General features: G+C 43.5%; 4 protein-coding genes and 1 pseudogene across 8 annotated transcripts in view; 2 read left to right on the top strand and 3 right to left on the bottom strand.

Moving 5' to 3' along the window:
• SELE (selectin E) overlaps nt 1–8,118 on the bottom strand; it is an 8,768-nt gene extending 650 nt beyond the window's left edge. The window contains exons 1-13 of the mRNA XM_032863021.1: nt 8,097–8,118; nt 7,679–7,762; nt 6,725–7,111; nt 6,090–6,197; nt 5,526–5,711; nt 4,579–4,764; nt 4,284–4,472; nt 3,159–3,347; nt 2,855–3,043; nt 2,470–2,646; nt 1,875–1,985; nt 1,119–1,140; nt 941–1,013 (exon numbers count right to left, since the gene is read on the bottom strand). Of these exons, the coding sequence (XP_032718912.1) occupies nt 965–1,013; nt 1,119–1,140; nt 1,875–1,985; nt 2,470–2,646; nt 2,855–3,043; nt 3,159–3,347; nt 4,284–4,472; nt 4,579–4,764; nt 5,526–5,711; nt 6,090–6,197; nt 6,725–7,111; nt 7,679–7,715 (1,830 nt within the window). The 5' untranslated portion in view covers nt 7,716–7,762; nt 8,097–8,118 and the 3' untranslated portion in view covers nt 941–964. The remainder of the gene's footprint in view (nt 1–940; nt 1,014–1,118; nt 1,141–1,874; nt 1,986–2,469; nt 2,647–2,854; nt 3,044–3,158; nt 3,348–4,283; nt 4,473–4,578; nt 4,765–5,525; nt 5,712–6,089; nt 6,198–6,724; nt 7,112–7,678; nt 7,763–8,096) is intronic.
• A 38,347-nt stretch (nt 8,119–46,465) lies between these two features.
• Nucleotides 46,466–48,436, bottom strand: METTL18 (methyltransferase like 18). 2 transcript variants are annotated; one of them, XM_032863020.1, is made up of 2 exons: nt 48,336–48,436; nt 46,466–47,985 (listed from the first exon to the last, which is right to left on the bottom strand). In XM_032863020.1, the coding sequence occupies exon 2, from the start codon at nt 47,775–47,777 to the stop codon at nt 46,665–46,667; it is 1,113 nt and encodes a 370-aa protein (XP_032718911.1). In that variant the 5' UTR covers nt 47,778–47,985; nt 48,336–48,436; the 3' UTR covers nt 46,466–46,664. The 2 variants fall into 2 exon arrangements, with proteins under 2 accessions (XP_032718911.1, XP_032718910.1); XM_032863019.1 differs by having other exon boundaries at nt 48,347–48,436.
• Nucleotides 48,437–49,122: 686 nt separating this feature from the next.
• CUNH1orf112 (chromosome unknown C1orf112 homolog) lies at nt 49,123–97,417 on the top strand. 3 transcript variants are annotated; one of them, XM_032863014.1, is made up of 24 exons: nt 49,123–49,260; nt 51,342–51,381; nt 52,909–52,997; nt 55,061–55,165; nt 55,658–55,798; nt 57,004–57,169; nt 58,619–58,703; nt 60,854–60,992; nt 73,413–73,493; nt 74,843–74,907; nt 77,988–78,136; nt 78,385–78,514; nt 79,610–79,796; nt 80,534–80,616; nt 80,962–81,013; nt 82,490–82,579; nt 87,027–87,212; nt 89,182–89,304; nt 90,381–90,476; nt 92,088–92,201; nt 93,934–94,038; nt 94,709–94,789; nt 95,941–96,060; nt 97,214–97,417. In XM_032863014.1, exons 1-24 carry the CDS (start codon nt 49,150–49,152, stop codon nt 97,400–97,402), a joined length of 2,727 nt encoding a protein of 908 aa, XP_032718905.1. In that variant the 5' UTR covers nt 49,123–49,149; the 3' UTR covers nt 97,403–97,417. The 3 variants fall into 3 exon arrangements, 2 of the variants coding, with proteins under 2 accessions (XP_032718905.1, XP_032718906.1); XM_032863015.1 differs by lacking the exons at nt 49,123–49,260; nt 51,342–51,381; nt 52,909–52,997; nt 55,061–55,165 and having other exon boundaries at nt 55,708–55,798; nt 57,041–57,169; XR_004383302.1 differs by lacking the exons at nt 60,854–60,992; nt 73,413–73,493; nt 74,843–74,907; ... (12 more) ...; nt 95,941–96,060; nt 97,214–97,417 and having other exon boundaries at nt 57,041–57,169.
• Nucleotides 51,910–51,997, top strand: LOC116870894 (annotated as a pseudogene).
• A 688-nt stretch (nt 97,418–98,105) lies between the features above and the next one.
• Nucleotides 98,106–140,391, bottom strand: SCYL3 (SCY1 like pseudokinase 3). 2 transcript variants are annotated; one of them, XM_032863017.1, is made up of 14 exons: nt 140,140–140,391; nt 135,304–135,518; nt 125,044–125,229; nt 122,600–122,713; nt 120,692–120,748; nt 119,428–119,530; nt 118,118–118,229; nt 116,277–116,354; nt 114,112–114,251; nt 112,689–112,873; nt 103,291–103,462; nt 100,484–100,642; nt 98,645–99,339; nt 98,106–98,204 (listed from the first exon to the last, which is right to left on the bottom strand). In XM_032863017.1, the coding sequence occupies exons 2-14, from the start codon at nt 135,466–135,468 to the stop codon at nt 98,145–98,147; spliced, it is 2,226 nt and encodes a 741-aa protein (XP_032718908.1). In that variant the 5' UTR covers nt 135,469–135,518; nt 140,140–140,391; the 3' UTR covers nt 98,106–98,144. The 2 variants fall into 2 exon arrangements, with proteins under 2 accessions (XP_032718908.1, XP_032718909.1); XM_032863018.1 differs by lacking the exon at nt 100,484–100,642.
• Nucleotides 140,392–143,066: the final 2,675 nt, after the last annotated feature.

The raw sequence follows: 143,066 nt of genomic DNA, 5'->3' as shown, positions 1-143,066 counted from the left end.
ACACCTGTCAAAACCCATAGAATATACAAAACCAAGAGGAAACCCTAATGTAAATGATGGACTTTAGTTAATAACAATGTATCTATATTGACCTATCAATTGTAACAAAATACCTCACTAACACAAGTTGTTACTAAAAGAGGACATAGAAGCATCAAGGAGTATGTTGGAATTCTAGTTTCTGCTCACTATTTGTGTAAACCTACGACTGCCTAAAAAAAATAAAGTCTATTAACTTACAAAATATATTCAGGGGAGAGCTGACCCTTCCAATTCTCAGACAGCACAGCAGAGTGGCTGAGAACACAGATTCTGCCTGAGTTTGAATTCTGGCTACGCCACTCACTAGATTTAAGATTTTATTTATTTTTTTTTAAGATTTTATTTATTCATTTGACAGACAGAGATCACAAGTAAGCAGAGAAGCAGGCAGAGAGAGAGGAGGAAGCAGGCTCCCCACTGAGCAGAGAGCCCGATGTGGGGCTCGATCCCAGGATCCTGGGATCATGACCCAAGCCGAAGGCAGAGGCTTTAACCCACTGAGCCACCCAGGTGCCCCTAGATTTAAGATTTTAAACAAGTTTATGTAACTTGTCTGTTCCTCATATTCTTACCCACATGATAAGAAATTGGCAACAGTCCCTATCTCATACAATTCCTAGTTAGGACATGGCACTTACTATCTAGGAGATAGATAAGTGCCACGTAAAGGTTAACGATCATCATCATTATTATTAACTTTCACAAGTGAAATGACTCTAGGCCAAGTCTTGTTTATGTTTTCTTTTCCTTCTGCAAAGAAATGAAATAACTTTTCATAAAACACGACAAAGGTGGTGATTCTCCCCCAAAGAACCAGCAGGTTTGGAGGGCTCAGGGAGCAACAGAACATGAAGAAAGGTTATGTTCTTTCAAAATCATATGGGATTTTAAGTCTTACCTGATTCCTTTGGACTAAAAATGACTACAAAGCCATGTGGAAGGATCCATCGGATTCAAGGCTTTGGCAGCTGCTGTGGAACACACAAGAACACTAGATTAAGCTCTGTTTCCCAACACGAACAGAGAAAAATGTGTAGAATACTCAGTGGCATGCTATGGACAAGAATGCAACTTACCTGGCAGGAACAAATTTCTTTGCTGCAAGAAAAAGAAGACCATTAATTTGGACTAAAGGATTTTGAAGGACATATCACATTCAGAAAAAATATGGCTCTGTTCACCAGGGACTATAAGCTCCATGCCTTCAGGGCCCCTGTGATAATCAGAGCACAAACACAGCTTGGGGCAAGGCGGGGATGTGCAAAGCACACACTCATCCTAAGGGCCCAGCAGCTTCCTAATGCTAGCGACAGCCGCAGGCTCAGCTTGCCGAATTGATCTGCCAGTTTTTCAAGAGAAGTCCCAAACCTAGATTTTATGGGAGAGTTCTCATTTTATAAATGTCAGAACTTGATTTTAAAAAGTGTTAAATATTTCATAAGCCAATCAAGCTGTGAGTGTGGCTATATGTGTTTGCAGGGGACAGTCCCCAGGAGATACACCATATTTAAGCCTGTATTCCAAATGAATGTTTTAGAAACATTTTAATCATTTCCTGGAAGCACAAACCCAAAGCCTCATGGCACAATGACCAGGGGAGATGCAGAATTCCCCGTGAATGGTATCTCTTGGAGCTGTCCACTGTTCAATAATGTGTATTTCCTAAAACTCTTCCTCTAAGACCACAGCTCAATTATACTGTTTATTAGCGTTTATCTGGTAACTCGAGTCTAATTACTGTTTAAATGTGCAAGAGAGAACATGACTCATCGATGAGAAAAAAAATACATTTTTCAAAAACATTTTTGGAGTATGCTCCCAAACTCCCTTACCCTTCTTCCTCAGGCGTTTCAGGAGCCAGAGGAGAAATGAGGCTAATGTCAAGAAGGAGGTCCCAGCAGCAGCAAGTCCAACAGCCAGGGGAGCGCTGGACTCAGCGGGAGCTAGGGAAACCGAGAGGGAGGAACTGTCACAAGAAGGAACTGAATTTCAAGTCTTTCTGTTCTGTCCATTTGCCCTTTCCTTTGCACACTGATGAGCTACTTCAGTACCCACAGAGGCACTAAAGTCCTCTGAGACGGACCCAAACCACCTGCGGCAGCTTGTCTCCCACCACTGCCGGGAGCTCTCTAACCTGTCAAGCCCTTCCCAGAACCCACTGCACCTTGGTCAAGACTGCATGCCTGCTCTTTCCCTCACCTGTCTTCTGTTTCCCAACTTTGACCTCGAGCTCCCCTTTTTCCACTTGTCAGAATTCTACCCATTCCATCCACATGTCAGCTGTTCTGTTTTCTGTTGCCATAAAACTAAATATTCACCAGCTTCTCAACCTTAAGAACCTTTCTTGTTTGAACGTAATGAATGGTTCGTTACTTTCCCCCTCTTCTGTCTAGCCTCCCAGACAGCCATCACCAGTCAGGGCTTCACCTTCACAGGTCGGTGGGATCCCAGACCAGTGTCCTGTGGCATCACAGGTCAGAGCTGCAGTCCCATTGAGCGTCCATCCTTCGGGACATGCAAACGTACACACAGCTCCAAACACGGGCTCCCCGCTGCAGCTCATGTTCGTCTTTCCGGAAACTGCCAGGCTTGAACATTGTACCCCTGCAGATGATGGACACATGGGGAGAGGTTGACAAAGGTCTCCTGGAAAAGGTCTAAACCTGGCTGAAAACTCTTCAATAGACGTAACTTATAAGCATTACCTAGTTTTCAGCGTGTAGGAAATTAGGGTCAAGCCCCATGGGTAATCTAGCTTCAGACACACATGAAGTGTTTGACCTAACTCCTTAAAGTCTAAATTCAGCCCTACCTTGGCAGGAGGGGACCTTCTGCGTCCACTGTCCCTGAGAGGTACACTCGAGCTGAGCTGACCCATGTAACTCAAAGCCATCCTCACAGCTGAAGGCACAGGAGGACTTGTAGGTGAACTCTCCAACAGAGGAATGGGCACACCTCACCGAACCATGCTGGAGATGCCGGACAGCGTCGCATTTCACAGCTGGAAGACACAAGTGAGCACATTGAAGTCTGTATCAGGAAGCAACAGTTTTCTCAAGTAATCAAGTCCCTAGGTCTTCAATAGTTTTTATCTTGAATAAAAACAAAAACTGTACCTTCACATGTGGGCTCCTCACTGTCCCATTCGCCTGTGGGGCCACACTGGAGTTTTTTGGATCCCTTCAACACGAATCCCTTCTCACAGAAGAACTCACAGCTGGACCCACTTTGGAAACTTCCAGAAGCACTTGGAAGACAATTCATGTAGCCTTTCTCTGGGATGGACAAGGCTTTGCACTGAAAAGCTGAAACACCAAAATGATGGTCAGAAAATACTGCAGTGGAACTGGAGAGTTCATTCACTTGATGAATGAAGCCCTTCGTTTTGGGCAAAACAATGTTTAGAGACCTCAAGGCTCTTCATTCCTCCCTGGACAGTTGGGAAGATGACTGTCTTCTTTGAATGCCAGCCCCTTCGTTGATAATGGCACTCAGTAAAGGACAGCCTTTAACAGAACCAGTGTTTCCTGAGCACTGTCCTGACATTTAAAAGAAGTTACAGTCAGGAGAAAGATTTTAGTAGTCAGAGAGCAAATTTTGGGTCCTGGATGCTAACAGATGATGCCAAAACACAGAAGGAAGGTAAGAAGGCAGCCCATAAAATGTGTCTGCTTTGCAGTTTGGTTTTGGTCTTGTGGCTTCTTAACACTGGAAATCATTCTGTGCTGTATTTGGTGACAAAAGTACCAGTATGTGATAATGAAAACTGCTTGTTTTCAACATTGCTACTCTTGCTTTAGAGTGGATTAAATTTTAGTGTGTTTATATATGACCCCACACTTCGTACATTCTCTTCACTGCTAGTTATGAGCAGTTTCAGAAGAAAAGTGATTATAAGAGTTTTAAAATCATGTCATGTTCTCATAATGCTACTTTTAAGTGTTCTCATGTGATTTCCTCTTAGATTAGGGTTTCTGCCTACTCCATGCCAATGCCAACAAAACCATATTAGCACAGCACAGTGAAGAAACCAGTAAAACATCCCCTCTTAGTACATATAATCCTTTCCCTGGATAAGCATTGGTTCTTTTATATGAAACTCAAAAACATAAGAAGAATGTTGCCCATCAAATCTGATTACTCTAGTTAAAGTGGGCATCTGGTTTCATTTTAACTGCCCTAGTTCGAAGACTGCTGCCCTTTAAGGAAGGGGTGTAGAAAGGAGATGCTCTTGGGCTTACCTTCACAAACTGGGACCTGCTGACTCCATTTCCCTTGCGCAGTGCATTGAAGTTGGGCTGCTCCCTGCACCAGGAAGCCTTCCTCGCAGGTGAAACTGCAGAAGGACCCAAAGGTGAACTCGCCCTCAGGGGAGTGGCTACAGCTCACAGACCCGTTCTGAGGATGGCCGATGGCCTCACATGTCACAGCTGTAACATAGACACCCATGAACATTAGCAAGTCTGGCCTGACCATTTCAGGTACAGATTGAGGAGAAGAATGTTTACAGTGAATCTTGACATGGAGCAACTGTACCTTTACATGTTGGCTTCTTGTTGTCCCAGTTCCCAGATGAGGTACACTGGAGGCGCTTGGAGCCCATTAGTTCAAATCCTTCTTCACAAGCAAAGGCACAAGTTGTGTTCCATGGGAAGTTTCCAGAGCTTTCGAGACAGTCCACAGTGCCATGGGCGGGCTTTGTCAGTGCACTGCACTCAACCACTGGGGATTTGAACGAGTACCGTGAATATGTTTACTTTCTACTGAGCTGGAACTTAAAACAGGCAAAGGAAGCAGCTTTCAAACCGTAGATCCCAAAGTCCTAAATTAATTATTGGGGATATGCACACACATGATAAAGCTTTTATGCCTTTTTCATACTTCCATCTTCTCTAATTTATACTTTGGCTATGCTAAGTGGTCTCTGATCTATGTTATCACATCTCTCTCATGTCTCTGATCTATTTTACGGAAGGCAAAAACAGAAAAAAACAGATTCATGATCAGGATTTATGATCATTGTAATAATAAAAGTACTGACATACACGGGACATTCATTGATGTCCACCCAGCAGGACTGGATGCAAAAAGTTTTCATCTCCAGCCTACAAAGATAAGCCTGAGAGAGAAAAAGTTGTTGGGACTGCTTGACTACCATGGTCTTATTCTTCTGCTGCACGGAGAGAGGCCAAGTGGGAGAAGTCATGAAGGTTTCTCGAGTGTGGTCCCAGCACCATGGGCACTCTCTTACAAATCACCAGAGCCTCAGAAGAACCCATCTCAAACCCGGTGGTTTTTCCAAAAAACCTCTCTGAAACCAAGCAGGCACCCTACTGACCACACCTGTTGGCTGGGAGAATCTTACTAAAAACAACAACAAAAAGAACTTTCCCTGGAGTTTTGAAAGTGCTGTTAGTTGCATTAAAAAAAACCAAGGCCACGAGGGACAAGTCAGAGGGTGGTGTGCGTTCAGAGGCATTTACCGTTGCAGGCTGGAAGAGGGGCGCTCCAGTCCCCCGCAGAAGTGCACCGTGCAGCCTCTGTGCTGCTTGGGATGTAACCCTTTTCACAGTGGACGGAGCACGAGGAATTGTAGCTGAAGAGTCCCAGAGGGTGGGCGCAGACCAGGCTTCCGTGCTCAGGGTCTTCTTGCGCTTGACAGGTCACAACTGAAAGGAGAGACCACATCAAATCTGTTCTCTGTGGCCCAGCATGAAGGGAGGAAGCCCTGGAAACTGTCACGACTGTTTACTGAATGCCTCCTCCCTGCCGGGCACTATGGTCACTCACTTAGACCTAACCATGGGGTTGACACCATTATCACCCTCATTTTGTGGCGAGAAAACTGGTACTCGAGAGTTTAACCACCTGATCCGGGTGTCTGAAGTCACAGTAGTCAATCTGGGATTTGAAACCAGGGCTCTTAACCACCACGTGACACAACACGCCCCAGGGAAGGGAGGATGGGCAGAGCGGATACCCAAGCCAGCTGGGACACGGACGGCGCTACCAACAGGAGTGAAGGAACGGGTGAGGCAGGGACTCACCTTGCTCACACCTGAGTCCACTGAAGCCGGGGTGGCACTCACAGGTGTAGTTGTTGACGGTCTCCACACACTCACCGTGGCCACTGCAGGATGTAGGGGTACAGGCAGCTGCAGAAAACAGAACGAGGAAGAGGATCGTCATCATGCTTACAATGCCGTCCGTTGGGTTCAGGAGCAACAGTGTATGACAGAGAAGTCACCAGTTACAGGGACTGCCAGAGATTTTAACTAAAGGGCTTCACCCAAGGACAAAGCTGGGTTTGAAGCTCAGCTATTTCAAACCTTGATGTTTGTGTGCAAGTGTCAGGGGGTGGAGCTGTTATGGGCATCAAGAACAGAAAATGCCCTTTCTCACAGACTTTCAAGATAGCTCTTCTACAAATAAATGAGTAACTCAATTATGCGTTGTATGAGCACACATTACATACGTGTCGATCTACCTCGGTACATACATTCTTGCCTACACTCACACAAAGAAGCAAGAAGATGTAATTTACCAAGCAGATGGTTTTAAAATGGTATTTTTTTAGAGCATAACGTTACCACGGTAGAGACCAGGTTTTGCAGACTGTCAATAATTTGGCCAGAGGCCCACAGCCCGACATGCCCGCCCACGGCTGCTGCGAGCCCCGTACCTGTGTAACACAAGGCAAGCTTCTTTTTGTCGCATCTCTCGTCATTCCACATGCCCGTGTCCTTGTCTCTCTTGATGTAGATCTCCACACAGTCTTCATTGTTCTGCTTGTTGTTCGGTTCGCCGGGAGCCCAGTTCTTGGCTTCTTCGGTCAGAAGCTTCTGGGTCCCTATCCAGGTCCACTGCTGATTGACCTTTCTTATTCCGATCCAGTAGTAAGTAGGTGAATGGCTGAACACGGAGTTCAGGTATTTAATCTCTTCTTGGTTTTGAATTGCGACCAGATGCGTGTACCTTTGCTGACAGTAAGCGCTGGCTTCGTCGAAAGTCATGGTTTCTGTGGACGCGTTGTACGACCAGGCTCCACTCTCTTCAAACAGGACAAGTGCTAAAGGGGAACGCAGGGAAGGCAGGAGAGGTTAGTCCTGCTGTAGTTCGACTCTATCCACTGGGCTTTTTATAGTCTTATTTTCATCTACCAGGGGCCTTTGGAAAGATTTGAATTTTTTTCACCTTTTCCAAAGTAAGAAGGGGTCTGGAGGGAGAAACTGCTGTTGTGCATACTTTTGGGGGTTGGGCCTCCCTGCACTCACCCACCACAATCTACCAGGATATCCCTATAGTAGTGTAATCGTCAGAATAAGTAAGGTTACCGAGCACTTGATATGCACTTCCAAGCCCTGTGTGAGGCCCTTTCCATGACACTGGACCCTCACGACGCCTCCGGGAATAGGCCACTTACAATCAACACTTAACGCATCAGGAAGCGGAGGCACACGGAGGTTAAACTGCCCCTAACCCACTGCGGACTGCACTGCGCAGAGGTCAGAGACGCTGCTAAACACCCTAAAACACACGCCCCTCCCCACCCCACCCACGAGGAGGAATTATCCAGCCTGAAATGCCCGTGGTGCCAGGATGAGAAACCCTGATCTAATGAATGACATTGACTTACCAAGAGTGAGAGCGGAGAGAAGCTGTGAGGCGATCATGACTTCTCGGGCTCTTTTTATCAGAAGTTCAGTCTTGAAATGCCTTCCTGGGGGCGGGGGGAAGCACAAAATTAATTACAGAAAGAAATCCTAGGCAGCCAGTTACTGAGATCATTCTACATGATGTTTTCAGCAGCATTCTAAGATTTTAGGTAAAGAGTAACAGTGCCGTCGTCTTTGCTTGTTTCCAGGAAGTTGGCTGGAATGAACACATACAAAATTAAAGATTTTCATCATGGAGGTGAAAGAGAAAAACCAGAGTTTAACTCGTCCGGATATAACAAGGAGGTGCACAGGTCTTTTATCAAAGGCTTTCTGCATCTCTATTCGTACTGACAGCCCTGGTTCAAGGTCAGCCTTGCAAAGGCTCTTTGCACTTACTGTTCTGCGATGTCGTGGCTTCGGTGCCGCGTTGGAAATCCTGCTTTTGTTCCTGCTACTTTGTCTCCTTCGGTCAGCGGTTCTGGTGTGAAGTCAGCCGAGAGCCGCAGAGCACCGCTCCTCCTGGAGCGCCTTTATAGGGAGGCTGGTTTCCTGTGAGTAATAATACAAGGATGTGTCCAAACCCAGTGAAGAGGAATTCCCCAGCAGCATCCAAAAAGTTTCCCGGGAATATCCACGACTCCAAAAAATTTCAGTGATGTCAGACTCTAGTCCTCCAAGCTAATTCTCCTTTGTTCGTGTCTTTTAATTTTACATCAATACTACTAATATGGCACAAATGTGGGGTTTTAAATTCTAATAACACCAAATCGATGTCTTTAAAAAGTTTGAAAACGTTGCTTATTAGTAGCATCTCTCCTGTAATTGTAATAACCAGAATTTCATGAACATAAGCAAGCTCTGCGTTGGTTTTAGTAACTGTGGACCGCCGTTCTTCGTTTCCCATCTGCGCTGTCAACAGTACAGCGCAGAGAGTCTTCTGTTTTTTCTCTCTCTCACTTACCAGTGCAACCCGTTTTAAGGTATGCTGTCTCACAGGAACAGGTCAGGAGGTGTAAGCTAATCTTCAGATTCTGTGCATGGCTATAGCTAAATTACTAGAAATAACATCTCCCAGATAAATGTTTGAAATAATGCCTTCTTTCTTTAAAATAACAAAAATGGGAAACAGACTTAGTTGTCCATGTCTGGAAAATGTTTATTCATGATTTGTTCAGTGAAAAAAAAATAAGGATGAAAACTCTATGTACTAATATTTACTTGACTCCAATTTTACTTAACAGTTTTAAAATATGAATGCACAAAGAATAACAAAACTGAACCAGGATGTTAACCGTGGCTGTCTCTGGACAGCAAGACTTGAGGCAACTTTTATATTTTTCCTGGTTATTTTCAGCATTTTCCAACTTTGATGATGGCCCTTTATTACTTTTAGAAGAAAATTACATGGTTTGAAGAATCCCGAGTCGAAATGCAAGCGAAGGAGATATATATAATGTCACTTCTTCTGTTCTTCATAGTGACATTTCCTTGGGGTGATAGCCCCAAACGTGCCTCTTGTCGTTCCCTCTGTGGCTAAATTTACACGGAGAGAACCGCGGGGAGAGAACCCAGCACATGAAGGAGGGTAAGAGAAATAAGGCATGGGAGGAATTTGAAAGTGAAGATAATTCATCTTTATCAGAGGTGTGACATTCCACACCCCCTCGCATTCTCCCAGAATATGCCCCTGAGGTGGGGCCGATGAATCAGACACGTGGGGACAGGGAGCTGAGCGGCTTTCTTCAGGCTGCAGGCCTGCGGCAGCGGCGATAAACAGACCCGTCGGCCTCTCGTGGAGAGACTCAGCACAGTGAGGTGGGGAGGGACGACAGTGAGGGGAGGACCTGGTGAGGCCCCACTTGCTGGAGGTGCAGGATGAGTTGAAAACACGGAGTGAAAACTAACTATTTGGGGGTGTTGAGTGACTATCATCTCCCCCGCCCCAAATAAACCTGTTTCCTGAGGAACAGGCTGACGAGAAGTGCCTCAAGACCCGTAGAATCTTCCAGGCTCTGAAGATGCAGCCTGCTGTCCCCAGAGTGCTGGGTTTCAGCTCTGGCTTCATATTTGCAGTTTCCACTTGGGGGAGGGGGTGCTAAGGGAAGAGGAAAGACGGTGCAAACATGGGTTCACCCCAGGTGCCACCACCAGAGCTCTTTCATCTGTGAGTGCCACACTTCCTGGCGTCTTCATCCCTTTTCCTGGAAGTCGTTTGTCCTCTCCTCTCCAGCCTTTAATGGGCATTAAGGACTTTACCCACCTTCCCTTCTGTGCCCAGGTCCCCTCGGCATCCCCAAGGGAGTGAGAGATGGCCAGGAAGAGGATTTGGGGGTTGCCGAGACAAATGTCCCATTTTTATCCAAAGCCATCCGGTATACTACCAATAGCTAGGGACAAATGAAAGCTACAGACAGGAGACTACTGGGTTTAACGGGAGGTAGCACCAGCCATAACCACAGGGGCAAGACCAACGGTCAAGGTGTGAATCTGGCTTTGGTTCCTCACTGCTGAAGGGCACTGCGAGGCGGGGCACCGGCCTTCCTGAGGCTCTTGGTTTGGTTCCTTTACGTCTGAGCAGTTTGACTGGGTGTTTTTTTTTTTGTTGTTTTTGTTTTTAAAGCCTTGATAGCTTCTGCCAAAGTTCTACTCAGCCAACAGCTACTGTACTTCTGCGGAGTCTCCTGTAGGGAGAAGAAATCCCAATATGGATATAATTCTATCTACAGAGTAAAAATGTAGTATGTCTCGCACACCCAAAATGGTGAAATGAAATGAACAGTATCATGGCATAAAATGGCATTTCTTGTTTGGTCAGAGCATAAGACCATTTGATGGAAAACCAGTCTGGTCCCCTCTGAAGTGGCTCTGCGGGAAGGCATGTTCACTCATTTCACATTTGTAGCTGTCTCAGAACACCTGGGTCAGGCAGGAGCCCCAGGCTGTCTCAGTCTGACCCCCCACCCCACAAGCAGGGAGCTTGTTTAAATGCAAACCTTCAGGTCCAGCCCTCAGAGACTCTGACCCAGGGGGTCTGGGTGGGCCCAGGAATGTACAGTATCATCGGACATCTCAGGTGATTCTGAGACATAAAGGTGACTTTGAGATGTAACAGCCCAGGCCCACCGCATGCAGGAGAGGATATCAAGAAGGCCCTATAGTTGTGCTCAGTTACAGGTACCTTATTTTGACCAAAATGTCACTGTAGGTAATCCTGAGATCCTCTCTGCTGGAAGGCTTGAGGCCCCACTGGTAGCAGTGCTGGGCCCAAACAAGGAATATTTGGGATGAGTGGAAGCTCTGGGTTCTTAGACATGAAAATTAGGTGGGTTTTAACCAAAACTGCTGAAGACGTGATATAAGTATGGGGACATTCAGTGAATCTCTTATCTCCCTTTCAAAGGAGCCTGCAATTCCTCTGATTCCCCATTGCGAACTTCCTAAATGATTCTGAGACTTAGACATTGATGTGTTTCCTCGCTTCCTCTCTGGCAGCGCCTTACCCTGAAGTTTCCGTTTTCTGTTTGGGGATCTAAGAACGAGCTAATGGGAATATCTCCAAAATGAGCCAACCGTGGTGAATTCCCAAAGCGGAAGAAACAAGTGTGGGCAGCCCGGTGCACTGACAGAGCTTTTCCTGAGTGTAGCCAGACTGTTTGCCGACACTGGGCAACTGACTGCAGAAAATGTCCCTGGGTTTCAGAAAAGTCCCCTTGCTTGTTTTCCTTGGACCCAACGCTGCTTATTCCGTAACACAGAGGTTTCCTAAAGGGCTATTCTTAGCTTTGCTCTCCCGGCTTCATATCAGAAAAGTTGGGGTCTGGTCACTATTTGCATACCCAGGATTGCTCTCTCACTCCAGTTAGCCCTCTGGCCTGGAGCAAGATGTTTGTGTCTCTTAAAGCCAGGAGTTCACTCTCAGTATCTAGGGGCCACCTGCATGCCCTGGTTTATGACCTCTTCATCTTCCAAACTCAGTGGTGGCTTGAAGCCCTCTCGCAAATCTCTCCAACTTCTTGGAGAGCCTTGTTGCTCTTCTGTCTACCACTTCTGCATAGGTTTGAAATAGGGGAAGACAGAAGACAGAAGAACCAAGATCCCAAGGCCATGTTTTTTTGTTGTTATTGTTGAAAGTACTTTAAATGGGGTGCCTGGGTGTCTCAGATGTTAAGCATCTACCTTCAGCTCAGATCCCAGGGTCCCAGGATCGAGCCCCATGTCGGGCTCCCTGCTGGAGCTGAGAGCTTCTCCCTCTCCCTCTGCTGCTCCCCCTGCTTGTGCTCTCTTGCTCTCTCTGTCAAATAAATAAATAAAATCTTAGGGAAAAAAAAGTGCTTTAAAAAAGGAAAATTATAATTTTTATTTATATATATTATATATATATATATATATATATATATTTACATGTTGTTAGAGTTCAGCCATTTTTAAGGATCTCAGATGACCTAACCAAACGTGTGCATGTTTTTTTGTCCTACTTCTGACTCTACTTATGGTGTGACCATATTTGCTGAAATCTCAAAGGAGAAAAATAAAACATATTAAAAAAAGCAAACACAACAACAACAACAACAAAATCTTATTCTAAGCATTCCGTAACTTTTTTGTGTGTTTATACTTAGCTGTCCTATCAATAGTGGTTTGTATAAATGGTTAACAAGGCTGAAGATAAAGTTTCTTTTTCTCCCTTTTTTGATCTATGAACTTGCTGCTTATTTTTTGGCCTGTGTGATGTGTGTGTGTGATGTTGTTGTCCAAAAATAAACTGGAATTTTATTTTTGCTGAGTTGTTCTAAAGAAGAGGCATATGGAAGGACTGACTAAATAGAGCCATTTTCTAACGCAAAATGTTTGCTGTAACCCAGTTTTATTTATTGCCCATTAGTGCTGGTGTTCAAATTTCTACTGGAAAAAGGGGGTGATTCTGGACTTCATAACGATGCCTTCTCATAGAGTATTTCATTTGTTGCTGCATTCCCCAGCTCCCAGCTCGGCTGGCTTTTACTAAATGATCATAGATATTTGTTGGATTAAGAAATGAATGAAGTCACTTGAAATGTAAAACACTTGCTTTTGTGTCCTAATCATGGAGTTCAGAATAGTTGACATCCTAAAAAGGAAGTGTTCTTATTTATTAATTTATTTATTTATAACATATAATGTATTATTTGCTTCAGGGGTACGGGTCTGTGAATCATCCGTCTTACACAATTCACAGCACTCACCATAGCACATACTCCCCCCAATGTCCATCACCCAGCCACCCCATCCTTCTCACCCTCCTCCCTTCTAGCAACCCTCAGTTTGTTTCCTGAGATTAAGAGTCTCTCATGGTTTGTCTCCCTCCCTGGTTCCATCTTGTTTCATTTTTTCCGTCCCTATCCCCCACGATCCCCTGCCCTGCCTCTCAAATTCCTCATATCAGTGATATCATACAATAATTGCCTTTCTCTGATTGACTTATTTTGCTCAGCATAACACCCTCTAGTTCCATCCACATCATTGCAAATGGCAAGATTTCATTTTTGATGGCTGCATAGTATTCCATTGTGTATATACAGCACATCTTCTTTGTCCATTCATCTGTTGATGGACATCTAGGTTCTTAAGGACAGTGTAAAGTTAGAAAATCATATGGGAAAAGCTGCCAGCCTCAGTATCTCCTAGTACCAAACTGAATGCCAACTTTGAGAAGCTCAGTGAGAGGTTTGATGACGCTTATGTACATCCCTGTTCATGCTGAGTGCTTACCTGTGGTCAGATCACAGGAAAGGAAGAACTCCTTTAGGGGAACATGTCCATACTGAAAATAATAAGGCTCAATTATTAGAAGTGTTTTTATTTCTAAAAAGCAGTAGGAGATTTTTCTCAATAAGGAATCATTCTGAACTATAGCATTTAGAAACCTTCTTTAAAATATCCTAAAATTCTGGGGTGCCTGGGTTAAGCATCCAACCCTTGATCTCAGCTCAGGTCTTGATCTCAGCGTCATGAGTTCAAACCCTGTGTTGGGCTCCATGCTGGGCATGAGGCCTACTTACCAAAAAGAAAAAAAATCTTAAAATTTTACTAGAATATGTGGAACCTTCCCCAACTAATTCTGGGAAGTTGTACGGTTCATGTCAAAATGCGACAATGCTAGAACAAAAGTAGGAAACCAATCTCTTTTATGATAAGGACATCCAGAAAGAAGGATCCTGGCCGGGACCTTCCCACAGCAAGCCAGCCGTCCTGGCCCTGCCTCTGCGTGTGCACCGCGGAGCCCTTCCCGCAGACAGCAGCCGTCTGGGTATGACCCAGGGGTCGGGCGGTCAGCCTTCTCCCCTTCACCTTGCTTGCCAGCGGTGCAGGGGCTAAGTCAATGTTTGTGTGGAGCAGAGCACGCAGAGGGAAGAAATAATGAATCTGACAGTGAGAGCACGCAGGCATTGTCCGGAAGGAGGCCTGCGGAAGAAGATTTGGGGCTAACTTTGCCAAACAGAATTTCCTTGCTCTCTGGATGTTGGCTCCCTTGACCTTGGATGGTTAGAGGTTCCTTTCCTTGTTCAACAGTGTTGATTTTGGAGAGAAAACAGAGGTCATCCCCTGGGGAATGTTACAGGAATAGAGAGGTCCGTTTCATAAGCCAGCAAGGCCTCATCTCTGCTTCTAGTAGATAGGAAGAGAGGAAGAGATGAACAATACCTTTTTAAGAAGCTCAGTTTTATCGCTTTATCTTACAGAAAGATGCCTCCAGTCAGTCTGGCTAAAGGTAATTAGCATGGGAGCGTCTTTATGATTCTAACAAGTGGAATGTTTCCCTTAATTAAGAGAGCCTCCTCTGACTTGGGGAAATGAAACACTTTCTCCAATGGGAGTGTGAGCTGGCCATAATTCCCACCAACAAAAAACTCAGAGAAATAAGGCAATTATCTGGAGGATCAGAAATGAGTCACTTTCCTCCCTTGAAATATTCAGAAAAGTGAAGCAAAAATACATTCTTTTGGGTTTTCTGTATCTAATAGATAATTGACTAATGTCTTGGCTTTGCTCAATTACTGGGAAGCAGAGAGAAGCAGAAGAAAAATCTGGTCATTGTAGTTATGCACATCAGCAAAACAAACATTTCAGATGATGCCACAAACGGGCTGTGATTTTCAGCGAGATATTAAATCTCTCTGAAGTTCAGGTTCATCATCTGTAAAAGAATATGGTATCTGTAAAATGGAAATTCTTTCTACATTGTAATGCTGTGGGGTTTTTTTTTAGAGTAAAAATACATGAAGTAATATAAATAAAGCACTTAGCATATATATATAGTCACTCAATAAATAGTACCAGGTAAAATACTGCTAGAAATGTTAATTTTATTTTTTTTGGGGGGGTGGAGGGGCAAAAGGAGAGAGAGAGAGAGAGAGAATCTCATGACCCTGAGATCATGACCTGAGTGAAATCAAGAATCCGATGCTTAACCAACTGAACCACCCAGTTGCCCCTAGAAATGCTAATTTTCAGGAGTGGCTGACCTGGCTTTGCCAGATGGCAATTGAAGATTTGCCTGGCCTTTATACCAGAACTAAATAATTGTTCGCAAATGCCAGAATCCTAAAATAGACTCTATCCACCTGGGCAGGCGAGAAATTTCCCCGCTAGCATTGTGAAGCCCTTTCCTTGGGAAGCAGATCCCGGATCGAATGAAGGAAAAGAAATAGGAAAAACTGCCCATGGTAGAGCAGTACAGCGGTCTGGAAGGTCTGGAGAGGATGGATTGAACTCTGGAGGGAGACGCTGACCTTCCTGTGAAGCGGGTATCAAGGCCAGCCAGAGTTCCCAGCTGTATATTTGCACCACAGCAAAATATGTCGACAAACTATTCTCCCCAGAACTCTACTTTCCACACATGTGGAAAAAAATATCACAGGCAAATAAGTTTGGAAACACTGCATAACGTGGCTCTCTTCTTGAAGAGTCTTGAAGAACATGTTAAAGGCTCTGAGAAGTCCTTCAGAAGAGTGGATGTGTGTTCCCAATCCTCTTGATTATAGATACTTTCCCCCTCCAACCCCATTCTCTGATGCACCTCTAACAGTATGAAAAAAGTATGCGCGTGTTTATTCACTATGGCCATAATTTTTAACAGCAGAATATTGGGAACAATCTAAATTAAAACGCACAGCATTTACCCTTTCTCCTTAATATATGTATATATAATTAAAACTCACTGAGCCCTAGAGAGAATGACTCAGCCACTAGCGAGGGGACATTCTACCAATGTGTACTTGCCTTTCTTGTGTGCTGTTAAACCATTCAAATTCCAGTCTTAGCAAAATTATAAATTACCAAATGGCATGTTCATTCACTCAAATCTGCAAATAAATTGCTTTTGTAAGCTAAGGGCCCACTGTATAGACAAGCATTTCTGTAAACATTGGTTCTCTTCTAATGAAAATAATCCTGTTGATAAAAATAAGGAAAACATTTTGTACAAGAATAAGATTCTCCAACCTCCTACCTACATAAGCAGAAATATAAAATGTTTTCCTATCATTTTTTTCCCATCAGTCTTACAACCTTTGTTGTTGGCTTGGACACTCATTTTCCCTTTTGTACATAGTCATGTAAAAGTTCAAGGCAGGAGAAACTTATTTTGAGATTTGTTTTGCTCAGTGATTGATCCCAGAAGAAATTTGGCTTTGCTTTTGCAAAGTCCAGCATAATAGCGTGTGAATTTTTCACGAGTCATTTTTAGAACTGTTCTTATTTGTTTGGATGTGCTAAGACTATGCAGCAGAGCCTTCCTGCCTTAGACCAAACTGGGTACAAATAAGCAGACTCTCGCAAAATGTTGCAGATGTAAAAATTCCAAGGCAAATATGATAGACTCCTCAGGTTGTGCTATTTCTGAAGAGTTAACAGAACCAAACAAAGTCCTAACAAAGCAAAAAAGAATTATGGAAGGTGGGAGGAAGAAGCAGAATTGGGACGATATGAGATTAAACTATTTGAAGAGACGGGAGTCTCTCAAAAGCTTGACAACACACTCTTTTGGTGAGGCTGAGGGGAAACATCATTTTCCTATGTTGCTGGTGCAGATGGGACTGCCCTTAGAGAGGGGAATTTGACAATATGCAGCAAAACTACACAATGCATTTATTCCTTAATTAAGCAATCTCACTTCTAGGAATTTGGGGTAAAGATACACTTCAACAGTATAAAAGTATATATGCACAAGTTTGCATGTTAGGGTATAATTTTAATGGCAAAATATTGGGAATATTCTAAATGGACAAAAGAGGAAACATAATGAATAGACAATAATACATCTTTACAATGGAGTATTTTTCAATTATGTTGCTAATTTTACAAACTCAAGGTGCCAAGGGGTGTATAGTATGCCACCTTTAGTGTAGAAGAAGGGAAATAAATATGTGTGCATCTGCTTTTTTTGCAATAGTAATCCAAGAAATTAAATCAGAAACTAATGAGATTGGTCATCTCCTTGTTGTTAGTGGTGATAGAGTGGAAGAGAATGAGGCTTCTTTGAATATGTGTCTACATATGGTTTTGAATGGAAGACCATACTTACATTTGCATATTCAAAAATAAAAATAAACTAACATAAACTCAAAAAAGAAGAAAAAAGAGCCAATCTAAATACAGTGGAACATAGTACCCTGACTGTCCATGCTCAGTGGATATAGTCTAAGGACAAAAAGAATTACAAAAGTATCTTGGACCTTAGCTTGTAGGATTTTATTGGTAATAACACTGATGCACTAATCCAGAAACTGCTTTTTGTGTAGTACGGATTGAGTAAATGAATAAATGCATTGAAGTTATCAGAAATTAAGTTTATCACTGTGGGAGAAGAGAAATATAAATGTGGATTTGACAAATGAGAGAAACACCCTGTGGTGAGATATCCATATAGAGTCATTGTTTAAAAAAATACATCTCCTAGTTCTATCCACTGATGGGACCTAGACTCAGTGATATCCTACTGGAAATAAGTGCATCTGTTGCACGGAACTTGATTTCTAAGTACATTTCTCTAAACGGAACAAAGTTTCCTTGGGGAAATGACTGACTTCAGGTCTGGAACAAGTAATGTACAAGGTGAGCCTGGAATTTCTTGCTGTGCCAGAAATAAGCAAGTACACAAAAACTTAGGGAAACATGTCAAAAGGACACATGAGACAGCTTGAAGTAATCCTCACTGGTGAAATTTGGGACAATTTGAGCATTAAAAAGAATATTGAGATTAATAGATTATAACACATTGAATAAAAAAGAATCCAAGGCCCATAGAGAAAAAAGGAAGGGGAAGGTCTCACTTACAGAAGAATATTAAATAATAAAGAAGAAATGACAGAACTGGAGGAATAATTGTTTTGCAAAAGACAATTATATTAATCAATACAGGCATTTTATTTTATTTTATTTTTAATTACTTATTTTTATTAACATATAATGTATTATTTGCCCCAGGGGTACAGGTCTGTGAATCGTCAGACTTACACACTTCACAGCACTCACCATAGCACATACTCTCCCCAATGTCCATCACCCAGCCACCCTCTCCCTACCCTCCTCTCCGCAGCAATCCTCAATTTGTTTGTGAGATTAAGAGTCTCATGGTTTTTCTCCCTCCTGATCCCATCTTGTTTCATTTTTTCCCTCCCTAACCCCCAGAAACCCCCCGTCCTGACTTTCAAATTCCTCATATCAGAGAGATCATATGATAATTGTCTTTCTCTGATTGACTTATTTTGCTCAGCATAATCCCCTCTAGTTCCATCCATGTCATTGCAAATGGCAAGATTTCATTTCTTTCAATGGCTGCGTAGTGTTCCATTGCAATACAGGCATTTTGAAGACATATGGATACACATATAAAACCTTCTGTTTTGTAAAAAGAATAAATAATACCATATGCCAAGTGTTTTTTGTTTTTGGTTTTTTATGAGAAACCTTATTTGTCGGTAGATCGGGTCGACCACATTTGAACCCATTGACTGACAGCTAAACATTCACGCACCTCTTGATGTGATGGAATAGGAAGTATGCGCCATCATGTATGAAGTATTCTTGACTAAATAAATGAGCCGGAATCTAGAACAAGCCTCCAGATCTAATCATCAGCTTACAGAAAACACGATCCCATCTCCACTGAGATGATAGAACTTGGTCAGTCTGCCCATAGCAAGCTTGGTGAAGATAAGGAATGTTGGAAAGTCTCACATCCTCCTGGTAGAAGTGCAAATTGGTTGAAACAGTTTGAATTTGACAATAGTTAAATGATGGGAAAAAATCACCTCCTTTCAGGCAAGAATACTATTAATGGCAGTATTATCATTGAGTAAAAATAGTTGGGGACAAGGTATTCATGCAGCCTCAAGATACACCCTACAGATAACTTATTATCAACGAGAAAGATGCCTTTTCAATGGAGAAATCTGATGGATACTGCTTTATTCTAATGATCAAATGCAACATAACCAAATGGATCAAATTGAATCATGTGTCTCCTAAAATGATACATTGGGAAGAATACAGCCCCGTCAATGTAGTTTTCTTTCGTGTTGAACAAGCCACCTAAGGCGAAGACCGGCTTTGTTACTTACTTTCAGGGGTTGTTGATTTTAATTTGAGGATGTTAGATTCCTTATTTTCTTGTCAGGTCAGTAATTTTTAAAAAATATTTTATTTATTTATTTGACAGAGATCACAAGTAGGCAGAGAGGCAGGCAGAGAGAGAGGAGGAAGCAGGCTCCCCGCTGAGCAGAGAGCCCGATAACGGGGCTCGATCCCAGGAGCCTGGGATCATGACTTGAGCCGAAGGCAGAGGCTCAATCCACTGAGCTACCCAGGCACCCCTGGGTCAGTAATTTTTAAGAAGATAGTTCTCATATTTTATTCAGTCTGTTACTTACTTTAATGTGGATGTTCATCGTATTGCCAGAAATGGAAAACAGCAGGGTTTCTTTTGAAAATGTCTAACTCTACATTTACTTGCGTGTGTCACTTAGATTCATAAAGGTCTTTTCCCTAGTAATGTGGAAAGGGCTATAAAAAATGTTTATACCCTTCTATTCAATAATAAGACTCTTGAGAATTTATTCTAAGGAAATAATAAAATAGTAACAAAATGCTATTAGCACAAAACATAACAATTTGATTTGGGCAACCAAATACTGGAAAGAACCTAAATGTCCATTAGGGAAATAATTTACTATGCTGCCACTAAAATGTCTACTATGAAGATTGTGATAATGTGAAAGGTAATTCTGATGCTAAATTTTAAAAGCAGAACATAAAATTTGTATGCATCCAATTACAACTTCTAGCAAAATATGTGTACCTAAGGATACACAAAAAGTAGTTGTTAGAATTAGGAATTATGGTTGATTTTGCTGTTTTAATTTTTTTTTAATACTTGATGCACCATTTTAATTTTAAAATGCAAAAGAATTTATCACTGCAAGGGAAAAAGAGACAGGTTTGATTATTCTATTCTTCCTGAATTCTGGCAGTTTCCTCGTGTGTAAAATGAGGACATTAATTCCAGTTTTGATGAGATGATATTAAAGAATCTAGTTTAGTCACTATCACATGGAAGATAGTAAATGGTTATCAACTTTTTTTCTCATACCCAAGCACGGTAAGGCAAGGGGTGGGTGGGGATTGGTGCCCCCTGGGAGGTCCAGCATGGAGGTGGTAGCACCAGCCACTGAGAGAGAAAGCATCTTAGGAAAGATGGCTGTTCCAGAGCAGATAGCCACGTGAGAATTCAGAAGCAGATGCATCAGGAAGAGCTGTTTGCTAATTCCTTCCCACCCAAGTTCTCCCTTTTCGCTGTACTTTGCTTACCATTCCATGAGTGGAGAAAGAGGAGAGGCAGCCAGCTTGCTCCTAGCTGTTTGCTGTGCTGTTTAACCCGCCTTCCCTCTTCCTCGCCCAATCAACGGAATGGAGATTGGCATTAAGTTCCTGTTCTGCCATTTACAGTGTGACTCTGGGCACATTGTGTTCTCTGAACCTGTTTCTTTGTCTGTAAAAGGGGAATATTAATCCATACCCCACTGCCTCTCAAGGGTTCGTAAGGTCTATAGGGCAAATGCAGGAAAATTGTTATCATTATGTTGCTAAAGTTATTCGGAGACACCACCGGAGAACTGTTGGTTTAACTCCACTGGCACATTCCAGGTTCAGAGAGTATGGACTTAAAAGAAAGGTCTATCCTGAAATATGACTTTCAGCCTATTTTTTCATCTCCATCCTGGACCACCGAGCCCTTGGGAAATGCTTGACTTTACACGGTTAAAAAGAAATCTTGCTTAGTGTCTGACATGCACATGTTCACACCATCTCCTGGAAAACCGATTCTGTTTGTAGGTCACCGGTAAGCTAGAGATTTGGACTTATTATATGCAGAACTGGAGTCTCCCGCTCCCTAGATATCTCATTTTCTGGATTTCACCCTTCCAGCTCCTATGACGGCCCTGAATTCTGCCCTTTGATTCTTTAGGCAGATAAGATTTTGGATTTTTCTATCTAAATTTTAACTTGCTCTGAGGTAAAAAAAAAAATCTGGAAAAAAAAAAAAAGGAAATGTTTTTCATCTTTGTGTCCTTCCTCACTCCCATTGCAGACTCCGTTGCGATGCCCACCGGCGCAGGCCACTCTCCAGAGTCCTGAGCTATGGTCGTTTTCTGGGGAGAGTTACTCGGCTAGACCTACAGCTCCGTGGCTGGAAGCTGGAAACCTCTAAATATAACTGGTTTCTGAACAGCATTTTTCTTCGGAAAGGGCTTCCAGCCACTTCCTGCGTACTTCCTTATTTCCTGTTCTCCTCTGCCATGTTCTTATTTCCTTATTTCCTATGTCAGATTCTTCTGTGCTTGTAGACTCACTGACTATGATCAAGTGTCCCCCATGTTGTTAAGTATAATGTCCCCTTGTGGTATTTCTAAAGAGGGAAAATACTGTTGTTTATTAGTAAACAGTGGCATATAGTATAAAAGAAAAAGCACTGGTCCTTGTAGGCAGGTAGTTCAGGCTCCAACCTTTGATTCTCACTTATTAGCTGAATGGCCTTAAGAAATTGATATAATCTCTACCCATAACAAGTTTCTCGTCCGCGGAATGAGAATAACAATGCCTGTTTTATTGGATGGCCGGGAAGACGAGAGACAGCTCATGTAGCCCCGCCCGGCATCTGGCACGGAGCAGGTGCTCCGGAAACAGCAGCAATAGCGTTTTTAAAAACAGATTTTATATTTATTTTGTATTTTTAAAAAATACGTATTGTAAAATTTTATCTCTTTCTTCGTTTGCCAGAGCGAGAGAAAGAGCACACGCAGCGGTGAGCAGCCGGTGGAGGGAGAAGCAGGCGCCCCGCGGGACACTAGCCCACACTGGTTGTGCCCTCTTCAATCTGCAGATGAGCTGATGCACGACTTCCCTTTCAATTAAATGGACTTGTGCTCTGCCCTGACATCAAACCACCTTCTGACCTGTACTGTAAGGTCTCAAAGAGCAAAGCCTATGGACGTGTGCGAGCATGACCCCGTGCCACATATGGAAGTTTTTATGTCTTGTTCCATGAGTTATTTCTGAATTAAGGATCACTCCCTCGACAGCACTCCCACATTACCAACTCATGTCACACCCAGGCCCTCATCCGTGAAAAGTGACTCGGATCAGCGTCGGGGTCAGGGAAAGATAATCACGCACCAGTACTGTGGTTGTCTGAGGGTCTCCCACCTCATCAGCTCCTTCCTGGTCCTCCTCTTGTAGACGGCATGAGTACGGCTCAAGAGGACATTCAGGGGGTAGATTTTCTCAGTGCACAACCTCTCCATCGCCTCTCACAGTTCGCTAGTTAAATAGGACAGAACATCCAGTGCCTTGCAAACTGTCTTGCATATAACAAGCACTAAATAAATATTTGTTGAATAAATCAATGACGAATCCTTTCTTTTAGATAACTTAGAGGCAGAGTAATGGATTCCCTCCTTTCAAAGCACCCAGACTCGAATCCCAGAATCTTACATGTTGCTCTGCATGGCGAGAGGGAGTTTGCTGGTATGATTAAGGGTATAGACCCTGACATTGTGAGGATGTCCCAGAATGCCCATGTGAGCCCAAACTAATCACACGAGACCTTAAAAGCAGGAAACCTTTCTTACCTAGGTTGTAAAGAGATGAAACAGAGGACAAAGGAAGACATTCAAAGTGACAGAATGAGGACACCCACTACTACCGGCCTTGAGGATGGAGGAAGGGAGTCACAAGCCAAGGAATGTAGATTTGCGGAACTGGGAACAGTGCTCAGCTGACAACAAGCAAGAAAGCAGGGACTTCAAAAAAATGAATTCTTCCAACAACTCCAATAAGCAAGGATGTGGATCTCTCTCTAGAGCCTTCAGGGAGAAATGCAGCCCGTGACACCTTGATTCTAGCCTGGTGAGACCCTGTCAGGCTTTTGACCTGCAGAACTGTAAGATAATAAATTTGTGTTATAAGCTGCTAAATTTGTGGTGACTTATTACTGCAGCAATGGAAAGCTAGTATAGAAAGAATTCAGATAGTGAGTTCTTCCCTGAAAATTTTGCAGATCTCTGGGCCTAGGGCAGGGCAAGCTTCTCAGAGGATTAGCTGCCTCTGTGGCAAATATTACGTCCAGACCTGTAGCCTCACTTTCTTAGGCTCACTCTGTGTGCAGTCTACCCACAGGAAACTCAGAGCTGGACCCTGAGTGTCTAGGAAGAAAAATGGGACTGAAAATGAGTTATGCTCAAGCAGGAAGACAAGAGATAGGAAACTGGCTTTGTGTCCTACATGTCTTGGACTGCGGTCACAGCAGCTTGGTGGAACCTGTTTCTAAGGAAGGACATAACAGTAATAATGGCTGCAACTTCCAAGGACTTCAGTGTCCCTTAGCTCTAGTTGAGCAAAACCGGTTGGAAATGAGCTTAAATGGGGGATTTCCTGAACATATTCCCTATTGTTACGAAGCTGAGTTGGCTTCCTCCTCTGTAATTATGCCAAGCAGTCACACTACACAGTCTCTAGGGACATTGGATTGGTGATTTCTCTCAACATAAGCAACTTCTTTTTTTTTTTTTTAAGATTTTATTTATTTATTTGTCAGAGTGAGCACAGGCAGACAGAGTGGCAGGCAGAGGCAGACGGAGAAGCAGGCTCCCGCTGAGCAAGGAGCCCGAAGTGGGACTCGATCCCAGGACGCCGGGATCATGACCTGAGCCGAAGGCAGCGGCTCAACCAACTGAGCCACCCAGGCGTCCCCATAAGCAACTTCTTAATAGACATTTATACTAAGAGCAGAAGAGTCGATGGTTTTTCCCCTAGGAGTGAAAACGGTTATGCGACTAGGAGGAAGGACTGGAAGAGAGGGATCTCTAGGAAGCCACTACATGGATTGCCACCTGACTCCGTGTTGTGTATTTCCTTATTTTACATCTCAGCAGGACTTTATTTCAGATTATCAATTTGATTAATATTAAGTCATGCCACTGAGGCTTGGTCCAAGGATAGTTTGTTCCCTGGACAAGGAAGATCTAGTTTGGGGTCTGGAGTCATGCGGTCGACTCCAGGTAAGGGTAGCTAGTAACAGCAGTGAGTCATGACTCTCAAATTCTATTGAGCACCCCAAGTGCTGAGCAGGAACAAGCATGTTCTGGCCCATCTCACAAATCACTTGAAAATTTCGTTCAGAAATCTTAAATATAGATACTAAGTAACTATGTCACCAAAGCACAATTGTTATTAACTAAACTCCTGGGCAATTATTTTAGGGACTGTTTTACAAATGATCATAACTGACAGTGGACCCAAGCCCGCAGACTATCCTATAAATGTTTGATTATCCACACAGCTAAAATAAGTTCTTTTATAAATATAATTGTATTCATTTGCAGTTTTACCCAAGTCTGAGGCTAGAACTCTGCCAAGAATAGGTCTATGTTTTCCAAGCTGCTACTGTATGGAGGGATTTGAGTTCACTTGGCAATTTAGACCTACTTATAGGTGACCAGCTAGTCTTTTTCACTTTCTTTGCTTCAGGCATTAATATAAATACCAACTGTAAAAATACCTGCTCTTAACTTGACAAAAGTACCCCAAGTTAGGACAACCTAATGTGAACACAGATAATCATGATTTCTGGTCAATGATGGTCTGTCTGAGAGGTAAAAGATAAAATCGACCAACCCCAGTGGTGTATTTGGCACAGGTAATTAGGTGTGAGGGAGGAATCCAGATGGCTCTCCGTGTTTGGTTTGCGTAGGAAAGGATTGTTAGTCCACACAGCAAAGACGGGGTTACTGCTCTGTAGGGGAAGGTAATGAGCTCAAGTTTCAACAAGCTGAGTTCGAGCATATGAGACATCGAGGTAACTGGAAGCACAGTTCTGGAGCTTAGGAGAGCAGAGTAACTGAAGGCTGACAGGACCGCAAGATGGCAAGGACATCCTGGAAGTAGCCTGGCAGTTTCTAAGACTAAACATGGACTTACCATGCAACCCAGGATTTGAACTTTGAGCGCTTACCCCAGAGAAATGAAAAAAAGATCTGTTGACACAGAAACTTTGTATATGAATGTTTGTAGAAACGTCCTTCTTAAAAAACTGGAAACCGCTCAAATGTCCTTTAGCAGGTGGAGGGTTAAACAAATGTGGTACATCCTTTCAATGGAATGCTACTCAGAAATAAAAAGAAATGTAGTTATGAGCTACAATTTGATTTATACATGCAATAACATGGATGATCTCAAGGGAATTAATGGTGAGTAAAGTTTAAAAAAGCCATCGTCAAATGGTATATATTGACTTTATTTATGAAACATTTTAAAATAACAAAATAATAAAGACAAAACAGATTAGTGGTTGCCTATAATTTGGAATGGAGAGTGAGATAGGGCAGAGTATAAGCATTAAGCGACAAAAGAGCCGTATGGTTGAAGAGTTCTGTTCTCAACTGTGGTGGTGGTTACATGAATCTATCCATGTGACACAACTGCATAGAACACACACACACACACACACACACACACACACACGCGCACGTATATAAAACTGGTGAAATTTGACGAAGCTGCGTATTGTACCAATGTCAGTATCCAACCTTTAGAGCTGAACTATAGTTACACAAAATCAGTTGACTTTAAGTAAAGGCAACTACCTTCGATGATGTGAATGAACATCATCCAGTCAGTTGAAGGTCTTAAAAGCAAAAACTGTTGTTTCCCAGAAAGGAAGAAATTCTGCTTCAAGACGACAGCATTAGGTTCTGCCTGAGTTTCCAGTCCACCAGATTACATCTGTTGTAGCACAAAGAAGAAAGGATGGAAGGAAGGAAGAAAAGAAAGAAGGAAGGAAGTAAACTCCTAATCTTAAGGATTTTAAGGTCTTGATTTAGAATTGATGAAGGACACTGAGACTTGTTGCATATAAAGAATGCAGGGGGACAGGTCCACAAAGGCCCCCAGGAATTCAAGCACACAACTACTTTGAAGAAAAGGACTTGCGGATCCTCTCTTCCCTAACCTGCTGTATCACCACCATTGGCTTCCATCTTCTCCAAGCCATTTGCCAAATCTAAGCCTTCCCTTCACACCTCATGGGAGACACCAAACTACTTTCTTTCTGCCGTACTTTCTCCTCCATCCAAAACATTCTGCATTCCATGTCAAGATAAATTTTCCTTAAGTTGAATTTGCAGCACATTACTTGCACAGTTAAATATTTTTAATGTTTTCTCATTATACATAGAAAAAAGTCTCTGACTCCTTAGCCAGGGCATCAAGCTCTCCCTCATTATACCTCAACCTGACTGCATGGCCCTAATTCCACCCCAGTGCTCATCCACGCACTAGTCCTGTGCCTCTTGCCCAAGTCTTCTCTGCCATTGATTGTTGCCGGAGCAGTATCCTCTACTCAGCTGTGTCCAGTCACTCAACTGTAACTCAGCTCTACTTGACCATATTCAACCTCCAATGCCATGTTCTTGTCCACCCCCTACAAAGAAACCCGCAACTACTTTAGCCCACGGTGATTTCTGCCTATTCTGTTCCTCAGGACATTCTTCTGACTCTAATTCGCACTTGTTCACAGATGAGCTTGCGATATTCCATGCTGACTCACTTACTTTTAATTTTCATTCAATAATCCAGTCACTCGGGTGCCTGGGTGGCTCAGTGGGTTAAGCCACTGCCTTCGGCGCGGGTCATGATCTCAAGGTCCTGGGATCAAGTCCCGCATCGGGCTCTCTGCTCAGCAGCGAGCCTGCTTCCCTTCCTCTCTCTCTGCCTGCCTCTCTGTCTACTTGTGATCTCTGTCTGTCAAATAAATAAATAAAAATCTTTAAAAAAAATCCAGTCACTCAACAAATTCAACAAATATTTATTAAATGTCAAGCAGAATAAGATGTTTGCCTTTCAGTATGTTACAGGCATGCTTGAGATTTCATTTGCTAACTGACAAGTAGAAAAACAATTATAATGCACTGTTTTGTGGTAAAAGAAGAATTAGTGCACAGAGCAGGGGAAACTTTATCCCATCTGAAAGTCCAGGAAGGGTAACTTGCAAGATCACAGGGAATGTGTAGATAGGAGGACACTTTTTCCCCCCATCTGTTTTCTGCCCTGAAGAAAGAAATAACTTTTACAAATGACAAATTCTCAGTTTCAAGGGTATTGCCCAGTTTAAATTAATCAGACATCTGACTCTGACTTAGAAATATTCTCATGAAATTTGGTGATTAGAGACCGATTCCCCAACATGATCACTTAGGAAACATGCCATGAAGAGCTGAGGTGCCCATGGGCAGAAGGGTAATAAAACAGAATCCATTGGTTTGCGTAGGAAACACCTTGCTTAACCTAACCTTTAAAATTGTTTTTTACTATATTAGTCACTAGGACTATTTTCTGATTGCTATGGTAATAGACTATTTTAAAATAAGTTTTCAGGACGCCTGGCTGGCTCAGTCAGTAGAGCATGCGACTCTTGATCTCAGGGTCATGAGTTCAAGCCCCACACGGGGCACAGAGCTTACTTAAAAGTAAATAAATAAATAAAGCACTGTTTCATCAGAAATCGCCAACCATTGTCTCAGTCAAAGTCACCAGCATTTGTCTTGTTATTGACATTTAGGGAAACACCCAATTCCAAGAAGACAAGGAGACCTCTGAACTTTCTAAATGTGGACTCCAAGCTTTCTGGTCTGAACGGAAGCAGTTTGGCGAAATTATCAACCATGACCACAGAGCCAATGGAGTCCCAGCTAAGACCTAAAAGGTAAGCGGAAGTGAGGCCCGCAGAGATGGATACAGAGGCGGGAGAGCGTCCAAGGACAGAGAACAGTATATACGGGTGCTGAACGGTGACAGCCCAAGTCAAAGCCACGAAGAGTTCAGAGAGGTCTGGGCAGTGTAAGGTAAGGCAGCAGGCGGCAGCTTGTGAGCCCTGCGGAGTGAGCGCCGGACATTCCTGCATGAAGTGGAACAGCCGGAGGGTTTTTCACTCAACCGTTCAACGAGCACAGACAGAGAGCCTTTTGCACACGAGGCTCCATCGTAAGCACGGAGGATACAGCAGTGAATGAGATAGCGGAATCCCAGACCGCACAGACCTGACATTTCAGAGGGGGAAAGATAGACAATAAATCGGTAAGCATGTGACTGAACAGAGTCATTTCAGGCAATGATAACCTGTTGCGAAGAATATACAGGTTATGGACACCGACATGGTGAAGGCAGAATGTCGACCCCAGCTGGAATGGTTAGAAAAGGTCTCTGCGAGACGGTGAGCGCACTGAGCTCAGACTGGAGGCCTCCAGGCAGCTGGGTGCGCAAAGATGCATGCACAGATGTATAGAGTGAATGACTAAGGACACATCCCCTCAGGTGGGAGCAAGCCTGGCCTGTCCAAGCAACCAGAAGAGTGACAGGGTGCCTGTAGTGTGTGTGGTGAGCAAGGGAGGACATGGACCGTGCTGGGGCTGGAATTACAGACAGGGCAGAATATTATAGTCCCCGCAGAACATATAGAACATAATAAGAAAATTCACACAAATTTATCATGGATTGTATTCCAGCAGCGTTTGAAAACCATTAGAGGTTTTGATTTATATTTTAAAAAGATAATTATATAGTATTAATTATGAAGATGCAAGAATGAAATAAATTAGGGCCCATTTCAGTATCCTAGACCAGGACTGGAATAGGACTGTAGCAACGGAAATAAATAAAAATGGCACATACTTAAAATCTCTTTTGTAGGCAGAGCTCATGTGATTTATTTGTGGATCATATGTGGGAGTAGAGAAAGGGGAAAAGTAACAGTGACTCCTATGTTTGTGCCTGAACTGAACGGGTGCTATGAGTCCAGGTAATGAACTTGAGAAGAATAAGAACCGTAAGCTTGTTTTGCCAAATTTATTAGGAGGGGCTTTTTAGACATGCAAGGGAAGATTTCGAGAAGGTGCTGGCATACCATCAGAGCTCAGTAGGAAGGAAAGGGCCAAAGAAAATAACGTGAGCGTCCTTGGCTCATGCATAGTATTTAAAGACGTGGTAGTAGATGAGATACTCAGAGTAGTGAAGGTAAGAAGGTGACAAAGGCCTTAGAGTTCTGGGAACATTTAGACAGTTATCAGAGCTATATGAACTGACAAAGGAGGTTGAGACTAAGCAGTCAACGAGACGGGAGGAAAACCAGTAAGGTGCAGCATCATAGAAGGCAAGAGGAGAGAGGGTTTGATAAGGCAGTCGTCAGCTCCCGCGCAGTTGTATAAATACAAGGACAGAAAAGCGCCCCTGGGCCAGGAAATACGAATGATGGGTCCATTGAGTGAAATGGTGAGACAGAAGCTCATTTGGAATATATTAAGGAAATGATGAAAAATAAGCAAGTAGACGCTACAGAGACGTTTTTGTACGAGGGAATAGAGACAAGGAGTCTTAACATATCTTCTTTGTCCATGGGAAATGGAAATGGTTTGGGACAAGGAACAGTATTTTATCCTCTTTTTATAGGACTATACTGCCCAGCATTGAGCTATGTGTGTTGCGTACTCTCCATTCTCACTGGCTGAATGACAGATGTGTGGAAAGATGGATACTTATGATTTGCCACAAAAGAGATACTGGCAACAAAATAAACCAACACTGTCCACAGGAAGCTCTAGAGTTTTAGACTTTTTTTTTTTTTTTTACTATTATGTTGTTAGTCACCATGCAGTACATCCTTAGTTTTTGATGCAGTGTTCCATGTAAAATATGAAAGTAAGACACTGAAAGAGTCCCTGAAATGTGGATACATTGTGTGCTTAGAATTTTAAAATGTGATCATTGATATTGACATGTTTTCATGGGAAATTTGGTGTTTCATTCATTGTGGCTACTATGTTGCAAAGTTGATTTTTGTTCAGGATAGAAAGCTTGAAGTCCCATTTAGAAAGGTCAAAGGTTCACTGGGGTCCTTAGGATGAACTGTTTCCGAAATTCTATCAGTAAGAAGAAAATTGCTAATATATTTGACTGGTCTAGATGATGGAAAAACAATGCTCAAACAAGATTTATTTTAAGAAGATACTTTCCATGGCAATCGGACAATAGTCTTCAGTGACTAACACGGTAAGACAAAGGATATAAGCTGTTTCCCGCAGCCTCGTGCCTTGCCCTACCCTATTTCTCCTCCCTTTGTTCCTGAAACTGTGAAGCCCCTGGAGAATTGCTGTGTACTTAGCCAACATACAATGGACACATTTATAAGCTGTGATAACTGAGTAACAGGAAAAACCCTGGACTGAAAATGAGAGTTTTTCACTTGCAAACATGTTCCCTTTCTCAGAGAAATTACTGGGGGAAATGTCACACAAGCAACATTAATCTTTGGAGTCCCTCTTTGTGTGTGTGTGTCTTCTTCCTCCACAGCCATCAGAGGTATCATTGTCTCTGAATCTCACTTCTAGACACACACACACACACACACACACACACACACACACACACACAGTGATTCAGTAAAATAATTTACATGAGGGGCGCCTGAGTGGCTCAGTGGATTAAAGCCTCTGCCTTCGGCTCAGGTCATGATCTCAGGGTCCTGGGATTGAGCCCCACATCGGGCTCCCTGCTCAGCAGAGAGCCTGCTTCCTCCTCTCCCTCTGCCTGCTGTTCTGCCTACATGCGCTCTTTATCTCTCTGTCAAATAAATTAAAAAATCTTTAAAATAATTTACATGAAAGAATTAGTGTCCTGATGTAACTATATTTTCAAAGGAGTCCCCAGAAGAGAGCACTGTTTGATTCAACAACAGGCTCCCTACTCCATTTCAAATGCTTTGGACAAAAGGTGAGGAAGTATGCATGGATGGGGGTTCCTGGGTCCCTTCCAATCATATGATGTGTGCAGGCATCTCCATGCACCAGATTTTAGATAAAAACTTGCTTGATAGCCTTTCATCTGTCTATTTATTTATTTATTTATTTGACAGAGAGAGAGACAGAGTGAGAGAGGGAACACAAAGAGGGGGAGAATGAGAGGGAGACGCAGGCTTCCCGCTGAGCAGGGAGCTCGATTCAGGGCTGGATCACAGGACCCTGGGATCATGACCCGAGCCATAGGCAGAGGCTTAACGCCTGAGCCACCCAGGTGCCCCTAGACTTTCATTTATTACCTGATTACTTTCTTCTCTGAAAAAAGTGCAAGGGAAAACCACTCACAGTTGACTTTTGGGGGATTATGGCCCTCGGTTGACAATATTTACTTGACAAACATTTATTGACCACGTTCTGAGTGCCTCTTACTAAGGACTGGAACTTAGTAAATATATAGCACATATTATTTCATTTAATCCTCACACACACACAAAACCCCAGGAGGATAGTTTTATAATCCTCATTTTATAGATAAAGAAACTGGTACTTAGATCCAATTAGCTTAGGTACAGAACTAAGAGTCAAAGCATGGTTTCAACCAGATGTTTTTTATACCTCTGGGAGCTGCTTCTCTAGGTGAGTGAGATCTGAGGTATTTCAACAAAGAGAATTATGACAAAGCTAATGGAAGACAAATTCTTAAGAAAAAGGAAATGTCCAAAGTAAGTAGCTTTTCTATTTACCAGAAACCACTAGCTTAAAAATGTAATGGAAATAATTCCATAAACTTTAACAATTAAAAAAATAGAATATATATAGAAATAAATTCAATAAATTTGTAGGACTTGTGAAGAAATTTAAAAATATAAATAGGGCCTTAAGAAAAAAAAAATTGGATATGTGGGGAGATGTGCCAAATTACTGATTAAGGTATTTAATATTCTAAGTGTTCCAATTCTCACCAATTGAATCTATACATTTAATATGTTATCAACCAATATACCAAAGGAATTGTTTACAAATTGTCAGAGTGATTGAAAGTTGACCTGGGAAAAGTAAACATATATGAATAATGAATAACATCTCACTGCCCCTACAAAAGAAAAACTTAAGAAAGGAAATTCTTACTTGCCAGTTATAAAATTACATTATAAAAGTACATTGATTGGGGCACCTGGGTGGCTCAGTGGGTTAAGCCTCTGCCTTCGGCTCAGGTCATGATCCCGGGGTCCTGGGATCGAGCCCCTCATCGGGCTCTCTGCTCGGTGGGGAACCTGCTTCCCTTCCTCTCTCTCTCTGCCTGCTTCTCTGCCTACTTGTGATCCCTATCTGTCAAATAAATAAATAAAATCTTTAAAAAAATACATTGATTAAAACAGTTTGATGCTATTGCCAAAATAACAAAACAGAATAGAAAATCCAGAAGAAAACCCATGTATGCATAGGGAATTAAAATATGACAAACAAGACATTTCAGATCATCAAAAAGGATAGCCCTGGGTAGGTTAAGATAACTATCTTATCGTTGAAGGGGAAGGATAAAATTAGATTCCTACCTCACATCCTACATTAAGATAAATTCCAGGTGGACTGATTTCATTTTTTTGATAGATGGAAACCACAAAATACTTGAAAAAATATGGATCATTAGTCATACAATCTTTGATGGGACATTTTTTTAACATCATGACAGTTGCCATAAATGAGAAGTTTTTTTGTTTTGTTTTTTAGACATTTCACACATGTGCACTCAAGTTTTGGTGGGGGGACAGAGAGAGAGGGAGAGAGAGAGTCTTAAGCTGCCTCCATGCTGAGCATGGAGCCTGCTGGGGGAACCCCATCTTACAACCCTGAGATCATGACATGAGCTGAAATCAGAAGTGGTCTCCTAACCAACTGAGCCACCCAAGCACCCTATAAAATGAGAAGTTTTTAAAATACTGATTTTTAAAAAATTAATTTATATCAAGAGTTTCCATAGACAAAATTAAAAGGCAAGCAGCAAATAGAAAAAAAATTGCAGCATTTATAACCTATATGTATATTTGTAAAATATATATAATAAATATGTATATACATAAATACTGTTAGAAAACAATGAATACTCCTAATAGAATAAGCTACAAAAAAAGCAACTCATAACAAAAAAATCTAAATTATCCATATGTGTGAAAAGTTCTGTCTCATTCTCAAGAAAAGAAATAAACACTGAAATAAGGAAATATCCCCTTTTTTCCCCACGAATAGGCAAAATGTATAAGAATATTTTCTTCCTGGAAAAAAATAAAATATTTCACATATAAATGTTGGGCAGGTAATTGGTGCAAATTTTCTGGATGATAATTTGTCAGTATATATCAGAAATCTTAAAAAAAATGTGTACCCTTTGACCTAATAATCCAGCCAGCATAATTAGGAAGGTGCACAAAGGTTTATACACAAGAATATCTTGCCAAATTGTTTTTAATGTTGAAGATACAAATGCTTTAAAAATATACATCGAAACTATAAATTGTGGCACCATCATTCAATTTATATTATAGAGCCATTTAAAAACATTTCCAACCCCTCCAAAGTACAGCTTGCCCTAACAACATTCTGTCAGAATGCCCTAGCACCATGAGGAATGTAGCAACAGTCGGTGTTTCACAACACTTTGCTTAACGTGAAATGGTTTTCCAATGTCTCCGGGAAAAGGCGAAATTCCTTAAGACTTTAAGATTTGGCTCATCTGTTTCCAAGAACACTACCTTCAGCTTTCCTCAACAAATATTCCCCACACCAACACTTTCCCCACAATGGCTTCTCTTCCTTTTTCAATTTAGCTGCTTCTACACCTCAAGACCTACCTCCCTGAAGCCTGCCCAAGCCCCCAGACTCTAGCCTTTTCTCTAAATTCCTAGAAAATGTTTTCTCTCACTCACCAAAGGCTTTTAGTGCTTGTTGCCTACCCATTACCAAGTCAGGAACTATGGGTCTTACTCTCTTACCTCAGACAGGGCGTAGATAGAGTTTGGCAAAAGTTGTTGATGGGTTAGTCAATGTGCAGAAATACTCAGAGCCACCAGCAACCATATATTATTTCTATCCTCATCAACATTCAAAATTGAGGAAACAACAATTTTCCAGTATAGGAAAGCACAAAACATTGAAATGTGGCATAGAAAAATCCCCCAGCTGAAGCCAACCGACTTTTTTCATCTTGATCCGAGTTGGCAAAATGCAAAAAGATATGAAGAGCTAATGAATGGATATGAATAGGAGGGGTTCTTACGAGCAGCTGGCTTGACCAGATCTCCTTCTTAGCACAGCTGGAGGCACCACACAAGTATGTTTATTCTAATCTTTTATTCAGGCAACACACACAGTACAAGGATTCTGCTAGGTGTTACCATCCAAGGGCTGTTGGCAGAGAGGAGACGTATTCCAGGCACAGGATTTACCATTGTTATCTTACAAATGAGTCACTGGACTCCGTGTCATTGGTTTCTCTCGGCCAAATCCCAAAGCTGCATCAGTCACACTCTGTCCAGTCTGCATCTCCACCCCGCAGCTGATCGCGATCACTGAAAAGCCACAAAACCTTGCTCACCGGTCTTCCTTGAAATTTTTAATTATTAACTTCAAGTGGTCCCTACACTCTCATACCATATTTCCCAAGTTCCATTCATCTGCCTATTGTCTGGATGACTGTTCACACCATTCCCTTTCTCCTCAGACTTCCAGGATCTTCTTCCCTACCCTCAGTCTTAAATGATGACATTGTTTGCTATTTCACTGAAAAAAATAGCCATCAGATGAAGATTTCTACAAAGTCCCACTGCTTCCTCTTCTCCTGTACCATCTACTTTGCATTTCCTCTTGTTACCGTGGGTGTATTGTCTGTATGTGCTTCTCAGGCCAACACTTCCACATGGCCTTGCCAACCAGGACCATTTTCCCAGTGATTATCTTTCTTTCCTTCTCTGCATCAAGTTCTCCATCTCAGGGAAATCAGTCTATCATCATTCAAACATCCTATATTTTATTTCCCTCCCAGCTTAAGAAACCATCCCTAAATCTCATTTCTCCCTCCAACTGTCACTTTATATCTCCACTCCTCAAGCTAGTTGTAGGCAGTTTCTGTCCCTAGTCACTCTCCTCCAGATTTCTTTTGAACATGCTCCATTTATGCTTCCATTGCAATCACCCACCAAAACTGCTCTCATTAACATCAACATTGACCTCCATGTTGCTAAATCCAGTGGATTTCGTCTTACTTGAACAATCTACAGCATTAGACACTGTTGATCTCTCCCTCCATTCATCTGTCCATTTCTAGGACATCGCACTGTCCCGTCTCCCTTCTTACCTCTCTAACATACATTTCCAGTTTCAGGCTTATTTGCAGGTTTGGAGGTAGGATTACATTTTGCTGCCTAGTGAATGATGACAGGCAATGACCACTTAAGATATTAAGTGGTCAGTTCCTTTATTAGGATAAAGGTGATTTCCTTCCCATCACAGGGTGTATTCTTATTTCCAATGTGATTCTTCCATGTCATCGCTCACATTCTTGGCCATTTCCTTTATGTCAGTTGATCTACCCTGAAGGAAATTGGAAAAACATTTGAACTGGTTTTTGGTTTGAGTCTTTTTAAAAAAAAATTATGTATTTGAGAGAGAGAGCACACGTGAGAGAGAGAGGGAGAGCACCAGGGCAGAGAGAGAAGCAATCTCCCCGCTCAGCAGGAGCCCGACTCAGGACTTGATCCCAGGACCCTAGCATCATGACCTGAGCTGAAGGTTGATGTTTAACCAACGGAGCCACTAGCACCCTTTTGTCTTGAGTCTTAACTGGACTCAGCAAAAGACAATTATGAGAGACTGAGGAGCCCCGGGGAGTGGATTCATTAGAATTAGCAGATATAGATACAGACATACAGTTAAATTTAGATGTCAGAAAAACAAGTTCTTTTTTAGTATACACATTTCCAGTAAAATCTTTACATTTTCTCTGACAATTCTACCCAGTACAGGACTAATCTATTTTCAAGAAAGAGCTTGATTTGGTAGCAAATCCTTAGGTGATGAGAAAGGAAGAAGGCTTGTTTTCTAATTATGATGTCTTCCTCCCAGTTTTGTACCTGCCCAGATCTGTAATGAACCCATGGCAGAGTCCAGAGGAGCTGGAGCTGAATGCTTTGATAAAGGAAAGAATAAAAGTTCAAGTACGTCCGAAGCTTTTGCACTCACAGGATGTAATCCCTCCCGAAAGGGGGTCAGAAGGTTCTCTGTGCACCTCACATTGGGACAGCTTAGGCACCTTGGAGCTGCTTGCTCCCTGTGGGAAGTGTGGGGCTTCAAAAGAGACACCAGGACCAGTGGTGCCCACTGGAAGCCCCAGCAGTGCCCATTAAGGAGAGTGGGGTCTTAAAGGAAGTGAAGGTGTCCAGGAAGAGATGGCGGTTCCTGAAAGGCTCAGTGCTAATGCATTTGGCTCAGCATAAAATAACTGTAACATGTAAATCATGAAGAAGAGGCCAGATTTCCTTTGTTTCAAGCTTGGGAATATCTCCTGAGAACTGACAGTGAAAAGAGTACTGGGATGGTCGACACCAGGCTCAGCCAACAAACCCGAGGGTCAAAGACCCAGAGGGGAACAAGGCACCATATCACTGTATCAGGTGCCTGTGTCTGTGGGCTTGAGGGGAAGGTTTGCTGCTGACCACAGAATGACTGCCCTGTGCTCCCCTGAAGACACAACCAGGTCAAGAGAGCCCCACATAGAACACAAGATAAACAACAACAAAGAATGGTTCACATTTCTACTCACCAGGTTTTCATACATCTTAGCCTTTTGCTAACTTTGCAAAAGTTGACATTAGGATGGCTGTTTGAGGACCTTTTCTGTGCCATAGTTCAATGTTTTGTGCTTTCTTGTATGAAAACCTATGTTTTTTTTCAAATTTGATTTCTTGCATGTTAGTATTTATGATAGAAATAATATGTAATCTGGTAACTCTGAGTATTTCCACAAATCAATGAAACTGTTCATCATTATTTATCAACCTCCTATTGTAGAGAAAGCACTGCCCCAGTTTGGGCGGTCAGTTATGTGACCGTGCGTACTGTAAAGCTTTTTATTTGGAGTCACACAGACTTTTACAGAGAGGTTTAGAAAAAAGAGCCAAACTACAGGATGGAAGGTTAGGATCGGCGCCACGGAGGAGGCTTAAGGTAAACCTCGAATGAAGGGTGCGACGTTAAAATCGAAGAGGAAAAAAGGAAAAGAGTGTGGAGGTTCCTCAAAAAATTAAAAATAGAACTATCATCCAATCTAGCAATTCCACTTCTGGGTCTATGTACAAAGGAAACGAAGTCACTGTGTCAGAAAGATACTCTGCACCTCTGTATTCACTACGGTGTTACTTATAGTAGTAAGATTGGAAACAACTTAAGTGTCCATCAACAGAGAAGTGGAAGATGATGTGCTGTGTGCGCACGCACGCACACACAACATGCACGAGTACTATGAGGCCGTAAAAAAGAAAGGAAATCCTCCTATTGCAACAACACGGATGGACCTTCGGGGCATTATGTTCAGTGAAATAAGTCAGACAGAAAAAGACAGGTACTTTGTGATCTCATATTGAATTTAAAAAAACTCACAGAAAAGGAGATGAGATTTGTAGTTATCAGAGGATTGAGAGAATTGGACGTAGAGGGTCAGAAGTACAAACTGCCAGTTTTAAGATAAATAAGTACTGGGGAGGTAATAAAGTACCTGATAACTAGCGTTAACTCTGATATATGGCATACTTAAAAGTCGCCAAGAGAGTAAATCCTAAAAGTTCTCATCACAAGAAAAACTATACTTTTTCTTTTTTTCCTTGCTCTTTTTGTTTCTATATGAGATGACGCAAGTTAACTAAACTTGTGACAATCATTTTGCGAGGTATGTGAGTCAAGTCTATGCTACACATCTTAAACTTAACGCAGTTTAGTGCTGTATGCCAATAATGTCTCAATAAAACTGAAAAGAAAATTAAAATCCAAAGAGAGAGAGAAAGGAAGTGAAGGCGGTCGTAAGGGGGTGAGTAACTTTTGATAATGAAAGATTGCTTTGAGTGGGATAGTTATAACGATGTTGTAGAGACGGGATGGAAATAGCAGTGTTGGCTACATTAGGTGCATCTTGAATGCAGACTAAGTCACTGGAACTTTATCCTTGAGAAAATAGAGATACTAAAATTTTTTAGGTAAAAGAGTAAAAAGATACTGGCCCTTTTCTCAGGCACTTAGACCTTTCTCCAGAAGTGTGTTGGAGAAGGCTGTCCTTGGAATAATCAGTGGTACCAATACAAGTCTTTCTTAAAATTTCTCCAGGAAAGTCTTCCATAGTGACCCCACTTTTATCCTTCTTTATGAAGGCTTCATGAGTCCTCTTTTCTGTAGGCATGGTCGTTATGGTCCGGAGGTAATGTAAATAAAGACAGAGAAAGTCATGAGGGGAGTACTCCGAGATGGTATGAACCTCCTGGTACATCTTATGCTGTGGAGATGAATCTAGAATTAATTTCTTCTTATGTTTTAGATAAAAGATGAATACAAGTGTTTGGTCTAATATTTCTTCTGCATTGCAGTTTGGGGTCTTATATCCCCATGTTGGAGATCATGGTCTTTGAGAATTGGGAAGGCATGAAAGATGTTAATCAAGGAAGAGATGATATGAAATTGGAGAGCTGTGAAGACTGTTACGTGCTGGTGTGGGTCGAATAGGTTAGCAGTGGTTGAGTTTGCATTGGGTGCATTGGGGAATCCTTGATTAGAGAGAAACAAGGGAAACCATGAACTAAACAATGGCAGTGGCAAAACTAGGAATATTTGTTTTAGTCAAATATGAGAAGAAAAGGGAATCAAGAGCAGTTTTAAATAAGGCGACTGTCACAGATTCATAAGAAACTTTAATATACAATATTACATTTAGAGAGATCCTGGCCCTTTGATGAAGCGCGTGCCCTCTGAGGGCGTGAGCCAGGTCGAGGACTCACGTTTGTCCGACTCCTAGTCCAGGGGCCTCTCCAGCACATCGTAAGCTTTCGTGGACACTTACCTTTGCTCTGCGCGTCTGAGTCTGAGATGTGTCTGGTGGTTAAGAAACAATAGAAAGTCCAAACACTCTACACTGCTAGTGACGATGTCAGGAAGGTTTCTGTTGCTTTCCCTGAGAGCTTTATAGACGTACCAAGCTCCCAGTCAAGCAGACTAAAATAAGAACGCGACCTGAGCCTGCTCGCTTGCCCTATGGCACCGTCAGCCCCTGCACGAAACACACGTCATGGACGGACCAGTATACGTGCAAGTGAAGCCCAAGGGTTTGTGCTTAGAGATCTGTATGGGCTTCGCAGATAAGAATGATGGCATTTTCCTTGAATCTTGGGGGTAGCTTTTTTCTTTTTTAAGATTTTATTTATTTATTTGACAGAGAGATCACAAGTGGTCAGAGAGGCAGAGAGAGAGGGGGAAGCAGGCTCCCTGCCAAGCAGAGAGCCCAGTGTGGGACTCAATCCCAGGACCCTGAGAGCATGACCTGAGCTGAAGACAGAGGCTTTAACCCACTGAGCCACCCAGGCGCCCCTTGGGCATAGCTTTTTAAAAGACTGAACTCACACTTTAAAAATATTCATTCTCAGTCATACAATTTAAAACTAAAATACTGGACTGTGTGAGATTATTTTAGAAGAATGCCTTTTTTAAAAAAGTGCCTGTAGAACACATAATTTAGATTGGTAAGATGAAGTTTCAAAGAAACTGTAATTGGTGGCAAATTTTAACAGGAAAAATATTGGCTTTAGAAGCTTTCATCATTCTCTGAGACGTCTCCACATCTGTCAGGTCATGTAGCTCCATGATTTGGAGCTCTGCTTCTAAGGGGACCACCCAAGTTCAGCGCCATCAGCAGCTCCTGAGTTTCATTAGAAATGCAGACTCGTCTCCTGCCCCAGCACCCAAGAATGTGCTTGGCAGATAGTAAGTTCTCTGCACTTCCAACCGCACTCTTCTGAGTCTGCATCTCTCTTCTTCTGAGGCTTGGGTCCAAAGCTATCAGTTACCCTATTGTTCTGTTTCCTGTTAGTTAACCTCTGAGCCTTCATAAATTAAATTTGATAAAGTACCTTGATTAACAAAGGAAATGCACAAGTCACAGTAAAAGGGGTACACAAATGTTACACATATTTGAGGACCCCTCTATTCATCACATCACTTCTATAAAGATCCGGGAGAAATGGGGTGTAACTAGGAGTGCATTCAGGTACTACACCCCACAAAAATAAACTTTTCTTACAAGTATTATATTTCTTTAACAGAAATTTTTAAAGACACAAATTGTCTTCTCCACACAAAGTAAGTACTTTGTGAATTCTTGTTGGAATGAGAACACACCTGGGCTTTACAGTAGAGCAGAATTCTGTGTGATTTGCAGGTGTTGGAGAAAATTCAACCTGAAGGGGCTAGCACCTGGGAGCGGCTCAATTCTTCCTACTCCTAAAATATTTCCAAGAGATAGAAATCTCTGAGTGCATGGTTTTATGTCAGCAAATAGTGAACCTACACAGGATGTCTCTTTAGACCGGTTATGGGTAAAATAATTTATATTCGGGCTCTGAGACATTTGGCTTTGTCACTTACTTTTAAGCAATTGAGCAAAATGCCTATTTGGTAATAATAGACGATAGAAAACTGTAATTACTAGAGACATAAAAATCTCTAATGATTTTCCCTCTAACTAAGGTTCTCTCTCTTTATGCTAAAGTAACAGGACTATAGGAGACAGGGAAGAAAAGTTTCTGGAGTATTTTGTTGGGAGGTCACAGAATAAGATCTTTTCCCACTGTGGGAAAATGAGAAACAGTCACAAAGAGAAGAGCGTGGTAGCTTAATGTTTAAAACACAGGTTTGAACACATTTCCTGTTAAAGGAACTAAAACCGAGAGCATTAGAAACATCTGTGCCATTCTTCCTAGAAAATGTTTCTCTGGGGTAGTTTCCTTAGAACAGGGAATCTGTTCTGGTTCTTATTACAAAAATCCTGGAGAAGCGTGAAAACAGCAATGGAGACAGGAAACAGAGTTCAATTTGTGGAAAGAAAAGCCAATCACTGAAAATGCCGCTCCCTCTGAAGATTCTCAAAACACGGAGGCTGGATAATAGAAAAGCTGGCCTAAAAGATGGGTTAGTGGGAATGTGGGGTGCCACTGACCAACTGGGGTGTTTTGAGTCTGTAGGCTTTTTTTCTATCTTTTCACACAAATTCTCTCCCCAAAAATGCCCCAAACAGTCTTTTCATGTTATTTAAGACAAGTTTCAGAATCAAGTTCATAGACATCCACCAGAAGTGATTTAGCCTAGACTAGCAGAGACCTAGAAGAATTTTGAATCCAGGACAGTTTAGACACCAATAAAGAATTTGAATGAGCCTAGACTTTTCCTGCCTTAGATTTCCATGAAGAGAGCAAGGATGATATATTTTTTTTCTATGTATCTCTTTGACGAAATGAATTTCTTAGCGTGGGTGCGTTTATGGTCGGTTCCTGAGGCATACTGACTTGTTCTCTGTAGCTTCTGATGGGGAGACGGTTGAATGATGCGCGTCTGTTATACTGGGAGCACGAGCTGGGCCTTGCTGATGGGGGGGGGCGTTGGAGATGACAGAGTGGGCTGAGGAAATTCCTCGAGCTACACGCATCGCAGACGGCTAGCTGGATATGTTAAGAGGTTTTTCGAACTGCGCTGCAGCTGCTAGGCAGTCAGGACAGCCCAAGAATCTCGGAGACTCCTGACAGAGAATAGGAACAGACTTCAGTGTCCCCTTGATAAGCAATACCACAGTGTACAGTGTCCAAGGGGGCAGCCACATGGGAGCACTTGCCTCTGTAGCTCTAACCCCCAGTTCGAATGTTTCCCTCAAGTTCATGTGCTGTGTGATAAGATGGTGAAGGCCTTACTCCAGCTCACCCTGGAGGCTGGCCCCCAGCAGCGGGGCTGTGAGACTCCATCTCTCACAGCCCCACGCTCTGCATTTGGTGGCATCAGTTTCTTGATGCTCCTTAGCTTATCGTCCCTTTTCCTATGTCTCGTCAGTTGAAAAGTTGTGAAAGTTTGCAGGACTAAGCCACTGGACTAGCAAGAGGAGCCGAGGAGGCAAATGGAGCTGAGAACACCCTGTTCTGCTTGCCCCATCATGCTGCCTCATGCGGGGCTCACTCTGCCTGGAGGAGAGAACTTCCTTTTCTTTGCACAAAGTCACCACACAGTCCAGCGGCAGCGTGGCTGAGGCATTTGGGGTTCCCTGACCCAGTACTTCTGATTCTACTGCAAAGGCCTAAGATAGATGTCCCCGAAAGGCCAGCCTTCCCATCTTTCCCCATTCCTTCAGTGGACACCATGGAAAAGGGATAACTACCGCATCCTCTTCATCACCTGTTTTGGAGATTGTAATTTTATTGGCCACTTATCCTGTTCTTGGAAGGGGGGAGTAAAATCCCCTCTTGTCTTTAGTAATAGTTGGATTACCAAGCTGTTTGTTGTTGTTGTAATTTTTACATAGTTTCTTTCCAATAGGGTATTAATCCTGAGAAAGCACAACCTTTGACAACCTACTCTATAGATGATGTAGATGATGGTCTTATTATTTTTTTTTAATATTTATTCATCCAATCCAGAGAGAGAGAGAGTAGGGGGAGGGGTGGGAGAGGCAGAGAGAGAGGGAGAGAGAGGGACAGAGGGAGAGAGAGGGAGAGAGGGGGGAGAGAGGGAAAGTGATGGTAGCCCAGGTATAAGTATCTGACCACGACATGTCTTCTCTATTGCTACACGTCTACACTGACTTGATGAGATAAAAATTATTTGTGACTTTCTTCGTTATAGTTTAATATACATATGTATATCATGTATATGACATATATGATTACATATACATTAGGGATTTACGTACAATGTGATTTTTTAAAAGATTTTATTTATTTGAGAGAAAGAGAAAGTGCACGTGAGTTGGGGGAGGGGCAGAAAGAAACAGACTCCCCACTGGGCAGGGAGCCCAATGCAGGGCTCAAGGCTCCCAGCACCTGAGATCATGACATGAGCCAAAGTCAGACTGAGCCGCCCAGGTGCCCCCAATATAATTGATGCTGGATATAATTAGTTTCTTTAACTATGACTTCCATTTCAGAATAATGTAAGGGTGCTAAGAAATAATTGTGATGGGGCTTCTGGGTGGCTTGGTCGGTTAAGTGCCTTCGGCTCAGGTCATGATCCCGGGGATCCTAGGATCGAGCCCCTGCATCAGGCTCCCCGCTCAGTGGGGAGTCTTATTCTCCCTATCCCTCTGCCTCACCCCATCTCGTGCTCTCTCTCTCTCTTCCTCTCTCAAATAAATAAATAAAATCTTTTTTTAAAAAAAGCAATATCTGTAATGAAAGACAGGCATTGGTAAGGTTAAGACCATTGGGTTGGTGGAAACAGAAAAGCTTTTAAAAAGACTTCTATTCAGATTCTGGGTCCAGGGGAGGGTGTGACTGGGATCAGTTCACCGATTTCTTTGAGTCTCGACTTCTTTATCTATAAAGTGCAGATAGCAATTATAACCTAATCGAGGGCCGTTATGAATGTTAAGTATTAGCCTATGTAAAACTCTTCTGCCCAGCATACAGTAAATGCTACAAACTGGTAGCTACTATAATCTTACTAAGTGGGGGTAATATATACTTCACAATGTTCTATCAAGTAAGGTGCTATATAAAAAATCCCTACCTGACTGATGCCCAGTCAAGAGCACATTTCATTGAGCCCAAGCTGTATGATTGTTTTAGGTACCTCCAAGGAAGGGGAAAAAAAAAAAAAAAACTACTTCCAATTATGCTACAGCTATAAATAGGAAGGCAGATCCCAACTTCAGGCATGTCAAATGTGAACATTTTCACATTAGAATCAAAACCTTTGGGGCACCTGGGTGGCTCAGTGGGTTAAAGCCTCTGCCTTCGGCTCAGGTCATGATCCCAGGGTCCTGGAATAGAGTCCCGCATCGGGCTCTCTGCTCAGCAGGGAGCCTGTTTCCCTTCTTCTCTCTGCCTGCCTCTCTGCCTACTTGTGATCCGTCTGTCAAATAAATAATAAAAATAAAATCTTAAAAAAAAATCAAAACCTTTTTCTGTCCTCTTTCTTATTTAACTAGAAAGGAATCTATGCTCCCCAGAATTTGGGATTTTCCTTGGCTATTCTTTTTCCCTAGGGTCGCCTACTCCTTGGCTACAGGGGTTAACAATAAGCACCATAAGTTTTTTTTTTTTTTTAACACTATCCAACAACAAAAAGAGAAAAAAGGAACAACCTATTGATAAATGCAATGACATTAGATGATTAGATTATGTTAACTGAAATAAAGCTAATTCCAAAAGGTGACATACTGTGCGGTTCTATTTGTATGACATTTTAAATTTTTATTTATTTTTTAAAGGATGTTTTAAGGATTTACTTTAGAGAGAGAGCAAGAGAGAAGAGAGCGGGATGCGGGGGCTGGGGTGGAGAAGGAGAGGATCTTTGGCAGACTCTGCAGGGAGCGGAACCCGACCGGTGGCTTGATCTCACTACCCTGAGACCACAACCCTGAAATCACGACCTGAGCCAAAACTGAGAGTTGGATGCTTAACTGACTGTGCCATGGGGGCACCTGTGTATGACATGTTTTAATGACAAATTATAGAGATGAACAGGGCTATAGTTTCCAGGGGGTTAGGAAAGGAAGGAAGCAGAGAGGAAAGTGGGTGTAGTCAAAAAAAAAAAAAAAGGGACAACAGAGGCACTTCTATATTGATGAAACTCTTCTATTTTGACAATATCAATGTCAATTTTCTAGTTGTCATACTGTACCATAGTTTTGCAAGATGTCACCATTGGGAATACAAAATCTCTTTGCATTATTTTTCACATATATTCTCCCACATGAATCCATAGTTATCAAATTTAAAAAGTTTAGGGGCACCTGGGTGGCTCAGTTCATTAAGTATCTGCCTTCAGCTCAGGTCATGATCTCAGGATCCTGGGATCAAGCTCCACATTGGGCTCCCTGCTTAGCAGGGAGTCTGCTTCTCCCTCTCTCTCAAATAAATAAATAAAATCTTTTTTAGAAAAACTAAAAAGTTTAATTTTCAAAATCTGGTTTCCGCACTGAGATACAGAGATCCAAAGGCTTAATTCTAAGTTCAACATAGTTCAACACTTGCCTTTTGTGTCTTTTAAGGTTGTAAAAGGTAGTTTGCAAGTGCAGTCCACAGAGTGATTACCATGAAAGAGACAAAAGATAACAAATGTTGGTGTGTGAGGGTTTCTTAGGGACTGGTCAATCTGCTGATCAATTTACAGAATTAACAAAACTGTCTCCCAGCCCCTGAACAGTGTCTTTTTCACTTAGTTTAATCTTGTGTAATTTCCTTAAAAGCTGTTTCATTTCTGTAAGGTCACTAATAATACTCCCTCTTTCATTACTGATTTTAATAATTTGATACTTTTTCTTGATCAGTCTAGCTGAAGATTTGGCAAGTGTGTTGATCTTTTCAAAGACCCCATTTTGGGTTTTGTTGAATTTTATCTGTTGTTCCTCTATTCTCTATTTGGTGATCTCTGCTTTAATCTTTATTTCCTTCTTTCTGCCTCTGTTGGGTTTAGTTTGCTTGTCTTTTTTTGGTGTTTTGAGGCGAAAATTTAGGTTATCAATTGGTGGGGGTTTTTTTAGTGTTTATTTTTTATTGGGGTTTCTGTGTAACTTTTATACTATCATGATTCCCCTTTATTTCTCCCATCTCAGTGTGAATTCAAGTGCTCAGAATTCTTATTCTTATAGGAGATAAATGAATACAAAAAATAAAAAACTTCTAGTTACCTAAGGTGTTCAGTCTAGTCATTTAGGTTCGTACCATTTAGTGATACATCTGTATAGCCTTAGAATTAATGGCAGGGTCATCTGACCATAGGCACTTCATGTAAACAGGAACTAATGAAGACTGGGAAGAAGTTCAAACTAAAAATACCAAGTGTTGGGGCACCTGGGTGGCTCAGTTGGTTAACCATCTGCCTTCAGCTCAGGTCATGATCCCAGAGTCCTGGTATAGAGCCCCGCATCGGGCTCCCTGATCCGTGGGGAGCCTGCTTCTCCCTCTCCCTTTGCTGCTCACCCTGCTTATGCTCTCTCTCTCTCTGTCAAATAAATACATAACATCTTTAAAGAAAAAGAAAGAAAGAAAGAAGTGTTAAGTTTCCTTGCGAACAAATTTATGTAATGTCAAAGGTGGTAGAAAGGCCAAATAAAGGTAGAGAACAGGAAACGTTCCCACAAAATAATCACCTAGATCTCATCAAATGCTCAGGACACTATTTATTCAATCTTCCCTAACAAGTACATGTTATTAATATAGCTGGTATATTACTTGGATAAACAAACAAACATCATAATTAAAAAAATAATAGCAAAGCAGAGATCAAATATTTGAAACAAGTTTTTGGCTATGCTGTTTGTTTCACTTAGGACACTCGGTGGGCAATAAATTGGTTACTTAAAAGTCATTTCAATTAGAAATCTCTTTAGTCCTTCATCAACTATTTCAAGTGTTCTGGTCTCAAATACATTCCTTTCTTCTACGAACTTCTGAAAGAGATAAGTGCCTCCACCTACACCAAAATAATGTGCTTTGCTTGCTAAAAGCACCCGTCCATTCTTATCTAACAATCCAAGGAATGTCTGGTGCAAAGTACTGTAATAATCTGGATTGTAAATGGTTTCTGAGGTGAGAATGAGATCATATTTTTCAAAGAAGTTCTCACTACTTAGTACAAGCTTACAAAACTCAGACCACTCCCCTGAAAAGAACCGGCATTTACATAATTCTTGTGCTATTTTTGATTTCCTGCGTCTTTTCACATCAGCTTTGTTGACGTCATTTCCTTCACCTTCCACAGTGAAGTTAGCCACTACGTTAGGTAAGGTTACTTCATCAATCACCGTGCTGTTATAATCTTGAAAATGAATTTCTCGGGCCCCTCCCTTGAATGCCGCTATACCGAGCAACCCGGATCCACAGCCAAGATCCAACACTTTCTTCCCAGCAAATTTTACCTGCGCCTTTGTGAAATAAGCCAGTAGGTCAAAGGTACATTCCCAGATTTTTAAGCCTCCTTCATAAACCCCTGAAATCAGATCAGAGTGAGAAGAAATGCTTTGTGACACTATGTTTTCTCCAGGGACATTCTCTTTCAACAAGATGGTTTTCACAACGGATACATTAACATGTTGGGGACCTGGTAATGTTTCCACGACTTTGTTTTCTAGCACTTTCGTTACATCTTCGGGCAGAGGATGCTCTTTGGCCACTCTCACGCAGGGATGGTTTTCATGCGGCTCCAGGTTAGGTGAGCTATTTGCGGCACTGACTGAGCCGTCTGTGTCTTGAGAGGGAGCTGTGCTGCCCACTGGCTTATGCTCCAACAAATGATCCTGAGGCCACTCAAGCTGTTCTGTAGAACGATTTCTGTCCCTACGTCGACCTTTTTTACTTTCTGAGACTGAAGACTCTTTGGAGGAATCCAGGGCCAAAGTTCCATCTCCAAGGGGTGTGGATTCATTTTCCAGATGGTTTTCTACAGTAAAATTAAACTGAAAAGTCATCCTCTCAAGAAAGGCACACAGTCCTTCAATTCAAAGGAGGATTCTTCGACTTCTGGGTAGAACCGATGACACACACATAAACCTGCTTCAATTTTTGTTAGTTTTGTTGGGGATCAATTTTTCCTTCGCTGCTTACACACAGTTACACAGACTGAGAGATGTTTCCACACCCCTTTTTAGAGGTCTTCTCTCTCCTTTCAAATTAGCTCTGGAGGAAAAAAAAAAAAGAAAATTGTTACTAGAAAGTAAAACGAGGGGCACCTGGCGGGGCCAGTTGGTCAAGCATGTGACTCGATCTTAGAATTCAAGCTCCACATCGAGCACGGAGCTTATTTAAAAATAAATAAAATAAAGTTTTTTTAAAAAAGGTAAAATGACATATTTCACTAAAACGTAACATTACACAGCACCCCCCGCCCCCAGCTGCTTTTCTGTAAAAGCGGTGAAGGGAGACGGATGTTAAGGGGAAACACACCCCTCAGGCTTCACACAGACGAGGACAGCAACTCGCACAAACACGAAAGCCCACAACGGCCGAGCGGGAAAGACAAGCCCGACTTCGTCCTCACCGCCGTGATCTTGCCGCGACGCCTCGACCTCCGGAAGCGGCGGGATCTCTCCACTTCGGGCCGCTGCCGCTTCAGGGAACCGAGCCCCTTCGCCCCCGCGCGTGTGCGCTCCGGGGCGCGCCCGGCGAAGCCCCGCAGCGGGAGGACTCGGGAGCCGCCCGCGAAGGCCGGTTTGGCTCCGGAGAAACCAAACGCGGCCCGACCGGAGAATCGCTGCACGCAGAGCCACTTCCCCAAGGCTGCGGGAGGCACCGGCCCCGCGGGACGCCTCGGCGCCGTCCGCTCCAGCCCAGCCCGGCCGGCGGCGTCGTCACGTCAGGACAGCGGACCTACCCCGGGAGGGCGCACGGGGAAGTGGGTGGACACGTGCCTGTTTCTACCCACACCCCCGCACCCCCAGCGCCCCGGGGCTCGGATTCGTTTCCGGCCTCAAGTCCCAGGTCGCCCGGGAGCCCAGAAGTCGCAGGAACAGGCGGTAGCAAGTCGGGGGGCTTCCGCCTGCACCCCGCAAAGCGCGTCAGGGCAGCGCGTCAGCGACCCGGACCTGAGAACGCCCGCGGCCGGGGAAAGTCTCAGCACCCGGCGCGGAAACTCCACGCGCCCCGCGGAGCCCTCCCTCGGGAAGCGGTGCGCGCACCGGTGAGGAGAGTCCTCCGCGGGCCAAACAGACGCGGCTCGAGGGCCCCGGGAGCGCCGCCCGCCCCCTCTCTATGGTCCCGGCGCCGGCGAGAGCTCGCAAGGCCTGCCGGGAGCTTCCGGTCTGGGCGGTGGCGGGCGGGCTTGAAGCTGCGCGCGGGCGAGGCATGTCGGAGGGACGCGCGGCGCCGGGGAGCGCCGCGCCGCTGGAGGAGTTGAGGAGCTGGCCGGAGGAGCTGTGTCGCCGGGAGCTGCCGTCCGTCCTGCCGCGGCTCCTCATATCCTTCCCGGGCCCTCGCCCCACGGAGGAGGAGCGGGAGGCCTCGCTGCTTCGCTCCGGCCGCGGCGCGCTGGCGGCCGGGCGGGCGGCGCTTCTGAGGTCTGAACCCTCGCTGGGTGCGGGTGGGCGGAGGAGCCGCCGAGGCCGAGGATGGCGCGGGGGAGGGTTCGCGCCGGTGGCCGCCCGACGGGGGCCGAGCCTGTGGCGTCTCCTCCATTCCTTGTGCCGCTGAGTCCTCTGCGCCCGGCACGTGCGGTCAGGGCGGACGCGTTCGCCGGGGCAATGCGGGGCACGGCTACCCGGGCCTGACCGGTCCGCTGAGTGAGGGGCAGACGGCCCTGCCCGCCAGGAGGCTGCGCCGGTGCGGGCCCCGCAGCGCTGCGGGCACCGACGCGCGCAGACGTGCCTGGCGCCGGGGGCGTGAGCGCCCCAGGGAACGCGCGCGCCGCCCTCTTCCCGGGGCCGCTTCCCGTCGTGGCTGCGGAGGAGGAGCTGCTGCAGCTCAGGTGGCTCGCCTGCTGCGTCCGCGGGGCTGGCCGCCCGGTTAGTCTCGCTGTGGGCGCCTGGAGGCCAGCACTCCAGCAGCCGGGGGCTCGCCTTCAGCACGAAGCTGCGCGTGAAGGAAGAACCGCCTTCGGGCCGGGGAGCCTCGGATTGCTCACAGCCGCGGGCAGACGCGCGCGCTGCCTCGGGGACACGTCCTCGCGTCGCGTGGGCGCGGCCCCGCCGGGCTGCAGAAGCGTTTCTTGCCGTCGTGCAGGTTCAGAGCCGCGCTCCTCGACGACTGTGACTGGGAAAGCGCGTAGCCGTCCGCCCGCTCCGAACCTGCTGGGCAGTGGTCCAGGCCACACCGGGCGGAGCGCGGGTCCTCTGTGCGCTTCAGGCCGTGGGGCCTTCAGTAACTGCAGGTCCGCGTTCCCGCTCGGTTCTGCGTCTGACATCACCTGCAGGACAACCTAAACCTCGTCTTCCCCCAGTCTTGTCTTGTCTTTTTTTCCCCCCCTAAGATTTTATTTGTTTATTTGACAGAAAGAGACAAAGCGAGAGAGGGAACACAAGCAGGGGAGTGGGAGAGGGAGAAGCAGGCTCCCGCAGAGCAGGGAGCCCGAAGCGGGGCTCGATCCCAGCTCCCAGAGATCACGACCTGAGCTGAAGGCAGACGCTCCTCGACTCAGGCACCCAGGCACCCAGGATCAGTTTTTAATTACAGTCACATCACCCAAACATTATTTGCATATTTTGCATTTTACATATTCTTTTCTAGTCTTTACCTGCATGTCTGCATAATCATAAATGAGGTTTAATTTTGGAAGGGACTAGAGTTTTTTTGACCTTGGCTGAAATTTTTCTGTAAGACAAATTCAACCCTACTGAACTAAGTAAAATGAGTTAATGACTGCACCTCATTTTGATTGCTGCTCTAAAATTAGTATGTGCAAAGTAAGATGTCAGAAGAATCAGTTCTTGTATTAGCGTTCTGGAGTTACAATCTCTTCATTTTTCTTGCTGACACATCCTTTAATACTTCTTTTACAATGAGAATTTCTAATAATTCTTAACGGTGTACAAGTGTACAGTTTATAGTGGGATTACCGCAACTTTTGTAATGGATGTAGGAAAACTTACTGTCAGATTTATAAGTGTCTGCTATGTGCAGGAGAATTTCAGTCTGGCGGGCTTTTTAAGAGTCACACAAGTAACATGAAAAGAAGAACATGTTGAGTGACTTAATGCAGGTGCAAATAAAATACTGGAGAGGTTCAGAGGAGGGAGAAATTCCTTTTCTGTTTTAGAAACAGAAATCTGTGGGTTATTATACTACTGTTCTCTGTCAAAAGCATGTCAACTACACATAGTTTGAAAAGACAGTTTTATCCCTGCTCAGTTTTGAAAGTATTTCCTTGAAGTTTGTTTACCTAAGAACATTAAATTTTTAAAAGTAAAATTAAGCCAGTAATTGGAATTTAATTTCAATTTCTTACTGCTCATTGCCTGAGCTTCAACAAGGCTGCTTTGTAGATTTATTCTTAGCGTGAATATCCTATTACTGTGATACTGTTACCTTCCTTAATTTTTTACTCTATGTATCAGCATTCCGACAATTGGATTGAGGATATTCGTAAGTAAAATTGTCTTGTTTACTTTGATGCCATTAAAGTCTGAGTCCTTCATATCTCAGTACAGTTTCATACTCCCTTTAAATGTATTCTAGTAGTGTTAACAACCTCTAAATTTCAGTGGCTTAAAATGACCAAATTCCTTCAAGTAGTACTTAAAGTTTTAAAATTTTATTTCGGATGGGTGCCTGAACTGTGGTTAATGTCCATACGAGCACATTGAAATTTTAAATGTTGGTTGTTAAACTGGTTAGACTCACATAAAACCTAATTTGCAGTCTGCTTTCAGGTTGACTTTCTCATCTTCTCTGTGCTCTTTAATCTTACTTGGCTTATTTATTTACTTATTTAGTTAGGAGAAGAGATGAATTAAAGACCAGACTACATAGTTTACTCCTATTTTGAGTTAGCTTATTCTATTTACACTTCACTTTGGTTGTGGATATTTATAATTTTCAATCTGTGTTGTGTGTTGGGTCTAGTTTTTTTAAGTAATTTTTTTTTTCCTGAATATATATATTTCTACAGTGATTGCTTCTCGGCCTTTTGGCTAAGATCAAGTGTATTATCTTTCTATAGTGAATATTTATACATATTGTATATTTATACATACTGTTTGTAGAAAAGTTGAAACATGCAGAAAATCAGAGAAGATAATGAAATATCCATTAATCTGAAATGGTTAAGATTTTAGTATAGAACATTTTCATCTTGATTCTATATTTTCTTACCAGGTTATTATTCTTTGTATGTACATGTTTATATTGAGATTGGGATTATACTATTTTGGAAGCTCTATCATTTAACCTTAAAGTATTGTGAATATTTTTTCATGGTTTTAAATGATCTCTAATAATGATTTTAATAGCAAATTCTATTCAGTAGATGTTCCCACATCCTTTAAGTGGTCCACGAAAGGCGGACATACAGATTTTTTTTTTGAGTTTTTGTTTTCTTGTTATTATTTTAGATACTTAATGGTTTCTCTGCGTAGGGGTACCTGGGTGGCTCAGTCGGTTAAGTGTTTGCCTTTGGCTCAGGTCATAATCTCGGGGTCCAGGGATCAAGTCCTGTGTCAGTCTCCTTGCTCAACAAGGAGTCTGCTTTCTATTCCTCTCCCTCTCCTCCCTGCCCACCCTGCTCGTGTGTATGTGTGTGTGTGTGCATGTGTGTGTGTGTAATAAATAAATTTTTAAAAAAGATTATTATTTGTCAGAGAGAGAGGGTGAGCACACAAGCAGAGGTAGTGGCAGGCAGAGAGAGAAGCAGGCTCCCTCCTGAGCAGGGAGCCTGATGCTGGGCTCCATCCCAGGGTCCCAGGATCATGACCTGAGCAGACACCTGACTGAGCCACCCACGTGTTCCAATAAAATCTTTTAGTAAACATAGTTATTCTACTTAGAAAATGGCATTTTTGAAACTACAAAGCTTCAGATTGGTAGTACTTATATATTCTTGCATTTGGGGAAGTGGCAGTGATCTTTGTTCTCCCATGTGACTTAGAAATATGTTACTATTTTGCTTTACAGAAATTCTGAAAATTATTGTGGAAATGTTTTTACCTCATATGAACCACCTGACACTGGAAGAGACTTTCTTCTCACAAGTGCTGCCAAAGGTGTCGTACTGTTGTCGTCTTCATCAGTCTCCGTGTTATAAAGGCTGTTTAAATCTATTCTCAGTTTTAAATCATTTATTCTTAACTTTGGCTCCTTTATTTTTTAATGTATCAGACATATTTGATATACAAATAATTTAGCAAGAAATAGAGCTCAGGTGAGAACATAATGGTGTTAGTGTGATCATTAGGTGATTAAAACCATTGTAATTTTAAGTAGCGTAGATCCTTTAATTGAGTTTATATTATTTGTAGGTAATTTTAAGTACTTCTGTATTTTAAAACAATTCAATAAATATGTGGGATGAGTGATGAAGTTAGCTAAGATCTTCTCTGTAGAGTTTATTAATAATCGTTAAATTTTATTGTCTAGAAAAACGGAGCCAATTTTAAAAAAAGATTTATATATTTATGTTAGAGAGAGAGGGCAGGAGAGAGCACAGGGGGGAGGGAGCACAGGGAGAAGGAGAGAGAATCCCAAGCAGATTCCCTGGGGAGTGTGGAGACCTATGCAGGGCTTGATCTCACAACCCTGAGATCAGGACCTTGAGCTGAAACCAAGAGTTTGACTCTCAACTGACTGAGCCACCTAGGCTCCCCTGGAGCCAAATTTTATTGAAGAAGTCTTAGAATAAAAAAAGGCTGGAATGTTGGTAAAATCAAATAACCAAGAGGAGACATTAAGTTCACCAACTATGTTATTACCTTTTACTCTATTTCCTATTACCTTTTAGGTATATATAGTATACTTTTTCTCTGAAAAGCACAGGCATTTTTTTTAATTGAAGGAATTAAGGGTATTTTGGTGCCAAAAGTAAAACATTTTTAAAAATGATTTCCAAGTTTAGCTTTGAAGCAGATAATCATCAAAATTTCTATTACTCATATTCATTCTACTGTTCTCTATCTAAAAGTTTCTTAGAATTTGTTCTTGACTACCAGAAAAAGATCCAGCTGTTACATAGATTAAAATAAGGATGTTGAGTGTTAGCTTGCCTTTGGGAAACTTTCCTATTTGATTACATTGTGTTGTTATTCTTGCAACATTTAGGCCATTTAAATTGTTTAGAAAAATCTGAGTATTGAGATCTTAGGGTAGCTAACATCACAGACAAAAAAAAAAACAAAACTTAGTTCTTATGAGAGACGGTGGACTCTGAGAAACAAACTGAGGGTTTTAGAGGAGAAGGGGTGGGGGGATGGGGGGATGGGTTGGCCTTGTCGTGGATATTAAGGAGGGCACGTATTGCATGGAGCACTGGATGTTATAGGTAAACAATGAATCTTGGAACAGTTCGTCAAAAGCTAATGATGTACTGTATGGTGATTAATATAACATTAAAAAAAAAGCCCAAAAAACTTAGTTCTAAGGTCACATATAGTACCTCTAACCCAGGAATGGTATTTTTAGTTGATCAAAACGGGAAACTGGTTAAAATGCAAGTGAATAGGTAATTCAACACAAATTCATCATCACCCCTGGAAAATACCCTTATAAATACCCATGTGAACATCTATTGGTTGAGACCATCAACCTTTATTGGTTAGGGTAGCACTCACCTTTGAAGATTTTATTTATTTATTTGACAGAGATCACAAGTAGAGAGGCAAACAGAGAGAGAGAGAGAGAGAGAAAGAGGAGGAAGCAGGCTCCCCGCTGAGCAGAGAGCCTGATGTGGGGCTCGATCCCAGGACCCTGGGATCATGACCTGAGCCAAAGGCAGAGGCTTTAACCCACTGAGCCACCCAGGCGCCCAGCACTCACCTTTGTTATGGCACCAAAAAATGAACTTGGAGTGATTTTTACATGGATGTTATTAAATAGATTCAAACCACAGAAATGGAAAACAAATCAATTTCTGTCTGAAGCTTTTAAAAGATTGTGTTCTATGACTACTTTATATAAAAACATATGCATTGTTTATTAAGTGCAGGTGTTAAGCTAGATAATATTGCGTGGCTATTACGAATAAAAAAATGTTTGATTTTTTTTTCTTTAAAGATATGTCTTCCCTTTCTTGTGTTTTCTGTTACTCCTCTTTTAACATGTTTGCTTTTCACAGACTGTGAAATTATTTGATGACATGATGTGCGAGTTAACCAGTCAAGCCAGAGGACTGTCAAGCCATAATTTAGAAATCCAGACCACTCTAAGGAATATTTTACAGGTGTGTCAAATTTATTAGAAAGGGTATGGGGGAGGACCTTGAACAGTGTAAGAATTTTTATACTGATATTAATTAGCTATATATCCTTTATGTAGTGGCCCAGTGCTAGAATTAAATTTATAGACTTAAAGATAAGAATGCAAAAAAAAATAAATTTTGTGTTTTTTTTATACAGTTCATGCTGAGTAAACACCAAACTTATATAAGACAACAGGTGATGAAGATAGCTTGCCTTACCTATAATTTCAAAACTTGTACGTAGAACACCTGCCATATGCTTTGATGTGTGGGTTAGGATTCTGACTTTTTAAAAAACCAAATGGCTGGCCAGTTGTTCCAGTATTTGTAGTTCTGATAGACTAATGTTCAGTGAAGGAGGAATACAGGATCCGTGTTGTTCACTGCTGTATCCCTAGTACCCAGCATGTCTGATACTTTTTATGTTTGTGAACAAAAACATAGGGTGAATGAAATTTCTCTCCTTATTTCCAGACAATGGTGCAGCTCTTAGCAGCTCTTACAGGATGTGTTCAGCATGTCTGTGCCACCCAGGACGCCATCATTCTAGAAAACATTCATAGTCTTCCTTCCTCAGTCCTACATGTAATCAAAAGTACATTTGTACATTGTAAGGTGAGTATGAGTCTAAGTATACTTTAAATGGCCTGAAATCCACAGGCAAAAGGGCTGACGAAAATAGTGTTGGACATAAGATTTTACATATTAGTCTATATTACTTGAGTAGACTTTTCCATGGAACAAAGAACCACGTACAGGCACACTTAGTTTTATTGCACTTTGCAGACACTGTTTTTTTATAAGTTGTAGGCTTGTGGCAACCCTGTGTCCAGCAAGTCTGTTGGTGCCATTTTTTCAATAACATTTGCTTATTTCATGTCTCTTCGTCACGTTCTGGTAATTTTGGAAATATTTCAAACGTTTTCATTATTTGTCATGGTGATCTGTGATCAGGGATTATGACTTGCTGAAAGCTCAGATGCTGGTTAGTATTTTTTAACAATAAATGTTTTTTGTTAGGGTATATACACTTTTTTTCAACATAATGCTTTTGCACACTTAACAAACTGCAGAGTAATATGAACATAACTTTTATATGCACTGGGAAAACAAACTTTATTTAACTTCATTTTATTGCAGTAGTCTGCAGTTGAACCTGAGATATTTCTGAGGTGTGCCTGTATGTAAATATTTGTTTGAAAATAAGTGGTTATAAGGAAGTGATTAAAAATGGGCTTTCGTGGTTTTGTTTTTGTTGTTTTATTTTTTTTCCTTTCTATAAAGAAAGAAGAGACACAGATTTGTGTTGAGTCACAGGAATCCTGAAATTGTTCTTTCATGGTATTGTTGGATCAGATGAATTCCTTAATGATTAGGTGCCTATAAAAGGACACCAGCCCTTTTGTAGTCCATGTCTACATTCCTAAGGCAACTTTAAAGCATAAAAGCTGGCATAGGATTTGTGGGTCACAGGCAGTTTTGATACTGGGCTTCATTGGGTGAATCAGATCAGTGGTTTAACTAACGCTTCTCTTTGGTGATAGGGTGCTAAGAGTCAGGTACTGACCAAACGTTATGTATCTCACTTTTAGTTCTATATTTCCAAGGTCTGGGAAGTCAGAGATCATGCTTTATACGTGTCTGTGTTTCTTGGAGTACACGATACATAACGGATGGTCACTAAACATTGGTTTAATGAGTAAATATGTAATTCAGGAGAAAGCACTAAAGTTACGTGCAGTGATGGAATGAGTTAAAGTAAACTTGGCTCTTGAGCTTTTTTATGATTTGCTAATTCTCTTATTTTTATTTGTGATCAGGATAGTGAATCTGTCTATTCTGGGCATTTACACCTAGTTTCAGATCTTCTCCAGGCTCTTTTCAAGGAGGCCTATTGTCTGCAAAAGCAGCTAATGGAACTCCTGGATATGGTTTGCATGGACCCTTTAATAGATGAAAATGATGATATTTTGAATATGGTAATAGGTAAGTGAGAAAACTTCCTACTTAATATGTGACATATGCTGACTAAACTATATATCCACTAATTATTGAACCCAACATTGTTTCTAATGCTTCATGGTATTTTACCATGATGTATAAAAAAATTTAAGTCCTACCTGATATATTTTTAATCTTCCAAATATTAGAATTTATAAAATTGATATGTGATGCCTTAACATAAATTTGTATATTCAGTTAATATTCACCATACGTGATTTTTCCACAGTGATTAACAAAGAAAGTCATGCAACTTTATACCTTCTAAAGTAGTCCAGATTCTGAGGCAGGAGCTTTCAGAGTTTTTAAACCATAGTTCAGTAAGAAATGAAGTATATGGGTATGTTTGTGAATGTATCTGTATACACCACATTTATTTATTATATGTAAAATAATACCTGTTTTACCTGTAATGTAGTCCGTCATACTGTTTCATTTTTAAAGAATTGCTGATGGCTGCTTCATAATTTTATCACTCAGCAATGCATTATAACCCAGAGTTTGAAGAACAGTAATGTATAAGGACAAAGATTTCATTGATAGCGTCTGTATAAAGAATTAAGTTGACTTTGTGCAGTATACCAGGTACCTCTTGATCTGTAAAAAAACCACCCCCAAATCTATTAGGTTATAACAACTCCTGCTTTATTTATTGGCGATTCTGTGAGTCCGCAGTTTAGGTTGGGCTCAGCTGGGACAGCTTTCTCTGGTCCACGTGGTATAACCGGCTCGCTCGCTCGCGTTTTTGCAGTAACCACATTCACATCTGGCTGTTGGCAGAGGCAGAAGCACTAAGCTGGGCACATGTGGCACATCATCCAGGAGACTAGCCTGGGTTCGGTCACCTGACGACAGCCTCAGGGTCATCATCAGGAGAGGGCAAGCCCCAGTGTGCAGGCGCTTTTAGATCTTTCTGACCTCGTAGTTATTGTTATCTGACTGACCAACGCGTGTCATACAGCTAAGCCCCGGAGCAATGTGGAGCGGAACTGTGGATTCAGAAGGGGAAGTCACTGGCCATTTTTACAAATAAAATGAAAGAGTAGAAGCCTTTCATAAATACTGCGTATTTGCTCTAATTCCTTGTTTGGTATTTCCTTTGCAGCTTATTTTGTCATTTTGGATTAGAATAGCTACAGAATATTTCAATTATAATAGGGTACAATTTTTATTCTACTGAACATTTCAGTTAATTTAGGTCATTTAGTTTTACTTAGGTGTAAATATCAAAAATTAATTTTCTATAGTTTGTAAAAACCATAAATCAAAAGTATGACACTTATTTTTAAAAAAATTACTTTGAAAGTTTTTTTTCTAACTGTACTACCTACTTTAACAGATGTCAGAATTGATCTGTAGATAGTTTTAAATATAGGAGAAACTCCCCCGTATGACATTTGAATGTCCTAAGAGTTCTGTTATCTTTTTTTGTAGTTATTCATTCATTGTTGGATATCTGCTCTGTTATTTCCAGTATGGACCACGCGTTTCATGCCAATACTTGGAAATTTATAATTAAGTAAGTTTTCTTTCTTTACTTTTATTTTTTTGTAACGTATTTTCCATATCCCAAATTTTAATTATTCATAAGTTTTGTAGATTGCATTTAAAACATTTTGTATGGTGTGTATAAATAATATTTACTGACACTGCTGTCTTGATTAATCCGGAAACTGTACACGGAGCTCCCGAACCAAACTGGGCCTCTTTAATCTGCTACTTCTAAAACTTAAAAAGTTCTACTTTGTTACTAATACTTTTTTCTTTTTCAAGATAGTATTTAAATTCAAGTCTGTTAACATATAGTGTATTACTCATTTCAGAGGTAGAATTTAGTGATTTATCCCTTGCATGACGCCCAATGCTCATAACAAGTGCCCTCCTTAATGCCCATCACCATTTAGCCCATCCCCCACTCACCTCCCCTCTAGCAACCCTCAGTTTGTTCCCCAGGGTTAAGAGTCTTTTATGGTTTGCCTCCCACAAGTACTTCTGAAATTGCCTTCTGCTACTGTTATTTAACCCACAAGGTGTTTTATTTCCAGGCTTAGATAAATTAATAGTTAGAATTAGAGCTGAATATAATCCCTTTATTATATGCCTTTGAGTTGTTCAAGTTTAATTCCACTTACAAAGTAATTTTAGCTAGAGTATTATGAAAGGTTACCAGGGAGAGTGCCCATAGTGTTCATCAGATTCCTGGGGGTGGGAGGAGGTGGATTTGAGGTATTAAAAAATGGCTAAGAACCTCTGCTTTATACACATGCATAAAAAGTAAAGGTCAGTATAATATTTTTAGGTGTTAGGTGCTTTTCTTGCACCTCCAGGAAATCATTAACTTGCCAATAAGTAATAGTGGAGAGGCTTAAAGTGTCAGCCCAGAGCCAGTCTGCATGTGCTTGAATCTATTCTGAAATCACTCTTCTGAACGCTTGGGCAATTTGGTTATCTTCTCTGAACCTCAATTTGCTCATCCAAAAATGGGAGTAATTAAAATAGAGCTTTCTTGGTGGGTGTATTTTATTTATTTTTTTAAAAAATTTTATTTTTTTGAGAGAGAGCTCAAACAGGGAGAAGGGGAAGAGGGAGAGGGAGAAGCAGATTTCCTGCTGAGCAGGGAGCCTGATGTGGGACTCAGATCCCAGGACCCTGAGATCATGACCTAAGTTGAAAGCAGGCTTGTGTGTGTGTGTGTTTGTGTGTGTGTGTGTAGTGGATGCATGATTTAATTTTACTTTTGCTCTGCTAACTCAAGGCAGACTCTTAACCAACTGAACCACCACGCTCCCTCTTGGTGGGTTTATAGTGAGAATTAATTGAGTTTATCAATAGGAAATCCTAAGAACTCTGCATGGCCCATAGCCCAGCGAATTGCCACATCACCTCCTTTATCACTGAGTGTCTTCTACTCTTGTCCTCCTCCAGCTCATTTGCTAGCCAGTATTCAGTCTGATCTTTTGAAAATGTCAATTAGATCATGTCACTCTACTGCTTCAAATCCATCCCATTTTACTGTGGGTTATAACCTAATCCTCTCTGGCCTCTGCCTTCTTCCCCAGCCCGTGTTTGCTGCTCTGTCCCTGCTCCTAATTCCTCAAACACACCGAACTCTCCTACCCCAGGGCCTTCTCACCACTTTCCCTCTGCCTGGGACGCTCCTCCACACCTTGCTGACTCCTGCTCCTCTTTCCATTCTCAGCTGTCGCGTTCCAGCCTCGTGATCGTGTTCTTTGATATTCCCACCCTGAGGATACGGTATTTTAAATCTCTCTACTGTAGCATCCTGGACTTCCCTACCTTAGCATTTATCACAACTGTAATTGATTATTCTTAAAATTATTTAATGTTCTCTCTTGTGCTAGAGCAGAAGTTCCATGCAGACAGAGCAGAGATTATGTCTTCATTCACTTTTCCATCCCCAGGGCCTAGGAGAATACCTGGAACTTTAGTAAGAGTTCAACTAATATTTTACAAGGAGAAGTAAAAAAGTAGCCACTTAATAAGCTAACATGACAGCTTCAGAGGTAACATCAGCACGTCTTAATTATGCCATGCCTAATATATATGACACATTGTGATTTTTACATGTTACTTCAAGTCTTATTTTTATGGACCTGTGTTACTTGATGTGTTCCTTGTGATTGTGTTCTTTTCTTTTTACTCATTTAGGCAGAGCCTTAAGCACCAGTCGGTTATAAAAAATCAGCTGAAACACAGAGATATAATTGCCAGCTTGTGTGAAGACATTCTTTTCTCCTTCCATTCTTGTTTACAGTTAGCTGAGCAGATGACACAGTCAGAGGCACAGGTAAAATACGGTCTAACAGCACGTTGAACAGTAGCTCTTCATTCATTTGGCAGTAACTAAATCTCATTTGAATCTATGGATCAGTTTACCTAAAGGGTTGTAATTTGTTGTTGTTGTTTTTTCGATCTAGGATTATTTATAGCCCATAATTATTTTTCACCCCAAACATTTCATTAGACCCCTACCGACTCTTATTCCCTCTAGAAACCAGCTGTCTCCTGCCTAGCCCCCCTTTTTATGTAATCACGGGTTGTCAAGGCATTCTCCTCAGAATGCTTTCATTCTTTTCTACACTAGGTCAAAAATCTAACTCCTTAGCTCTGTGTTTATGTAAGATTGTCTGGTACACCCGCAGTTGGCCTGTTCTTCCCCAATCTATTGGAACATGTAGTGATGTGATATGTAACTGTGTGTGTGTATCAGTGTTCTCAGATTAATGTGCACTTACTTACATTTATTTTGATTTCAGAAAGTTAGTGTTGAATTGGTATCCCATTTACGAAAGATACTGTATTATAAAAATTTATAAGAAGTTCATTGGGAATTAATAGTTCATTTTCTTACAACAATTTATACATAGTATCTTTTGTTCTCAGACTAGCTCTTTAAATTTATTTAACTCATAATGGCCCTAAATTGTAGCATTAATAGTACTCAGGACCTAAGAGTTGTATATAATGATTTCAATGGGAAAATGAGTTAAATGTTTCTTCCCTAAAGTAACAGTAAGATTTCTTCCCATTGTGGACTTGCTAACAGATACGGGTAATTCCTTTGTATCTGTGCTCGTCCCCAACCAGCCGCTGTGGGGGTGGATGTGTAAGGGTTCCTCCCTTTCCGAAACACTGGTTGTAATTTTTAGGGCAGAGGTGATATGAAAGGACTAACCCAAGGGGAAGATGGAATTTTGAAACTGAGTTTGGAAGGAACTCAGGAGTATCTTTAGGAAGGGGCTCACCTTTTCCTTCTTACCTCTCTTTCTCTTATTTGTTCTCCCCTTACATCCTTTCTTTTCCCCTTTTCTTTTCCACCCCCACTTCCTGTTATCAAGTCCCTTTGCCAGTTCCCCTCACCCTTCTGTAAGGAGGAGGCTTTTGGCTGAGTATCTTGTGTCAGGCAGGAAGATTGTTCCTTCTTCACTTTAAACCTATACATCTGTATTCTCAACCTTGACCTCCTTTTTCCCAGTTTCCTTCTTGCTTAACCTGACCCCACAGACTTTCCAGCTAGTGCTGGAGAGTAAGATCGGAAGAGATGCAGGATGGGAGACACATGGGGAGAGCCCAGGCAATAGTATAGTGGAAGAGAGAAGAGAGGTCCTGGGGCTGCCTGACCAGGCTGGCTGTTTGCACATGAAGTATCTAAGTTCAGCTTATATAATCACTTGAATGTAGAAATCAAAGAATTTACATTATAAACTTTCCTAACTGTTCAAGCAAATTTTCATGTTTTTCCTTGTGAAAATGTGGGACTGATGGAGAGACTAGCACTACTCACTGTCCATTGCCTGAAAAGGACAAGATGGTCTGTTTGGTTTCTCCATTCTGAACTCTAAATTCTGAGCCGCAACGCCCTCTGCCGTTCACTATTGATATATATTGAGGAATCAAACCATTATCTTAAAAGTATTCCAAGAAGTTTTCTCACTTTGTTTTAAAAAAGTCAAAATAAAACTTTTCAAAATAATAGCATATATGCTAATTATGAAAGCATACAGATGTATCAGTCCCTGTATTCGGTTCCTAGGACTTCCATAAGAAATTACCACAAATTGGGTGCCTTAAAACAACAGAATTTTTTCTCCCACAGTTCAGAGGAGAGAAATCTGAAAATTTTTTTTTTTTAAAGATTTTATTTATTTATTTGACAGAGACAGAGATCACAAGTAGGCAGAGAGTCAGGCAGAGAGAGAGGAAGGAAAGCTGGCTCCCTGCTGAGCAGAGAGCCCAATGTGGGGCTCGATCCCAGGACCCTGAGACCATGACCTGAGCCGAAGGCAGAGGCTTTAACCCACTGAGCCACCCAGGCACCCCGACCATGTTCTTTTAAAGCTCTAGGGTAGAGTCTGCTCCATGCCATTCTGTAAGTTTCTGGTGTCCTTGGCATCCCTTGGCTTCCAGCGGGAGAACTCCATTCTCTGGCTTCATCATCATGTGCTGTTCTCTTCCTGAGTCTTCACACCATCTTCTTACAAGGACACCAGGCGTACGGAATTGAGGGTATACCCTATTCCAATGTAGCTTCAGCCTACCTAATTATATCTGTGATGGCCCTGTTTCCAAATAAAGTCACTAAAGTACCGGGGATTAACGCTATAACATATCCTTTTGGGGGATACAGTTCAACGTCTAACAGCTGTAAGATTGGCATTTATTCTCTATTAAGTCTTGAACATGGTTTCAGAAAGAGAATACTGTATTAGATTATTTAACATATAGTTTTTTCTTAATTTTTTTAATTAACATATAATGTGTTATTGGCCCCAAGGGTACAGGTCTGTGAATCCTCAGGCTTACACACTTCACAGCACTCATCATAGCACATTCCCTCCCCAATGGCTATAACCCAATCACCCTCTCCCTACCTCCCTCCCACAGGCAACCCTTAGTTTGTTTTGTGAGATTAAGAGTCTCTTATGGTTTGTCTCCCTCCTGATCCCATCTTGTTTCATTTTTTCCTTCCCTAACCCTCAATCCCCCAGCCCTGCCTCTCAAATTCCTCATATCAGAGAGATCATGTAATAATTGTCTTTCTCTGATTGACTTATTTTGCTCAGCATAATATCCTCTAGTTCCATCCATGTCGTTGGAAGTGGCAAGATTTCATTTATTTATTTATTTATTATTTTTTAAAAGATTTTTATTTGTTTATTTATTTGACACAGAGAGGGAGAGAGAGAGATCACAAGTAGGCAGAGCAGCAGGCAGAGCAGAGAGCCTGATGCGGCGCTTGATCCCAGGACCCTGAGATGATGATGTCAGCCGAAGGCAGAGGCTTAACCCACTGAGCAACCCAGGCGCCCCTAGATTTCATTTCTTTTGATGGCTGCATAGTATTCCATATATATATATATACACACACACACACACACACACACACACACACACACATACCATATATATGATACATACATACATGCCACATCTTCTTTATCCATTCATCTGTTGATGGACATCTAGGTTCTTTCCATAGTTTGGCTATTGTGGACACTGCTGCTGTAAACATTCAGGTGCATGTGCTCCTTTGGATCCCTACATTTCTATCTTTAGGGTAAATACCCAGTAGTGCGATTGCTGGGTCGTAGGGTAGCTCTATATTCAACTTTTTGAGAAACCTCCATGCTGTTTTCCAGAGTGGCTACCAGCTTGCATTCCCACCAACAGTGTAGGAGAGTCCCCTTTCTCCGCATCCTCGCCAACATCTGTCATTTCTGACTTGTTAATTTTAGCCATTCTGACTGGTGTGAGGTGGTATCTCATTGTGGTTTTGATTTGTATTTCCCTGATGCCGAGTGATGTGGAGCACTTTCTCATGTGTCTGTTGGCCATCTGGATGTCTTCTTTGCAGAAATGTTTGTTCATGTCTTCTGCCCATTTCTTGACTGGATTATTTGTTCTTTGGGTGTTGAGTTTGATAAGTTCTTTATACATTTTGGATACTAGCCCTTTATCTGATATGTCATTTGCAAATATCTTCTCCCATTCTGTCAGTTGTCTTTTGGTTTTGTTGACTGTTTCCCTTGCTGTGCAAAAGCTTTTGATCTTGATGAAGTCCCAATAGTTTATTTTTGCCCTTGCTTCTCTTGCTTTTGGTGATGTTCCTAGGAAGAAGTTGCTGCGGCTGAGGTTGAAGATGTTGCTGCCTGTCTTCTCAAGGATTTTGATGGATTCCTTTCTCATATTGAGGTCATTCATCCATTTTGAGTCTATTTTTGTGTGTCATGTAAGGAAATGGTACAGTTTTATTTTTTTGCATGTGGCTGTCCAGTTTTCCCAGCAACATTTGTTGAAGAGACTGTCTTTTTCCACGGGACATTCTTTCCGGCTTTGTCAAAGATTAGTTGACCGTAGAGTTGAGGGTCCATTTCTGGGCTCTCTATTCTGTTCCATTGATCTGTGTGTCTGTTTTGTGCCAGTACCATACTGTCTTGATGATGACAGCTTTGTAATAGAGCTTAAAGTCTGGAATTGTGATGCCGCCTGGCTATTCAAGGTCTTTTCTGGTTCCATATAAATTTTAGGATTATTTGTTCCATTTCTTTGAAAAAAAATTGATGGTATTTTGATAGGGATTTCATTAAATGTATAGATTGCTTTAGGTAGCATAGACATTTTCACAATATTTGTTCTTCAATCCATGAGCATGGAACATTTTTCCATTTCTTTGTGTCTTCCTCCGTTTCTTTCATAAGTACTTTTTTCTGAGTATAGATTTTTTGCCTCTTTGGTTAGGTTTATTCCTAGGTATCTTATGGTTTTGGGTGCAGTTGTGGATGGGATTGACTCCTTAATTTCTTTTTTCTGTCTTATTGTTGGTGTGTAGAAATGCAAGTGATTTCTGTGTATTGATTTTATATCCTGACACTTTACTGAATTCCTGTACAAGTTCTAGCAGATTTGGAGTGGAGTCTTTTGGGTTTTCCACATAGAGTATCCTATCATCTCCAAAGAGTGATAGTTTGATGACTTTTTTGCCGATTTGGATGCCTTTCATTTCTTTTTGTTGTCTGATTGCTGAGGCTAGGACTTCTAGTACTATGTTGAATAGCAGTGGTGATAATGGACATTCCTGCCGTGTTCTTGACCTTAGGGAAAAAGCTCTCAGTTTTTCTCCATTGAGAATGATATTCACTGTGGGTTTTTTCATAGATGGCTTTGATGATATTGAGGTATGTACCCTCTGTCCCTACACTTGAAGAGTTTTGATCAAGAAAGGATGCTGTATGTTGTCAAATGCTTTTTCAGCATCTATTCAGAGTATCATATAGTTTTTGTTCTTTCTTTTATTAATGTATCGTATCACATTGATTTGCAGATGTTGAACCCACTTTGCAGCCCAGGAATAAATCACTTGGTCGTGGTGAATAATCCTTTTAATGTACTGTTGGATCCTATTGGCTAGTATTTTGGTGAGAATTTTCGCATCTGTGTTCATCAAGGATATTGGTCTGTAATGCTCCCTTTTGGTGGGGTCTTTGTCTGGTTTTGGGATCAAAGTAATACTGGCCTCATAAAATGAGTTTGGAAGTTTTCCTTCCATTTCTGTTTTTTGGAACAGTTTCAGGAGAATAGGAATTAATTCTTCTTTAAATGCTTGGTAGAATTTCCCTGGGAAGCCGTCTGGCCTTGGGCTTTTGTTTGTTTGGAGATTTATTTATTTATTTATTTTTTAAGATTTTATTTATTTGACAGAGAGAGAGAAATCACAAGTAGGCAGAGAGGCAGGCAGGGAGAGAGAGGGGAGGAAGCAGGCTCCCTGCGGAGCAGAGAGCCCGACGTGGGGCTCGATCCCAGGACCCTGGGATCGTGACCTGAGCCGAAGGCAGAGGCCTTAACCCACTGAGCTGCCCAGGTGCCCCTGTTTGGAGATTTTTGACTGTTTGAATCTCTTCACTGGTTATGGGTCTGTTCAGGTTTTCTATTTCTTCCTGGTTCAGTTTTGGTAGTTTATATGCCTCTAGGAATGCATCCATTTCTTCCATATTATCAAATTTGCTGGTGTATAGTTGCTCATAATGTGTTCTTATAATTGTATTTCTTTGGTGTTGGTTGTGATCTCTCCTCTTTCATTCATGATTTGATTTATTTGGGTCCTTTCTGTTTTCTTTTTGATAAGTCTGGCCAGGGGTTTATCAATCTTATTAATTCTTTCAAAGAACAGCTCCTAGTTTTGTTGATTTGTTCTTCGGTTTTTTGGGTTTCTATTTCATTGATTTCTGCTCTGATCTTTATTATTTCTCTTCTGCTGCTGGGTTTAGGCTTTCTTTGCCGTTCTTTCTCCAGCTTCTTTAGGTGTAGGGTTAGGTTAGGTTGTGTATTTGAGACCTTTCTTGTTTCTTGAGAAAGGCTTGTATCGCTATATATTTTCCTCTCAGGACCGCCTTTGCTGTGTCCCACAGATTTTGAACAGTTGTGTTTTTATTATCATTTGTTTCCATGAATTTTTTCAATTCTTCTTTAATTTCCTGGTTGACCCATTCATTCTTTAGTAGGATGCTCTTTAGCCTCCATGTATTTGGGTTCTTTCCAACTTTCCTCTTGTGATGGAGTTCTAGCTTCAGAGCATTGTGGTCTAAAATCTGCAGGGAATGATCCCAATCTTTTTGTACTGGTTGAGACCTGATTTGTGACTCAGGATGTGATCTATTTTGGAGAATGTTCCATGTGCACTAGAGAAGAATGTGTATTCTTTTGCTTTGGGATGGAATGTTCTGAATATATCTGTGATGTCCATCTGGTCCAGTGTGTCATTTAAAGCCTTTATTTCCTTGTTGATCTTTTGCTTGAATGATCTGTCCATTTCAGTGACAGGGGTTTAAAGTCCCCTACTATTATTGTATTATTGACAATGTGTTTCTTTGATTTTGTTATTAATTGGTTTATATAGTTGGCTGCTCCCATGTTAGGGGCATAGTTATTTAAAATTGTTAGATCTTTTTGTTGGACAGACCCTTTGAGTATGATATAGTGTCCTTCCTCATCTCTTATTGTAGTCTTTGGCTTAAAATCTAATTGATCTGATATAAGGATTGCCATCCTGGCTTTCTTTTGATGTCCATTAGCATGGTAAATTGTTTTCTACCCCCTCACTTTAAATCTGGAGGTGTCTTTGGGTCTAAAATGAGTTTCTTGTAGATAGCATATTGATGGGTTTTGTTTCTTTATCCATTCTGATACCCTGTGTCTTTTAATTGGGGGTATTTAGCCCATTTACATTAGGGTAACTATTGAGAGATATGAATTTAGTGCCATTGTATTGCCTGTAAGGTGACTGTTATTGTATATTTGTCTCTATTCCTTTCTGGTCTACTACTTCTAGGCTCTCTCTTTGCTTAGAGGACCCCTTTCAATATTTCCTGTAGAGCTGGTTTGGTGTTTACAAATTCTTTCAGTTTTTGTTTGCCCTGGAAGCTTTTTATCTCTCCTTCTGTTTTCAGTGACAGCCTAGCTGGATATAGTATTCTTGGCTGCATGTTTTTCTCACTTAGTGCTCTGAATGTATCATGTCAGTCCTTTCCTGGCCTGCCAGGTCTCTGTGGATAAGTCTGCTGCCAATCTAATATTTTTACCACTGTATGTTACAGACATCTTGTCCTGGGCTGCTTTCAGGATTTTCTCTTTGTCGCTAAGACTTTTAAGTTTTACTATTAGATGACAGGGTGTGGACCTGTTCTTATTTTGAGGGGGTTTCCTGCCTCCTGGATTTTGATGCTTGTTCCCTTTGCTGTATTAGGGAAATTCTCTACTATAATTCACTCCAGTATACCTTCTTCCCCCCCCCTTTCTTCTTCTTCTGGAATCCCAATTCTGATATTGTTTCATCTTATGGTATCACTTACCTCTCGAATTCTCCCCTTGTGGTCCAGTAGTTGTTTACCTCTCTTTTGCTCAGCTTCTTTATTCTCCGTCATTTGTTCTTCTATATCACTAATTCTCTCTTCTGCCTCATTTATCCTAGCAGTAAGAGCCTCCATTTTTGATTGTACCTCATTAATAGCTTTTTTGATTTCAGCTTGGTTCTATTTTAGTTGTTTTATTTCTCCAGGAAGGGCTTTTATTTCTCCAGAAAGAGTTTCTCTAATATCTTCTGTGACTTTTTCATGCCCAGCTAGAACCTTGATAATCGTCATTCTGAACTCTAGATCTGACATATTACCAATGTCCGTATTGATTAGGTCCCTAGCCTTTGGTACTGCCTCTTGTTCTTTTTCTTAATGGTGAGCTTTTCTGCCTTGTTATTTTATCCAGATAAGAATATATGAACGAGAGAATAAAATATTAAAAATGTGGCAAAGACCCCAGAAAAAATGTGCGTTAACCTAATCAGAAGAGACCCCAAATCATGGGGAGAAGAAAGGGAAAAAAAGTTAAAAAAAAATTTAAAATATACATATATATTAGACTGGTGAATAGAACAGAGCCACCGACTTAATTTGGGGTATATTTTGGTCCCTTAGAAGAAACTACCTCCCAAAATTTTAAAGAAAGAAAAACTTATATATGTGTATACACAAAAATAAGGGTAAACATTATGAAGGGATGGAATATGACTGCAAAGATGAAAATTTCAAAATACTCTGAAAAAGGAGTTGATAAGTTGGTTGGGAAAAGAAAGTGGAGAGAATTTGCTCAGGCTGGAGACTAAAACAAAGCCCTGTGCTAGATTTAGGGTATATCTTGATCTATTAGAAAAAGTTGTATCCCAGAATTCTTTAGAAGAAAAAACCCTGTATAGGGTTTTTTAGTGTGTACAAAAAATAAAGTTAGATACAATGAAGGATAAAATAGGACTATAATAATGAAGGTTTAAAAAGATATTTTTAAAGAAAGGTATTGTTAAAATAAACTAGTTAAAAATCTTTAAAAGAGGAAAAAGGAAAAGTTAAAATTAGAATAAGAACAAAATAAAATTAAAAAATTTAATTAACTTTGCAAGATTAAAGAATCATGGGAGAAAGCCATGAATTTCGTGCTTTGCTTTCCTCTCCTCTGAATTCCGTTGTTCTTGATCAGTGAGCTTGGTCTTGGCTGGATGTTCTTGCTGATCCTCTGCAGGAGGGGCCTTTGCCGTGATTCTCAAGTGTCTTTGCCCCAGGCGGAACCGCACTGCCCTTGCCAGGGCCCGGGCTAAGCGATCCGCTCAGGGTTGGCTCGGAGCTTTTGTTCCCTGAGCGCTTTCCAAACTGCTTGGGTGGACAGGAACCAAGATGGCGGCTGCCCAGTCTCCAGCTGGAGGAGACTCCAGTTTCCCCCGCACCCCTCTGCCTGCCTCTCTGCCTACTTGTGATCTCTGTCTGTCAAATAAATAAATAAAATCTTAAAAAAAAATTAATCAGTATATCAAGATGGGATTATAAATTGTACACTTGCCTTTTGAAAATGTCAAAGTAAAAGCTCTAGATTTAATCAGTATGCTTAGTAATGAACTAAAACTAATCCTTCAACCAAACTAATCCTTTCAATCCTTTGGTTGAAAGATTGCAAGGGAAAATTCTACAATCTTCCCTTGAATGAGAAAGAAAAATTGAAAGTAGGCAAACATGGTAAGTTGTGTGTCACTGGCCATTTATTTAATACTCATTTCTAGAGATCTTATTCTGTGTAAGCCACATTTTCTGTCCTCTACAATTTACAGTCTAGGCTGGGAGAAAAATAAACAGGTAATTAGAGAATGGTGTGATCTTTGGAGAACTTGATGTTGGCTAATGGGAGTAAAGGTAGGAGGAACCCAGTCATGGAGTCAGGGAAGATTTCTTGTGATACAACACCTAAGCCTAAGATTTCTTATTGAGTATATTACATGGTCAGCGTAGATTCATCTTTTTTTTTTTTTAATTAAATTTTATTTTTTTTAACGATTTTATTTATTTGTCAGAGAGAGAGAGAGAGAGCGAGAGAGCAAGCACAGGCAGACAGTGGCGGGCAGAGGCAGAGGGAGAAACAGGCTCCCTGCCGAGCAAGGAGCCCGATTTGGGACTCGATCCCAGGACTCTGGGATCATGACCTGAGCCGAAGGCAGCCGCTTAACCAACTGAGCCACCCAGGCGTCCCTAGATTCATCTTTAATGTCCATAATTTTAAGCTTCTATAACACTTTATAAGAAAATTTATGTTTATTATTATCACAGAAGGTGAATTTTCATCCAACTGATTTCTGGTGAGGAAATTAACTGTTTCCAAATATTGTTAATAAAAATTAAAAAGGGTCATTTTTTTTTTAATTTTTTAAATTTTATAAACATATATTTTTTCCCCAGGGGTACAGGTCTGTGAATCGCCAGGTTTACACACTTCACAGCACTCACCATAGCACATACCCTCCCCAATGTCCATAACCCCATCCCCCCCCAACCCCCCTCCCCCCAGCAACCCTCAGTTTGTTTTGTGAGATTAAGAGTCACTTATGTTTTATCTCCCTCCCAATCCCATCTTGCTTCATTTACTCTTCTACCCCCTTAACCCCCCATGTTGCATCTCCTCTCCCTCATATCAGGGAGATCATATGATAGTTGTCTTTCTCTGATTGACTTATTTCACTAAGCATGATACCCTCTAGTTCCATCCACGTTGTCGCAAATGGCAAGATTTCATTTCTTTTGATGGCTGCATAGTATTCCATTGTGTATATATACCACATCTTCTTTATCCATTCGTCTGTTGATGGACATCTAGGTTCTTTCCATAGTTTGGCTATTGTAGACATTGCTGCTATAAACATTTGGATGCACGTGCCCCTTCGGATCACTACGTTTGTATCTTTAGGGTAAATACCCAGCAGTGCAATTGCTGGGTCATAGGGTAGTTCTATTTTCAACATTTTGAGGAACCTCTATGCTGTTTTCCAGAGTGGTTGCACCAGCTTGCATTCCCACCAACAGTGTAGGAGGGTTCCCCTTTCTCCGCATCCTCGCCAGCATCTGTCATTTCTGGACTTGTTAATTTTAGCCATTCTGACTGGTGTGAGGTGGTATTTCATTGTGGTTTTGATTTGTATTTCCCTGATGCCGAGTGATGTGGAGCACTTTTTCATGTGTCTGTTGGCCATCTGGATGTCTTCTTTGCAGAAATGTCTGTTCATGTCTTCTGCCCATTTCTTGATTGGATTATTTGTTCTTTGGGTGTTGAGTTTGCCAAGTTCTTTATAGATTCTGGACACTAGCCCAAAAAGGGTCATATTTAATTAATGGACCATCCATTGCTGTTTTGATTGGTTTACTTAAGGTTTTGCTATACTGGAAAGAAATCCAGCATAGTTAACATTAAAGTTATGTTACTTCATATTAAATTATTCTCAGAATTAAAGACAGTAAGGTATCTATTTGACTTAATTTTATGGTACTAATTTAAGCTTTTTGGAATATAGTGTGTATTAATACCTTGAAGAGACAAAACAACCCACATATATTAAGTTGCCCAGGTGTCAGACACTTTAAGAGTCTCATGCTCTACCGACTGAGCTAGCCGGGTGGTGTCAGACACTTTAAAACTCCAAATAAACTGTAGTATAAGCCACACATTGCAGTCTTAGAGAGAGGTTTAATAGCTTTCCCAAGGTATGTAGTAGTTGTAGTGGGGCTGGGGTTTCAGTCCAGGCAGGATGACTCCATAGTCTCTACCTCCCCTGCATACACTCAGCCACTGTTTTATCAGTTTATAAATGTGATACCTACTCACAAAACCCTCACACATTATAGTAAGATTTAACATGGAAAGTGAAATCCTACTTTTATCTTTATAGAGAGATCCACAGGGAAAGTTTTGACTTATTTTTGTGGGGTTAGGGAGCAAATACTAACACAACACACAGTTTTAAATAATTATAGGATTACATACATATTGTTTTACAGCTTGATTTTTTACTGAATTATCTTAGGGCTTTCTGTGTCTGGGAAGATACATCTACCCAATTCTTTGTAACAGCTCTATGCAATTACAGTTTATGAAAATACCTTGAATTTTTTGACAGATACTTCATTCATTTCACTTTTCACTATATAAAAATGTTGCATTGCATTTCTGTGCTGTCTAGTGTTTCTGTAGGATATATTTCCAGAAGTGGAACTGCTACTGGATCAAGGGAGTTCAACACTTTAGCTGTTAATAATAATGCATTGAGTGTATTATCTGATGCTCCTAGGAATGGTAAAACAAAGTGCCTGTTACCTCACTTCTTCAGCAACTTTAGGATACTATCAGCTTTTTTCATATTTGCTAATCAAATAGCCCATCCCCCTTTTCCTCAAAAGATATATAATTAGGTTATAATTTGATTTTTTCAGTATTAATTTATTGACAGTTTATATTTTCTGTGAACTGTCTTCTCATATCTTTTTCCTGTTTGCTTTCATCTCATTCTTGTATTGATTGGAGACTTTTTTCTTTTGACTGTTCATTTCCATATAGCAAAGAGCAATAAGGTATTTAAATTTCTTTCATTTTCAGATCAACCAGGAATGATCACCTACCTCTTTTGCTTTATAACTTAAGATTTCTTTTCAGTAGAGCTTAATTTTTTGAAATATCTGTCATTTGGTGTTTGTGTTGCTTCTAACAATAGTTCAGAGAAGAGTTAGGTTTGCTTGGAAAATGTTTATACTCTGTTTATTAACAGATCTTTTTAGAAAATATTGTCTCATACGTTTAGCTGATTTCATATTCTTTTCTTTTTCGTTATGCTTTCTTTTTTCTTTTTTTGGAACAGGATAATGCTGACTATAAATTATTTCAGAAAACACTCAAATTGTGTCGTTTCTTTGCCAACTCTCTTTTGCACTATACTAAGGTAAGGCTTATTTTTTATAATGTGTAAATGTGAAATCCACAATAAATTATAAATTGTCCTGCTTTTGTCATTACCACCAAAAACAATATTTTGAAGTTATTTTCTCAAGAATATATTTTATAGGTTTCTTTTTAAAATATTAAATGTTGAACATCTGTTACATCGGTAAGTATAAATATGAATAAAATTACTTATATAAGCACAAGTCAGTTTTCAGAAGATAATTCAGTTTGGCTTTGAATACTGTATAAATTCTACCGTATTTTAAATTTTTTAATTGTTGACATGTTCAAAGGTTTAAAACTGTATACTGATTTTAAGAACACTTGCATTTTGGGGAGTCATCAGGATAGCAGTGATAGTTGAAGATACATGAATAGAGTAGGTAAGTTATCAAGGCAGATTATTTGGAGAGAAGAGCAGAGAAGGCTTAGAGCATCCAGTCAGAGAAATATCATTAGTAATACATTTTGGTGATTAAGAAAAAATACTCTGTCCCTGTTGAATTTGTCTTTAACTTGTCTTCCTTGCTTTGGAGGAAGAGATAAAGATCTCCAATGGCTTTGTTATGATCAGGGCTCTGTGGCAGGCAAACTGACTTCTGACACATTGCCAGCCTATTCCGTGTGCTCCTGAGCTGGGCGGCTGCCACTTTGTAGTTGGCTGCTCGGACCCTGGCTCCTGCACTTGTAGGATGGGTACATCAACGGCAGGGCCCGTTGAGAGGGTCCTGGCACCAATGGCACTTAATGGGTACTTACCCATCTGATACTTGTTTGGTATGTAGGAGGCAAAATTGTGCCGAATTATGCCACTTTAAATCAATCCTTTTCTATCAAAGGAATCTTTAATTTTTAAAAGTTAATGAGAGCTTTTTTCTACATCCTATAATACAGTAAGAACTATTTGCTTTACTTCCTAAGAGATAGCCTAGCTGTAATGGAGCAATCACAGCTGTACTCGGATCCTAGCCTTGTTTTTCCTTTGTGACTTGATCAAGTTACTTGATACTTTGTTTTCTGTGAAATGGGGATAATAATATGTCATAAGATTTTTGAGAGGGCTAAAGTGAAATGAAGTGAAATACTAAAGTCATTTCCTGCATGTCTACTGAGCACTTAGTAGGTATTCAGTACGTGCTAGCTGCTAACTGTGGTTATAGTGATAGTGTTAGTGGTAAATTAGGTGCTTAGCCTTATCCTCCTTTTTATTCTCATGCAAGAACCTTTATTTTTTTTTTTTAATGTGGCACATCCAGGATTTTATTTTATTTTGCATGTCTTTGTGAGAAGATATGTGTTAGAAAAGCACAGTGCATACAAAGAATGAGTAGAGTTGTTTTATTTTAGGAATTTCTTCCTTTACTTTCTGATTCTTGCTGTACACTGCACCAGCTTTATCTTCAGATACACAGGTAAGAAGAACGCCATGTCATTGTCAAAACGTAACGTGACATTTGAACCATGCAAACTTTAAGTGTATGCCATTTAAAATAAAACACGTGAGTAATTTTTTACTGTTTTAGTAAATTTGTATCTGCTTGCTTAAAATAATTGGAGATGGAAGCTTTTAAAGAGTAGCTTCCCTGTGAGTTTTACTTACCTTTATATTCTTAACTAGTACCTCATGCCTGAGTGATGAATTACTGGTGTGGTGATAAATACCAAAGGCCGGGAAAAAAAGGTTATATATATGTAGATATATTGTTTTTTTATCTTTTAACTTTTTATTTTACTTCTGTGAGATTTAAGTCTAGTAGTAGTGAACTCCATCTCAGAAAAAAACGTAAATTACAGAAAAGTATCATAATTTAGATAGGAGCTAGTAATATGTGAAATTGACAATTACTTCCAAGGAGCCCTCAGTTGACACTAAAATACTTGGTCATCTCATTTGTCCAGCAGTCCTCTCTAGTCTCCTAGACAGCTTTTTCCATACTTCTCCCTCCTTAAACTTCCCACATCTCTAACACCTTCTCCCTATCCCCCATTGTCAGTTCATGTCGTCACTGTGTATGTCACTAAGATGGAAGCATGACTTCCTCCGCATGTTGACTGCTCTCCCTGTGTCTCGGCCCATGTGCTCCCCGTTCCCGTGAACAGGCTGTGCGCCTGCCTGAGGCCGGCCTCTCCGAAGGTGCATTGGTTCATCTGCACTCACAAGCTCAGGGACCTCACTCTAGCATTCATTCCCTTTCCCTCTTGCATCACCAGTCTCCCCGCCCCCACCTCCAGCTGGGTCTTTCTTGTCAGTGTACCAGCATGCTGTGATCTCTAGGAATACAAAACATAATCTGTCAATTCCATATCCTCCTCCAAACACCTTCCCACTTCTTCGCTTCTGTTTACAACAGAACTCCTGGGAGTTGTCGGTCTGTACTACTGTCTGTACTTTTTTTTTTCTTGAGACCATTCTAGTTAGGCTTTCCATTTCACCACATGATCAAAACCCCTCTTGTCAAGTTCATCAGTGACATCCACACTGCTGCATCCCGTGGTCAGTTTTCAGCCTCATGTTATGTAACCTGTCAGCAGCGCTTGACCCTTCCTCTTGGACTCTTTCTTCCGTTGGCTTTTAGGATACCGCTCCATCTTATCTTCTTCTGAACTCATTGGCTGCTTCTCCTTAGGTTCCTTGTCTCCCTCACTGAAGTTGGGTGTGCCTCAGTGACTAGTTCTCAGGCCTCATTGATCTCTTTCTGGTCATTTCGTCTCACAGTGTTAAATTCATCTCCCCTTTTAATGTCTAACTCTGCCAGTCAGGGTATCTGAACTCACATTCACCCAGACTGAACTCTTGATTCCCAGCCATTCCATCTCTACCCACGCACAGAACCTGCTTCCCTGGTAGCATCCTCATCTCAGTTTGAATGGCAACTCTGAGGCGGCCTGGGTAGCACAGTTGGTAAAGCATCTGACTTGGTTTTGGCTCAGGTCATGATCTCAGGATTGCGAGACTGAGCCCCATATTAGGCTCTGTGCTCAGCGGGGAGTCTGCTTGAGATTCTCTCTCCCTTTCGTTGTCTCCTCCCCCACCCCGCCCCACCCCAGGAAATAAATGGCAGCTCTATTCTTCAAATTGATCAAGCCTAAAAAACCTTGCTGTCATATCTGACATTTTTCCTTGTTCTCATATCCACATATCATCCATTAGCCTGTCGTCAATATCACACACCTGAACTGTGTGTTTGCTGTGTATGCGTACCCCAGTGCGGCCACTTCTCACCACCAGAACTCCCATCCGATGCTGTCCACTACTGGGTTCTTACCTGGGTTTCCACAGAGATCCTGCCCACTCTCTGCCTCCCCCCTTGCCTTCCTCTATTCTGTTGGCCATATGGTACCCATATGGTACCCAAAGAGTGATAAGACATCAATGAGATCATGGAACTTCTCTGTACAAACCCACCAATGATCTAGTATTCAAACAAAATTCAGTAGGATTTTTTGTCCACCTTAACCTTCTTTTATTTTTTTCTCCATGGCACTTACTAACATCTGTTATATTATGGACTTACTTGCTTATTTATTTGCTAACTACCCCCCTTCATTAGCATGTGAACTTCATAAAGGCAGTGACCTTGTGCATTCTCTGTACTACTTTGTTACCTGCTCCTGGAACAGAGCATGGCACGTAGACAGGAATTTCTCAGGTATCCTCAAGTTAAAAATTCTCAAAAAGGCAAAAAGTAACAAATACACCAAAATACAAATTTTTATTTTACTTCACATAGGTTTGACTAAAGTTTCGTTTCAAGTCTACTAACTGAGACAGTCTTTCATGAAAAAGTCTTTGCATCTTCTTCCAGGACTAGTATACAGTTTAATTCTTGCAAAGCCCTTGTTTCTGAGCATTAATTCATAGCAAATTCAGCATCCTGCTTTATTTTAAAACAACTTTTAACAGAAGCGACTGAGCCAGAATTTATCAGACATATCTTTCTATATTTAGTATTTTTATTGGTTATTTGATAGTCATGTTTACATGGTCTTTTTTTTTTTTTTTAAGATGTATTCATTTTTATTGTAGAGCGAGAGAAAGCAGGTAGAGGGGCAGAGGGAGAGAGAGAAAAATCTCTGGCAGACCCTCTGCTGAGTGTGGAGCCCAACACAGGGCTTGATTGCAGGACCATGAGATCATGACCTCAGCCCAAATCAAGAGTCAGACACTTAACCAACTGAACCACCCAGGCGCCCCTTCACGGTCCTTTTGTAAGGACGCTACTGTCAAAATGGTGTTAAAATGCACCAAAACAATACTAAAGATTTGTCTAAAATTATAAACTTTTAATTTTGTGGAATTATAGTCATGTATTTAGTTTCAGGGTCTTTATATAATTGTGGTATCAATTTAGTGCTTTGAATTTTGTTTTATAAAATACATGCTGTGTGTATTCTTTATATTTTCACTGCTGGAAGAAGATCAGTTTAGACTTACGTCTACCTAAATTAGGAGATACCTGTTAATGGATGTATTTTTCCCTCCCCTTTCCAGCAAATTCCCTCCAAGCCTGTACGCTGCCAGGATCTCTAAAGCGCAACAGGAGGAAATAGCAGGCGCTTTCCTAGCTACACTGGACCCGCTCGTCAGTCAGCTTCTCACATTCCAACCTTTCACGCACGTGGTTTTAGACAGTAAATTAGGTAAGCTTCAAGACAGTTTTAATTTTAAATCATCTAATAATTACGACTTGTTAGAGACAACGTTATTTCCCTAACATAATCATTCTTTTTAAAATTTCTTCTGCTTTTCTTTAAATGAAAAAAATTGCAAAATGCAGTTACGCTTCTGACTTCTTTACACATCACAATCAGATTTCTGTTGAAAATATGGAGAGTATATTTTTACCAATTTGTTGTGACTCACTGAATATGTTTTTGTTGCCTGCAAGAGCTGCCATGTGACCTACAGCTCCCACAGTGTCTTCTGCTGGTTGTCATCATGGATAAGCTGCCGTCTCAGCCCGACCATGTGCAGGCGCTGTGGTGCACAGAGAGCCAGCTCCCGGAAGCTGCGGCCAGGTAGCAGACGCGGCGGTTTTTCCATCTGGTCACCTGGCAGATGGGTTAGGATGCCCTGTCATTTGGACTGATCTTGACATTGAAGTTTTTGGTTACATCAGATATTCTAGTTAGTAATTTCTGTGTAGGCCTCGTATATTGCAATATAAATAAACATAAATCTGTAACAGATGCTAAAAATATATCAATTTTGTTTAGTGTTTTAGAAGCTTTTGTGTAGACATAGTGTTATAAATGTTGGTAATATGGTAGATGTATTTGCTAACATTCCAAGATGAGCTCTGATAAACAGAATGCTGGATTCCGCAAGTTCTGTCCCGGGAAATAGCACTCCTCGTATTCCTCTTCCTCGCCACTGCCAGGCTATAGCAACTCACAGCACGCGCGATTGCTGGGCCCTAGCATTCACCCTTTCCTTGTGCACCTTCTGTGTGCGGAGCAAGTCACCTCGTGGAGCCCGGCTGTGAGCTCCCGCCCCTCCCTGCACAGACACGCAAGCCCCATGCCGGCCGGTCCAGCTCTGCCTCCTCATCTGTCCCTCTGCCGCTTCAGTCCAGTGTTGCTCTGCGTCCTGTCACTGGTACACTCGTTCTCTGCACGTGCCGCGCTCTGGGCACACTGCTGTTCACACCTGTCTCTCCTTGTGCTTCGTCATCTTTGCCTCTTTATTTGTGCCTATTTCTAATTTGTTGTTTAAATCCTCTATGAAGATTTCTTAAAACTATTTTAACCTTAAAATGGCCCCTCTGTCTGACTTACACCTATTTTCTATATAATAGCTAATATATATTTAAATTTCAGGTTCCTTGATGAATTTTGTCTTTGTGTATTTCAGTACGATGATAAACATTTGGTAAATGGTAAAAAGCAAAAATACAGGGAAAAAAATTCTTCTCCTTTAAGGAATTTCTCTAACAGTGACTGTATTTTATTTTTATGGTTACATGTTCACACATATTGGAAACCGTCATTGATACATACCTCTTGAGACATTTTGCTTTGGGAAAATAACCCTCCATCTGCCATATTATTATTGTACCTGCTAAATGTTAAATGTGAAGAGTGTTGGGTTCAGTGTTCTCCATTTCCCTGCAGGATATCTCTGTTCAAAGCTGTTTTCTGCAGTTTTGAGCAATGTGCCGGTGAACTCTCTCTGCCTGTTTATCTGCGAGGAGTAAAGAGTAAAGGGCAAGTGGAAGTTGCCGTCACCCTGTATCAGCATGTTTGTGTTCATCTCTGTGCATTTATCACTTCCTTTCATCCCTCCTTGTTCCCTGAATTGGTGAGTTTGTCACCTGCTGGGCCACGCTGAGGTTATTACTCCTGTGCTTTCTTTTCATTGACATTTTTGGTTTCTGTACAGAAGAAAGGAATAGTTAATGTTTATTCTTTTTGAATGTTGTTCTCTCAGTTTGTTCCTTTTACCCTTTAATTCAGTTATATCTTAGGAAATGGTAATCCTAGAGTCCTCAGATATAATGGCTAGCTAAAACATTTGAGAAAGCATTTTGGGGGGCAAGATATGGAAAGATAGAGTGAAAAGAGGAAAAGTGTTAGGATTTTACCTGATTCAGTTTCATAAAGAGAATGAGAAGTAGAGAGTAGACTGTAGCACCAAGTCTCGTATAGATCTTAGGCATAATGTTGATTTTCTTTAATGGAATTAAAGTAGAAAATATGTTGATAAAATTGTAGGAAAAGAATTCTTAAGATTTACATAAGGATCAATATCATTTGAGATATTTTACAGTGGTTAAGATCTAGCACTAGGATTTTTGTGGATCCTAATGACTGAGTTACCACATTTAAAATCACTTTTGACTCTCCATAGCCCAATGCTTAATATATAGCAGCTGCTCATTAAATGTGGAAGGAATGGTGTTACAGACTCTTTCAGATACTAGAAAGTTGAGCCTTCTCACCGAGGTTCTGTTGTTACTTGGATGGTGATGGTGTTTGATTGTTCTGAGAAATGTAATGTGAATAGTAATGTATCATGAACTTTCTGTTTTTCATTAGGATGTTGCTCTGTTGAATGCTGTGCTCAGTGCTAATATGATCACGTCTCTGTTAGCTATGGATGCATGGTGCTTCCTTTCCCGGTACAGTGTGCTTTTTTGGTTTTTGGATTGATTTATAGTAGTAATTGACAGTAAATGATGTTTTATACTTGTAAGTTTATAGAAAACTTTTGTCTCGATAATCCCTTAGTAGCTCCTCAAAATGGTTTGATTTCGTATCATAGCATTAAATCAGGAGCCAGGCTCCCTCTTTCCTTCTGTGGCTGAAGTCAGTAACTGTTGCTCGGGTGTGTTGGATATTGTGGTGTTCCTGGCCATGGAGAAATTGCAGCTTAGAATATTTATTGCTTTTTGGAAGTTCATCTCCTTGGTTTTCTCAATACTTGTAAAAATTACTTTGGAAAGATAATCTTCTCTTTATCACAGATACGGGACTGCTGAACTCTGTGCACACCATGTCACCATAGTGGCTCAGCTGGTGAGTAGAATTACAAGGTCTAAAATACTCACTTTAGGGCGCCGGGGTGGGTCAGTGGGTTAAGCCTCTGCCTTCGGCTCGGGTCATGATCTCAGGGTCCTGGGATCGAGCCCCGCTTCGGGCTCTCTGCTCAGCGGGGAGCCTGCTTCCCCCTCTCTCTCTGCCTGCCTCTCTGCCTGCTTGTGATCTCTGTCTGTCAAATAAATAAATAAAATCTTTAAAAAAAAAAATTCACTTTACAGGCAGTTCATTTAGGGATATGATAATCTTGAAGAATGTGAATATCAAAAGGACAGATAGTATGGTAGCTAAATTTTTTTGACAGTTTCTTTCCTGTCCCTTAATGCTGATGCTATTGAGAAAGATGTGCCAGAAACTGTCAAACTAGGGAAATTGTTTCATACTGTCAAAATCTTACAGAGTTCTATTAATTGTTTTGGAAAAGAAAGACTAGGTTAATGAAGAGTAAATTTAAAATTGAACACAAAGTAGAAAATAAGAAAAGAGTTAGTTGTAATGTGGATTACTGAGAGGTTTGTTTTTTGTTTTTGTTTTTTTCCTTAAAGTGACTTAGACAAGCTGCCTCTTGATTTTGTTATTTCTCAGGATGATTTGAGAGGGACTAAATGTGACAGTGATTGATACCTTTGGGGAAAGAAGTCATGCTTTGTAAATAGCTACAAAGAGAAAATGATTTAGTGATGATTTATTTTAATTTTTTCAATGTTGACCTTTGCTTTTAAATTCTGAGATGCTTGATTTATTCCATATGACATGGACATGTTTTTGTTTTTTTTGTCCCTGGCCTTTTATAAAGATCTCATCTGGGTCCATTTGTCCTTCGTTTCTTAGTAGCTATTATGTCATACATTTCTTAGTTTATTGTTTAAAGATGTTGTAGACTAAATCCAGGGAAGTGTGTAATAACCTCACAGCTGGAATGTATGTCTCCATGGCTAATCGTCTGGAGCATGTACCCACTTCTAAGCCCTTAACATGTCTTGTACAAGAGCAGTACAGGTAATTTTTATGTTAGATTATCTTCTTCAAATAAAAAACATTTGTTTAATTAAGTAAAAGCTCTCCTAGTGTATTATGATAGGAATTGATCTCTAGAAAATTGAGCTTATAAAATCTTTTAATGGAGCTAATATCTAGAGTTATATTCACTTTTGCACTACTGTGCTTAGATCTTAAAAAAAAATTCCATGAGTTGTCTTTGAGTAAGAAGATTAACATATCAAGTTATCATCCAAATGGTAATCCGAAATAGAAATTCCTGAGGGTTGTTTATAAATACAATGTCAAATTGCTTTCTCATTATAAAAGTAATCTAGGTTAATGGAAGAAAAACAAAGAAAAGCTCTAAATTAAAAATCTAAATAACTTATAATCTTCTGTCTCAGAAACTGTTTATTAACTGCTATTTATTTTAGCACGATTTTAATTCAGTCTCTCCTCTCTGTCTTTTCCCAGATAAAATCTTGCCCTGGAGAATGCTACCAGCTCACCAACCTGTCCATACTGTTGAGGCGACTCTTCTTCTTCATGGCCCCACCCCAACAGGCAAGGACATCATCTTAGTCACTGTCCTTGAGCATCTGCTGAGAGAAGGATTCAGACTTTTTGAAGGCTTCCCATTGCCCCATTTATTTCACATTTAAATGTTGATATGATCTGAGCATCAGTTTTTGACCTATTGATTACTTTGCTTATTGCTTTTAGGTGTGTTTAGATTTTGATGTTGTTAAAGAAAAACCAGAGCCGTACAGTGATAAAAGTGGGTTTTATCCTGGGATTCTTGATGTAGGGGAAAGAGGCCTCAGTGTAAAACTGGGCTCAAGCTTGACTATAGCATAGCCTATTAGGGACTATAATGAAGGAGCAACATGTAGGTCAATGGGTGCAAATTACTAAGAGGAAAAATGTCAGGGCTACGGAGGTAGTTCTTGCTAAACTGGCAGGTAAGATTCTTGCTGGACACACACCGAGGCTGGGAGTGCTTTCCAGGTTGACTCAGCAGGATTCTTGCTAAACTGGATGATGCAGGCCGTCAGTCGTGGCATGATTGTCATTAAATTCCTGTATGATTCCGACACAGACACAGCTTGGGAACCACTAGGTTAGTGAAGGGGGTTTGAATCTTCTGGTTTGAATCGGGTCTTACCGTGACCTCAGGGACGTTTCTGAACTTGGTTCCCTGTCTACAGAGTGATAGGTGTTAACTATTTGAAAACTTTTATTAGAACTTGGAGGTCATATATACAAAATATGTAGCATAGTGCCATGCTTAGAAGGGTGCTCAGTAAATATTGGGAGTGCTTGCTGTTATTTTTATTTTTATTTATTTATTTATTTGAGAGCAAGTGTGCAGAGGGGGAGGAAGGGCAGAGGGTGAGAAAGAATCTCAAGCAGGTGCCACGCCCAGCACAGAGCCAGACATGGGGCTTAATCTCGCAACCCTGAGATCGGTCCTGAGCTGAAATCAAGAGTTGGTGGAGGAACTGAGTCACCCAGGTGCCCTGGGAGTTACTTGTCAATAGAGAATTTGCCTCAGGTCCGTGTCAGCCTTTCTGCCCGAGAGAGGTTAGTCGGGCACCAGAGAAGCCATGCCAGTCTCCGAGCCGTCTTCCTTGCAGTTTGTTCCGAGGCTGAAAGCACACTAGACCCACCTACTAGCCCTCTAGAAAATATGTAAGGGTTAATGTGCTCCCCTCCCAAACTCCGAAAGAGTTGTCTGTTGCATATCCCTTCGAATTTTAATACCTTTTATTCTCTTCTCAAACTCCTGGGCTTGGTTCCTGGTATGTTGTCCTCACAGAGGGACAACCTCCGTTTTCTTATTTGTTAAATGAGAATAAAATTATTCTTTTCCCAGGGTTGTTGTGAAATTTTAATGTTTAGAATAATACAACTCAGAATGAATGACCTCTCAGTGAGATCTAGGAACTTTGATATAAACAAACTCCAGTTTATTTTAGAGATCTCTTAGATACTCCTCAGTTCTAAGTTTTTCCAAGTAGTTGAGGCTATCAGGTATATGTGTTGTAGATATTTGAGGGGTAACATTTAATTTTTCCCTTCAGTTATCAAATACTGATTTCCTGGTCAAGTTACAGTGTTAAAATTTAAACGGACATACCTAAATTTGAATTCTTGTCTGAGAGTCCTTGGGTGTTGGTTTATCCTAAACCTGAGACACTAACCTGAGATATGGGGAGGCCTGGAACGTAAGCTGCTTGAAGGGAGCACCGCACAAGCGTTCGTTCTTCTGCCGGGCTCTGCTCTTTCCCCTTCTCCCTGAAGGGAGGGGAATGGACAACAGTAAGAACTGGGCTGTGTTCTAGACACTTCGGTTCTCAGACTTCCTGTGTCAGCCTGTGGGGTATGTGGATGATCTACAGATGAAGAAACAGCAGCTTAGGGCAGTAAAAGAATGTGTGCAAACTCCCCGTGATGATGGGCAAGGTGGGATCCAAGCCAGACCTCGCTCGCTCCGGAAGCTGCACTTCCCACTGCCCGTGTCGCCTCAGGTCCTTTTCCTGCCGTTGCTTTGGGGCCTCCTCTGTGTGTGGGTTGTTGGTTCTGCCTCCTTACTCCTTTGAACCGTATAAAATCTGCTTGCTTTCTTTACATGCATAAAGCTTGCTCGTTTATTTATTTATTTATTTTTTTTTTAAAAGATTTTATTTATTTATTTGACAGACAGAGATCACAAGTAGGCAGAGAGGCAGGCAGAGAGAGAGAGAGAGGAAGGGAAGCAGGCTCCCTGCTGAGCAGAGAGCCCGATGCGGGGCTCGATCCCAGGACTCTGAGACCATGACCCGAGCCGCGAAGGCAGAGGCTTAACCCACTGAGCCACCCAGGTGCCCCATTGCTCGTTCATTTTTAATAGCGATTTGTGTTTAAAATAAAAAACTTGGAAACCACTGTACTAGATCATGATCCCAGAAAAAACATACATTCTAGTAGAAGTTATAAATTTATGAACGTGCTCGTAGTGGACGGTGGTATGTAATGAGCACCCAGACGGGCACAGATAGGTTGTGTTGGGTGTTCATAGCTTAGAAGATCGTTTCTGGAGAGCTGCAGGATGGGAATAGGTAGGACCAGGGGAAGCTGTTGGAGATGGAGGCATTTTCGATGCAGGCTCTAGGTTGGGGCAGGTGGAGAGGCGGCTGGGCAGGAGTGCGGGGAGAGAGCAGGGCCTGCGGCAAAGGATAGGCAAGTAACGAAGCTGGAAATGATTATTCCTTTGCACACAAGATGGTATCTTTAAAAAGTGAAATAAAACCCCAGATTTTTGTATCAGTGATGCAGCGTTTACATATATGAAAACAGTGAATCCCAGCACAGTGATGTTTTACTTTACAAAAAAGTGTGGTAATAATTTGGGGGAAATGCCAGTATAAATAGGGAGATTAGAATGTGTTTCTTTTTCTATATGGAGAGAAGTTACTGATATCCTATTATTTCTTTAGTGTGTAACTATTGGTAGTATTTCTGTTTATAGAAACAAGCAAAAGTACAGCGTTACCTAAGAGGAAAGGATTTAATATACCTGGTTTAAGTACACTATTAGTTGTGCTACTGTATTTATGGAAAGTAAAAAGTACGGTAATTATTTGCATTTTAAGCCCACTCTTGTATTCTTTCTCCTCACTTTAAAGGAGATAAGTTCTGATTTTCTGCGGATTACTCACTTAGACTTCACTCGCTATGGACCTCTGTTGACACTGGTGGCTTTAAATACTGAAAATTGTGTTGAGACCAGGGTTTTCAAACTCAGAATAGTAAATGGATTACTCTTTGTACATAAGGAAGTTTGTTAGTGCCTACCCTCCTCTGTTGTCCAGGGCACCATTATTTATCATTTCTATTTTGGGGAAGGAACTAGTTCATTCACTTGCGTTGGTTTTTATTATAAAGAAAGGTCATGTTCAACTGATGTTTATCAGTTGGCGCAATTCTCTTGGCTTTGATGAAGCAGTTTCGTTTCACAAATAAAGCAGCGTGTTATAATAGACACGTAGCTCCTCTAGGGTCCATTTTTCTGGCTCTAAGAGCTATTCCAGTGGGTAGCCACACAATTTCCCCTTGGTTTTGATAGCTGAATATTTTTGGCTAACAAAATTCAAATATAAATATAGTATGTAAAACATAGGAAGATTTCATTGTCAAATTTAATAGTGGGTTTTTCTTAACATAGGAATTTGTCATTTATCAAGCAGATTTGGGATACTATAAATTATTCTACTTAAAAATTACATTAATATACTTCCTAGATTATACTTAATTCAGAAATTAAGTGCAATAGTATTTTTGCTGTTTTTCTACTGGAAACTAACATTTAAACTGTTTTTGGTGTTTTTCTTTTAAACTTTTGTGTTCTGTTTTTAGTTTGTCTGCTGATACCTCATTTTAACAAAACAGTGCTGTTTTTCTGTTAACTTGGCAAAGGCTTTGAATTATTTCAGTGGTAGAATAGATTTGCCAGCCACACTGCCCCGGGCTGATTTGTGAAACCAATTTTGTGTGTTGTCTGAGAGCAGAGCCAGCTTGCCCAGTGGAAAATCAAACCTATGACCTTTGCTTCTTTCTTAAGGTCCTGTGTTCTAGTCAGCTGAGATAACAGCCAACAGGGTTACCAGATCAGTCTTTTGGCATATTTTGGAATATTACTTTGGACTCAGCTGAATAAGGTCACAAGCACAAAAGTTCTTAGGAAGATAATAGGATAAAAATAGCTGGTTGACTAATAATGAAATGCATTATTTTTAACATTTCTCAGTATCTTTGTATCACGTTCCATTTAAACTGTGTTTTTCACTTTGCAAACAAATGCGACGACAGCAAAAATGATGGTGTGTGTTCCTCTGCTTGCCGTGGTCTGGTACTTGTGATATTATTACTCAGTTAAAAACTTCTTAAAAACATAAAACATGGAGCGAATATTTAGCTTTTGTGCATCTGATCATCAGGTTGTCTCACGTTACACTTCAATTTGTTTCAGGTGGAGTTTGTCCAGAAGTTTTCCCCCAAAGCAGCAGAAAACCTGCCTCTCTGGCAGTGTATTTCCCTCCAGGCGTTACCCACTGAGCTCAGGAAACAAGCTGTACATGACGTCACCAGAGTTGGGACTGCACGGTGTCAGGAATGGCTCAGCAGTAGCCGGACTTGGGGAGAACTTGAATCTTTGGTAAAACAAGAATTTTAATGGATTTGATTCATTTAGCAGCTATTTACTGAGCACGGCTCAAGGTACCAGTACTAGTACTCGTACAAGGTACTGGTGATGGGCTATTAATAAGATACGGTCTCTGCCCTCAGGTTAGAAACTAGCAGGATTTTCAGATTTCTGTTTTAAAGGGGTCTATGAGAAACTTACTATTATCTTGACTGATGTAAATTATATTGGGGGGCCGGGAGACTGTAGTTGAAGACACACTGGACCAAGATGAAACCTATTATAAAATATTTGTAGTATTTTGCTGACACATCATTAGATTAGGCAGACTTTTTTTTCCCAAGATTTTATTTATCTGACACAGAGAAGGAGAGAGTAAGCACAAGCGGGGAAATGGCAGTCCGGGGAGAAGCAGGCTTCCCACTGAGCAAGGGGCCCTATGTGGGGCTCAGTCCCAGCACCCTGGGATCACGGCCTGAGCTGAAGGTAGATGCTTAACCGACTGGAACCACCCAGGCACCCCAGATACGATTGTTCTATTTGATAAAACACAATCCCCATTTTATACGCCTTTATGTAACTTTGCATTTAGAATACTCCCTCTTAAAATAATGAAATATAAAAGAAATTCATCTGTGAGAAGTAAAGAAGAACATGTTTTTTTAAAGTTTACTGAAAAAATTGACTGTAGTACATGTGGTTGAATTTTCCAGTTTAGTTTCATTTCCTCCTTTGTTCATTCATTCACCCAACAAACATATTTTGAGTGCTCTTACGTGCCATGTGCTGTTCCAGGCATCAGGGAACAAAAGAGAAGTTGTTTTTTTCTCATGAGCTCGCATTGTAACTCAGCTGTGGACAGTAAAATAAGTAATAAATATGTGTATAAGTATGTTGTATCAGCTTGTGGTAAGTGGAGAAAAACAGGGATGGGGACAGGGCATTCAAGGGGTTAGGGGCCTATTTGCAATTTTAAATTAGGAGGTCAGAGTTTTCTAAAGGCTTTTATCTCCACACTGAGTGTAAATGTTCTGATACCGTTATATAATGGCATCTGATGATAATTATCAAGATAATTTAAAACATATACGCAAAGGGAATACAAGTTTTTATGTGCACTTATTTTGAGAAAACTGTTAAACAGCTAGTTAAAAGTAGGTTAAATTGTTCAGGTTTTACATTTACTGTGTACTGATTTTTTGTAGTTGAAGATAAAACATCTTTTGTATTAGGGAAAGTAATGTACCTATTTTCTAAAATTGAATATATCCTTGCCCTCCCTACAACTTTAAATCTTAAATAAAAAGCTGTACGGGAATCACTGAAACTTAAGTGTTGTTGAAGTATGATGGATTAAAGGCGTTGTTACTAATCATTCCATTTCCACACGGCCTTCGCTTTACTCCCACTGTCCCCCAACACTCCCACTCCTGGCCAGTCAGAGAAAGATTCGATATATGAAGGGGAGTGAATCTAGAAAAGTTGGTCTTGTTTTAAATCTAGATAAGTATACTTCTCAAGTTTTGTATTTGCTTATTAAATGCAGTGTTGCTGAGGAATTTTAAAGACATTATAAAACAAGAGCAACAATAAAAATCTAGTAATGTTAAAAGATTGCTAGCTGCATAATGTGAAAAACAATAGAATTTTTAGTTGATGAACTTTCTAAATTAGCTTGAGCTACTGACCGTTTGATTGAGCCTATTTATTAAAATACAATGCTATTTCCATTTTAATACTAAATTTTAACCTAAGAGGAAAAAATATTTAGAAAATGAAGCAAATGTTTCTGGGTATGAGGAAAACCAGCTCTAATAAAATAATTTTGTATTAAGAAGTAGCTGAAAAGATGGCTTTGGGTCTCAGAATATAAATTCGACGTGGGCGTTTAGGAAGGTTACAGTAACTCATAACGTCTGCGGCCTCAGCTCCTTTAGACTGGGGTCTGACCTCGGACCCCTCCCTGTTTCTCCCCCTTTAGAACACGCTGCTGTCTGCGTTGCTTGCTGCATGTAATTCTGCCCGTGAAGCTCTGGATATTCCACAGCAAACTGCGGTTATGGAGACTGGGAGTCAGCTCTGGGCTTTTTTAAACACTAACCTGGTAAGGAAAGCAACTAATTATTTCCCTGAAGAACAAATAAAATACTGAAGAAAGAGCATAGTCCCGAAATACCCGGTAGAGTAAAATGTATGTAATTTATTTAGGGGCTTGGTAGAACTTGTGATTAGAACTTAAAATACCTATTTGTACTCTCCAGCCAGTTCTGACATTAGTAAAACTGGAACCTAGTAGAGTAACAGTGACAGTTCAGCTATTTTCATGACCATTCGGATCCTACTTAAAAAAGCAAATTTCTTCTCCCATTGTTTCTCTCCTCTTTTGGGCCAGTGTGGCCTGTTTCTGTGATTTCATGGTCTTCCATACAATCCTTTGGGCAGTGGAGAGGGACTCGGCTTAAAGGTGGCAGGGGCAAGGGAGTGGCTCTGGCTGGTTCACGTTCCTCTTCCCTAGCCGTGGCAGAAGGCCGGGGGATGACCGGGTTAGAGTTCGGATGCTGTGTGTCCCACAGATTATTGCAGTTTACAAATGACATTTAGTTTAAAAATCTAAATATGATATTGGTTTCCTTTGACTAAGTAGTACCAGCCGCTGGAGGCTGAAGGCAACATTCACACTTTTGGTAAACCATAGAAATGGTTTTGCGGATAATGTTTTATCATTAACGTTTATGTAGAATTCAGTTTCCCTTCTGCAGTATTCTGTCTGTAGTTTTCCCCAGTGCCCACCCATTATTCAGTGAGTACTCCCTGAGGATTCTCTGCCGGTGATGTAGCTTATAATAATACGATAGAAACAATAGTTATAGGGAAGAGAAATGGAATTTTAAGAACACTAAGGCATACACAAGTTTCTCAGCGGCAAATAGAAGTAACTAGATCTCCACCTGCATTAAATTTCCTGTCTTGTGATCTTGAGCAAATTATTTAACCTCTTTCCCCCTTTTTCTTAATTATTAGTAAAATGAGTAAAGTTCTACTTCATTAAGTTCTAAGGTGTATGTGAGGTAGTATAAAGCAATAGCAGGTTGCCTGGGATATATTAAATGCTCCCTAAAAGGTTGCTATTTTCATGTAATTGAAAATTCTCACCAAACTATTTTGTGTTCCCTATTTAAGGTAACAGGTCAGCCACATGTTCAGCAGACGCTTAGTCTTTTACTTCCACTATTGGGATTTTTCGTTCAGACTCTAGATCCTCATCTGATAAGTCAGGTAAGAACAATAAGCTAGTTGATACTTTGTTTGCTGAGGAAATTATTGGAAAAACAGGACTTAAAATAGCTTTCTACAAACAGTCCTTTTTAATGATTTCTTCCTCAATTTGCTTGTTACTTCTTTCCTGTTGAACTGAACTTCAGTGTCACAGATCTGCTCGTCTTAGGGAGGGGTCGTCGCTTTCGCTCTTCCAGTAGAGTGTGGTTCGTATATGGCGCTGTTGATTCAGCCTAAATCTGTTCTTCCTTATCTCCTGATACCGAAGAGTCAGAACTTTTTTTTAACTGCTCCAGAACATCCCTGAGGTTAGGAGTCCTAGATATGTGTGAACCCCACATTCAAGGCATTCCAGCAGCTGTGGGAGTATGGAACATGACCGATGTGGACTTAAGGGTAATCCTCATTGTTTCTTTGAAGAAATAACATGATTTTGATGTTAAGAGGACTACGGAGTTTTCTGTCTGGCCCCCAGCTTGCATGGCTGGGACAGGCAGAACAGAGGTCACTGTCAGGGGGACGCTTTTGAGGATGCCTAGATATGACCTGCTTTTGGAGGTTCTAAGCTGATAGAGGAAAAGGCACTTTCCTGAAGTTAGAGGCTCTGGAATTAGTCTGTACTGGGCAGAACTGATCCCCCAAATCAAGAGCCAGCCAGAGCTCGCAGGCACGTGTAGAAACAAAGTTATGAGGTAAAACTAACTCCTATTTAGGAAGATGATGGAAGAAATAACACCCTGTCATAGGACCTATATGCTGGAAAGTGAAACTATTAATGGTTGGTTTTAGTAGCTTTGTTAGTGGTTGTGTACATTAAGAACTTAGCATTACAAATACTGGATAGGTATATTTTTAAATTACTGTATGTGTAACATGAATTACTGAATTATAGAGACAGAATGCAGTAAAATAATTGATTCAAACTGGATTCTGACAGCTCTAGTAATCTTCTTTGAGAAATTAAATATGGATAACTTTGATAGAATTGTGCCTACTTTTAAAAAACTCAAATAACTAAAGCTCTGAAATTTCAGCATAACTAAATTGTTCACTTAGGCATTGCTTCTTTTATGGACGACTTTCTGTGTTCCTTTGAGTCAGGGGTTGGCGAACTCTGGGTTCCTAGCTAGATTCTGCCCTCCTGTTTACAGGACAGGAGCTAAGGAGGATTTTTACATTTTCAAAGGTCTGAAATAAAAATTAAAAAATAAAAAAACAGTATGCAGCAAGGAACACATTACCTATAAAACCTAAAATATTGACTGACTGGCCCTTCATAGAAAGTTTGCCAATCCCTGCTTTAAATAGTGAATCTCCCTCACTAGAATTTAAAATACAAAACAATTTTTAAGGATTTGAAAGAAGAGCACTGGTATATAGTTTCTCAGGAACACATTTTTTTTTTCTTTACAGCAGTTGGTAGGAGGAACACTGTGATAAGTGTGTCACTTGATCATTTTATTCAAATTCCACATATGTTTAGGCTTCATAGTGTTCGACTGTTTTGGATTTTGTTGTGTTTCCCCTCCCCCACATGCCCATCAGAATCTTCTTGTCTCTACAAAATATTTACTTTCATTTATAACTGTTCTTTGATCTTTACCACTTTAGGTAGTAACTTTGCAGACTTCACTGCTTAAATTAGAGCCTCCTGACCATGTTTGTTTGGCAGTGCTTGATTTTGTATCTTCTCTAGGAAAGTTTTTCATACCTCAAGCTTTCCAGGTAATACTCTTAATTCTTTAGTTCTGTGTTAACAAGATCCTTGTAAGAATTACTAAAATTTTCCGACTTTTAATTTTTGGAATTCTGTGGATCGTTGGCAGTGAAAGTCGGGGGAAAATGTATTTTGTGAAGAGATGGTGACTTTGTCAAAATAGAACTCATTTTAAGTGTTTTTTTGTTTGTTTGTTTTTGTTAGAAAAACATATCTTGACATACAAATAATTGAGAGTTGGCTGTAGTCGGAGAGTCTCCTTCCAGTTGGGCTTTACCACACAGTCCCTGAGGAAGAAAGACATGTTTGTCTCTTATGAAAGAGTATATAATGAGGAAATTTATCTAAGTTGTTCTCGTAGTTTTACATCCATGAAAGGGAGCCTGTTTGTTTTTAAGACTGTATTTCTGAAAGTGTTGCAGAATATTTGTAATTCCGTACAGGCCTGCATACACTTCTGAATTTTCAGACCCACCTCACGGTGAAAGAGCCTCCTCCTCAACTGAGTTTTGCCTTCCTCAGTGCTGTTGAATCCAGCAATTCTAGGTCGTTGACTGTTTTCTTTTTGACCTCCATGGGCGAGACTATAAAAAGCTCCCTGAGGGGCGCCTGAATGGCGCAGCTGTGTAAGTGTCTGACTCTTGGTTTCAGCTCCAGTCGTGATTTCAGGGTCTTGAGATCGAGCCCATGTCGGGCCTGTGTTCAGCGAGGAGTCTGCGTAAGACTCTGTCCCTCTCAAATAAATAAATACATCCTTTAAAAAAAAAAACCAGTTCACTGATGAGGACCTTTTCACATAACTGGAGCAAAAATATGATGGATATTATCTCAATAGATCTTTGAAAGAAAAACAACTGGCTAGTTTCTAAAGGGCTCTATTTATTTATAGGCAAATGATACCATCCTGTTTGTTTTCATATAAGAAATGGAGAGGTTGACAGTTTTTCAACTCTGGACTAAAGTTTCCAAAGATACTTGCATTTGAGCTATCTTCTTTTTTACCATTAAATAAATTCCGGAGTACTCTTTCATTCATGCATAACTGTGGACCCTGGTGGGCCCAGCATCTGTGGAACAGATGGTTTATGAGCAGAAATTACATATTCCCAGAGTGAAATTGAGGCCTGAAAAGTTGACGGATTCATCAGCATGTAAGAGGCTTTTAAAGCCTGAAGATAGATTTATTTATTCAAGAAAAAATTGCTGAGTTTTTGCTATGTTTCAGGTGCTGTTTTAATCACTGGGGATCCATTAATGAACCAAACTAATCAAGCCCCACGCTCAGCCTCTAGAAGGCAACGAATAAAGATATGATGTAGCAGTTAGTACGAGTGCTATGGAGAGAAATAGGGGGAGTGTGTGTTTGTGGGGGCACAGTTTTAAACGGGATATAGGCAGTGTTGGTGTCCACACCAAGGTGACCTGTGAGTATCCTGAAGCTGAGGGAGCCAGCCAGGCAGGCATCCCGCACGCAGGGGCAGTAGTGAGAGGAGAACGCATCTGATCCGCTGGGGGGGCCAGCAGAGGCCACGCTTACACAGTGGGGCTTTGCAGGCCATCTTAAGGACTTTTGAGTTTTACTCTGAATGGAGTGAGAAGCTTGGAAGCATTTATGCAAAGGAGTGACATGCCCTAACATGTTTCAGTACGTGCTCGCTGGGACAGAATTAGGGAAACTTGACATTAAGAATAGGATACTGAGGTTTTCCTCTAGTTAATAAGGTTTGGTTCTCTTTTTAGGACAAACTTCTGCCCAGCCTGTCTTCTATTTTTGCCTTACTGCTGGCTGACAGGAATTGGATAGTAGAACAACATTCCTTGGAGGCGTTTACTCAGTTCGCAGAGGTAATTATAAGACCAACCTATCAAAGTGATCGCCAAAATGTATTATTTGATTTTCTAAAACATTCCAGAAACATTGATTGAGCGACTTTTGGTCTTATTCATGAAAATTTTCCCTTGGAGGAGATAATACCAATGATCTCTTTTGTACCATCTAACAATGGAGCATAGAGAAATGAAGGTAGTTTCCTAAGGTCCTGGGAGAGTAGGAACAACAGACCCAGGCATTCAGACCAGGTCTGTCAACTTGGACACTGTCTTCCAGACAGTACTTTTGAGTGTGAAATGAATAATGCATTTTGTCTCAGTCACTTAGGAGTTAGGTTGATGAACACAGGGACCTGTGAGCTGGGGGCCACAGAGAAGGCGAGCCTCTGTGGGATGCTCCTTTTCTCTTGCCTGGAGCTGTGGGTCCCGCCTTTGGCCCTCAAGGGCCCAGGACAGCAGGATGATGGGGCAGAAGTGACAGACGCCTCCAGCTCTGTGCTCGTGCAAAGCGCGGCCTGGTCCCGAGGCTCCCTGAAGGAACCTGGAGCTGGTGGTCTTTTGAGTATCCTCTGACACTGTTTTCTTTTTGGCTGCCTTTCTGATTAAGGTAGTTCTTACAACGTATGGAGTTGTCTTTGCAAGGTGCTGAGATACATTAAAATTGGTCTCATTTATCTTTTAATAGGGAACAAATCATGAAGAGATAGTTCCACAATGTCTCCGTTCTGAAGACACGAGGAACAAAGTTGTATCCTTTCTGGAGAAGGTATTGATTTCTGTAGATCAAAATATAGCAGCATCACAGATTTTGTCATTGTTTTTTTAAATCGTAGGATTGTAACTAAGTTAAGTATCTTCGTAGCTTACATTTTTTATAGTGCTCGGCACCGAGGTGGCACATGAAACAGCTGGCCCCTGTGATGAGTCACAGCAGTGGAGCGTCCGCAGCCCCTCGGCCCACAGGGCGGGCTGTGGCAGTGCTGCTCGTTCGTGCGCTGGGAGGACCGGGGGGACCTGTAAATGGCTCCTGTCAGACTGCACGCGTGGCAGCAGGCCCGAGAGGCCCATGTGTGTGTCCCGAATTGAGACACACTTTAGCCAAGGCATTGCTGCATGGGCAGAGACGAAGACCTAGTTATAAAAACAGCTTCAAAATGTCACTGTTTGGAAAGTTAGAACCAAACTGTTCCATCATTGGACTCCCATGTTTGTGTACCCCATGCAGCTTATCTGGGGCTAGTTTTAGGGGAAGAGCTCATTGCAGCCCTAGTAGAACAGTTAAGCTACACATTTAGAAGACCGAGAGAAAGTGAATTATGCTTAACTACTTATTTTTTTTTAATCCCACGCCCGTTATTAAGCTGGGCTGTGTGTACACACGTGTGTATTACCTGCTGCCACATACCCGATCAAGTATGTGGTTGCACATTTTTGTGTTTCTTACCCTACACATCGTAGACTATCATTTTTCCAAACCTGGAAAAATGACAGTTCAACTTTTCTGTAGGGAAGAAGAACGGTGTAATTTTATCCGGATTCCACGACGATAATGCATTTACAGATGAGTCCAGCTTCCAAAATTTGCTGAGCTCACAGGCCAATAAGCCAGAATAGTTTAACACCGGGAGCCTAAACACAAACACAGCACACATGCATGCACGTTTGTGGTCTTTTTTTTTTTTTTTTTTTTTTTTTTTTTAGTTGGGGGCAGGAGGGGTAGAGGGAGAGAGAATCTTAAGCGGAGTACATGTGCCTGGCACGGAGCCCGAAGCGGGGCTCAACCTCATGATCTTGAGATCTGACCTGAGCCGAAATCAAGAGTCGGATGCTTACTGAGCCACCCAGCCTTCTCATTCTCTGAATATCACATCTGCTTGGTGTTTACTTGTTTACTTGGTTTGTCATGATCCACGGCAGACCGGGCTTGTAGACGAAACTGCAGTTGCCAGAGTGGAACGTGTGAAACAGGAAAAAGGCATTTTCCGGGAACACTTTGCTACAGTTGCTGTAGAAGCAGCAAAGTGGTCGTCTCTACAGGTATGGACTGCATTTCAGATAGGAGAAATTCTCCCCTTCTTACTGGTAAAAGTAAAAAAAAAAAACTAGTATGGCTTCTGGCCTCATATTGACTGTCACAATATAATCAAATCGATCTACACAGGTAAAAGTCTCCTGTTTTACAGTAGCTGCTCTTTAAAAAATTGTTTCTTCCTGAAAGGTTATCAACCATAGAACAGAGGTGGGACTACAAAAATACCAGATTTTCCCTTTCAGTATGACTTTCAACTGTTTATAGTAACCTTCGGGAAAGTTATGTATCTGGATCAATGAATCTGGATCAGTGAAGATACAAATGTAGTTTCGGAACCCCTGCAGAGAACCAATGAACTCACCTTCCAAAATGTTTCGGTTGATCCCTTGCTTCATTCATCAGATCGGCCTAAATAACTTCTGGCAGTATCTAGAAAGCATGTCTACCTGTTAAACGGCAGAAATCTGATAGGACTATAAGGATATTCAAAATATTGTTTTGGGCACTCAGACTGTGTTTAGAATAGCAATTTGAGAGAGGAACAATGTTCTCGTGAGTTGTAGTTACAATTCTTATGTAAAGAAAGTACATCTGTGTGAATAACTTGTTTTCAAGACCTATTTAACTTTATAGATTTCAGGCCTAAAAATTACATAGCTTTGCTCTAAATAAGCCTTCAAGAATTTATGACCTTCCTTAGTTAGACTGTGATTACAGAAGACATCTTGGTCCCGATCCCTACGCAGGTGCAGTGATGTTAGAAAGCCTGACGACTTCCTGAATTGGATTGAAAAGCATCTGAAAGACCATAGCACGTAGCATTAAAAAGTAAACCAGAACCATTTAGAAAACCCATACCTAGAGCTTTTTTTGTCAGGACGAGATCTTCCCAAAGAACACTCTCTGGAAATTACCCAACCAAGGCAGCATTCCTAGTGTCCTTGAGCCCTAATGGTAGTAGCACCCTGAATTACTGTGACAAACCAGAAATGCCTTCATGTGTTTTTCTAGGTGATACAGGGATGGTGGTTCCCTCCTACCCTTGTGAGCCAATGATAAAATAAAATTTATGTTTTTGAAGTCCCAAAAGAAAGTTCTCGATCATCTTGGGAATGGGTATCATGGCATTACTTACCCCGTGTTGTTCTCATTTGCCAGCCTGATGCAAAGCGAGCCCGTCGGGAGTTCCCCTTGGAAGAAGAGTACAGGTCAGCGCTGCAGGCAGCATCAGGGGCTTTGGAGGCAGTAGAGTCCTTACTCCAGAAGGCGCCGGCTCCAGACTGGCTTCCACTGAAGATGGAGATGCTCCAGGAAAGGATTGATGAGCTGAGACGACGCGTACTCTAGGCTGGCTCTCGGATGGACCGGCGCGTGACCAGACAGAGCTAGGTACGATTTCCCCCATCCTACACCGTACTCGGTCTGTGAATGTACTGACGTGACTATAACTGCGTTTTCTAACGCACAGAAAATAGCTTTTGTAAAGCTGAACCTAGTGAAAAGAGTCTTTATTGGACATTTAGAGAACAGGTGGTGGGGGAGATTCCTCGGGAAGAACTTTGGGACAGTGTAATCCGTGTGGCCCAGTCGGGGACGGCCGGGTACCCGCAGGGCCACAGACACTGCAGCTGTCGACAAATAAATAAGCTGCCTAAGAAAACCTCGGTAATTTCAGGTCATTTCTATACTTTACAGCTAAAACTTTTTCAGTAAGTTGTATTTCATAATAAAGCTTACTCTTCTGACAAAGAAATGGCACAAAATGAAGCTAATCAGCTGGAACTTTTGTGTTTATTTTCTTTTGGAATCGTCCTGGGAAAAAGCAGTAACTTCAGCCTTTCCGCAGCTATACCTGCTCTGCACAGAAACTGGCCTCAGACGCGCACGGGCTGCTCCTCCACGAACCAAGCGCCGCGCCTCTCCGCGGGGCGCCAGCCAGCACTCGGGGGGCTAGAGCTTCAGTCGGCACAGACGGCAAAAACGGAGGCTTTTGGGTTTTCTTGTCTGCAGAGCCCGCTTTGAGGTATTAGTTTGATTTTTTTGTTTTTTGTTTTTAAGGAAATCCTTTTCCCTAAAGTTACACCCGTTGTCACCAGTTATTATCTTCCCAGTTCAGCTCCCCTTCGTCTCCCCAGCCTTCAGACTCTCCCTGCAGCGAGATAAAGCAAACCAAGGGCAGGCTGCTGAGACCAGTCGTTTCTGAATGTAAAGGGGCCTAACCCTCCTGCACTAGGCAAAGGAACTTCCCTCAGCCGGACGCTGAAGAGGAGGAGGATTACTTTGGTTCCAGAGCACTGGAAACCAGCTTCCCAGGGACCATATAAGTACAGTCTGGTGACACCCTATTCTCGATTTAACCTCTTTTTAAATCAAAAGGTTGTAATAGTAACCAGTGGCCCCCTAACCAATCTAAGCACTGCAGTTCTTTCTGGGGAGGGAAAGACACTGTTTACAGGAAGCGACTGCAGTCACTGAGGGCCGCGCCCCTCATTGCGAGCGACTGTGCGTGGGCGCGTCTGGTACCGAGACCGGCCGCTGGTATGCGCAAGGGCATCCCTGGAACTAGCAGCACGACTTACTAAGCCTCACCTCAGTCATCTCTGCTGCAGCAAATTTTGAGGAAAACTGCGTCACTGGTGAGATGTCATCCTTGTCAGAAACCATCATTTCTGTCCTCAGTTCAGGCAAAATAAGAAGAGCAGCTGAAGGCTTAATTTCTGGAATCATATCGGCAAACCAGTCCAACTCTGGATCTGGAACTGGCTTCTTTTTTACCTGGATGGTGAACTCCTCTCCTAAACCAAGTTCTGATGAAGCCGTGAGGCGCCTTTCTTGTGACGACAATTTTGGTGGCTTGGTTTGGTCTGGGTCATCCCCGCTTTGTGCAAGACTGGTCTTTTGGGGTAGACTCGGTTTCCAAGGCTTGGACTCTTCAGTGAGTGAAAGCAAAGTAGGAAGAGCCTCCTGTTCCCTAGAGGCACCTGGGGGCACAGCTGGGCCTCCACCTCCCGCGCTTGGCTCAGCATCCAAGCTGCCGGGCTCCAGGTCGTCCCACGCCGCCTCCGCCTGCACGTTAGCGAGTGGGGATGTGGAGGCATCGTAGGATTCTGTAGGACAAACCCGGATGCTGACAGCTTTGTTTTCAGGCTCCTCGGGCTCGCTCCAGTCAGGCCACTCCTCAGACTTTTTACAACTTGATGGGAAGTTCTCACGATCTCCTGAGGTATTTTTCACATCTGAGAGTCCGTTCATGGGAAATTTAATAGGCTGAGGAAACAGATCACCTGTGGGGACATGTACAAAACTTAACTCTCATAAGGTGTTAAAAGCTAGCAGTATCTTTAGGAAAAGGTTAACACTTAAAAAAAAAACAAAAAAAACATGGCTCTAATTTCTTAGAAATAGACCCAGGTTACTAGATTCTACTTACACAAGAGATCCCAGCAGAACAGAGCAAGGGTATGATCTATGTTATTCAAATACTTAAACTAAACTAACTGGAACATATAATCATTCACTAAATATTCAAACAGACTGTTTGTTGGCATAATTGTCTATAGACAAATACAGAAATGTTTGGAGCCAGGCAGTGTCAACCCCAAGAAGCGTTGTGTGGTCCGGTAAGTTTGTCTTAACCCAATATACCCTCAGTTTACATTTTAAATTTTGTTTATTTGAGAGAGTAAGAATCCCGAGCAGGCTCTATGCTCAGCACAGAGCCCAATGCAGGGCTTGAGCTCATGACCTGAGATGAAATCAAGATTAAGATGCTTAACAGACTGAGCCACCCAGGTGCCCCAACATACCCTCTATCTTAAACAGATTTCCTTAAATGCAGTCAAGGCCTTTTTTTTTAAATTAAAGATTTTATTTATTTATTTGAGAGAGAGAGCATGAGAGCTGAGAAGGTCAAAGGGAGAAGAGGACACCCCATGGAGCTGGGAGCCGGATGCGGGACTTGACTTGATCCCGGAACTCCGAGAGCATGACCTGAGCCGAAGGCAGTTGCTTAACCAACTGAGCCACCCAGGCGCCCAAGGCCCTGGCATCTTATGCAGTGTGTCCGGACTCTGCTACTAACATTTCCCCCACACTTACTTAAGCACACAGCTCTTTTTCATGGCATATCTCCTGCCATCTAACAGAACTATCATCCTCTGATACAACTGGAAAACGCAGCACTAAAACATCAGAAGTACCAAAGTAATGTCTGCCAGCTCTGCTCACCAGTTACGAAGAAACGGGAGGTATGTGCCCTGCAGTACAGGAAACACAGAGGAGACCCCAGCTGACTACAGACTTGTAAGTTGTAACAGAAATCAGCCTCAGTATTCCCAAAGTGCCCTTAATTTCCAGAACTTAAAACTTGGTACTTAGAAAAACATTCATCTAAACAGTGGAAAAGCTATATAAATGGTATATTTCTACCTGTCTGTAAACGAGTATTGTAGCAAGCTCGCTGTATGCGCTTCTTGCTGATGGGCATGCTGCCAGAAGAGAGACATTTAGGGAATATGCCAGAGGAGGGGTTCTCCAAGACTGGTGCCATCTGACTCTGCTGGCTACAGATGACGTGCAGGGGAGAATCTGAAGTTAAAAACTCCCAAAAATAAAAGGGATAGTAAATTGCTTCTTGTTCTATCAGGGTAGGTGAGCAACAATTAAGGGAAAGGGGTCCATTTAACACAGTTAAAAAAAATAGGTTGTAGGGAGAGAGCATCTTCCAGTATCAGGAGAAACACACCTGTTACACAGTGGACTGCCTGTCCTTGATGTGTTTCAGGGCAGGCTGAGTATCTATGTGATGTTAAGGGACTTGTAAGGATTCAAGCATTAGGTGAGGAGTTTTACAAAACTTAACGGCCTTTGAACATTTTGGCAATTTAAAATCATAATTGATTCTACTTTTAAAAAAAATAAAAAGTCTAAGAGTAAAGCACACCAATGTGAATGTACTTAATGCCAAACACTGTACAGTTAAAAATGATTAAAATGGATTTAAAATAATTAACATCCTAAAATAATCACTTTACTACTTTGGTGTTCACTTTTCTAATCTTAAAAAAAAGATCCACGTGTATTTGTAAACATAAATGTGTTTTAACTTGACATGATATTGTAAACCTTTTTTGGTCTTAGGTTTGAATTTGAAATGTGTGGTGGGAAATTTTAAAATACGTTTTCTGTATATTGTACAATCCGTCCGTCCCCACACGCAAACAGGCATTTTATGCGTTACATATGATTAAAATGTAATAAAATGGGAAAAAATGGTTAAAATGGTAAATTTTATGTCATGGTAGACATTTAATCCCGGGTGGGGTGGGACTGTTTAAAAAAAAATGTTGTCTTTAACAGTTTACCAAAAGTTCATAATCAACTGTGGGCACTGGTCAAAAGAATTAACAGCAAAATTTTTGGCTTAATACTTCCTCTGCCGGGGGTACATCATCACAGGGAGGCCTTGCCTGGCCTCCAGGGCCTGACCTCTGCAAGCCCCGCACACTTTTGCTTGCTCCTGCCACCATCTTCCCTGCTGACCGCCTACCAGTGGTTCTTACCCAGTGTCCCCTTCTGCAACGCTCTTCCGTGCAGATGGACTTCCCTGAGGTACCCTTTTCATAAACCTCAGTGTTATCCCATATTAAGTCTGACCAGATAGGTAAAGTGCAGAACAGAAGGAGAGAAAAGTCCAAGGATCCCCTCCTATATACGTGCCCCCTCCCCACCGTTCTCCCAAGTCCCTGCAAGAAGGGCCACTCTTAACTGGGAGCTGGGAACGCAGGCTGCCGCCGCAGCTCAACCACCGTCTTGGAGAAAGAGCTTACCTAATTGAGAAGTCAGTGGGGTTAGACCTTGATCTGTCTTATTAAGTCTTCCCGGAAGTTTAGTAAAAACTAATGTTACTCCTGCTTTGGTGCCCTTTTGGTTTCTTACAGAGATTACGGCCCAACAGTATATAAAATGTCCAGAACTAGGAAATGGCAGTAAATACAACAGGTACGAGGAGTGGGGACTCCTGCCAACTTGGCACGCAAAGCCGCCCTCCGAGAGGGACTCCCGAGTCTTCTCTCAAAACTGCACACACCACCGTCCCCATATTCCTCTCCTATGAAAGGTAAATACATCTCCCATCTGCTGTTTAGTGACACACAGACTCCACTCACTCAAGGTGTACAAGCACATCGCACTTGGAGAGGAGGGAGCAGCGGCTTACATCACCCTCTTCAAGCTCCTGACACTGACTTCATCAGCACCAAGAAGAGTTGGACCCATCAGAACTGCAGGAGGCCAGTGTTGCTTTGCAGATTCTCGTGGCATCAAAATTCTGACAGTTCTTTGCTACTGTGTGCAGTTTCTGTGCACTCTCGAATTCACTACCCATGAGAACCGAGATCTGCATTTCTTAACAAGGTTACCGTCCTAGTCAGGGTTAAACCAAGGAGCAAAGAAGCAATGATGCTGATATAAAATTCTTACTCTTGACTTTTATAGCCTACAAAGACCAGAAATTACTGCTCCGTCCCATATAACATCTAATGGGAACAAGCCAGAAATAAGAATTTCTTGAAGTATCTAAAAATCAACAGCTTTTTACCTAAAAGGCCATCAACATCAGAAGAACTTAAACATCTAGTGTTACAAGCTGCTACAACCTTTTTAGCCGGTGACAGACAGGATCTTAAAATTTTAAATATATACCCTTTAACCCAATAGGTCTACTTCTGGGACTTTATCCTCTAACAATAAAAGCCATGCTACATGAAGATACAAGACATAGAAGACATCAATTGCAGCAATTAATAATCCAGAAATGAAAGCAATATCCAACAAAATCCATCAACAGGGAAGTCACTGAATGAATTATATTCAATGAAATATTAGGCAGCTGTCAAAAAGGGTGCCATTTCTATGTACTGACCTGGAGACCAGTCCCTAATACGCTACTACACAAAAAAATTATGTTGTAAAATTGCGTATCTTCATTGTTTTGTTAAAAAATCCTATATATGGGCATTGTGTATTAACATACATCTGTGTTCGTGTGCTTAACAAAAGGGAAGAAAAGATTCCCACTAAACTCTTAAAACTGGTTACCTTACACACCCAGAAGGAACTGGGTTTCTTTACCATTCTCTCTCATTTGATGGAAGACAACCCACCTGCATTATTTGTATGTTAAAAATCTAATTAAACATTTAAAATAAAAAGCTATACTTTTTAATCATTCTTACCTTCCAGGGAAAGGTCAACTGTTTTAGTAAAACTTGGGGCAGTGCGTTTGAAGATCTTGGTTCTTTCTCCTCCCACAACCACCTCTGGTCCAAGTAGAGACACCAGCACTGCCAGGCTGTGAAGAGTAATGGCCACAATGGAATCGCTGGTATCACGCAAGCCCAGTAACACCTAGGAGCAAATCAGGTAGTAAGTGTACACAGCCACGTTGCCGGTCTTTCTCCCCATAAACGAGCAGCTGGGCTGCCGTCAGACTAGCTCAGATGTCTTTGTTTCTTACATTGGTGTCCGAGGTCAGTAGCTCTCAAACTGTCTGTGGTCAAGAACCAGTATTTTCCCCTCCTAAAAAACCACGAACTGATACATTGTTAAAAATACAACAACAAAAATAAATACATTGGAAATAACAAAATTACTGTTAAGCTACTCTAAAAGGTTCTAGACTTGTCCAGGATACAGGTCAGCTCCTGCTCCAGGACCAAAGGCAGCTGGGCACTCCAGAGATCTCAGCTCTTAAGCCAGCAGCACTGAGTATTCCGAGGAGACCATCCAGCAACGACTCATGGGGACTGACCCTGCTTCGTGTCAGATCAGCCGAGAAAGGGTTCAGGGTAGTATAGCTGTAGAGGACTCTCCGAATTCTTGAAGAATCGAAATACTCCAATCAAAAGACAGAGTGACAAGAGCCTATACCTGTGGCAAAGAGGCTAACTGCAGACATGTAGTCTGACCACTGGCCCTAACTACCAGTGAGCCCACAGCAGATTCAGGCCTCTCAACAGTGCAGGGACCTAACACTGCCCAGTGTGCCCACAGCAGTCAAAGTGTGTCACTGGAGCGGCCTGCGCTGAAGGCAAACGTGGCTCAGCCAGAACAGCAGGGTACACAAAGCACACATAGGAGACACCCCTGGAGTGCCTGCTACGGATGACCTGGCAGGGAAGGCACTGCAGGGCACCACAGGACCTCTTCCACACAAGGCCACTACCTTCAAGATGTAGCTGACTTCCCTGATACATAGAAACAAACAGAGACAAAATGAAGAGCAAAGGATTATGCCCCAAATGAAACAACAAAAGAGCTAAGTGAAATGGAGATAAGCAAAATGCCTTATTCGAAGTAATTGTCATAAAGATACTCACTGGACTTGAGAAAAGAATGGATGAACTCAGAATTTCAACAAAGGTAGAAAATACAAAAAAGAATCCATCACAGATGAATAATCCAATAACTGAAATAAAAAATACACTATCAGAAATATCAGTTGATTAGCAGATGCAAAAGAATGGATCAGCAATCTGGAAGACACGGTAATAGAAAGCACCCAAAATGAAAAGCAAAAAGAAAAAAAAAAATGAGAATAGGTTAAAGGAATTGAGTGACATCATCAACACAGTAACACTGGCATTAAGGGAATCCCAGGAGGGGAGAAAAGGAAGCAGAAAACATGTTAAGAAATAATAGATGAAGACATCCCTAATCTGGGGAAGGAAACAGATAGCCTGATCCAAGAAGCAAACAAGACCCTTAACAAGATTAACCTAAGAAGGTCCATGCCAAGACACATTATAATTAAAGTGACAAAAAGTAATCAAGAGAGAATTTTAAAAGCAGCAAAAAGCAAATAGTCAAGTAAAACCCTGTAAGGCTATGAGTTGATTTTTCAGCAGAAACTCTGCAGGCCAGGGAGAATGGCATGACATTCCAAATACTGAAAGGAAAGCCCTACAACCAAGAATAATCAACCCAGCAAGGTTATCTTCCAGAATAGGAGAGAGTGAGTTTTCCAGACAAAAATTAAAGGAGTTCATTACTACTAAACTGGCCTTACAAGAAACATTAAAAGGAATTATCTGAGGGGTGCCTGGGTGGCTCAGTTGGTTGGGAGTCTGGCTTCGGCTTGGGTCATGATCTCTGGGTCCTGAGATCCAGCTCCGCATCGGGCTCCCTGCTCAGTGGGGAGTCTGCTTCTCTCTCTCCCTCTCCCTCTGTGTGTATGTCCTCTCTTGCTCTCTCTCTCAAATAAATAAAATCTAAAAAAAAAAAAAAAAGGAATTTTTTGAGTGGAAATAAAAGAACATAATCTACAGTAAGAAAATAATGAAAGGAAAAAATTTCACAGGTTAAAAAAAAGCAAACATGTAGCAAAGGCAGTAGACTAATCACTTTTAGAGCCAATGCAGAAGTTAAAACACAAAAGTAAAATCAATTATGATCTACAAAAATCAGCCAAGGAACACATAAAAAAAGATGTAAAATATGACCTCATACACATAAAAGGGAAGTAAAAATTAAGTTCAAACATGTTCTAAACAAAGTACTGAAGTGACCATCAACTTAATAGAGACTGCTATACACTAAGATTTTATACCTGGGCCAGTGGTAACCACAAATCAAGCACTTGTAATAGCGACAGAAAAAGTAAGAGAAAGGAATCCAAGCACAACACTAGAAAACAAACCGCAAGAGAAGAGACCAAGAAAAGAAAGGAATGAAGAAGAACTAGAAAAACAAGAAAACAATTTTAAAATGACAGTGAGTACACATCTATAAACATACTTTAGATATGCACAGACTAAATGCTCTCATCAAAAGGCCCAGGGTGACTAAATAGATAAAAAACAAGATCCCTCAATGTGCAGCCCACAAGAGACTCACTCAGACCTAGAGACACGTACAAACTGAAAGGGAGGGACCAAAAGAGATATTCCATGGAAATGGAAGTGAAGAAAAGCTGAGGTAGCAACAGTTTATATCAGATAAAATTGACTGAGCAGGAGACAAAGAGGGGGACAACAGAATGACAAAGGGATCAATCCAACAAGAGGACATAAGATTTATAAATATCTATACACCGACCATATAAGCAGCTACAGACACAGAGCAAATATTAACAGACATAGAGAAACTGAGTGACAGTAACTGTAGATGACTTCAACATCCCACCTACCCAGATATAAAATCAACAAGGGAACAGTGGCTTTGAATGACACATTAGACCAGAGGGACCTAACAGATATATATAGAACAGTCCTTCCCAAAACAGCAAAATACACTTTCTTTTCAGGTGCACATGGGATATCTTCCAGGACAGATCACATGTTAGGCCGCAAACCAAGTCTCAATAAATTTAGAAGACTGAAACCATATCAAGCACCTTTACCAATCACAGTGGTATAAAACTAGAAATCAATTACAAGAAGAAAACCAGGAAATTCGCAAATACATAGAGTTTAAACATGCCACTGAACAACCCATGGGTCAAAGAAGAAATCAAAGGAGAAAACAAAAAACTTTATGAGATAAATGAAAATGGAAAACAACATACCAAAATTTATGCAATGCAGCCAAAGCAGTTTTAGGAGGAGAATTTACTGTGATAAACGCCTACCTCATGAAACAAACAAAATCTCAAACATCAACTTTATACCTCAAAGAACTAGGAAAAAAATAAGTGAAAAAATAAATGAAAATGAAAAAGGAAACAAAAAATTCAGAACTAAGCTGGTTCTTTGAAAAGATAAACAAAATGAACAAATCTCAGCTGAACACATAAAGGAAAAAAGGACACAAAACCAGAAATGGAAGAGATGTTACAACTGATACCACAGAAATACAAAGGATCGTAAGAGACTACTTATGAATAATTAGATGCCAACAAATTAGGCAAATAGAAGAAATGGATAAATTGCTAGAAATACACAACCTACTAAGACTGAATATAAAGGAACAGAAAATCTGAACAGGCTGATTTTTGGTAAGGAGACCACATCATCCAAAAACTCCCGAAGAACAGAAGTTCAGGACCAGATGGTTTCACCAGTGAGTTACACCGAACATTCAGAGAAGAAATAATACCAAACACTAAATTGAAAAGATGTCTGCACACCGTGCTTCCTGCAATGCTATTTATAATAGTCAAGACAGGGAACAACCTGTGTCCATCAACAGACAAATGATAAGAAAGATGAGGTGTATGGGACGCCTACTCAGCCATGACAGAAGAGGAGATCATGCCATTTGAGACAACATGGATGGACCTAGAGGGCGTTATGCTAAGGGAAGTGAGGCAGACTAAGAAAGCCTAACCCCATTTGGATTTCACTCAGCAGGAGCCTGCTGCTCCCTCTCCCTCCTGCTCCCCCTGCTTGAACTCTGTCAAATAAATAAAATCTTTAAAAATAAATGAAATAAATAAAAAACAAAACACACACACAAATGAATAAACAAACAAAAAGCAGAATCAGACCTGTAAATACAGAGGGGGAGGGAGAACAAGGGTTGAGGACAACGGGGGAAGAGGAGGGGGAGACAGACTTCTGGTCACGGCGTAAGTCCCAGAAAGCACACGCACAGCAGCAGTACAGTGACGCGGCCGTGGCGACGTGACAGGACAAATGAGCTGTCGCCTCACACCTATTGGACTGGCTTCCGTCACAAAGACAAGCAGTAACAAGGACATGAGCACGTGGAGAAGAGGGAATGATGGTGCACCACCGCCTGAGGGGAAACTGGTTCAGCCACTGTGGAAAAGCAGAGAGGTTCCTCAAAAAGTCAGGGAAAAAAAAAAAAAAAGAATTACCGTAAGATCCACCAATTCCACTTCTGGGAATTTATCCAAGGAAAGCACTAATTTACACATAGCACACGCCCCTGCTCACTGCAGCATTACTTACAGCACTGGAGCTATGGTCACCAAGTGTCCATCAACGGACGGAGGAATAAGGCAAATGTGATTTTACATATGCACACGCACGCACACACGAACGTCACTGAGCCACGTAAGAGATGAAACCTTGCCATCTGCGACAACCTGGATCGACTCAGCGCATCGTGCTGAGTGAAGTGAGAGACAAACACTGTATGATCTCACTTATGCGAGGAATCTAAAAAAAACCAAAACGGGCTCCAAGCTGGCTCAGTGAGTGCAGCGTGCGACTCCCGACCTCAGGGCTGTGGGTGCGATCGCTATGCTGGGCGTGGAGATTACTTAATAAAGATTGTATTTATACATCTGAGAGACAGCGAGCAGGAGAGGCAGGCAGAGGGAGAGGGAGAAGCAGACTCCCTGCTGAGCAGGGGGCCCAATGCAGGGCTCAACCCCAGGGGCCTGAAATGAGGACCTGAGCAGAAGGCAGACGCTTAACCATCTGAGCCACCCAGGTGCCCCGTCCCCCAAAACTAAAATATCTTTAAAAATGAAAATACAAAACAAGCTCATAGAGAGAACAGACTGGTGGTACCAGAGATGGGAAAGAGGATGGTGGGGAGGGGCCAAAAGGTACAAATTTCCAGTTATAAAATAAGTCAGTCAGAGGTCCCTGGGTGACTCAGTCGGTCAAGTGTCTGACTCTTGGTTTCGGCTCAGGTCATGATCTCAGGGTCATGAGATCCATCCCCGGGTCAGGCTCCAGGCTCAGCACAGGGTCTGCTGAAGTTTCTCTCTCCCTCTGCCCCTCCTTGCACTCACTCTCTTTCTCTCAAATAAATAAATCTAAAAAACAAAAGGTCATGGGGATGTAACATACAGCACAGTGACTATCACTATTTTTAAAAAATTTTTTTCTTTTCAGCGTAACAGTATTCATTGTTTTTGCACCACACCCAGTGCTCCATGCAATCCGTGCCCTCTCTAATACCCACCACCTGGTTCCCCCAACCTCCCACCCCCCCACCTCTTCAAACCCTTCAGATTGTTTTTCAGAGTCCATAGTCTCTCATGGTTCACCTCCCCTTCCAATTTCCCTCAACTCCCTTCTTCACTAATATTATTTTATTGCATAAAGTTGCTAAGAACATAAATCTTACAAGTTCTCATCAAAGGAAGAAGAATTCAGTAAACTACATATATGGTTACAGACGAACAAGTCTCACTGTGGTGACTGTTTCACAATATACACAACTACTGAATCATGTGGTGCACCTGAAACTAAGAGCTTATATGTTTATTATGTCAATTAAAAACCTGTTTTACATGTTCACTCTCCTTATCTGTACGTATGTCACTACAGGACCAGAAATATAGTTGAGAGACAGACCACACTTAGAACCCCTCGTCTACATCCCTCGTGCTTATGTCCCCAGCCCCTGCCCATCTTCCCAGCTTTACACACATAAAGGACAGGACTTGGAAAACTTGTCTTTACATCTGGTGCACAGAACACCTGCCCTAAACGGAGCCAGCTATGACCTCCGTCAGCACGAACTGGAATGTGGAGAGACCAGTTAGCTCTGTGGCTTGCTGAAAGGAGGACAATAAACTAGGAGACTACAGGGACAACCATGCTGGCCACGCGTACATCGAACACTGAAAGCCCGTCTTCGGGAAGTTACAGTGCGACAGATAAACGGAGAAAGGAAAGAACTGAAGACTGTCTGGCTGAGTCCCAGCAGCGCGTGGTCTCCACGTAAGGCAGTCTGACATCCTTCTAGCCAAGTCTCTTTTGGCTTTAGCTCGTCTGAGTGGGTTTCGGTTACTTGCAACTGGAAGAAACTACTAAGACAGTCACATGCAGTCCTCAGGAGACGCTTTGCTCTGAACCAGCAGAGTCACGTGTGCGGGGGGCAAAGCCACCCGCGCCAGCCAGATTCGGGCCCAGGGTAACCTGGGTAACCAGGCCTCCCCAGGGGTGACAGCACGGCCTCCTGGGTGCCAGGAACTCTGGGTTCTGGTCCCAGCTCCTCTAGGAATTCTCATTATGACTTGACCCATCCTTTAATTTTCTGGTCTGGTTTCCTCACTTATCTAAGATCAAGATTTCCAACAAGACTCAGTAAGAGAACGTCAGGCCCAATGCTCACAAATCAGGCACCTTCTCAAAACAAAGCTGTACAAATAAGCTACAGTGTGTTTCTTTTGCAAATGATTAGAATTCCAACTGCTACGGCAATCGGCAATCGTAACACAACAATCCTCCCAAGCCACAAATCCGAGAGTCCTCCTCAAACCTTGCCTCTCCTGAGCAGCTGAGTCCCGCCCACCCACCGTCTCTGTGTCCCTCTCCCACAGCCACCGCCCCGCATCTGCCCCGGACTCTCTTCGCCTTCTCCTCGCTGGACTAACAGCTTCCCACCTGACCTCCTTTTCTATATTCTACCTTCCACACTGCTACCAAAGTGAGCTTCCCAGCGCATAAATACTGGCCAAGTGGGGCACCTGGTGGCTCAGTCAGGCGCACATCGGACTCTTGGTTTTGGCTCCGGTCATATTCCCGCAGCTGCGTGATGGAGCCCCGCGTCGTGCTCCGTGCGCTCAGTGCGGAGTTGGCTTCGGAGTCTTTCTCCCTGTCCCACCCCACTCGCACCTGCGCGCTCTAAAATAACAGAATATACTTTTTCAAAAATTGGCCAAGTCATTCCCCTACAGAGGAGGCCTTCACTGTCTGCACACACTGAGCACAGACTCAGTCTTTGAGCTCGGCTCAGAGCCAACTCTGAGACGTAGAACTGCATTTCAGAGACAGAGTGCTCCGTCCCTCTTCGGCATTTTCAGACACGACGACACCAGGGTAGCAGCGACTGCTGCAGACAGAAACACAACATGTGGCGTGGGGGCCACCTGGCCCTAAAGCCAGCCCTCCCAGCGTGGTCCCCAGTGGCGGTGTGCTGTCAGCCAGCACCTACCAAACCTGGGCTGACTTGCACAACCCACTGGAACCAGGAGAATGGAACAGAAGTGACACTGTCCATTCCTAACCTATGCCTCGGGAGAGCTGCCCTGGCGCTTCTGGTAGCCCAGGGCAGCCACGTAAGAAGTCCACGGACACTGTCAGAGATGTGGCAAAGGGGAACAGAGGTCCTGCCACATCCCGAGACTACATGGAAAGAGAGGCCCCGCTAAGTCTAGACTTTCAGCCATCCCTTCCGCGGTGCTAGGGGACTGCTTCTCAGCTGACCTCACGTGCGACAGAATCCCCAAACTGAGCCCGTCAATCCAAAGAACTGTGAGGCCAAAATGGCTACTGATTTAAGGCACTAAGTTTTGGGGCGCCCCAGGAACAGATAACAAACACCTCTGTGTCCCACTTCCTAGCTCCCTGAAAGCAAAGTGTTATACACCTCTATGGCCCCAGGACCTAAGACCTGGCATAAAAACAGGCCTTAGGAATCATTTGCAAATACATCAATCTCATAGGAAAATAAATTATTTTAAAGTTCCTATATGGCCGACAAAATATTTTAAAACCTTGTACTGAGCTGAATATTGTCTCCTAAATATTCACGTGCACCCAAAATGTGACCTTAAAATGATGTTGCACTGGTTAGAGTGGGTCCTAAATCCAATGATCTGGATCTTTTTAAAAAGGTCAAGTGGGGGCGCCTGGGTGGCTCAGTGGGTTAAGCCGCTGCCTTCGGCTCAGGTCATGATCTCAGGGTCCTGGGATCGAGTCCCGCATCGGGCTCTCTGCTCAGCGGGGAGCCTGCTTCCCTTTCTCTCTCTCTCTCTGCCTGCCTCTCCATCTACTTGTGATCTCTCTCTGTCAAATAAATAAATAAAATCTTTAAAAAAAAAAAATAAATAAAAAATAAAAAGGTCAAGTGAAGGGACACCCGGGTGGCTCAGTGGGTTAAGCTTCTGCCTTCAGCTCAGGTCATGATCCCAGGGTCCTGGGATGGAGCCCCGCACTGGGCTCCCTGCTTGGCGGGGAGCCTGCTTCTCCCTCTGCCGGCTGCTCCCCCTGCTTATGCGCGCTCTTGCTCTCTGGCAAACAAAATCTTTAAAAAAAAAAAAAAAAAAAAGGCCAAGTGAAGACACAGGGGAAAAGGACAATCAAGGCAGACTGGCGCAACACAGTTCCAAGCCGAGACACACCGAGGACCGCCAGGAGCTACCAGGAAGCGGGGCAGCTGGCACGGAAGGCTTCTCCCCTAGAGCTTTCAGAGGAAGCATGGACCCACAGACACCATGATCTCAGACTTCTGGCCTCCAGAACCGGAAGAGAACAGATTTCTATCGTGGTATTTGCTCTCTGAGCCCCAGCGCCACCAGCACAAACCTGAGCCCCGGGTGAGGGGTCATTACCAGGTCCCCAGTGGCTGATAAACCGGCCAGAAGGCTCGGGTCCGAGTCATCTCACGCGCCTCTCCGTGATGACTTAATTATTTTATGGTATTTAATTACAGACACTTAACAGTGTCTGTCACAAAGCACCCACAAAGGATTCCTATTCCTTTTCCCCAAAGAATTAGCAAGCAGAATCAGTTTTCCCAGGTTAAGACCAAATACGCTAATTTGGTCCACATGCCTGTGTGAGCAGAGTGGAAATGTGACTCGTCTCAGCCCCTGCTACCCCCGCGGCTTTCACGCCTGACGCCACTTCCAGACTCCTGAGCCAGGGTCTTCGAGTTCCAGGGCCCCCCAGCCCCGGCCGCGCCCTCTGCACGGAGCTCCTCTGACCTGCGGCAGGATGACTTTCTTCAGCTGCTCCTGGGTGAAGTGCCCCACGTAGGCCTCCAGGTGGGACAGCAGCACCATCCGCACGTGCTCCTCGTGCACCTCGAACAGCCGCAGCAGCACCGGGATCACCCGCGACTGGAACAGGGCCGGCGACAGCAGACAAGGCGGCTCCCCCGGCGCACTGTCTACTCCCCGTCAGAGGCAGTTACAGAGGAAAAGGCAAACTGTCACTTCCGGGAAAGGAGCACAAAGAATTTACAAACCAAGCCCAGGAGTCGCCGCACACTCTCAGTCCTCTTCCGAAGGAATTCTCAGGCCCAAACCAAAGGAAACCTTTTTGGTTGCCCCAAATCACTCACGGCTTAGTTTTCTCAAACACACTGTACTTGTAGAATTATTTTTGAGATACAGCATCAGACTCAATTGAACAAAGCAAGCCTGTATTTTCATTGACTCCTGAATCAGTAACTGTACACGCTGCTGTAATCACGGGAATTTCATACACTAGATCAGATCAATAGGGCTGCTTCACTGTCACCTGCCCAACGAGGAGGTGGCAAATGTCCCAGTGGGACTTGATGCTGGGGGTCCTCCCCTCCTGCTAGTTACGGCAGTGGTTACCAGAGACACCCCACCGTCATTCGGGGACCGTTATGAACAAGGATCGACAGTCCTGCAGGCCCATTTGTAAAAGGCTCCCCAGGTGACTCAGAAGCACACCCCGCTGTGTGTTCGACCGAGCAAGAGAACCACAGAGCTACAAAGAAAAAACTCAGGGAATGACAAAGCGTATAAGGAAATTCTATGTTGTAAGAGAGTTACTTATAATGCTGCTTTGCTGGATCGAGATCTTTTAAGAAAAGAGATTCTGAAAGCAGAATTCCGTCTAACATGGAATTCTACAGAGCGACGTTAATGCTCTGCTCTCTAACCTGGTATGCTGCCGTCCGCCGTGCTTATGAAGCTACGGAGGGTCCGAACAACACCCTCATTTCACACTCAGAAAAACAGAAATTCCAAGTAGGAAAGTTACTTCTAGGCTTTCCAGTCTTTCCACTGGAAACACAAACTAAATGGGTCGCTCTTGGGGAGTCAGAAGGCACAGACCTCACTGCAAATGCAAAGTCCCGTGAAGACAGAGCCTTCTCCTGACACTCCATGTGCGTCTCCTCTTCCAGCCGTACGCATGTGGTGACTTGTTTCCCACGTGCCAGCCTTCCCCGGAAGACCTGACTCTCCAGGGGAGGCTCCTTATCGAGCCAGTGGGCTCCGGAAGCCCGCTCTGAGTCAGACGGTCACTCGGGCCACCAACTATTCTCAGAGACAGACCTAACCACACCCGGCAGGAGTCTCCCTCGGCTCAAACAAGGGCTCATCATGCCCAAACTCCTTAATGACCAATCATCCTTTGAAAAACATTCACCTTTTTTGGGGCCGAGCAGATGAGGAAGAAAACTCTTAACAGCGACAGGCTCCGCAAACACCAGCTGATTAAGCAGCAGCGGCACCAACCGCGAGGCTATCAGCTCCTCCGAGAGGCCGCGGACTCTGTCCAGCAGGAACCTGGGGGCAGAGAAGAGGAGCCTGGGAACCTGGGGGTGACACTTCAGACACAATCCCCTCCGACCTCGGTCCCGGGGTGTGTGTGGAGGGTGGGGGACACGGGGAATTGTGGCCGGGGAAGGTGAACGGGTGCTGACAAGGATTTTAGGAAAAATGCAGTAGGTGCGAGACAAGGCCGCCGGCATGCAGACAAGCTCCAACCCGAGCTAGGGAAGGGGTCACCAAACTGCCCCGTGTTTACGGCGCCAGGGTCCTCTCCCCCAGTAAGCCAGGAGCTTCCCAGCCAATTAAAATGACTTTCTGCACATTTAAAAAATGTAGGATATTAAATTGTCTCGAGTTTCCACAATAAATAAAAATACAAGCTTTTGTCACTAAACTTCCTAAAATAGCATACGTAAGAGCACTCTGTGAAAAACACACATGTGTCCCGGGCCCCTGGTGGCTCATCGGGTCAGCAGCTGACTCCTGACTTCGGCTCAGGTCACCCTCTGGGGGTCGTGGGACTGATCCCCGTGTTGGGCTCTGGACTTGGGGACGGGGGTCTGCTAGGGATTCTCCCTCTCTCCCTCTGCCCCAAGCCCTGCTCTCTCTCTCAAGTAAGTCAATCTTTAAAACAAGGGGAAAAAAAAAAAAAGACACAGGCATTAGGAAGTCATGGGGGCAAGCTCCCCCTACAGCATCGCCGGTGGCAGACTGTGCCTCTCACTGCCCCCAACTGCTGTCACCCCGCAGCCCGTCCTCCTCGGGACCGCAGCCTGGACGGCACCCCGCTCTGCTCCCCCAGCCGAAACACCGGCTCGCATCTCTTCCATTCTGAACACGTCCCTCCCGTGTCCACTGCCTTCTCCAGCTACTCTGTGCTCTCTCTTCTCGGAAGTTCTGGTCTCGGGAGGTTCTACCCAGAGTCCACTCCCTCGCTCCCATCCCTTCAGAGCTCACCTGCGGCCTGGCTCCCCTACCCCCAGCAGCTCCTCCTCAGCTGAGGCCGCTGGTGCCCCCGATTCCTCAGGGACAGGGATTCCCTCCACCTTCCCTCATGTGCCTCTGCCGGGAACACCGGGCTTGCGCACATTCTCTGGCCCTCCTGTCCCCATCACTGCTTTGTCGCACTGGTCAGCCCACCCCCTTACGAGGCTGGGTGGCTGCCCCCACGTTACAATTTGGGTGCTGGGTATCCCCCAAGCCTCTACTTTCTCTGCAGGCCGCGGCGCCCTAGTCCTCACTGCTGGCTCCGCGGCCGCCGCCGTCTCTCCGGGGCTAGTGTGGCCAGGTGCCCACGCACATCTCTGCCCACAGCCCCCCCACACATTGCGCAGGGACCCCTGACCCCACACTGCTCACATGCCCAGCGGCTGGGGCCTCTCCTGCGGGATTCTCTCATGCTCTTGGGGATCACCACTAAGGGCTTGCCAATCTGATGGCGGAAGGCCCCCTTCTCTGTGCCTTCACCGTATCCCTGGAGCCTGCCACGGGCTATAGACTGATCCAAGCCCCTGGAAGAACTCAGGCTGTGCCCTCCACAGACACCAGAGCAGTCCGCTCCGGGAGAGGTAACTGTCTCACGGCCACTTTCACGGCTTTGATGCCTGAAGCCCGCTGCTTACCGACAGTGTCACTGGTCCTCACCGCCCCCCAACTCCAGGAGGGTGCCCATCTCTCACTCACCCCTGCCTGGGGTCTGCGCTCCAACAGGACCCAGCTGCTGGTGGTGCCATGCTTGGCTCGCACCGCGCCCTGCCTCTGTGCATTAGTTCACGCTGTCTTGGGGCCCACACCACCTCCTCTCTGACCACCGCCGCCCTCCCCTCTGGGGTCTCAGGACGCCCCCCACAAGCTCATCACTGTTTCCCCCACCAGAACCAACCGTCCATCCCAAGGCCTACCAGAAGGACAACACAAAGGATGTCCAACAAGCTCGGTCCGAGAAAGTAAGCGTGGACTCATCTCTCCAGAACACCCCAAGTGATTATATGGACTTAATCCAAGTTACTGAATTATAAGCCCTTCACTTTTTGAACTTACTTGAAAAATTCCGTTTTCTCCTCTTCACTCTTCAATGTTAAACTTTTCAAGAAATTCACAACTTCTAGAAAATCATTCCTAAATGCCAAAGAGGAAAAAAAAATGTGCAGGACAATAGGTTAGAGAAGGCATGTTAAATACTGAAGCCATAACCACAGACCACATTATGCTAAGGGCCAAGGAAGCATTCTCCTGTGCCACTTTGAGGACAAGCAGTCATGAGACACGTGCCATGAACCAGCCGTGGAGAATCCAGCATTTTAAGAGCAGCAAAGAGATGTGTGAAGAGGATATGTGCTTTAGCGCACACGGTGCGCAAACACACCCTCACAGACCCGGGGGTTTGAGTGGTCAGAGTCATCTGAGCTTCTGCTGCAGCAGGATGTGGTGACATGAACTGTCCTGAGAGCAATGGTATTGGGTGACCAAGCACCACCAACAGTGGTCGGATCTCCAGTCTGTTCTGGGGCAGGAAGAACTCTGAGAGGCTTGGGCAAACAGGCATCTCTCGTGCCAGTCACAGGAATCTTCCCACTGCTCCTGCCCGAAGCAGGGAGGAGGGTGAGGGGTCAGTAGGCACACACTGCTCAGCCCCAGGGCAGCGCTGCTCCCGTCCTCCCATCCTGTGGGAGTCCTCCCACCCTACAGGACGGGGCCTGTAGCCCATCCGCACACAGCCCCACCAGCATGGCCAGCCGCCCGTATCTCCACATCTTACATCAACACCCCTTTCCCTCTGGCTCAGCAGCAGAGAAAAGCACAAATGTCTTTCTAATCCAGTGGGCTCCTACATAACCAGCAGGCTTCAGGAAGAGGGAGCCTGTGTGGGTTTTGGCTTTCTTTCCCCTCTCTGCTTCAAATACAATTCTTACTAACAACTCTTACCACCAGTGATGAGATAATCTACTTGCTGTAAAGGGCTGTCCTTTGTAGAGATCTTGTATCAAGGTAAATTAAATACTGGTATGAATTATACAAAAGGACACAGAAATGCCTCTCTTAAAAGACTCTTGTAACGAGAAAGGTTTTGAATAGTTTCTTTGAAATGTAAACAATAAATAAAATTCTAATCACTAGAGTGACACTACTTCTCTGCCCTGTTAAATAACACGGCCCGAGTCCTACCCTAGAGGTCCGTGCGGCCCTCCCAGGATAACGTTAGCTTTCGCTCCGCTCTGGTTTTCCCGGGGCTCTCCAACTGCACACTAGGGTCTTTGGTTTCAAAACAACATGAGATCGATTTCGCTAATAAAAGTTGCGACTTTGGGTGGTGGAAAGGAAGAGGAGGAGGACACACAGTTACAACTGACCTTGAAGAGAGGTTCAAAACCATCTCTGAGTCCAGCGATAGGGCTACCGCTCTAACGTGCCCCCCTCTATCTGTGCCTCTGTGCTCCTCTTCCACCGTGTTACTAAACCGAGAAGACAATCTTCTGCCTGAAGAGAAACGAGCTCCTTTCCCCCAACAAGAAAAAATTTCAACAGTAACAAATTCTTATCAACAACAGGATGGCAGCAGAGAGCTCCCTGATGGCTGCCAACGGCCGACACAGCCTTGCCTCTGCATCGACCCAAGTCCTAAGGGCCCTGGGCTGTGGCCTCCAGACTCCAGCCTTGGCCACAGTTAAAAATTTCTCAGACTTCCTGTGGTAAGACCCCGAGACGCAGCGCACCCCTGCCCTCTGCTGCCCCACGTGGACGCAATCGAACCTCTCCTGACCGCGAGCGGCAAGCACAGGCCAGAGCGTGTGCCTGGGGCCGCCACACCGCATGGCCGGACGCGGGGTCCGAGAGCAGGCCGGCGGCGGGGACAGCCGGGCAAGCCCGCCAGGCGCCCTCACCTGAAGAAGTCATGGGACAGTAAGGTGCGGAGCGCTGGCCGACATTTTGGAAGGGGATTCAGCAAGGCTGAGTGCAAGGTCTGTTGCAAGCTGGAGAGAACGTCCGCTGAAACTGAAATCCAGAGCGACAGTTAGTTTCCAATGCCTTCTCCCTCCTTCCAGGACCTCTATAGCTGGAGACTGACGAGAGCAAAAACCAACCTGTAAAAGCCCAAACAAACAAAGGCCTGGCTGTTGCCAAACAGCTTCCTGCTCGCCTGAAGCCAGACTCCATGGCCGGAGCAGAAAACGCAGCTGCCCATGCAGCCAACACCGCCCCCCCACCCCGGCCTTGCCGCGGAGCCCCTCACCTCCCGGCTGTCCTGTCTGGAGGACAAGCTCAGCCGCGGGAAGGCTGGAGAGGTGGCAGGTCCCCAGGCCTCTCCCACCAGGTTCCTCATCCCCAGAACACAGCAGGTTGCTGGGACGACCGTGTTTTCTAATCTCCCAAAGACAGCACGTAATTACCACCAGGCCACACTCAGTGGGGTAGTAAGTTTGGCCCCACGAGGGAGGCCTTAGGGCCCTAAGGGTGTAATTCTCAAGTATTTCTAGGCTGAGACGATTCCGAGCCAGCAGCTGAATGACGCTTGTGACTCCAGAACACTGCAGACACCGGGGGGAGGAACCACATCAGAGCTGCACCGAGCTCGGGCCGCCTGCGACCCGGCCAGCAGGGGCCTCCCGGGGCAGGGGCCCCGCGCCCCCCGCGCGCCCCGCCCATCAGCAGGCTCCAAGCGGCCGCTGGAGCGCTCAAGAGAGAAGAACACAGGGTGCTCAGGAGCCTGGGCTCTCCGGGGCCGTGAAAGGAAAGGCAATAAGTACATTATACGAAGAAGAAAAAAATCAAAAGGGCTCCGAAAGAATAAAGGGATGTTAAGCTTTTAATAAAAAATGTTGAATCCTCCTCTTTCCTTCAGGTCGCTCCACATCAGTCCGCACCAGGGCTCACTTCCGCGGCCGGCCGGGTAAGGAACGCAGGCTTCAGCCCGCAAGGACCAATCCCAGTAAGTATCCCAAGAGTGACCGCGGATACCCAGAGTCAGAGCTGAAAGTGGCTCCTACTTAAAATGCTTTAAGTCTGCAAAGTAAAGAAATCAGAGCTTCTTTCAGCAGGGAAACTGCTGTTAAGATCTTCCCTAGACAGGTTATGTGGTGAGCAACAGGTTCCTTCCTGCGATCAAAGACCGCAGTGCTCTGAATCCACACGAACAGGCTGTGAATGACCTTCCTACTTATTCTGTGGATGCAGCAGCACAACCCCGACTCACCCTGTCCGCTTAAGATTGTGAGCAAACTTTCCACCAGTGTCCCAAACGCATAGGCGTCCCGGGCATGTCCGTGTGACTCGGGCAGGGTCGTGAATTCTGGAGACTGAAAGCAGGAAAGATGATTAAAACCAGAGAATCTGCCTTATACACCGGATCTCAGTTTTCTCTGAGGTCCCCTCCCATATCTGCATTTATGACACTCCAAACTAACCTCATGGTACCAGCCACGATCCTGTAGGCTTCTACAGGATGAGGGAAAGGAATTTATCAAAGACTTAAAAATATCAAACAAGGGCAAAAAGAAGACAAAAGGGCTAAACAGGATATGTCTGTGGCTTTCAAAAATATTTCTGACTGCAACCGATTTTTAAAATTTTTATTATCATTATTGTTAGTGGCAGCAGTACAAACACATAAGTATAAATACACACACAATGGAAATAAAAGTTTCACAAAACAATACTCAGCCTTACTACCTATAGAACTTAATGAGATTTTCTATTTTACTCCTTTTTCTCAAAGCTTGTCAGAACCTCTAACTTGATTTAAAACCCCAAAATCAGTCTGAGAAACACTAGTACATACACACGGTACCGGTCTGGATCAATGGGGCTTATTTCAAGGCTTGGGTCTACACTCAAGTTTGGAGTTGGGTCTGTTTCCCATATAGCAGTTAAATGTGTCTCTGGGGATCACTGTCTGTTTACAGTAGTTACGAAAACAAATTTAGAGGAAGCAACTTCCTCACATTTACTGGTAAATACAATCTTTCTTCACCAGCAGCTAGTGGTGAAGACAAGAAACAGAATAGAAAGGTTCATCGACTTGGCAGGGAAATCTGTAGAGGGAACCTTCATCACACAAGATTATTAATGCCAATAATCACTCTGCTGCGTCTCGGGGAGTCCCAGCTCATAACCAACAGGCCGATGCGTGGCTTGGGGGAAGCGCAGGAAGGGCTGGGGCTCTGCGTCCCCAGCTCTTCGGGCTCCCAGCAACATACAAAGACCATGAAGCGGGGACGAAGCCCCGGCCCTCTCTCTCTACACGGCACCACAGGGGTCCGTACCTCCAACAATGGAAGCGGACTGTCAAGAAAACGGCTCCCTGCTGTGGTGATGAGATTAGTCTGAGACGCTGTCACGGCCAAAGGCATTAGGAGGCATCCACGACTTGGCCAAGAAAGAGGGGGCAGGTGAAAGGTTACGTTTCATACTCAGTTACCCAAAGAAGCCTTCGTTACAGCTGAAGCGTATCATCTTACCATCTCTTCAGGAGGGATAGATGCTGGGTCTCTGACTGACTGAATACTCCTCAGAAACTAGAGAAATAAATTAAGGAAAATAATTCATACATAGTTTGCTGAACCAATCTCTTACACCAAGTTACAGAAGCAACCAGCAATGGAAACAGCAGCAATGACGCCTTCACGCCAGTGCCGCATGTTAAACATACACATCTGCAATCTGCTAACTGAAACGTGAATACAGTACCTGGCACAGCGCGAGGCCCAAGAAAACACGGTTAGGTCCCTCGCCTCACCCCTCAGCCGGGCAGGCGCCCTCTGCTGTTCAGAGGCTTCTCTGCATCTCACTCCCTTGCACTAGTCATCGGGGATGCATCTTTCTTACCCTGCCTACTTACTGACAAATAAAAGGCTTTTCTAGCATAGAACATAATCCCTCATTAATCTTCTGGCTGAGTCAAGTCAATCCTAAGGAAAAGTTGAGGACTTCATGAGCGACACAGATGATGTCCACAGAACAAGGACACTGATTCACTGATTCGAAGACTATTGCTCAAGAGCTTCTATGTCCCAAACACCACAAAAGGCACGAGAAATACAAAAGGAATATGACAAACTCCCTGGCCCAGCCAGGTGCTCACAACCGAGAATGTAAACTAGCAATCTGAGTGACATCCTGAGTGCCGTGGAAGCACAGGGGGAGGGGCAGATTTCACTGGGGAGGGAACACCCAGGGGAGGGCGCCTCGAAGAGACTCAGCTAGACTGGAGACTTCTGGAGGATGTTCCATCCTCCAGAGAGCCCCGGGAATGAGGCACCCAGCAACAGAATGGCGCGCAAGGGCAGAAGAGGTGCAGGATACCGGCCCTGAGAGAACACGGGGGGTGGCCAGAGTGCAGCTCAGTGACTGAAGTGGTACGTGAGGCTGAAGGGAGGCTGGGGAAGAGCCTGGAGGCCACGGTGAAGACTCTGGAACATGAGTCACAGGATGACTTACGTGCTGTTCCATTAATTAGATGTAAGGTGAATTCTGAGAAGAAAGGGATTGACTGGGGCAGAAATATTATTAGAGGAGCACCTCTGTGGTGGAAGGAGCATTTGAACTGGGCAAGAGGCCACGAAGGTGCACATTTAACGTGGCTCATGTGTGGAAGCCCCACAAGAGAACAGGGAAACCAGACAGAGCCAGTAAGTCAGCGAGCTGCCATTTCCACAGGGCTGCCATGAGGGGCCTGGTTTGGTTTTGTTCTGTTTTTCAGAAAGAGCAAGCCTAGTGGCAACAGGTAAAATGGTGAAAACAAGAACCAAAACAAGAGAAAGGTTCATTAACTGAGGCGGGAAATTTGTAGATCCTGGTCAGACAAACCATGAGAGGTACAGAGGCAGCGACAACACAGCCCGCCAGGAGGATTAAGATGCGCGGGTCTTGACTCCGGCTGGTAGGACACAGTGTGTGACTGTGGACACCGTGGATAGTTGTAAACGAACATTTGTTCCGTACCTAATGCACGCCTGGCACCACTCTGGGAGAGACTAAATCTAAGAGACTCTCAACCCCTCAAGAAGCTCAAACACTGGCAAAGAAAACAGACACACGAAGGTCATTTCAACACTCGACATTAGGTGATGTGATTAAGTGCAGGTACTGGAGGAGCAGCAGCAAGAACATTCCATTAAAAAGCTGACCGAGCCAGTTTACCTCTCAGTCTCAGTTTCCTTAGCGACCAAATCAGGAGACAAGAAGAATGGAGACGGGGGCCCCTCTGAAGAGAAAGGCCCAGCGTTCTGGGAACACGAGCACCGACAGCGAAGTCACATCCCCAGACCTACGCTCGCCCTAGCACTGCAGAAAGTCCCCAGGCAGGACCCACATACCAAAATGCTACTGAGTTCAGAGAGGCACCGAGGGCCCACCCCCTGGCTTACCTCGGGTGTGGCCTGAGGAACTTTGCAGACGGTTTCCATCCCTCCCAGCTTCCAGTGCCCATCCTCGCTCACAAACACAGAGGATGAGCAGACATTGTTGTGTGTTAGGTGTCCCTGGAGAAAAGAACAGGAGGAGGCTGCCACTAGAATTTCTGAAGCAGGAGTTTAAAAAAACTAAATACTGAAGACCAGGAAGAGATACGGTGAGTCATCCCACTCGCGGTGTGATAAATGGAAGGACAACCGGAAGGAACGAGGGACGGGATAAGCCTGGCTCAGCCCCGTGAGGCCGGGGAGCACGAGACGGCCACGGAGGGCTCTTCCTCTGCTGCCCGTCCCTGCTTCCGCTGGCGTCAGGGGAACCAAGTTCCTCAAACATGAGGTCACACGTCTTTACAGCCTACATCGTTTGCTTCCGTCCTTTAACGATAAAGTTTACCTCTGCTCTCACAGGCTACTGTATTGTTTTTCTCCTCTAAGTTTTTTCTCACCTAAATTCTATCACAAACCCAGACCCACTTCACCTGAAATCTGTCAGCAGGCATTTAAAAATCCTGCTCAAAGAAGAGGAAAATGGAATTTTCCCCCACAGACCACAGAAGTGCCAAAATTTAAAACTATTAAAAAAAAAACCAAACCAGCCAAATAAATAAGAAGAAAATGAGAACAGGATAGAAGCGTACTTTGTTCCAAACCAGAAATCATTTCAGTAGACAAATGTATTTTAAAGATTCTATTCACTAGGTCAAGTATGTGCAAATTTTGATAGGAAACACTCCAAGATACATACATATATTCTAAAGGAAGGTTGAGAACAGTGTGTACGGTATTTTTACATTTGAAAAAAACAAAGGAGAATAGGCACAGGGACACGTGGTTCATATGCACACCAACCCTCTCGGGACTGAGGGGCTGATCACTGTGGGGGCTTCTGGACAGAGGTGACGGGCTGCATGCGGGGTGGGGGGCTTACTCTTCCCTGCACGCACTCTCCCACTATTCCAACTTTCTACCATGTGCATGTACCTTCCCCAACAAAAAAAATACTCCTTCATGTGAAGCACTAATAATTTTTCTTTATAGGAATCTTAGACATATGTATATTTTAAAGATTTTATTTATTTATTTGACAGAGATCACAAGCAGGCAGAGAGGCGGGCAGAGAGAGAGGAGGAAGAGGTCACAAGTAAGCAGAGAGGCAGGCTCTCCGCGGAGCAGAGACCCTGATGCAGGGCTCGATCCCAGGATCCTGGGATCATGACCTGAGCCGAAGGCAGAGGCTTTAACCCACTGAGCCACCCAGGTGCCCTGTACCTTAGACATATTTTTAAGAGGTGATAAATCAAGGTGATATCTGGAATCTGTCTCCAACTAACGGAAAAAGTTAAAAAAAAAAATACACTGAGATGAGTCAAAAGCAAGTGTTTCTAACTGGTGACTGGTAACTTTTCATCTCAGAGGACTGCCAAAGGCCTCAGTACTTAATGGAATGCAAATTCCATTAAGAAATCGCTCAATAGGGGCGCCTGGGTGGCTCAGTGGGTTAAAGCCTCTGCCTTCAGCTTGGGTCATGATCCCAGAGTCCTGGGATGGAGCCCCACATCAAGCTCTCTGCTTGGCGGGGAACCTGCTTCCTCCTCTCTCTCCACCTGTCTCTCTGCCTACTTGTGATCTCTGTCAAATAAATAAATAAAATCTTAAAAAAAAAAAATAAGCTCAATAATACTGTCACAAAATAGACCAAAAGTAAACCTAAGACTATATGCTTATCCTCTTAAGAGCAAACCTGACCACAGTGTTAAGAGACTGTCTCCTCCGCCTTCGGCTCAGGTCGCGATCCTGAGATCCTGGGATCGAGTCCCCATGGAGCTTCCTTCTCCTCCCTCTCTCACTGCCCCCCTCCCCATGCTCGCTCTCGCTCCCTCAAATAAATAAATAACCTTAAAAAAAAAAAAAAAAAAAAAAAGAGTCCATCTCTAAGTAAACACCCATTCAAATGAGAACAGGTGTGTAAAGCTCTGCCTTTTCCTAAGAAATGGTCATTACTTCCTTCAAAATCTAAAATGTCACAGAACTCCGGGTAACAAACAGGAACTCTGGTTTACAGCAACACTGATGTTAAGGCTTTCTCTTTTTCTTAAGAACAGTAATACCCGATGCAAGTGTTTTTAGGTAAAGATTTCCCCCAAACCAGAGGGAGGTGGTGGTAAACCAAAATAAAGTCCTATAAAAATAAAGTTCTATAAAAAACTGGCTAGAGAAGCCCTTGCCCACTGCACACATGACCTGTCTGGAGCCCTTCTCATGCCTTCCAATAAGCTCGTCTTCCACAGGAAGATTCATGTGAGAATTTCTGTTCCTCCCCTAACTTAGAAGCACTCCCACACACGCCAGCCCTCCGGTCTGTGTCAAGGCCCCGGGCAGCCTGTGTCCACGGTACTTACTCTGTCGTGAAGGAAGATGAGAGCCAGCAGGATGTCGTAGATGCCGGCACAGACCTCAGCGGAAGACAGTGTTTCTAAAGCCACTTCCAGAGGCTGCACTCGCTCAGTGACTAGGTGAATTCCATCTGCCTCCACAGTGCAAGATAAAAATCTCAGCAGGCAAGGGTGACGGAGTGTCTTCAAATGCTTTAAAGATACAAACGCAAGGAGTGGGAGAGTTAATGACTCAGAACCAGACTAACCGTAGTTTCTTATACATCGCAGTCCGAGTCAGAACATGGTTAGTTCCATTCAAGGTCCCGCCCAGCTCCCTACTTTCCTCACCTACCCCCCTAAATTTCAAACAAGGCACAGGAAAATCTGTGACCTGTTCTGACTTCATTCACTTTACCAACATTTAAACGATTCTACAGAGACTTCCGGTTCCCTTCCGACAGTGTAAGCCCCCAGGAGCCCGGGCCTCTCCATGACACTACCATACACTCTGAACAAAGTACCCCAACAGTGACCTGAGAGCTGGGCAAGGTAAACAAGAGCACGCAGACTACACACGGGAGTCAAGATTAGCAGAAGAGACCCCCGCGTGTTCGGGTTTAGGGCCGGCCCTTCTCACAGCTGTGTGCTGAAGGCAGGCCCCGCTTGGAGGGCAGAGTAGCAGAGGGGGCTGAAACTCTGACCGAGACCTTGGCAACTTTCTGGCCAGGAGGACAGAGAGGAGTCCAGACAAGCTTGAGTATGAGGCTATTCCAGAGGGGAAGGAACTGGAGAAGGAGATGCTCTGGTTATCTATTATACCCGCTCGGGTCTCAGACTAACTCCTGAATCAAGCACGGACAAAACAGACCCAAACCGGCGTAGCCAACTTTTAAGAAATAAACTGAGGTTAGAACCACCACGCACAGGAAGGGTGCAGGAGAGCAGCTGGAAAACTTGAAGCCTGAACCAAAGGGGATGGACTGCTGAATCAGAAACCTCAGCAATCTCTAGAAGATTTTAACACAACCAAGAGTCAATGCAACATGACATTCAGAATGTACGGGATGCAACCCAAAATGTTCCTACTCAACAAAGAACCATAAAAAAGTCAAAAGACAACCAAGAAATACCAACCCTGAGATGGCCCGGATAACAGAATTCTTAGGAAGAATATAAGGCCGCTTCCCCACTATGTTACAACCATTCTTCCCTAGAGGTAAAGGAAAACAGGAAATAAACGAAGTTCTCAGCAGAGAAAGAAATGTTATTTAAAACAAGAGGAAGTTTTAGGAAGGAAAAATAAAATATTAGAAACTAACCCAATGAATGGACTCAATAACAAAATGCAGACTGATGTAGAGGCAAGAGTCAGTGAACCTATGCTAACTAGTCTGAAGAACAAAGAGAAAAATTTCTTTTTTATTTTTTTTTTAAATGATCACAGCATCAAGAAACTGTGACAATACTAAAGGTCTAACATACATAACTGGAGTCCCAATAAAGAGAAGAAAAGAACTAGTGCATAAAAAGTATAATGGCCTGAGAACTTTCCAAATTCAGCCAAATACTTAAGTTTACAGATTTAAGAAGTTCAATAAACACCAAACAGGATAAATCAAAGAAAACTACATCACACACATTATCGTCAAACTGTAGAGAATGAGATAAATAAAAAAAATCTCAGAGGCAGCTAGAGAAAACCATTATTACGTGGAAGGGAATGACAATTTGAGTGATGCAAACTTCTCATCAGAAAACACAGAGGCCGGGGAGCCTGCGCAGCACAGTGGTTGGGCATCTGCCTTCGGCTCGCGTTGGGATCCTAGGGTCCTGGGATGGAGCCTGCGTGTCCTGGGATGGAGCCCCGCACCGGGCTCCCTGCTCAGTGGGAAGCCTGCTTCTCCTTCTCCCACTCCCCCTACTTGTGTTCCCTCTCTCGCTGTGTCTCTCTCTGTCAAATAATAAACAAAAATTAAAAGAAAAAAAAAAGAAAAAAGAAAAAAAGAAAAGAAAACACAGAGGCCAAAAGACAAAGGGGAACACTTACTCTAAAGCACTGACAAAAAAAAACAGTATCAACCCTGAATTATGTAGCAAAAATATCCTTCCGGGAAAAAAAAGTAAAATAAAGGCATTTCTGATGATGAAAACAGAAAAGTTATTGCCAGAGAACCCACCCTAAAAAAAAAAAAAAAAATAGAGGAAATGACACCAAAGGGAAACGTGGATCTCCAGAACTGAAGGAAGAGCAGCAGAAATGGTAAGTATCAGGATGGGGTCCAAGGCCCCACGTCGGCCTCTTGGGTAAGGTGCGCAGGACTGTGCGGAGCAGACATGACGCCACTGGGTCAGGTTCTCCACGTGAGTGATACACAGGGAACCCCCGAACAACACAGTAGTTTAAACTGTGTCCATTTCTATGCAGACCTTTTCAACAAACACTGCACAGTGCTGTACGAGGCTTTTCCTTACAACTTTCCCAGTTAACATGTGCTTTACCTTACCTTATTGTAAAAATACAGTATATAACATGTATCAAGTAAGATGTGTTATTGACTGTTTATATTATCAGCAAGTCTTCCACTCTACAGTACCTTACTAGCAGTTAAGTTTTGAGGGAGTCAGCCCAGTTGTGCGAGGCATCAGTACCTCTAACCCCAATTTAACCGTGGGCCTGTGTGTGTACGGTGTTGATACGTATGGAACAAAAGGACAGCAGGGTTGGGGCTGGAGACTTCTATCTGATTCCAAGCCTTCTACATTTTATGTGAATGGTACAATTCTAACCCCAGACAGATGATGATGAACTAGTTATTAAACTGAAATCCTTAGGGCAACCATTAAAAAAAAAATAAAGAAATGTAGCTGAGAAATCAAGATAAAATGAAATACTAAGGGCTATTTTAATAAACCAAAAAAAAAAAAAAAGAGAGAAGGGGAACAGAAGAACAAAATTCAAAAGGGGGCAAATAGAAAACAAATAACAAATAATAAAATTCAACAACATTAATAATTACATGAAATGTTAATGATCTAAACACTCCAATTAGGAGTAGATATAAGAGAAGACCCAACAATATGGTGCCTATGAGACTTACTTTAAAAATAAAGACGGAGATAGGTACGTGGACAGAAAAGGATATACCGCGAAGACATTAAGCATAAGAAGGCTAGAGTGGATGTATTCTCATCAGAGAAAACATACATCAAGACAGTATATTGCAAGACATCAAATGGGACATTTTTTGAAGAATAAAAGGACAATTCATTAAAAAGACATCAGAGGGGCGCCTGGGTGGCTCATTGGGTTAAGCCGCTGCCTTCGGCTCAGGTCATGATCTCGGAGTCCTGGGATCGAGCCCCGCATCGGGCTCTCTGCTCGGCGGGGAGCCTGCTTCCTCCTCTCTCTCTGCCTGCCTCTCTGCCTGCTTGTGATCTCTCTGTCAAATAAATAAATAAAATCTTTAAAAAAAAAAAAAAGACATCAGAATTATGAATGTGTAAGCCCCTAACAGCAGAGCCTTAAAATACACACAGAGCAAAAATAAAAGGGAGAAGCAATTCCGTGATTCCAGGATCATAGCTAGAGATTTAAAAACTCCTCTCTCAGCATCAATTGAACTGGCAAAAGTAAACAAACAAAAAAATAAATGAAAGCATATGAAACCTGATCAAACTGACAATTGGAAAACACTAGACCCAGCAATTGCCGTACACACGCTCTTCCCAAGCCCAGAAGAACGAGTCCGAGAAACACTCCACACCAGACCACAGAATCATTTTAAATGGATAAGCACCTTAGCCATCTTTTGTTGACCTTGCTTTCTTCTTTTTTTTTAAGATTTTATTTATTTATTTATTTGAGAGAGAGAATGAGAGAGAGAGAGAGCATGAGAAGGGGCAGGGTCAGAGGGAGAAGCAGACTCCCCGATGAGAAGGGAGCCCGATGCAGGACTCGATCCTGACCTGAGCCAAGGGCAGTCGCTTAACCAACTGAGCCACCCAGGCGCCCTTGTTTTCTTACTTTTCACCTCACTATTTATCAAGCACTTAATCCCCTTAAAAATATTTCACCATCTTTAAAATTGTTGCCATTTTATTAATCTAGAAAAGTTAGCATTAAACATTTTCGCTCACATACTTCACACCAGTAGCAACATTAGATGAGAAGCTCATATATGTACCTACGATATACGTTTTTGATTTACATATATAAATAAAATACAAATACCATAAAATCCCCACAAGATAGAATGTACCAAAATAAAAGATTAAAAGTAAATTAAAACACTCTTGACTTTCTCCCCCGATCTGCAATGCATCAGTGCAGGGCCCCGAGGTCATGGATGTCCTGCTTTCGAACTCCTGCCGTGCAGTAATCTCCGCGCACACCGTTCTCTGAGCAGACACAGAGCACAGAGACGCCAGACAAGGGCGTGACCGAGCTGTGTCTGACTGTGAGAGGCAGGTCTGCAGGGTTTTTAGAGCCCTATCAGCTACAGGCTTCCCAAGCTCCCCTCGTGCTGCATGTTGTGGAAAATCTGACCTGAGTAACTCAGACCCGTTGTCCACGATGCCCAACCCAGCTAGTAATAACTGTATCATTGTTTACAACAAAACTTAAAATGCCGGAATAATGGTTTTCCTTGCAAATCACCCAGATTTTCTAAAAGAAATTACGTGGCCTTCAACCTCTGGGGTCTGCCCTGCAAGAGGCACTGGACACTGAGGAAGCCTCGCAAACCTCAGCGAACCAGGAGATGGATGCACGATTCCACTGGGAGAAAAACCTCAACATCGGGTTTCATTTTCACAAATAAGCACTCCGTAATGGAACACTCTAAAATACCTTCTTGGAAGAATAGGAGATCATCTAGGAGCCCATAACACAGCACTGGTACAAGTTTTCTATCAGTTGCTTTGAACTAGTCTATTAGGGAAAACCGTAGGAGAATCTTCTGAGGAAAAGGATGGTCTAATTTCTTTTCTTTTCTTAAGATAATCTCAAACTTTGACAACTCTAGAAATAGCTCCAATAGGATTTTCTGCTTGTAGAAGAAAGCTGTTAGCCTCCCCTGGGTTACTCTAATAAAAAATACTTAAGAAAATTCTTACACAATTGTGAACTATTAATTTGTACATATGCCTTTAAAATAATCCCTACGTATGCACATAAACGCAGCAAAGACCCAGAGGAGCTGTGAGCTGTGCCAGGCTGAACGGCTACGATTAAGTGGAGAGAACTTCTTGCAAGTGTCTTTTAAGCTATGGTTTCTGAGTAAAATTATGCAGCCTCCCTCTTCTTTTTGCGTTTTAAGAATCATTTCAACTAATTTGCAAGACAAAAGTTAAATACTTCTGAACTTTTCACTTTTGCCCGTTCAGGAAAATAAAAATATTCATTCAGCTTTTATTTGTTAGGAATCTAAGTATTTTCCTTGGGTTTTCTGTGCCTTCTTTTACTCCTCTAATACTCAGAACAGACCAGTGAATCTGGAGAAATACTTCCTGCCTGAGTACTGGCATAGAAATACAGAGTCAGTAAATTTCACCCCGTTAATAAGTGAAATAATAAATTTCATTCTGCCTTTTTTTTAACCCTACATTCGCAGCAGAATTCTTGGTCCACAGTGACTCGTTTGTTTACTGTAGAGGAAGGAAGGAGTAAGTCATTGCATGATTCCAAACAGGGCACTTAACTTAGCAGCCATAACCTCACTCGTCACTCCTCTTCAGCACACACAATATTTTGCATAAATTATACATCCAGATTCACAGGGAAGTTAGCAATTAATCAAACAGAAACGTTTCTTGATTTAAGCTTCTGCTGCCCCAAAGAACAGAGGGGGTGACAAGATGCACCTGTGAAGTGTGATGAGATTTTCTCATCACCGGAAGAGATAAATGACTCTTGTTCTGGTGGAGAAAGGGGACTGTGCGGAAGGAGCACCTGGAAAGTAGCTCTCGTAGGGGCAAGCAGGTGGCTCAGTCGTTAAGCATCTGCCTTCAGCTCAGGTCATGACCTCAGGGTCCTGGGATCGAGCCCCGCATCGGGCTCCTTGCTCAGCACAGAGCCTGCTTCTCCGTCTGCCCCCCACCCTGCTCTTGTGCTCTGTCTCTCTCATACTCTCTCTCAAATAAATAAAATCTTTAAAAAAAAAAAGTCTCTGTCCTAGAGTTACAAATCCCTGTTACCCCCATGCATTGCTCTACTGCTGGCCTTTGGAAGAGGATTCTGAATAAGGACCTTGATCGTTAAAAAAGAGCAGCGCTGGGAAACCTGTCCACATTCATCCGCGTCCATGTGCACAAGGAGATGTTAAGTGTGAAAGTCAAGTCCTGACTAGAAACCCTTTCTACTTTTCGGAAAGGGTTGTGAGCCGCAGCAGGGTAACTCGAGCCCTAGGGCTGAGCTTTTCACTCCTGTCCTGCCCTGGTCTGGTCTCCTTTTTCACTCTGAGAACCACACAGCACAGCGGCTACTCAGCTCCGATTCACTTGTAAGTTTCTAGCCAGGAAGCGAGCCGTAGTTTCACTGCCTTGAAGAACAATGACAGAATAACCAAGCTGCCTGAACTAAAGAGCAAGAATTTTCAGGGAGAAATATTCTTCCTTCTCCCCTTAAGACGCGAACCTGAGACAGCGACGAAGTACAGGGTTTCTAAATGCCAGCACCTAGAGGTTCGATGAGAAACGAGGAATACAGAGCAGGACGGGAATGGCAGAAAGGATCCCAGGCTGCAAAGCCCGCATCTGAGGTGCCAAAGAAATATCCAGGTTGAGATTTCCACAGGCAAGTGAGAATGTGGATCTGGAGCTCAGAGAGGTTCCGGCGGACACCTGACTGGGGGCAGAGAGCCACAAGTCGGCCACCACCGCCACCACCACAAGGGAGAGGAGGAGAACGTGAAGTCTGAAAATGGGCGTGGCTAGAAGGGGCCCGCGCCCCCTGGAGGTGGCCCAACGCAGCCCAGGGACGGGGGAGGGGAACTTTTGAAGCTCTTCTGACTGGCTAATGCTTAGCAACCTTAAGAGAGAACTAGATTTTGATTATATGGGGAAAGAAATATTTTCTTAAGAAGCTGACAGCGTAGGGAAGTTGATTTACTGGGATAAGGGTTGTAAATAGCACAGAAAAGGCCTAACAGGGAAAGGAACAAAAAGACCACGTGGACAGAAGAGCCTCAGAGCATTCCAGAAGTGATCAGCGCGAGCAGTCATCTCTTCTCATCACCACACGATGTGCGTTCTCAAAAATGCCGACCAGCCCTTCAGCAGGGCCGCCTGAATCCATCACGAAGGAGGCCTGGGCACGGCAGCCACATACGTACTCCCGGAGCCAACGTGGCTGCCTTGGTGGCATGAAGACAGTCAGGAATCCTTCTGCGAGTCCGTCCTTCCCGTGAGGCCCTAACGAAGCGCTCAGAGGACAGCAAACACAGTAACCAAATTCCAATTTAGGACTTATCATTCCTTACTCTTCATTAGAAATGAGTCATAACCACCAGGGAGAAAATGCTGTAACAGCTAAGAAAGTCAAGATAAAACGAAAAGACCTCTAATACTGTTTTGTGGCCAAAGGTTACGCCTGCATTTCGTCTTATTCCAGAGGTCACATCGCACGGGGCCTGTTTTTATTTACAACAGTAGAGGAAGCGCACACTCACGACCGAACAATGTTTGCAAGGAAAACGCTGTATACCCTCTTGAAGTGGTCACTGAAACTACCAGAGGGAGGACTGGGAGCCTGAACTCTGGAGGAAGCGAGGTGAGTTGCCTGTATTAATGTTTCAGGTATCCAGGAAAATCAAGGTCCTAAAACCTGATGAAACGGGATACATTTTTTCAAGTACTGCATCTAAATCAAAACTCCGTATCATTCTGTTGCCATTTCACATCCCCAGATTCATGTGTCAGGTGTTCAAAGCCTCAAGATAGCCTGCAGAACAAGAGACAAAAACTTCTGGAAAAGAGTCAGCTGTGGTTTAGAAGATTATGTACAAAGGGGGAAAATGTTCCCTCTCAAGTTCTGAAGTTCCTTCAGCCCAGAAGTCCTCAAACACTGACAGTGGATCTTTTTCTCCTTCAAAAACTTTATGATCTGGGGACCCCTGGGTAGCTCAGTCGGTTAAGCATCTGACTCTTGATCACAGCTCAGGTCTTGATCTCAGGGTCGTGAGATCAAGCCCTGGGCTGGGCTCCATGCTGGGCGTGGAGCCTACTTAAACAAAACAGATTTTCTGATCTGGGTTATTCAATTTTCTTGGTACATATACCATAAAGAGTAATATAATGTTAAAAAATCCTATGGTTCTATTAAAAAAAACTAAGAATGATAATAAATCTCTAGTATTTCACTAGTAATAATCATCCTAATCACCATAATTTTTTTTTAAGATTTTATTTATTTATTTGAGAGAGAGAGCAAGAGAGGGAGGAGGGTCAGAGGGAGAAGCAGACACCCTGCTGGCCTGCTGTGGGACTCGATCCTGGGACTCCAGGATCATGACCTGAGCCAAAGACAGTCGCTTAAACAACTGAGCCACCTAGGCACCCTCACCCTAATTTTTTTTACTTAAAAATGTGCAATCTGATTAAATGAAAGCAGGAAGCATGTTAGATATGAATTGCACATAAGAATCCGACAGTGAAGCAAAGCATTTTATCTTTTGCAAAAATCACAATAAAAAGTATTAACAGTACCTGGATGGGATAGAAAGACAAAAAAATTGTCTTACCAAAAAGTGAAAATACTTAGCAATGAAACAGCCAGCTATGCTTTTTACCACAACTAATAGAAAATGCATCCCAAGGGGAATGTGATCCTTAGGCACCATCTTTTTTTTTTTTTTTTAAAGATTTTATTTATTGGACAGACAGAGATCACAAGTAGGCAGAGAGGCAGGCAGAGAGAGGAGGAAGCAGGCTCCCTGCTGAGCAGAGAACCCGATGCGGGGCTCGGGGCTCAATCCCAGAACCCTGGGATCACGACCTGAGCCGAAGGCAGAGGCTTTAACCCACTGAGCCACCCAGGCGCCCCTAGGCACCATCTTTTAACTTTTTAAGAGTTAACTTCCTGCCTCATCAAAGACATAACATCACATAATGAACTGATGTGACAAATAACAAATAATAAATAACATGCCGAAATTGTATCACTAATAGATATACTAAAACCCTTTATAATCACTAACAAAGGTAACAGCCATTTCAAAAGCCATCTCTGTGGCGGAGATACCCATGTCTCCTACCTATCGCTAGCACGAGGGACTCACCGGACTACAGATCACAACTCGAACAGAACAAAGCTCTTAAATCCACCTGAAGCAATGTGCCTGCATTAACACTGAACAGCCACAACTCTGCTTCCCTGCCGAACCTTCCGGAAGATAATGTGAATGACTCCATATCCAAGGAAATACCAACTAAAATGTTTGTTTTCTCTAGTTCAAAACAACAGCTAAGATTGTTCTACCGAGGTACTATCACATTTTCTGGTGAGAGGTCGGGGTCTCCTGCAGGTGCCCCTCCAGGAGCAATGGCCGCAAGGTGGGAGCAGGGAGGCCCTCCTCCTGAAGAGGAGACAGAAGCCTCTAGAAGTGAAGGATCTGAGTGAGGCCCCTCCCAAGGACTAGAGTCCAGGCCCAACGTTCTTTCTGGGGTGTCCAGCTCAACAATCTTTCTCGGACCTCACAATGCCTCGGGAAAAGAAAAAACAAACAGCAGTCACACTTTCTAAAATATTCTATTTCTAGGTCTGTTATCAATACACTCATGGTGTGCACGGCCTACCATACAGGGAAGTCGAATCACTATGTTGTACACCTGAAACTAATGTGACATTGTGTGTCAACCGCGTTCAAATTTAAAAACTAAAATACAAACATTAGAAGTTAAAAATTCAAATAAATAAGTAAAAATAAATAAATTTTACAAATTAAAAAATATACTTACCAAAATGTCAATACTTAAGAGATTTCTGCTAAGGTAGATTATAATACTTCCTTTACCTTCTACTGGCCATGTAAAATTACCTTCTGAACCTTCTCGCTAAAAAAATACGATGATAAAAGCTATCATACCAAGTGTCATGGAGCTTTCTGGCTATACCTGGCATCTGACTGTGTCACGCAAATTGGGAGATTTGCCCACGAAGGATGACAGCGGAATAAGAACACTGTTCCTTATCATCTGCCTCCCTGGACCTTCGGTAATTTCGACTTCACATCTTTAAACAGAAAACGAGATGGGAGAAAGCACTAAGAAGCCTCACTATCACGGTACCTTGGCAGCTTTGTTAACTTTGTCTTCGTTTTCCCTCTTATACACGAAGACGGAAGCGCATCTGCCATCCTGCAGGACAGCAGGGTAGATGGCGAGTCCAGAGGGTAAGGTGAAAGGCGGCTCCTTCAGCTTGTAGCTCTTCAAAGCACTGCTCTCCGATCCCATCCCTTCCGCAGTGGGGCAGTGCGGCGCCTCCTCCTCAAGGCCAAGCGGGGCTGAAACAGGAAACACCCACCTAGCGTGAGTCTGTCTGCCACGTGTCCTGGAGATCCCAGAGACCCTGACCCAGCCCCTCCACCTGCCTGTTCCTCCCATCCTCACCAACGAGGCCGTGTGACAGTAAAAATGGCAAAAGCTCAGCCAGTTACCAGCCAAGCCTGCAAGTACCCATCCACGGCTCCAGAGAAAATGCACTTAAGCATCACAGCCCCATCACGCCCTCCCTCCCACGGAGACACTTCCCTGGCTCGGGGCCCATCAAAACCAGGACAAGATCATCCGTGCTCCCTAACCTGTGCACATACCGGCCTCACAGAAAAGGGCAGCAAAAATCTGATATTTCATCAGTGAGAAAACTTCTGTATAATAATGTGGAAGACAACAGCTTAAAATTATAAAAAGAACATTATAACCTAGAGTATTTTTTTTTTAAGATTTTACCTATATTTTTGACAGAGAGACACAGTGAGAGAGGGAACACAAGCAGGGGGAGCGGGAGAGGGAGAAGCAGGCTTCCCACCAAGAAGGGAACTGAATGGGGGGCTCGATCCCAGGACACTGCGATCACGACCTGAACTGAAGGCAGACACCTAATGACGGAGCCACCCAGGCGCCCCAACCTGGAGTATTTCTAACAATGAAGAAAAACATGTTAACAAGTGGAAAGCTCATACACGCCAAGCAAAGCAGTGCGAACACCAGCAGAACAAGGGGAAAGGAAAGAGATAACTCACAGAACACAAAGGGCAATGACCACAACAGAGAGCGCTCCTGCACCTCTCCTCATGCTCCAGCCAAGTCCAAAGGGGAAAGTGCGAAACTCTCATCCCAAATGCTAAAAAATGCACACAATACGTGAAATTCCAGAAAATGCAAACTACCCTATAGTGATAGAAAATAGATCAGCGGCTGCCCGGGGTGGAAGCCCAGATAGAGGGGTTGGGGGAGAGGAGAAGATCGTGGAGGGTGTAAGGAAACTTTGGGGGGAATCGACAGTTATTATCTTGATTATGGTGAAGGCTGATGACAAATACCAAAACTTGGAAAATTGTATGCTTTAAAGTATGTTCGGTTGATTATGTGTCAATTTGACCTAAATAACACTGTTTCCAAAAGAAATATACATCATATTATCTATGTCTCCACCTCTGCGTGCATCTACATACACGCATACAGATACATTCACAGAAAGACTTGAAAAAACATGCTCAAAAAACCCCAAACAAACAAAACCAAACAAAAAAAAAACGTGCTCAAGTCCTAACCGAGGTTTGGGGGAGGGGTCAGATCATGGGTAATTCCCAGACAGACAGACACGTGCCTGCATCTCCCCCATCTTTCTCTGCAGCGGGGATACAAATTCCCACAGTTCGAGCAGGCCTGCTGCCGCCTACCTGGAGGCTTGGCTCTGAGGGGAGCAGCCACCCCCAAGTTCCACCCAGATCAGGCCATCTACCATTAAGGATCCAAGAGCCTGAAGATTTATGTGGAAATTTCCATACTTTCCAACATTGGTTCAAATGTTTTTAAGCCCGTAGAGGCCAAACTACATGTTTGAAAAATGCATGTCAGTATGCAGTTCTGGCTTTACCACAGTGTAAAGAATTAAACATAACGAGGGCTCTTAACTAACTCTGGCAATGGAGCAAGAAGTTGCTAGTTCTAAATAACAGGGCCAAACGTGCAACAAAGATCTTTAAAAATTTCAGTTAAAAAAATCCCATCCTTTAAATAAATATATACCAGCAATCACACATGGACCCATTACTGAGATTTTTTTTTCCACTTTAGTGAAGTTCCACACCACAGCGTGTTACTGAAGCTTGAGATGCTGCTCAAGACACACGCCTACCAGACAGTGCCAAGGCCCACAGACCCCCCGACGTAGTGCAGTGGGAACACACACGACAAGGGCTGCGGCGATCTGAAATTGGAATGACTCAAAGTCCAAGAATATTTCTGCGGATAAGAACTAAGTCGTCTTTGTAACAAATCCACTGAGCTGCTACCTCCTCTACAATTTATCTTAAGAACAGTAAGGGGGGGGAAACGGTATTAAAAATGCCAAGTGTCTCAAGTATATGTCCCAGTCTCCGCGAGGACTACAAAGAACATTAGTTGTTAAAGGAGGCTCACGGGAAGAGCGACTTAAGTCCCCCGTTCTGGAGCTGGTGGGTGCCCACCCCACCTGGGACAATCCCCCGCTGAACCATGAGGGTAACGTGCAGCACTTGGGTCTTGCTCCTCTTCTCTAGAGCGTGGTTAATGGGTCAGGCCGTTCCCTGGGTCAAAGGCCAGTCAGTTCACACGTTAGCCATCCCTAGCACCCGGGGCCCGGGTGAAGAGCTAAACGGGCCAGGGCCTTGCCTGCCTCAGGAATTTGAATGATGAGGGATAGTTCCATTAGCTAAAGGCAAAAGGATGCCATGAGGTAGAGCCAGGGCCATGGCGAGGCAAAACCATGAAGCAGAAGCTTGGTAAGCACAGAGGAAGGCAGCTGGCAGCAGAAGGAAAAGCAAAGGCTGGGAGCAGCTCCGCCAGGTCTGTAAGGCACACTGCTACCCTCCATCCTGAGGCCCTGGGAAACCCAGCTGTAAATCCATTTCCTCCCTGCCTCATTGACACTCCTACTACCAGGGGCGGCCAGAGGTCCACCTGAGGTAGCCTGAATGGGTCCATGTTCTTTGAAACCAGCTGCCATTTCGTCGCAGAAAACGGTAAAAACCAGTCAGACTGGAGGAATTAGAGAAGGGTTACTTTGAAAAGTGTGTATCTGAGGTTAGTCTAACTTCCTTCTCTGTTTGCCACAAACAGAGCTGTCCAAAATCAACACATAAGGAACTGTAAGAAAATGAAAATCCTCTTGGCAGAATATCATGTGTTTGTTTAGTTTTAATATCAGTCTCCAAAGGAGATAAGATGGTCACCGGGATTGAGGAGCGGTGCTCTGGCTGGATCAGTGGAAGTCAGCAGAGGTACAGCAATGGGCATTTAGTCATTTTTTTAAAAAGATTTTTTTTTGGGGGGGGGCGGGGACAGAGAGAGAGCACACACAACAAGCAGGGGGAGTGGCAGAGGGAGAGGGAGAAGCAGGCACCCGTGCTGAGCAGGGAGCCCAATATGAGCTCAATATGGGCTGGAGGCAGGTCTCATCCCAGGGTCGTGGGATCATGACCTGAGCTGAAGGCAGACGCTTAACCGACTTAGCCACCCAGGCGCCCAACTTAGTCATTTCTAAATAGCAAAATACATCCCTGTGGGAACACTGGGCTTTTCAACATCTAGAGTTACGAAATCTTTATGAGGTTCAAACTGGTAATTTTCTTAGCAGTGTGTATTTTGGGCTTAAGACACTAAGAAATCAACTTCAGAAAGGAAGGAAGGAAGGAAGGAAAAAGAAAAGAAAAGAAAAGAAAAGAAAAGAAAAGAAACGAAACGAAACGACACGACACGACACGACACGACACGACACGACTCCCTTTCTCGAGAAAAAAGCACGATTAACCTTGCCGGAAGTCATGCCAGGAGGGCAATGCTCTCAGAGGAGTAGGGGTACAGCCTCCGTCCAGGACAAACTTTATTAGGAGGCAAGAAAAAGATGTGCTGTCGACTGCTCTGAAGTAAAAAAGTCACAAAAAGATAGGAAAGGGCAGCCTCAAATCCTGCCCCAGCAAGGTTATTCCGCAGGATTTAGCACCCGCCCTCTGTAACGCGACGCTGGGTCTTGCTTCACCTGCCCCCTCCCCCGCTTCCTGGGCAGCACGTCGCGTTTCTGGGCCACCTGTGGAGGACGCAAGCGCTTGTCTAGGTCACCCGGCAACTCACACGCTCCGCCAGGAAACCCGTGTCGTCTGCGGGACTCTCGCTCCTTCCTCCAACTTTAACCGAGACGACCCGGTTCTATGCTCCCGGCACCGAGCTGCAGGGAGCGGACACGGCGGTCCGGTGACGCCGCTGCCCCCGCCCTGCGGTCGGCTGCAGGCGCGTCCCCCGTGCCGAGCGCAGCCCGCGGCACGGAACCGAGCCCTCCGGGGCCGGGAGAGCGCAGCGCGGCTGCAGCGGGTCTCAGACGACCGCGGACACGCACGCGGGTCCCAGGAACTACGCGAGCCGGCGACCCCGGGATTCGGGGCCCGCGTCGGTGCGCACCCGGCTGCCCAACACGCTCCTCCGGGACGCGCTTCCCCCTCACCCTAAGGAAAAGCACGACGCACGCACGGAGCCAGCTGGGCCTCCCGGGCCCTCCGCGGCCGGCGCTTCCCCCCAAGAACGCGGGCGGCCCCCGCTCCCAGCCCCGCTGCCAGCGCCCCGCACTCTCGCCCGACCCGTAGCGCGGACGGCGGCCCGGGGCCAGCGTGGTCCCTCCGCTTCCGCCGGGGGCGGCCGGGGCGGCGCCCCCTCGCACACCTGCCCGCCAGGCCCGGCTCCGCCGCCCGCGAAGCCCCGATCCGCAGGGCGCCCCGCACAGGCAGGGGGAGGCCACAGCTCAACCGGCAGCCGCGCCGCTCCGAGCGCCGACCCGCGAGTGGGGCGCGCTCCCCCCGCCTCCGCTCGCGGCCGCTCCCCCGCGGCCCGAGCCCGCACTGCCGCGGAACGCGGCGCGGGACTCCCCGTTACCTGCGGGAGGGCGGCCGAGGGTCTTGGCTCGGGGACCCTCTTCGCCCCCTGCTGACACCAAGCGCCCTCGCCTACCCTGGGCGGCCGGGGCTACCACACGCGCAGTCTTCGCGGGGGTACGCTCCCTCCGCCACCATAGAGACGGGTCCGGAAGCCGGACAGAACGCCAGCCTTCAGGCCTCCGACACCGCCACTGGGGAGAACGAACCCGGAACCGAGCTAGAGCGGCCGCAAAGGTGACTCTCAGGCCGGTGCCATCTTGAGTGTGGGCGCGCGCGCGGGTTGGGGGCGGGTGGTTTCCTGTCGCGTCTTCAGTCCCCGCTCCCAGCGGCCTGGTCAGCCTGTGAAGCCGTTTCCTCTCCTGGCGTTTAAGTTGAACTCGCAAGCTGGTCTTGACTTTAGTTTTTAGGCCTTAAGCCGCGAGATTTAACTTGACATCCGCCCGAACCTAAAATGGCCGCCGTCGCCTCTAACAGGGAGTAAGGGGGCGGGCGCAGAAGGGAGGACGGAAAGCCACCGCGGCCTGTCGGAGAGGGACGTCTCTCCAGTCCGCAGCAGCTGCTGGTGGCGCCGCGTGGGCCTCAGCTACCCGGGGTGGGGCGGTTCCGGCTCGAGCGACCGGGCGGGTCCCTCGACGCTGCGCGCGATCCAGCGAGGAGCACGGCGGGACGGATCGTGCTGTTCGTGGCTTGTTCTCACAGGACGTTGAGAGAGTGAAGCGAACGTGCTGACGGTGTGGAGACGACTGCCCTCGGGGTCAGCGGAGCCCCCGCTCGCAGCACTGCTGCGTGGACGCCCCACAGCGGGCCGCGGAGGCGAGGGCTCCCGGCGTCCCAGGCCTTCAGGCCGTCCCCGGAGGCCGGAAAGGGGTTCGGTGGGAGGCCCGGGTCCCGCGCGTGGCTGAGCGACGGCGGCGGGGGTCGCCCCTGTCCCGAAGCGCCGGAAGCCGGCGCCTGTTGGGGTCGGACGGGCAGCCGTCGGCGGGGCGAGCTCGGCTCCGGGTGGGGCTGCGCGACCGAGGCGGGTTCGAGCCGCGACCCGGGCCTCGGTCTTTAGCGGCCGCAGACAGCGCAGGAGGAGGAAGTGAGGCGAGGGCGACCCCGGCGCGCGGTGACGCGGCGGCTGCGCGTTCAGACGCTCGGTGTGGGGCGCTGCGGGACGCTTTCGCGCCGACTCCGCGTCTGGTATTTTGTTCGCGGCATGGACCGACCGCGCGTCACTGCCCCGCCGTCGCTCGAGCGCGGCCACCACATGACGGAGGGGACAGTCCGGGCGCGGCCACCACCGCCCTGCGCGGGAGAGTCGGGTTCGGCGCTCAGTTCGTCCGCGTCGGGCAACCGCAAGCACCGCACCCCGGGACGCAGCCCGCAGCGGCGCCGCCGAGGCCCGAGGCCAGCTCGGCTTTCCGCGTATTCGGACGCGGAGAGCGTCTTCGGAAGGACTCGACGACTCGCGTGTCTCGGGTTCTTCTGAGCCCGTGTCTGCTGTTCGCCGTGGCGCTGAGGCGGCCGTCAGCCCGTGAAACCCGTCTCTGACCCTCGTGATCGCGGACGGAACGTGCGGCGGCGGCGGCGGAAATCCAGCCTGTCAGCGCCGCCATGGGCGCGCCTCGGAGTGCGGCCTTGCGGGGGGCGGGGACCGCGGGGCGCCTTCCTGAGGACTGGGTGTGGCCGCTCCCGGGCCGAGCGTCGCGCCGGCCGCGCCGAGGGACTGATGTTCTCGTCGTGAGGAACGTCGCCGGCCGGTGAGCTCAGCGCTCTGCAGTGTTGCATGCCAGCAGATGTCACACGTGTCACCAACTTATGCTTATTCCGCGGTTATTGAACGTGCACCTTTTCCGCCTCAGGTTAGGCTGACCACTGAGAGGAGGAGGAGGAGGAAGACCCAGCCACTGCCAGTAACTGGGCTCAAAGGGCCCGATTACGACTGTTTCTTTTTAAGCGAAGATGCTGGGAATGTTCGCTCAGATTTACAAAGTGCCCCGCCCCACCGGCAGCCCCTGCACGTTTCAAGCCACTGTTGTCTGAAGCTGGACACGAGCCAAATGACTCTGCGTGTCCCTGAGCCCTCTAAGGCGTTCCCGACACTTGCTCGGTTTCCTGACTCAACACAGCGCTCGCTTTGTCGTGTCCCGACTGTGCCGGCCTCGCCTCTGCGGACTGGAAGCATCCGCAGACAAAGCGGGGTGGATGCCCTGTTCTCACAGGCCTCAAATTTTAGGGGTTGACGGGTAAGGGGAGAAACAGACACTAAGAATACAAATGAACAAAAGTCAGTTTGTACAATTTAAGTTCTAGTAAAAAATAAAACAGGATGTTAAAGAGGAACAATTCCACTCTGCCCTTCAAGATTCTTCCGGCTGTACTAGCAAATTGACGTGAGAAAATCAAATCAAACAGAAGTTTAATAACATGTATACGTCCTGTACACATGGGAAAGACCCAGGAAAACCAAATAACTCCCCAGATGACCAAAACCATCACCTTAAATACTATCTCCACAGAAGGGGTGGAGGCAGGGGGCATTTTTTGGAAGTTTACCAAAAGTCCAGTAAACAAGGATAAGGTTTAAGTCCATTCCTTCTCCGTTGATAACAGTTTCTAGAGATTTAGGGTCATCCCCTTTTTATGAATGGACATTTCCCTTCTACATGTAAATTTCTCTTACAAGAGGGTAACTTCTACTCAGTTTTCAGAACTTCTCCTGGGTTTGCAGTTTCTTAAAAATAATCAGTGTAGAATAGTCAAATATGTAAAAGAGCATATCTTGGAATTTAATTCATTTAAGCCAGATGGCAACAGCATGTCACACATGAGGAAACCGATGTACAGAGAGGTTATGATAGAGTAGGTACTTAGCTAGATGTGATCAGGAGATGGGACATTCCAATCATTTTTAAAAATTATTTATGTATTTGAGAGAGAGCA

This window comes from Lontra canadensis, unplaced genomic scaffold (genome assembly GCF_010015895.1).
Source record: "Lontra canadensis isolate GAN:19392208 unplaced genomic scaffold, GSC_riverotter_1.0 scaffold24, whole genome shotgun sequence".
In the NCBI taxonomy this organism is placed as follows: Eukaryota; Metazoa; Chordata; class Mammalia; order Carnivora; family Mustelidae; genus Lontra; species Lontra canadensis.
This window is presented reverse-complemented; position numbering and strand designations above follow the sequence as displayed.

Excerpts from the sequence above, each read along its gene's own strand:
- METTL18 (XM_032863020.1), bottom strand. The coding sequence starts at position 47,777 with ATGACTTTTCAGTTTAATTTTACTGTAGAAAACCATCTGGAAAATGAA.
- CUNH1orf112 (XM_032863014.1), top strand. The coding sequence starts at position 49,150 with ATGTCGGAGGGACGCGCGGCGCCGGGGAGCGCCGCGCCGCTGGAGGAG. Across the intron at positions 57,170-58,618 it reads TATTTTGAATATGGTAATAG|TTATTCATTCATTGTTGGAT; the intron begins GTAAGTGAGAAA and ends CTTTTTTTGTAG. Across the intron at positions 60,993-73,412 it reads TGACACAGTCAGAGGCACAG|GATAATGCTGACTATAAATT; the intron begins GTAAAATACGGT and ends TTTTTGGAACAG.
- SCYL3 (XM_032863017.1), bottom strand. The coding sequence starts at position 135,468 with ATGGGATCGGAGAGCAGTGCTTTGAAGAGCTACAAGCTGAAGGAGCCG. Across the intron at positions 118,230-119,427 it reads CACAATCTTAAGCGGACAGG|TTTCAGCGGACGTTCTCTCC; the intron begins GTGAGTCGGGGT and ends TCTGGATTTCAG. Across the intron at positions 116,355-118,117 it reads CTGTCCCATGACTTCTTCAG|GAATGATTTTCTAGAAGTTG; the intron begins GTGAGGGCGCCT and ends TTTGGCATTTAG.